The sequence below is a fragment of the Struthio camelus genome, chromosome 11 (assembly GCF_040807025.1).
Source record: "Struthio camelus isolate bStrCam1 chromosome 11, bStrCam1.hap1, whole genome shotgun sequence".
NCBI lineage: Eukaryota > Metazoa > Chordata > Aves > Struthioniformes > Struthionidae > Struthio > Struthio camelus.
The window spans coordinates 13,234,563-13,337,436 of record NC_090952.1 but is presented as its reverse complement, the minus strand read 5'-3'; the positions used below and the strand labels follow the sequence as shown (position 1 = coordinate 13,337,436).

Here is a 102,874-nt window from a genome sequence, read left to right as displayed (position 1 = left end):
CAGTCTTTATGATAGCTGCGGATCCAAAAATGTCTGTCAGAATAGTGATCTTAGAGAATCTTTGCACTGACTCATACCTGCTACTACAGCCATGTGGAACTGAGTGAATTGAACTGTTAGAAGTGAGGCAATGTTATTTATTTACTGACTTGCCCTGAAGTATAGTAGCTGGGAGATAAGCTACAGCTCTAAAGGACAGAGTTGCTATAATTCAACAGCAAGGATAAAATCTCACTCATGGTGACTATTTAGAAATCAATATTTGTCCTAATATATTTGCTTCGAAGCTTATAATTTATAACATGAAGCCAGTTTATAAAGAGTACCTGCACATGCGTTTAGAATTTTATTGGAAAAATATAAATTACTATGCCTAATGCAATATTTCTTACCGTAAAAGCACTGAGATCAGAAATGCAGAATGGGTTCTTGCAAGAACTCTGTGATGAGATATGCAAATTTAGTTATTGGTGGTAAGCGCCATAAAATTTGAATCACTCATGAGCCAGCCACATTTGTGAATGGAAGCTCCATAATATTGTTAACTGAATTTTCATTCGGTTATGCTTGTTTATAATATCCATTATTCATATGCTAGAAGTAATGCACTGTACAGCAGAGATAGGATTTACAGTATGAGGTCAGTTTTCAAAGCAGAAAGAGCGATTCTGAACCGTTTATTGAAATATGTTTCTATGTGATTTCCCAAGCATGGCTTCCTGATAAGGTTTTTAACCGCAAATAATAACTTCTAAGAGTCCAGGGAAACTTTAATGTCTTTTAGATTAGTGGCAAAGACTGCACAGTCACTGCTTTCTTAGATTGCCTCTGAAATAGGTTGAGCCATCAAACCATATTATAAATCTTTGCAGTTGAAGCACATCATATTTTCTATATGCAGAATATTTTATAGGTAAAACATTTAATGAATCTTGATGTCTTTCCTTCTGCATCATGCTCCTCTGCTGTGAACAAAACTTCCACATTTCCTTGGAAGTAGGTTGCCAAATGTATTATTTTCTAAATTCTAAGCAGCTGGCTTGCTCTTGAGGTAGGCTTACAGTGTTTTTGATAGGTGTGTAGGATAGAGGTATTAATGTGGCACCAAAATACAGCCATCTTTGGGGTGAAAATGGCAGCTATTTTGCAATTAAAAAAGGGGGGAGAGGAAGGAAGCAAAGCAATTTATATGAAAGCAATTAAAAAATGACATCTGTGGTCAAAAGAAGAGAGGAATGTTTGGAGGGACTGTACTTGCTCCAGTCGGGATCTAGCCAGGATGATGAAGTTAATGAACCTGTTAATATAAAAAATGACCCAGAGAGTTTTATGGCAGTGGGACACGCAACCAGAGTGCTGAAGTGACTGCTCTCGCAGGGAGCGATTTCTGGCTGCAGACGCCTCTGTAGCATGAGCAGAGGGAAAGAGCCGAGGGCACTTCCCATCCTGCCTTGCCCCAAGCTTGCGGCTTCCACACTGAGCCACAACATCCTGGGAGATGTTCTCATCTTTCAAAAACAATTCCATGGCTTACCAATTTAAGGCTTATTTGGAGGAAATATTAAATGAAAAGATTTTTCATTAAAATCTATTTGAATAAACAGAAGTTGTAAATAGTAAAATACAATAAAAAGTGCATGCATGATCATGAAGAACCAATATAAAATAAATACTAAAGGAAGCTACAGAAAACCATAGTGCATTTCTGAAAATACTAGATGCATTGTTGTATTGGTAGTTAATATGAAAGTTTGGTAAGATTTGTTGTTTTTTTTTTATGAGTGTTAAGAGAAATGCAATAGAAATGAGCATTTCCCTTTCTAGTGCTTTTGAAATACTACAACACACTGTCAATCAATTTGAAAACAAGTTTGTATTTTTTCTTACTATTCTGCTTCCATGCATTTAGGTATGACTTGTACCCTGTCTCAGGGACAGTCATTGCTTTCCAGTTCAGAAGACACAATCCTTTCTAACCCTCCCCTCTGAGCTCCCTGACTTCTGGTGCCTCTGTCTTTGCCCAGGAGCCACCTGATGGATGGGTGATGGACAGGGTCTGGCACCAGGGCAGAGGCAGTGGCTGCCGGAGGACGAAGCAAGGCCCAAGGCATCTTCTTGCAGCATCCCAGCACCCCACTGCACCAGCAAGTCTGGCTAGGGCCAGCAATTTCCTCTGAGCTTCTCTGCCAAGAGAAAGTGGGTTGAAAAATGGATTTCAGGAGCTCCAGGGCAAGCACAGCACTACATGGATTTGTGGTTTAAGTTAGACTGGCACTGTGTTAGGGCTCGCACTGGCTTTCAGTGGTTCACTGCTGAGGCTAGCAAGTCTGCTGGAATTGTAGATACGCCTAGCAACTCAAAAGCAGCACAGGTTGATGGGATCAAAGTGGGGAGTTAACTTCTTCAAGGAAATTTGGGGACTTTTAGTAATTCATAGCTAGATTTCAAAAAAATATTTCCCCTATTCCCCCCCACCAGTGATTTAGTTGTAAATGAAGTTAATTGGTTTTATCAAACGCTGCTGAAGGACTGTTTGGGTTTGGCAGTGTCCTCAGAGCACCTGAACTGGCTCCCCAAAGTGGTGTCGGGTAGGAGGGCGCTTGCAGGTGCTTGGCGCACAGCTGCCAAGGGCCAGAGCAGCTGGCTGATGGGCTGACAGGCTTCATCTGGGCAGGGGTGGTGCCACTTGTAGCCAGGAGCTGAAACCTCCCTGGGGAAAGGCTGCTGCTCTCCAGTTGAGTGTAGAGGGTGTCTGGGAGAGGTGCTGTGCTGTGCAAAATGACTTCAAGAGGATTGTAGCTGAGGCTGGGAGAGCAGCAAGGCTAACCTTGCCTAGCCTTGGAAGAAACGCTGCTCAGGTAGGGGGAGTGATCCCACCACAGTGCTAAGCCAGGCTGGTCTGCCAGCTCTGGTGCTGCTTACTGCTCTGAGGGAATGGTGGCAGCTGGGGATGCTGCTGAGCTGGTGTGGGAGGGTGGGCGGCTGGAGGCAGTGGGTGCTGTTGCAGTGTAGGGGCTGTCTCCCCCCTGCATTGCTCCTGCTGTGATGGGAGGCTGGTTATGGAGAAAGGCTCCAAGTGCCCCCTCGTACAAGGGCCGGTGCTGATCCGGGCTGGGTGGGAAGCAGGTTCCCCAGCAACATGCAGTGCTGCCCTTGCCTCATGGCAATGTTCATGCCTTGTTTGGGTGTTACAGTGGGAAGCTTTACTGTGGCCTTGGAAGGTGGGCTGGGATGGGTGTGCTGTCTCTGGCAGTGCCAATGGTCATGGTTGACACCCTGCCCGTAGGAGGGGATGGGGGGAGGTGGTGTCTGGCTCCCTGTGTGCATCTGCAGTGGGATTGTGTGACTGATGGTCTCCCTTTCTGGGTGAATGCTTGAGCCAACTCTCTTGGGCTGCCCAGTTCTTTTTGATTTAAAAAAAAAAAAATCAAAGTGTGTCTCAGAAAAACAGATGTCTCCTGTAGAAAACAGAACAGGTCCATTCCAATAGCAAATGTTTTTCCCTGCCCTGTTGGTAGCAATACACAAATTAAGGCTACAATGAGGCTCCCTTCATTGGCAAAATCCATCTCTGTTACTCTTTTCTGACAGCAGTATACCACCGATGCCCCATTTACAACCCCTAGGGAGATTCGGCTTCAGCAGAGCTGGCATGTTTCAGTTTATAGTATGGCCTTTCCTTCCTTAAACTTGGCCTTGCTATTCACTTTTAATTTCTATTTTTTATGGCAGTCTTAACACTTCTAGTGAAGGATTGCAGTAGAGACATTGGATATTTAAGAATGAAATGCAGTGTACAGAATAAAATCTCCTTCACTGCATAGCAAAATGGGCCATGGACTTAAAACCACAGCTTTTTTTTTTATAAATCTTTTCTAGTGCAGTATATTGCCTGTCTGCTTTTTCTTGTGGTCTGTGTTCAAGCTTGTTCTGATAATAAAGTTTTTTTTTTTTTTTCCCTCCATCTCTCCTTGTGGAGAATGGGGAGCTTATTCCTACTTTTAGGCATGGCTTTGAATGATTGATCCAGGGATCAATCTAACTGGTAGTTCTGGCTGAGTTGGGAACTGAGTGTTGGACGCTGAAAGAGGCAGGGAGCCCAGCTGCATTGCTGCTGCTCTTGCTGCGCTGGGCAGGCTCAGATCCCGGCACTGCTGTACCTTGGCTGTGTGCAAAGCGGCCTAAGTATGTAGGTGGTGAGCCAGCTTAAACCCATCTTGGTTTTCTCACTAGCAAAGCCATGTGTCAAGAAGCAGTCCATCCCTACAAACCTTGAGGCTAGTTCCTTCCGTATTTTTTCTCTCCAAAGACCTGAGAAGGCTCATCTGCAGGAGTCCTGGTCAGCAGTCTCTTGCCTGCAGGTGAACATGGAAATGGAGGGATAGACAGGTGGAAGAATGCTGCATGTTATACTGAAGCCCTCTATATTTTCCAGAACAAATCCTATTTATGCTGTTCTCTTCATCCTGTAGAAATGCACACACGCAAGCACTTTTCTAGGAAGAAACCAATGCCATTCATAAATTACAAAGTATTGACTATAAAAGTTCTGATTTTTTTTTCTTCAGTGTGCTTCAGAGCAAAGGAAAAATGCAGCAGGTGCTGCTTATATTTTTCTGCCCTTGAGAAAGCTTGTCACGGTTACCTGTTTGTCTTATTTGTTTTGAGATTTTACTGCCTTAAACCGCTCTGTAATGTAGAAGCGAGGGAGTTAGAGGTGAGGTCTTACAGTTTCACTTATACTTCAGCAATTGAAGTTCAATATGCTGCATGCAACAAAAAGAATGGTTTTTTGTGTGTGTGGAAGAGCTGGTCTTACGTTTACTGAGGAACCATCATGTAATGAAAGTGGAGAGAGCAGGGTTTACACTTTGCAAGTTAGTGACTGGAGAGTGTAAAATGAGCTTTGTGTTAGCTGCCATACAGGTGCTTTTCACTTGCTTTTTCCGAGATGCAAATCTTTATTTTGTGCATGTTCTTAGGACTGCACAGAAAAAGAATTCAGGGTGTTGGCTATACAGGCGAGTGAAGGTTTCCTATTCTCAGTGTGTTTAGAAAGAGAAGTTTGTATGAGCATGAAAAGCAAAGCAAGTCCTACTGGCAGCTGTGTGCAAGTCCAGCTCTGCAGCAGGGCTGGGCACCTTTGGAAGCCCTGCTCAGGAAGAGCCCCCAAATGGGTATGCTTCTCCCTTGCTGATCCTTGCTGTAGCCTGGAGGGATTCTGGCAGGCTTTATTTCAAGAAGAAAATAAAAATTTTGTTTGTGACTATAGGTCCTCAGACTAACAGGCAATGTCTCTCCAAATGCCAGACCGTCCCCCCTCCCACCCCCCCCCCCCCCCCCCAAACACACACCCAAAAAAAAAGTTCTTGTCTTGGTAAAATTTTGGAAAGCAAAGAACTGTTTTTATAGTCCTGCCCTGGGGGGCACCTTGCTAATGCTGGTAAGAGGTTGCTCGCCTTGGAGCGTGTTAGTGGTATTGTCATTTGAAGCATTACTGTTATGTACAAGTGACTTCTTTTAGGAGACACAAAGCTGGACTAGAATAGCATAGTCAGTGGTAATGGCTAGGATGGTAATTACATGATCTCTCAATCTTCATGCTTCAGGGAGTATGGTAATCAGCCTTTTGAGTAAGAAATGAATTACACCTCAAACTGTGCTCTAATCTGGGACTGCTGCATCCGGTACTTGTTATAGGCTGGGACAGACCTGGGATGGCCTTTCTATAGCAGCTTCTAAAGGTGTTGCAACCTGAAAATGTGTCTGTGACTCAGTCATAATTCTGACTTCCTTACTGTGTATTTGCATCTGAAGTTCAGTGTTGTTTAAGTCTTTCAGGTCAAACAAATCCCAAGAACAACTGCCTGATTTCACAGAGCTTTCAGAGATTTGGCCCTGTTAAATAAGTTTAATGGCTAATATTAATTTCCCTATCAGCTGCTAATGAAATGGACTATTTCTATGTTATGCGTAAATTCATCCATATTTTCACATCACTGCCAGATGGAATTTTATTAAGACACTTAAGTACCTATAAAGGGGATAGCAGCAGATAGCATTTCTGAGTATTTTGGAGTTTAGTATGTTATATCACTATCTTGTTCTGATCACTAAATACTTTAATGTCTAGTAGATTTTACTTTGTGCTTCACAGGAACAGTTTGATAAGTAGCTCAGCAACAAAGAGTAAATTAAAGCTGAGCTCAAAGATGCTATTTGAATCTTTAAGTCTACAGTTGCTGTAGTCATTACAAACTTATCCAGCTTTTATCTATCTTTGTATACAAGTCTATTTGTTAAACTTATTACATATCAAACACGCTGATTTAAACTGCACTTCTTTTATGATTGATGCTGAAAGCCTCCCTTCTTCTAACCTCTGTTCTCAGTGCTGTTTAGTTAGTAGTTGACATTGATTTTAGTTTTGTGGCAGCTTGAAGAGTGGAATACTATCTAGCAGTTCGAGCACGGGACCAGAGAAGAGGTATCAAGTCAGGAGATCTTCTGTTCCTGTCTCTATCATCATTTGTTTTATGATCTTGAAACAGGATGTGCTGCAGTTTTTTCTCTTGTTGTGAAGAGGTACAATTAGATAAACATTAGTTGTTCTATCCTTAGTTTTCTGCAATATAATTAAGGGAATTACACAGGTGGCTATGCCTTAATCTGCTGTATTTTTTTTCTCCTCATTAACCTTGCTGCAGTAGGACCTTTGAAATGAAAATGCATTCCCTCAAGTGTAGAGGATTGAATGAGTCAACTGAGATAAGACTTTGCAGAGCCCTCTGTATTTATGGCCTGAGACAAAACCCAGAACTGGATACTGGGAAACAGAGCTTAATAAACTACTGTGATTCTCTTTTTTTTTTTTTTCCCCCCCCCCCCCCCCCTCTCTCAACTGATGTGCCTCTACACTGGAGAGCAGAAACACAAAACCCCATGCAGCAGAAAATCACTGCCAGCAAAGAGAGGGCCACCTGAGTTTTGAGATCTGATCTTCTTGCTCAGACTTCCTCTGAACTTAGTGTATGGAAGGATGGATGGTGTGCAGTATGGTATCTATAATTCATGTGTAGCTTGGATATGGGTTCACTTGGGAGGAGAATAATTTGTTCTTTTTCACCTGCAGCTGTTACAGTAAGGAGAAGTTATCACAGCAGGACATTCTGATGCCAAATACTGAAGCCAGAAACTTCCCCAGGACCCAAATGGGGGCCTGTGTTCTGCTCAGCCCCAAAAGGAGTAAGATCATTTTGCCCAATAACATAACAAGTGCTGAGAGATCAATGAAAAGTGGGGAAGTAGTCTGAGACTAGATCTGTGTGCAATACTTAAGTGTGTAATTATCAGTACTGATAATTATCAGTAATTATCAGACAAGCTAGTTTATGATTTCCTGCATGGTATTTGTTCAGTTGTTTTAGTGCAGTTATAGGATTGGTTTTATCCTAGTTTATTTGGTGTTTATACTAATGTGTACTGTCTACTTCTGGTGTATATGGTCTCTTGATATCTTAAATGATAGATATGCTAAACTTTCACCTTTTCAGTGAAAATGATTACAAGTAAAGAAAGATTATAGAATTCCCTGTGATACTGTTTGGCCACATTGAATAATTCTCCTTCAGGAGCTTGGGTCATGCGTATGTATTTGTGGATTAAACTCCTACTGTAAGTGTAGTAGGCAGAAAACAGAGCTATGGGGTTTGTTTTTTTTTTGTGTGTTTTTTCCTCCATCCCCCCAGCAGGATGAACAAGATTAATTCCAGTGAAAGCTGTGGTTGCAGTAATGTAAGACTAGTGTAGGAGGAGAACTGGGCCCATCCCAGTATGATTTTTATCAGCTAGAAATTAGGGCTGTTACAATCTTTCCAAGTTATATTAACGGCAACAAAAATGAAAGGGAGAAGTGATTTAATGACACAAGGATCATTAGATTCAAAACAAAAGATCTCTGATTACTATAGAGTTGATGCATAGATAAAGCACATCCGTAATATATGCCTGACTGTACTGATTCCTTCTGGTATTAAAAATCCATTTCCATACAATACAAAACTACATTTTGTCTGAACTGGATATCTTAAAGCTAATGGAAGACTGTATTTAGAGAGGAGAAATTGGAAGAACTGTATTAATTTATACCTACATGCATAATATTGTAGTTACTGCTAAAGCCTTTGATGGTTTTGAAGAGTTGCACCAGGACTATGTGTGAACTAGTGAAACATTCATGTAGAAACTATGTATTTTAAGCTAGAGGGAGAACCTTTTGAAACTGAAGTAATAACTTGTGTTCAAGAAGATTATTTTATCACTTGTCACAATCGCAGCTGTAGGATGTAATTCACTGCTTCAGTTCATCAGCTAATCCAAGTCTCTACTCCTTGTAACTCACTCTGGATGGATTTTGTGCAGATGAGACAGGCTCCATTGGGGTAAATGTTTTACAGCCAGGATTACAGCTACTGTGAAATTAAATATGCAGTTACATTATTTGCTGGATTTCTTTCTTCAGAAAGAAATCTAGGATGGTTACAGATGCTCTTTATTAAATGTGTTAATTGCTCTTTAGGACCATAGTCAGCTGTCTGAAATACCATGTAAATCCCTTTGCCTGGTGTTTGTTAGAGCCTGGTATAGGCAAGCATTTTTCAGTGACTTCCCCGGTTCTCTGCAGTGTGCCTTAGATGCCAGCCTCTCTACTGCCTTGTTGCTGGGACATGGGGGACTTCAGTGCTCAGAATATGGCCCTAAACGGATATATTCCCAAGGGATTAGGCAAGAGCCCTGAGAAACATGGGAGTTAAGAGGCCTATGTCCCACCGCAGCACCATGCTAGGCTGGATATGGGGCTCTTCTGTTAGTGCATTCATTGCCTTTGGTTCTAGCTGAGATGTCAGAATATTATTGCCAGTAAAGAATAGTTAATATGGAGGTTTTTTTTTCCTGGAAATGGAAGTGTAATTGTTTTTTATTCAACTTGCTTCTGATGGCAAGCTAGTTAAATCCAGCTGTAAAACCAAATGAAATTATTCTATTTTATCCCTGCTATTCTGTTAACAGTGGAGGAAAGAAGTTGACAGGGAAAAAGTTGCACCAATTAACTCTGCAAAGCTAAAGGTGAACCCCTATTGCTCTGAAGGCTTCCTGGTCATGGGATCTATGTGCTCAGCCAGTTGGTCCAGAGCTCTGCAGTCCCTTGTGTTGGGAGCACCATCACTTCCACTTGGCCTGTGGCATTCATTTCTGTAACCGTGTCCCTGGCAGCATAGAGAGCACTGCTTGGGAAAGTCTGTGGAAGAGATTCTGGTAGCTAGCCAAGCCCAGGCAGTGCTCATCTGATGTTTAATTTTAGGTCCATTCTTGTCAGGAAAAATAGATCTGGGAGTCTAGTGGCAGGAAACTGGGATTCAGGAATCTGGAGGAAAAAACAAATATATGAACCACACCAAGATTCCTGCCCACAGTCTTCCCTTGTCTCCTCTTCTCCTCCATCAACTGTATTTGGCCAGTTCTAAATGGAAGGGGGGTGGGGGGGAAGGGAGGGGGCACAAGAGCCTGAATCATTCATTGTGAGGACTGTAGGAAAGCCAAGTGCAAGGAAGCTTAAGAAAAGCTGAACAGGGTATTTGCAATGAGGAAAGGAAAAGCCACATTTGATTACTTTAAGATTGATTCACCCTTAAAAAGCCATTTTCCTTATTTTAATTTCATTAAGGCCTAGCTTGGGCAAGCTGCCATTATAGCAATTATTGCTTTGGTTTTCTTAAGGCTGCCTATTGGACAGGGTTAAGAGGTAAAGCTGTTTTTTCCTCTACTATCCAAATAATAAGTGTTATGTCCTGTAACATTCAATAAGGTTAGATTCTTCAAAGAAATCAAAGAGCTTAATTATTGATGCTGTATATTAACATAAATATTTCATGGTGAAGAGGAAGCATTTATGTCAGCCGGGTGAGTTTTTTTTTTTTAAGGCTTCTGTACTTTGTCTAGATTCAGAGAAAGACTTAACTCTTGCAACAGACCTGTTGCCTTGATTCACAAGAAGCTGTCCTGCACAGAGTTAGGAGAGCTTAAAAACAGAGTTGATGGGACCATGTTGTCCTTGACCTTCATTGTAGTTGGTGGAAATTCCTCTTGTTATATATGTAATGTGCTGGCATGGGACCTGGAGCTCTTAAGATGTGATGCTCCCTGATGGTGGGAAGTTTTGTTGTTGACTTGGCAGTAAGCTGGAGCAGATCCATCCTGTGTGAGGCTAAGCCCTGCACCTCAGCTGAGACGCTTCACCCACACCTACAAATGATGTAGGTGCCCAAATGGGAACTTTGCTGAAATTCAGGTCCAGGAGTGTTATTTAGAGGTCTTGCCTTGTTAACCTTGAGTTGGTACAATTCCACTTGACAGGACAGATGGTGATGGTTGCTATGGCTGTGTCCCCATGTTATCTCCGATTTGTTCAAGTCTGTACTTGAATTTAAGCAGTTTATTCTGCCTCTGGAAAACAATTTTAAATTCTTAAAGTAGCCTGAAGTCTTTTGTTGGTGAGCACCGTATTCAAACCTAGATAAAGGGAAAGAGCATTTCACTAAAGGCAGGAGGCATAAAACTCAGTGACCCCTACGTGGGAGGACCCATCCCAGTAGACAGAACGCTTTCACTGATGGAATTGTTCTTCAGCCTTCCCACCCGACAATGTCATGAGTATGGGTTCCCCTGGCATGACCTCAGTCTAACAGAGCTGGGATTTTGAGGGGAAAGGTTGTGATAAAGGATGAAGAGGCACCAAAGCAAGCACTTTGTCTCTTCTGCTGAAACACTCCAGCCTTGCTACCAACCCAAATGCTTCTATTTTTTCCCTGAGGGAGTTACCTTCCTTGCCTGTGCTCTTTCCTCCTCTGAGGTATTAAGGAAAGCACTTAAATTGATTTTTTTTAAATTTATTTTTTTGGCCCATCTGATTCTCATCAGGCCACAGCTATTCTCCAAAAAACCAAAACCAAACACAAAATAAAACCGTATTTTAAAATCTCCCCTTCATGCTATGGTTCAGCTTAGATTTTGGTTGTTTATTACAGCTGTGGTGTTCATATCATGGGCTAGTTGGCACTTCTGTTGTAAACCTTGATTCCTATGAGTCTCTTTGCTTGCTGTAAAACAAGTACATAACATTACTTGAATAAATTCTTGATCAACTGATGAATTGTCTTTTAAATATATTTACACCTTTTTCTCCCCATCCCCTCTTCTGCCACCCCAAAAAAAACCCCACCATACCCCTCTTAAATTCATGCATATGGCAAACAAAGAAGCAATCAATGTTAGCAGGGAGGAACCTGATGCTATAAGGGACCCCCCTGGGTATTAAGATTCCTGCATGCATCTCCCTACTATCCCCAGTCACATCACGTAATCTCTTTCATAAGCAGAACACACTCCATTTTAAGACCAGAAAGGATTTTTTTCCCCTTTTCAGCTCTTAGAAAGCTGTCCTAGTGCCTCTGCTAGTTTCCAGTATAAATGAAAGCTATGTCAATGTTGTTGTTATAACATTGCTGCTTATACCAATGTTTTTGCTCTGGCAGTATTGTTCATCTTAAATAGCTTTTCCCTCCTCCAATATGTTTTGTTGCCTGCTGTATTTCAAGAAAACTGCTATGTATATCCCTATTCCTGCCCCAGTTAATGCTGCCAGTGCTGTTTCCAAACTGGGTGATGCTAGAAGTATTAATAAGTGACAAGGAAGCCTTTGTGGAATGTGTGGCTCTACCTCTCTGCAGCTGTGGGAAGCCTTGCTTGGAGCAGTGGTTTTTTTCCTGCCTTTGGGCATGGGTGAGGGAGTAAGGGACAATGTGCCCTATTAGGGATGTGGCTAGATTTTTTTGTTGTACAGATCTGTCCTGCGTGCATTTCATCCATTCAGTCTTGAATATTGCTCTAGGACTGAATGTGAGCCCTACCTTTTGGGCTTTTTCTTGCTAAGAACTGAGAGCTTTCTCAGAAGGGTTTGAGAAGTCCTGTGAAGAGACTGAGCGTGCCTCAAAAGCTCAAAGTTCAGGCTGTGCTCCTTGAGCTGTGCAAATTGTGCTTATAATGGTGATATATGATGTTAGAGGTGATGTTAGCAGCTCTGAAATGCTAGATGCCATGCATGCTAATGCATGTTATTCTCTAAGCACTAAACAAAAATCACCTTTGCGTTTGCCTATGCTTTTGTCCTGGCTGCAAACTTCTGTAAATCTACTCTAGTTAGACGGGTTAAAAGAGAGAAAAAGAACAAAGCGCTATTTGCTTTAGTGTTGATGGAATGAGGGTGTCTAGTAACTTTTTTATTTAAAAAAATATATATGTATCTCCCCACTGGTGTTCTTGGAGGAGGTATATCAGTATGTAATACTGATTGACTACAGCAGGAGTTAGGAACCAAATGCGCTCTGGAGAATCTGTGCTTTTGTGTCAGTTTTCCATTCATTAACTGATAACAATAATGCTTACTTTCTTCCCATCTTTATCTTGAGTCTCTGTGTTATTTGAAGGAGGGATCGACTCTGCGTGGTTGTTTTTTTTTTTTTTTTGCAACAATATCTAGTGTTATTAGGCTTGAACTTAGCTGTAGATCTGGGGCTGTGTCCCATTGCTAATAACTGATGCCACTTCTCATTTTGTGAATCCTGTACCATTTGCATGTGTTTGTGTATATACAAGTGTACAGAATGCCTGCCTAAAACATGTCATCAGTGCCTGTGGGATGCTCTGTGATCTCCTGTGAAGCTATCTTAATTAGCTTTGCATTTCATGTTGACATTCTACACTCTAAGTGTGAGTTATACGTTAGAGGGTTTTCCCCCCCTCATCCTGTCTGTCAAAACAGAACAACTTCTTTGGAGCAGAACATGATGTGAATGCTAATTAAAACTGACAAGTCAAATTGATGTCATTGTTGCAGTTGGAAGAAAAAACCTGACTAGTTTAAAAAACTTCAACAGGGGCAGAATGTATTTTGACAAAAACAGAGTGAAGACCTTGTTCTCCTTTTGCTGTTCTTTGAGGCTGGAGGCAGCTCTCCCATGACTTCAGAGAGCAGAGCTGTTCTCTGTGGTAGAATGATAGTAATTCAAAGGCACATCCTGCAGTCTTGAGGCAGGTGGTCAGTTCCAACGAGGCATGGCAGGATATCTTCCTGTGCAGCTCAAGCAGAAACATTAAAAATGAAACCTCAAATTTGAGGGACTACTATCAGCTCCATGCCGTTGGCCTGTGTCTTCAGGCTGCTACTGTGAAAGTGGCAGAGCTCTGAGATGCTGAGACCTGCAGGGACCGCACAAGGTTTTTTGCGTGCAGAGCTATAAAAGAGCAACTCTACACACAGTGGCTAGGTGTTGGTAGAAGAAATCGTGAAAAAATGGTGAAGATGGTGCAGGGAAGCACTCAGGGCTCCGAAGTGGCTTTTCCACTGGTGCTGCTGTCTGTAGCCCCTTGTAGCTTGGCTTCAAAGCTGCCATGCTGCACATGAAGAGATGAATTGGAGGTGTTTGCCTGCAGACTACTAGCCAGACTTGATCCCACAAGCTTATCTCCACAGAATCAACGTGGAGGAGTTGAGACTTGTAAGCATCAGCTCTCCTTCCAAAGAGCTCCAGGGGTTGCTCCAAAGCAGCTCCCTGGTAGGGGTCTTATTTTGTAATCTAAATGTCACATGAGCATTGCCCTGTCAGTAGAGGAAGACCAGTGAAACTAGAGTCTCAGTTCCTGTTTGATGAGGGAATAAAACAAGTGCTGCTCACAGGGTATTAATTGTGATCATAGCTGACACAGTGTGGGAGTCCTCTTATATAACAGGGAGTTCAGCTGGCTAATATTTACTTCTTTCTCCCTTTCTGAGAGGCAGAGGATGGTGCAGACACCACATTATTATATAAACTTGAAGAGTTTTTCAGTTTACATCTAGTCTTCTGTTGTGGAACTGCATCATTTCCAGTGCATCCTGGTGTTGTGCTAAGGAATGGGCCACTGAGTGGTGAACGCTTTGTGGTGAGGTGTATGCGAGCACGTCCAACTTACTTAACAGATTTACCTGATGGTGAGGCATGCAGCTGTTAAAATTATTTCCTATGTGGATAGACCAAGTGTATGCATTCAAAGTAACCACAGCATACATCTACCTTTATAAATATGAGGATACAGTAAATATGCTCTGATCATATCTTAAAAAACATGTGGCATGATTATTTCCATCTTTTCCCTTTGATTGCATACAGACACATGCACTGTTGTAATGCAGCTACCACTAATGTTAGCTGCTATTTATATTTCTTCTTTCCTATCCCTAGGAAAGACTTCCAATTCCCTCCAAATGCCTTGTTCTTTCTCATGACCATCACCTTTTAAGCTGCCTTTGGGACCAATCACCATGTCAGCTTCAGTGCCTGGGAGAGTTGCTCTCCCCAGGGACTGTTCCGTCACTCAGCATATTTTCTTACTGTCCTCCCAGTGCTGTTGGCTTGGGAAGAAAGCAACTGGGAAGTGATGGCTGCTAGCAAAGAAAGGCATTGCCACCCCTCCTTCCTTCAAATCAAACCCCTGTTGTCAGGGGGCATCCATATTGACATAAAGGAATATTATTTAGGAAAAGCTCAATGCTCTTTTTTCTTTTTTGTCTTTTTATGGCCTAAAACAAAACTCTCCCAAACCCTCCTAGTTTATTAACAACAACAAAAAAACTATACAATGGTGGCTAACATGGGTTTGACTCTCGGTAGCTTGAAAACAGAGCTTCAAGTACCTAACTCTTCAAACAGTGCTCAACTTTTTTTAAACAGAACTTATGATTCTTGGCTAAAAGTGAAGCACTTCTAAACTCCACTGTTAGCACTTGTTTAGAAAGAAATGGCTAGGTACTTAATATGACATCTTTTAGAGCATAACCATAAGGCTACAACCCAGTCTCATGGGATAACATGCCTCAGTAAGAAGCACTAGGCAGCAGGAGGAAAAGCAAATGACTCTGAATTCTAGAACATATATTAGCATATCAATGGCTCTGTAAGTACTTTTCACACGGTCGATATTCATACCAGACAAACTGCTACTGCAGCAACAGGAGATTAGACTGGTAAATACAGAACTGAGAAGCAATCAGAAAATCATGCTGAAAAGGCAGCTGCCTTTAACTGTTAAGAAGTTGGCTTCAGCCAATTGAATGCCACTTGTGATTCGGACTGACTTTCAGAGGATCGTGGTAGTATAACGGACATATTGAGAATCTGTAAGTGAAGACAATTTGGGCTGATCCTGTTACTTGCTGGCCAGGACCTTTCTGTCCTCATAAGATTGTTGAGTCAGGGTGTGGGTGTGGGGAGACAGCTATTTCACAAGGTGAAGTCAAAGACAAATCAAGTTGGAGCTCAGAACAGCATTCTGTGGGAGACTGGGGCTGCAAGAAGCTCTTGAAAGGTCTGGCATGGCCATTGGCACTGAAGTTGGAGGCAGCACTTTGGGGCCAAGGAATGGTCCTTTTCTGTACATTAAGGGAGGGTGAGAGTAGAGATAAAGCGTGATGCTCCTGGTAAGTGATAGGAACTTCTTTTCCCAAAGCATTGCTTTGGGGACAGGTAACAGGGAGATGACCAGTCTCCCTATGGATCTGAAATGCAGGCAAAGCTCAAGAGAAATGCGGTAGGGTAGTTTGGACGAGAAAACCATGGGTTTAGGGGAAGGGAAGAGCAACTCCCTAAGAGGGAAGAAAAGGCAGGGGAACTAGGCAGCCCTTCTTGCCCCTTTCCATGATCCAGCAGCAGAGGCCAGAGGAAGCTGGCAGAGCTGTTAGTCTGACAGCAGTGGTAAGGTGATGGCTAATGTTTATCAGCAGCAAATCCTGCCTGTTTCTGCAGCCTGGCTGCATGTGACAGCTCAGCTGGCTGCAGTGGCATGTGACACAGCTGCTCAGTGCTCAGGTAGTTGTGTGACACCAAGTGATGCTGGGCAGATGTGTGTACTCCAGTACAAAGCGTGGTTGAATCTCTGCAGTAAGAGAAGCAAAGAAACTCTTGGTCCTGCTTGGGTAAGTGAATTGCAGCTCTGGTTTTGCTTTTGGGCAAAGTGCCTTCCTCAAAGTGCTGGTTTCTGTTCAGCTGCAAGTTAGTCCTGAACCGCTGGGTACTTTCTTACTTTTGCACCACATGGCAGGGAAGGATTTCTGCTTGCTTGTGGTCCAACACATTTGACTACCTTCCTCCACATGTGAGACATGCTTAATGTTTGCTCTAGTCAAAACTGTCATTAGCCTTGATGGACATCTTGTCTGACAAATGAGTAAGAAAGCTTCTGGACTGGGACCAAAACCACTGTTGTCATGAGGATATATGCTGATATATAGAACAGAAGCAAAACTAATGATAGGTTACATGTTTCTATGCTTTGTGTAGAAAGTAGGAACTTCTAATAAAAATAGGATCTGAAAACATCTGTTCTCCAGGTATATCAGAAAGTCTAACACCACAAATTACTTCTCCCTGAAAACTGTTTCATTTATAGCCTGACTGCAACAACAGCCGTTGCTGTGCAGTGTCGTGTGGCTCTAGATAATTCATACAAGGAGCAGCAACTATCTAAGCACCTACAGGCAGTGTATACACTTATATTTCTATGATAACCAGTATAATTAAGTCTAGATGCTCTTCTGTCCTATTTTCGCTGCTTAGGGATTTTTCTTAATTTTTGCTATTTGAAATAGAACTTTGTTCTGAAGCAGATAGTTTTGAGGGCTGGAACAAAACATGTTCTGCAGTTCTACAGTGCAAGAAGCTTGTGGCTGGTGAGGGAACTGGACGCTCTATTTCTACTATAGGACTAGATTTAAAAAATGGCTAGAGAAGGCAAATCCGAGAAAAGCACTGGAAAAATGAACTTAAGTTTGTAAAGTGGGTAGCAGTCCCTTGGTGCCTGAATAACACAACTGTCCAATGTAAGAGACTAAGTAAGATCAGCAGACCTTTCTCACGTACAGTTTCCCTCAATGTTAATGAGAGAATCTACAGAATATATATCTGTATGTGCATGGAAATATATCTCCATCTGTGATCACTGGTTCTCACTTAATGGAAAAGACTGTTCTACTGACAACAAAACCTTGGCACTTCACTTGGTTTTGAAAGGTATGAGCACATGTGGACTGAGCTGAAGAAATTCTCTAAGCGCTTCCAGATTTCCTTTTGGTTTTTCTTTCAGTTACAGCAAAGGTGTGGCAGATGAACATTTTTAACTTTTTTGGCAGCAGTCCACTTGTAACAACAATTAAAATCACATTAAAACCACCTGGCAAGAAATCTGTTTTGAGTAAAAGTGAAATCTCAGGTGAAAATTACCCTGCTCAAGATATTCTCCTCTTTCAGTATCATCCAGCTTGGAGCTGGAATAAGGGACAAGGGATTTCATAGGGCCTGGCTTCCCACACGCAACACGGGTTGGGATTTTTCTGGCTCAGGCAAGCACACGATCAGTGGAGCCAGGGGCAGGAAGGTCAGCAGGGCCTGAAGGAGGGAGGAGATGCCTTCAAACCTGAGCAAGGTAGAGCAATGTCAGAGGCAGAGAAAGTGGCTTCCCTGGAAGCAGGCTATTGCAGGGCCTTTCCAAGTCTGGCTGCTGTTCCCACAGCCTGTTTGCTCTAGCCAAACTGAGCTTCTAGCCCAGCTTAGGACTTGGAGGCTGCTGAATGCTTCTGCACCAAAAGCAGCACTCTTAAAAACTCGATGTCAATTGCAGTAATGGCTTGTCAGCTGGAGTTTGCTAAATTGGGGTAAACAGAGCTTTTTCCAGGGTTGCAATCTACTCCTAAATAACTGAATAACAGCACTCAGCAGTGAGAGGGAACTTCAATGCAAAGAAGGCTTTGTAGTTGAGGGCATCGTAGGTTGCCAAGAGGCCTGGATTCTTCTCTTAGCTGCCTTGAGCACTGGAGCCAGTGGCTGGGCTCAGCGAAAACACTGCTCTGTCCTGAAAGACAAAACTTTTCCTCTGGTATCTTAAGTCCATTGAAGTAGCGCAGTGCAGTCGAAAAAGCATGTTAAGATGCAGACAGACATGCCTGAAGCTGCATTTGCTGACTGACTGTCTGGTGAATGAATACTAGCAAACATCCCATGGGCTATAACAGAGCTTTCAATGGCCTTAATTTAGGAAGCCCTACTGAGGTACAAGCTAACACAACTGAAAGACACTCCTCACAGATAATAGGGGAAACTATCCCTTGTTTTTCATGGACTTCTAGATGAGATCATTTTTCTTTAGGGCTCAATTTCCTAATCTGTGGAAACCTTGAGTTATTGTCCCTGAAAACTCAATGCACATGCCAAAGTTCTCCTTTTTGCTGAGAAGAGCTTAGCACAGCTACTGCCATGCCCCTTTTTAGCCAAAGGTATTGGCACATTGGTTTGTGTCTGGGCAAAGCAAGGAATCCATCTACTAGAAGTGGAAAAGCCTTTTTCTAATATCTGGCCAACATTATCTGCCAGTAACCCCAAACCGATGGGGATTGCAGTAGCTTATTTAATAGTTGCATCAAGAAAGAGGCCACTAAACTGGCCACATACATGCCCAGATAGCCACTTCATGCAATTTTGAAGGTCTATTTCTGCTGGTGTTGCCTTCAATTACTAAAGGTAGCAAAGCAAAGAATGGCAGATTAAGACTGAAAATGTTGTTGCAGATTTCAATGATTTGCAAGCAGTTCTGGAGATCCTGAGACTGCCGAAATGCTTCGGTTGTGAAGCACCATTTTATAAACAACTTTACACATGTAACCCTGCTAATACCAATATAATTAAAAGTTGGTAAAGTGATACCTTCTGGATGTGGGTGGAGGTATAGTTATAATGTGGGAGGGATGCCATTATTTTCTAATTACTCTTCAATTACAAAATTTCTGATTCAGTCTTAACACTAGCTTACTGCTTTTCTTGATTTCTAGTGTTTCTCCCAGTAGATAACTGAAGCTTTCATTCCGTAACACTTAACATTCAAAGTGGTATATTGTTATTTTAATACCAGAGATCTGTCTCTCTGGTAGATATTGAAAGCTCAAAACAAGAGGACACAAGTGGAGACCGGCAGTACTTGAACCTAAAACCTGGCATCAGTTTAGATTACAGCTTTAGCACGCTGATTATCTCAAATGTCAAACTGGTGAATCTCGGATGGTATTTTTTTCTTAAAGGAAAGGACAATTATCTGGAAATGGAGAGCTTAAACCTTTAAGGTCAATTCATACAGAAGTGCAAAGAGATGGATTTAAGATCCAATTTTTTGCTCATCTCTACAAAAGTTACAGGAGGGAAATAAAATTCACTGTATTAGATTGGGAAAACTCATTTAGCAATTGGTTTTGGCAGCTGCTGAGGTCTTATGGTACTGTAGTAGAACCATTTGTGGTCTAAGAAACAGCATTTCTCTTCCTGAGCTATTCAGCACATTGGATGTTCCTGCCATGCGGTCCTGTGGCTAGTCAAGCAATCCTGACAACTTGACCTCAGTTTAGGTTTTAAAGGCTTCTGGACCAAGATCAAGGGTGGGTTTTGTTTTGCCCTCTGAATGTTTGAATTACGTCAATGACTTTGATTTAGTTGAAAACTTAGGAAGGAAATGGGGCTCTAACAAGGGAGAAAGCATTTGAAAAACAGATATGGCTGAGGGTCAGTAAGAAGTGGAAATAGTCTATGTGATATTTTTGAGAAATACTAATGTAAGCTAGAAAGCTGTGCCTAAATAAAGGCTGCATTAACCTCTTATACTTAACCCTGGAATTGCTCAATAAAGCAGTATACTGCATGTTTGCTTGCATGCTGCACAGCTGGTTCATGGATATCTGATTTAGAAATGATGGTTTAAAGGCTGCCTGGTGCTCAAGTTGGTCTCGGTAGGGAAGGATCGTGCCCTAGGTGATTCAAAAATGAGGTTAGTGCAAATTAGAAATGGCACACTGTGTGGTTGTTTTTCCCTTGATTCTTCTAAAAGGAGGTTAAACATCAAGAAAAAGTGATGTTTTTCTTTTTTTGATAGAAACTCTCAGCACAAACAGACATTTCCACTGGGGGTGGGGGGGGGAAGGTAAATGTTGTTTCGGCTAGCTCTGCATTTGAATGATATAAACATGCAATGCTTTTTTCCTCTATTGCCTGGAATTTTGAAGGTCTTCTGTGGAATACTGTCCCTGTCAGGAGCAATGAGCTATGTGTGAGGGTATGGACTAAGAACTCTCTCATAAGGAGAACAGAAGAAGCAGAGCTTATAGGACATGCCCATTGCCTATTTGAAACCATGTCTCAGACACGATGAACTTCTCTGAAGAGAGTAGTGTAAAAATTCTCCTCTTTCCTCTGGGACCACAGAGGAGACAGCTGAACAAGTCGCACAAGGTTATGCACAATCTGCGGGCTCTGCCCTGACCCAGACTCCTGAGCTCCTGGGGACAGGTTTGAGAGTGCGTTCTCACTCTTCCCTAGCATCCTTGGAAGAGTCCTGGGCCTGGCTATGTGAATGGTCACAATGTGGAGATGTATGGATTAGCTCTGAACGAGCAAGCTCCGCCAGTGGAAGCAGCCCAACATATGAACATGATACCACATATTTACATACTATTTGTCTGAACAAATTAAGTCTGGAACAGGAAATTTGCATAAGACTTTCCCAGCTACTTCTAAACAGGGCATGGGTATTTTGGCTGTAGGTGTCCCTCTGTAGTTTTTGGTGCAGTGAGGAGCATGATTTGCTACATGAGTGAGTGAGAAAGTTTTGGTTTTAGTGGTTTGCCTCTCCTCCATTACTTCAGTGAAAATTATGCTTTTGATTTAAAAGGTTTAGCTCTTGGGAAAGCTCTGAGGAGACCCTCTTCTGGGTTTTGAGGTTGGTTAAGTGCCTTCACCCCCTAAAATGGACTTGGCTTCATAGTGGTGGAGGAACCACGTTGAGAGGGTGAAGGAAAAGTCTGATGGCTGTGTATTTGGAGGAAAGAGGGACTGTGCTAGTTCTCTTAGCCAGTTCTTTGGAATTTGCCCTGATCTCAGTCCTCAGTCAGGAACAAGCATAGGAGCTGTTATGGACCCCTAATGACAGGTTTTTATCTGCTCATAGTAAGTAATGGCACTGGTACAGCTCTGCCTATTGTTGGCCAGCAGCATTCATGACCCTGGTAATTCATGGACATTGCCTTGGTCTTAGATAAGGATCCCAATGGTATTCTCAATACTTGGAATCTGAAATCTGCCTTACTAATGGGCAAACTTGGGCATGGGAACCAAGGAAAAACACATGGATAGAAGACCGCAAGGGAATTTTTGTGGGTCTGAACTTTGGGAACATGTAAGAGTTGTTTTCTGAAGATGTGCAGGCAGTTTTGTTTTGAGACTGATTAAAGAAATTATGTTCTGCTGAAATGCAATTATGGATAAGATTTGGTAGAAATTGGTTGGCTGGATTAATGAGGTTATTGACACCTTGTTTCTATCATGGTTCAAGCTTTTGGACAAACTTTCTGCAAATGAGTTCTCTGCAGCTCTTCCACCAGAAGGATTTGGATGTCCAGAGTTTCCCAGTCTCCCAGTCAGTTGCTTGAAAAGTCTCAAGGAAACACAATCAAAGCTTGATTCAATTTTCTCCCATTTGGCTTTAACAGGTGTTTTTCAGGGCTCGGAGACCAGCAGTGATGGAGCTAAAGACTGCTTTATGTTGATCAATCTAATTTGGTGATTGGTACACCTCCAGTGAACTCAAATGGACTCTAATCTAGTTTTTAACCATGTTTGTGTTGTGAATGCAAGTTAAAATTTGCTTTATGTCCCGCTTACCAGATAGCCTTGTAGCTAAAAGCATTGGCGTGAGAGGGAGGAGATCTGCCATTAGTTTGTAACTTTGCCATAGCTTCCCTATGTGATCCCGGGTTGGCTTTGTGCAGAAGTCTCCACAATGCTAATCAAGGCTTCACTTTAAAACTCCTTTTTTGACATTTATTCTCGGCTAAGAGGAACACGCATCTGTGGTTACCACAGCTCAGCTTATGTGGGGTAGCTCAATTTGTGTTTGCCCAAAGCAAGGAATGGAACTAATATAGCATAACCACAAAGGAAAGTGGCTGGTGGGCCATCCTCAAAACAAAGGTCTTCCTCACTTAAATTATATTTAGCAATAAGCAAGAGGTCTGTATACCCCACTACATGGACACAGGTGTGGTTGCTGCACTGGGCTCGCTTTGCCATAACCTAGAGAAGCGTCCCTCTAAGTACAGTACACAGATTTCTAATGTTACATGCCTACAGCACAATACATGGGCTTGTGGGATGAAGAAACACAGTTCTTGAATTGGAAACGCTGTTTCACTGGGGAAAGCTGTTCAAGGAGCACAGGATTAGTGTTTCTCAGCAGTTTTGGGTGCAGTCACCTTAGAGAATACAGTATATCTGAGCATTGAATGGGGGGCGGGGGTTTGCAAGTTTGGTAATGTTGGATCTTATTTTCAAGGTCTCTTGAAGTTGGAGTCCTCCAGCTATGTACCTCACAATACTTTTGGGAGCTGTGTACTGTGACAGGTCAGTTGATGCTTCTGTTTTCACTGCTCTTTTTATGCCACTATAAGAAAATTAATGATAGAGCACAACATCTAAGCCTATCAGAGAAATGCAGGAAACTTTAAACTGCAGCCATTGAACAGTTCAGGAATCTTTCTTCTGTCATGTCTGGTTTACTATAGAGTTCTGCATTTGGGGAGTTTCAGTACATGTGAACTCTGGCAACACCAAGTCAAGCCAAGGACAGCAGTTTCCCCAGGCAGCTCTGCTAGTGTGCCCTGTCAGCAGGATCTCCCCCAGCTTGTCTGAAATTCCCCCCCTTCTGCAAAACCAATTTTCTAAAATATTTGCACCAGCAATTACAAATAAAGCTGTCCTTACTCAAAAGGTGACATCTTGGACTATCACAATTGTTTTAACTACTCATAGGTTCAACAAACCTGCAACCAATCAGTTGTATCCAGGCTCTCATGGATTCTCTGCTGATGCTAATGTCTCCTGAAGCATTGGTTGGGGTAGTGCTTCTTGCCAGCCCGAGCTGGCTTGGAGACAGCATCTTGGCAGATGGGGCTTGGGTTTGCTCTTCATGCAGTTGTCAACACCCTGCAAGGCCACAGAAATAAATCTTCATATGATGCTAATCTTTTCTGGAGCACAGACTATTACAAGAACACTCTGCTCCCTCCACTAGCTTTCCCTGAAACAGCAAATTATAGCCAAGGAGTTGGTGCGTCTCTGGGCCTGTCTTGCCTTTCTGTTATGAAATCCCCATTTGGCGAGTGCTTATGTGATTTCGAGAAAAGCTGGGAAAGCTCAGCTGTGGTAAGGTCTGGGTCAGAGAAAAAGGTTTTGGAGGGGGTTGGACAGACAAGCAACAGCTGTGTTTCTATGCATGTTTTCAAGTTTGAGCTAAGAAACAATGCCTGGATGGGAGGCTTGGAAACAGGCTTGGGTGTAGGACTGGACTTTTTTGAGTGGGTGAGGGAACTTCCTAAGGTCTGTGGCTTCTGTTTTCAAGGCCTGTCAGCAGGATCTCAAGGCCTGACCCCAGCATGCTAAAAAGACTATATAAAGCTCAAAGCATGGATGGCAGTGACAGCTATGTACCTCTGCCACAGGAAAACTGTTCTAGAGGAAAACTTTATCTTCTTAGAAATGTGACTTTCCTAGGGGCTAAGATTGTACAGTGAAATTTCCCCAGGAAATGGGAATTTCTGCAGACTCCACAACTTCAGCTGTAAAATGTGGTTCTTTGTCCTCTTTAATGTGAGCATGTTCAAATTGGAGCACTGAACTTCCTTCCATCTTCCATATTGACATCGGTGGGAGTAGGAGCAGGGAGATGGGTAAAACCCCAGTTTGTGACACTGTGCCCTGTGTGTAGCCTGGGTGGTCCTGCTTCTCCCCTCCTGCGTGAGGGAATACTGGGGCAGAGGGGTCCTGATCGCAGGGGCCAGAACCAAGTCTTGCAGCTGAAGTGCAGGGAAACCAAATGTATGATGCACAGAGACTGTGAAACAGAAGTAAGCAAAGGAACCTCTCAGGAGTGTTTGGGTGGTCCATGGCCATATCAGTGTTTTGCAGCCTTTTCATACATAAAGTAAGGAAGAAATGTCAGCTCTGGTTTGTGGAAGGGGAACTGAGGTGCAGAAAGAGCAAAGGTAACCTCTGTAGTCTGTAACAGAGTAAATAGCGAACACCTCAGCTCTGGAGTTTATGGTACCCTAAACACTGGACCACACAGCCTAGGGGCAGAGAACTGGAAAGCAGGCTGGGAGCTTTGACACCACAGAGTGACTTGTGATGTGCATGTCCCTTTAGGAAGGAAAGCCTATTAAGGTCATGGGATAAGATGTATGGAGGTGCTGTGTGCATGGGACACGGCCTCCCTTCCTTCTTTGTTATCTTGTGCGTGATTCTGCATCAAATACTGTGTATCTCTAGGCTTCACTGGGGTGCTAGTAAGTGCTGAAAAAAAATTCACCTATGTTCTCAGATAAACGCTGGGTTACTGTCTCTGACAGTCAGGACATTACGTAGTTCTCTGCCTCATTGGTCATGCAATTAACCATGCAAAATTAATTAAAATGCAAATGGCAATGAAAACTGTAGAGGTTAGGAAATGCTGATGTCCTCAACTAATAGAGTGGGCATGTGATGGTTTTTCTTGCTTTTCCTCCCCCCGCTTTTTCTTTGCTTTCTGTGTTTCCTGGGACAATCAACCAGAAATAAGGTACTGAAAAGATGTTTCACTCGGACTTGTCGCAGCCTTTCCCATGCACAGCCCCTGGAATTGGTTCATAGTGCTGTAGGTGACAGATTGTCTCTAGAAAGTACAAACTGCATTTATAAAAAAATTCTTTCCTGAGAAAATGAGGCTAATTCAGATTCCCAGAGTTTTAAGACTCAATTGAATGCACAAACCCAGGTGTATTCATTATTTTAAAGACACCTTTAATCCTCAGAAGACGGGATGTTCAGTAATTGCTGCTCAGCGCAAAAATATTCCTCTCTTCTGCCCTGACTAGAACTCACCTTAGCCACCTGCCAAACCCAGTGCTGTAAACCCAGCCAGCGCTGGAGCAGCTCGCTGGGGTGGCAAACCCAAGGGCAGAGGGAAAACAGTGCAGGCAGAGCCTGGCCCGGCCTGCCTTGGGCGTGAGCAGCTGCGCGGAGGCGGCTGTGCGCTGCCCAGCACCGGTCCCGGCCGGTTCCAGCCGGTCTGTAACGGCTGAAATCGCCCCCGCCCCGGTGTTGGGAGGCTGCTGTGCAGATGGGACCTGGGGGCAGGAGGTGCCCTGTGAGGGCACAGCACAGGAGAGAGGAGAGTGAGGTGGCCCCGGGGGGGACTGCAGCAGCACAGCAGTAGAAAAGCGCGTGAGGCGCGGAGCTGTGGAGGCAGCTCTGCTGACCGCCACCTCCAGCGCCTCCCGTCCCCTCACCGAAGGGGGTGACCCTGAACCTGTGGGGAGATCGTGGCGGGGGTGACCAGGAGATGGGGGAGGGCTGTGGGATGAAGTTGAGCCTGGGGAAAGGTGGGGGAGGAAAGGCTGTTTTACTGTTTAGTTGTTTGGTTTTGTTTCTCAATGCCTGAATCGGAAATTAAAAGTTTATATTAATAAACTTTGAAATAAAGTGAAATTCCCTGAGTTGAGGCTATTTTACCTGAGAGGGGGGAGATGCTGAAGTGGGAGTTGTACTCCTGGGGCAGGCACGCTGAGGGCTGAGGTGACAGCAGGGGGACCTGAAGGCAAAGCAGGCAGGGGCCTGGGTCAGGTCAAGGAGCTGGTGGTGGAAATCCAGGGGCCGGAGAGCAGGAGGGCGTATGCTGACTATGCTGCCAAAACTGCATGGAGCCGAGAGGGGTTACTGCTGCTTGTTCCTGCAGTAGCTAGGTCAGCCCACGGCTGCCCCAGTTGGCCTGAGCAAGCCAGAGGAAGGCAAATAGGCAATATGTGTTGTCACTACACAGTTATCAATCAGCCTTGCAGGGGGACCGATGGAGGTGCAGGGTGCCACCCAACCTGTATGTGAAGTACTGAGAGCGGGTTTCTGCTGTTAAACCACCCTGTAATAGTAATGAGGGCCTAGAGCAAACAGGTGGACTCAGGGAATGGCACAAATAAGGAAGAGCAGCAAAATGACTACAGTAAGCTGAAACTAGACAAAATAGCAGGAGGCTGTGCAAGCATCAGTTGTGGATGTTTGGTGATGTGGGCTGGAAATACTCCTCCCTTGTAAACACTGGGGTTCTTGGTGAGTCAGCTCAGGACAGGGAGCTGGGAAACCTGTGCTAAGGTCAGCTATGAAGCTGGCTCTTTCTGGGGCCTTGCAAGACTTGGTCTTGCTGTCTGTCTTTCTATAGCTGCAATATGATAACTGATGTACTTCAAGAGCGAGGCTGTGCTCCCCTTGTTGGGAAGTGCCTGTCAAGTTCTTGGATGAGTAAATCAATCCTGTGTATTTTATAAAGCTGTTGAAATGGAGCAGGACTTGCTTCCATCGATGCATGGAGCCTGCCTGTCCTGTGTTCAAGTACTGCAGAAAGAGCAATGCTGAAAACAAGAGTTCATTGCCATAAACAGTTCTGGCATGAAGGTTATATTCTCTTCACTGCAGCTTCAATCTCATTCTTCATATATGATTGAAGGAAATCAGTCATGGGAGCTTCCAGTGCAGCTTAAGCAAGAGAGCCTGTATGACAACTACTGACTCCCCCGCCCCCTCTGATGATTTTCAGCAGGCAAAATGAAGGGTTTGTTTTGACATGGGGAAGATCTGGCAGGCGCAGGCGGAGGTCTTGTTTGCCCTCTAACAGTCTCACTGCATAACAAATGCAGCCTTTTCCTGGGAGATAGTTCATGCCATCTGGTTTTCATAAGAATCACTCAAGCTACATAGAAGGAGAGCGGTTTCCATTTGGAAGGAAGCTTGATTAGACAGCAGAAACATGGGTTTCTGAACTGCTTTGGAGTGTAATTAGATTCAGAACCAACTGTGCTTAGTCCAGTAGCATTTCATGAATTTTCAGTGTCCAAAGTCAGTTGAAACTGTCATAAGACACTGCATGTAAATCCTAAGAAACAGCAAAAGATTTGATCCTTAATGTACGTGGTTTCTTGTTTTCTAGATGAATGCTTGCAAAAAAAAAAAAAAAAAGACCAACTACTGATGCCAGAGTATGCCAAATTGCTCTACTCCTCTTATTTTTAGTCTAGTACAATTTATGGTAGACCCAGTGTGGGAAAACACTTAGTGTAAAGCAGGCCTGTTTTGCTTTAGCTCACACAGATTAAAGTAAACTGTAGCAAGTCCCTTTTTAAGGCTTTCCTGCCCTGTCTTTCAAGGGAGTGCACTGCCAGCAGCTGGGCAGAAGCCTCTGGAGTGGGATATGCTTGTGGAAGAGCTGTCTGTGCAGAGGCATATGGAAATGGCCTTCCCTGTCCTGTCCTTCTGGTTTGTAAGCAAGATGTGGGCCATGGGCAACAGATCTGGGAACAGCAGAAGGAGACATCAAAGGAACAGGAGGGAATGTGCAGTGATTTAGAAAGCAGTGTTGTTTTCTGAGTTTTGGGGTGAGTCGCATCTTATTTCTTGGCTGCTTCCTTTCCCATCTCACTGCAGAAACTTCCAAGAACAGCACTCTGTCTGCCTAATATGCCTGCATGGGATGGGCAACTGTGCTTGGGATCTGGGTCACATCCTTTCTTGGGATTACACTTGAGTGGAGTCTGAACTGGTGTGAATTCCAGCAGAGGCTGTGAGCTGGAAGCAGTGTGTTTGCAGAAAAGCAGCTCCAGACTCCCATGAGATCAGGCAGGAGGATTGCAGCACTACGGGCTAGGCTGCAGTCTAGTTCAAAAGCATCTGCTTGCGTGATCTAGATGAAGGCACAAATACTGCCTACTCTCAGCTTCTGAGAAGACTGATTTTTCTTGAAGAATTAAAACAGTTGGTATGACACTGTCTACCCATGAATTTTTTTCTCAAGCCCTTCTAGATGAGTTTGCTTTAGGATGTTCTGAACATATTCATTTGTTCTTTATATATTTACCTTATGTAATCCAGGAGTTATGAAGAAATATATAATACAGCAATTATTCTGACATTAGGGTGATCAGAGCAAGGAAAGGAAAAAGCTGAGAATCATGGCTATTGTAAATGCTGTTAATCTATAATCATTATTTTAAATATTTAGGAATAAAAGTCAACCATATTACTCATATTAACTGTATCTATCCTATATGTCATGATTTTGTGCTCGTGTCTGTCTTCTCATCAGCAGTCACTACATTTTATCCGTTAGGATAAAAGGAACTAATAAAATAGCCTTCTTCCTAAATAGCAGGATTATATCATAAGGCTATCAGTAGTGACTTGTTTTATGGCTAACCTTACAGAAAGTCACTGTTTCAAATGGTGGTATGAGTTACAGCAGCACAAGAACAAAGTGTGTTGAGGATAGAAAACATTCACAGCACACAAAATGTTTCTTGGAACTAATTTATTGACATTGTCTCATTTCTCAATGAAATAAAAGTTGGATGTTTAAATCAAAAATAATTGAGCAAGGCATGCAAGTGGCTGAAATCTTGATCTTGTGCAATGATACTCATTTGTTATGCAGCTGAAAGGGTTTAGAAAGTTTAACAAAGATAGTTTATAGTGATGAACTTTAATGAAGTGTCAGCTTTTGGCTGCTGCTGTAATTCCAAGATTTCCTTTGTGAATAGTAGCTGAATGAGAATTTGCCATCTGAAATCCACTTACCACTTGAAACATCATTTGCAAGTAACATTTAGGGGTTCTCTGCACTGGGAAAGTTTTTCCCAGGCCTATGTTCTTGCATATAAGCTTTTTGAATAGCTGATTCATGGCAATTCTGTCAGTAAGTCCAATTTCAGTCTTTCCTTTGAATCATTTCTCTCGTATTTAGTACCTGACATACTGGGCAGGGTTTGCCTCCCTGAATGGCCTGTATGCCTTCTGGGGCTTTTCCTGTGGTCACAATGAAAACTAGACTTGGAACTAGTCAAAACTAAACTGAGAAACTGCCGTGATTCTCCTTTGGGCCTCCCATTATTTGTCCGTGTTTTGTGAGCTAGCATGTTCAGAGTCTGTCAGCCAGCGTGGACAGGGCAGGGCTGTGCTCTACAAATTGTGCCAGCAGCCAGCATTTGGTGGTCATGGATGACTTGGGTGGAGGAAGATGGCATGCACACCACAGAAACTGGTGCTCTTCCTGGAGCAACTTCCCTTGGCACAATGCTGTTACAGTCACATGAAGATGCAACTAGCTCCTCAAGGAAAGATAGCGCTCTTGAGAGGAAATATCAAGCAGCTAGGACTGGATTTGAGAAAGACACACTTGCTTTTCTGCTCTGAAGCTACCCAATCAAGTGCTGATCCCTACTTTTTCCATGGTCCAGCTTGTCTGTAAAAGAGAGAGATGGGCCATTTACAAAAAGGAAAGGGCAGAGAGCAGGGGCTTCTGGGCTGGGATGTATGCATGCCCTGAGAAATAGCCCTTACTTTGTATTGCCACTGTAGTTTATTGATTAACTGTGGGGGGGGGGGGGGAAAGGGCTAAAAAATCTGAGCATGACCCTGATATCTTCCCAAAGATTTAATGTCTCCAGCCTTTGACTCAGAGAACTGACTAATCTGGTAGGGACTTTTCTATGACGCTGACCCTAGCTGCAATGAAGGCAAGAGTTTGCTGGTGACTTTAGCAGGGTCAGTATGTCACCCTTACCCACTAGATAGTGAATTAAGACTTACAGTTGGCTTTAATATCTACTTGGGAGATGAATGCCAACGACTTTGCTCCATTGGCCTGATGTAATCCAGCAGTGTGGTTTTGAAGACCCCCATATCCCATTAGCCAGCCTGCATTGCTAAGGAAGCCTGCATGCTTCTGGATGGGTGCTGTATCCAATTTAGTCATCTGTTCTTCCTGGGTAAGTTTCACTGTCTTGAGCATCATGTAACACTTGCTTTGAAGACTGAGGTGGTTGAAGCCTAGGCTAGTTCTGGAGCGGGAATTGTGGAAGGCTCAACTTTGTACTGCCCTGCATACAACCTCCCTAGCTTCATAGCCTTTTGCACCTCATTTTCATGGGTTCTGCCAGTAGGCACCCGACTCTAAAAGGTATAGAGCATCCTCAACTCCTGTTGCTGCTTGGCGCTTAATTGAATTGCACATGCCTAACCCTAAGTTGTGTGATCTCTTTGAAGTAATGAATATGAACTCTTGAGGTTGATGGCAAATGTTTTGCATTAACTAAGTTGTTTTCAGTATGTGCTTCTCCTCAGGGGTTGTAAATTACCTTTCTGTGATGGATTCCAAGATGTTATAGCACATTCAGGCTGACATTTTGATTATATATTATCCACATTGTTGAAGGAATTAACATCTGAAGTAGTTAAAGCTTTTCAGGGTTTTTTTTTTCCCTAAATAACAATTTTGTCTTTTCAGCTTCTGCCAAATTCTCCATATGGCTAAAATGTGCTAGAACAGAAAGACGATTAGCATGGCTTAATAAACTTCATGCATGGTTTGCCATTGCAATATTGGAAAGAAAACAAATATAGCCACTAGTTCTCCTTGGAATAACTCTGTTAAATCCCCATTGTTTGAAATGAGCTTTTTTTATGGCTTTCAGCTGATATAATTTGCATTGTTATAGGTAAAGCGCCCTCCTCTACGTTTAATGCTTTCAGATTTGATGCAGGCCTGTTTGAGTCTTGCATAAATCTTTCCCCTCTGGTGAGAGGGGAGAGGCAATAAATTGAGTTTTGATGGGGAGCAAAAGGAAGAGAGAGGATCTGGGAAACACTGGTACCTTATCCGAGGCAGCAGCATGGAGCATAGGGTTGTTTGATGGGCGTTTGATTAATTTACTTTTCTTGGTTGAATACCATATCTTGAAAGCCAGACTTAGCTGGCCACACAGACCATTCTTTCATTGGATGTATTTCACCAAATCATCCAGCAGCCATAGGCATGTGTGTTTAGTGTGCTCAGCAGTATCCTCTACCAATAGGCTATTAATCATTTCTGGTTCTGACTTAGTATCTGAGTTTGTGTGTGGCACTGAGAAATAAACACTCCATGTTGTCTGAACTGTGTAACTTAAACTGATTTTTGCATAGTGAAGCCTGGCACTTCTCTGAAAGCTTCTGTTTCATTTTGGGGCATGAGTGGTTCAGAAATGGACAACTACGTGTCTGTGTGCAGGGTTCAGGGTATTGGGCTCCCTGGATCTGTTTGTAGGCTTTCTTCCTAGCTGTCAGCCAGATTTGACTGACTTTGTTCTTAGCTGAAATCTTGTCTGTATAAAATCTTCAGAGAAAAGTTTCAAGAAAGGCTTGGGAATAAGGGAGGGGACAGTACATGTATTGTGTGCGTCTCTAGCAGACTTGCAAAGAGTTAAAGAAAACTTACTTTCATGTTGATCCTGACAGTCTAGTCATTCTTCATACAGAAATGTTCTTTACCTTTGATCATCTGTGGTGCCCTTCCCTTTGGGCAGCCTTTTCTCCTTCTACTGTGTCCTCCTGCGATGGGAAGACCGTGGCCTGACTGCCCATGGTATTCAAGCTGTAGAAGCCCTGTTGGTCCCCACAGGGATGTTATTTGTTGGTGTTGTGTTGACTGCACTGTACGCTGTGACCTGGTAGAACTTCACATCCTCTTATCTCACTAAAATCCTGCCTTTGCTTTCAGATGTGAAAACACTCAGCTCTGCCTATTCTCAGATCTGCATCCCATGCAGTACAGCTGACTGCACATATCTAGCAATGCAGCCTTTGGAATATGCTGTGCTCTCCTCTTGCTAGGATAGGGCTAAGCATTTCAGTCTTGCTTTTTTCTTTTTTTTTTTTTTCCTAAGGCAAATGCATCATTGCATGTGTTTGTGCCTCTTAAAATGGGTATTGGCGCTCTGAGGTGAACTTACCTTGTAACAGTGCTCCTCCAAGCAGTGCTTCATTGCTCCTTCCAACGCAGACATGGATTCATGGCACTGACAAAAGATGTGTACATAGTAGAAGAATTTATTTGTAACTGCTGCCATTTGTGTAATGAGTTGTTATTTTGGCTGGTTGCCCTCTGTTAGAGGTGAGCAGCTTAGTTCATATTTTTGGTGTTATGAAGACAAATGCTGCGTAGGAAGAAAGGAAAGGAGGAAAGCAGGTCCAGGACCTTTCAGCCAGATAGCTCGTTCAACAGCCAGTCCCCAAGTAGAGAATAACAAGGCAGTTTAAACCCTGTCCACGTGAAAATAGTGACACAGAGCACTGACATTGAACTTGACTGAAAAGAGGTGCAGGGGAGGACTTAACAGTAAGAGGAGGAAGAGAGCTGGGATCCAGTGAAGACTGACTTGGTTAAACTGCCAAACCATGAGATAACAAAGGATTTGTCCACAAGAGTACCTGGCAGTAAGCTTCCTTAGCAAAAGGCCAATGATAAAATAAGAGCAAATGGAGAGGAAAAACTGCCTAGGAGTATATCAAAGCTGGAAATTAAAGTGATCTAATCATATGAATAACCAGGGTCTGGAAATGGGAACAACAGCTTTCTTGCTTTTGGAAGATGAGATACTGAGGGAGGGAATTGAGTATTGTGTCACTAATAGCAGGAGCCTGGATAAGCCTGCAGCCAAATTTCCCTTTAATCCTGCAGGAGGAACATTTCTTCACTTAGATGCTGTTCTAAAGGAAATTTTTCTGAATGCAAGTTTGTTTTAAAACCAACTAGGCCTGTGCAAAAATCTATTTTTCAGAGTGGGGAAAAAAAGAAGTAATAACGGTAACGAGTGACTTACCTTGGGATGGCTTTTGGGGCATATTTCTTTTGTACTTGATTTATCCTTTCTTTCGGGAGCCTGTTGCCATTTCCATCTTCCTTTTTATCCAGCAAGCATGCCGCTCTTCTCTTAACATTCACGCTGCAGTTCCACATTGCCCTGTTCTTGCTGCAGCGTGTCAGGCAGTTTGTTTGCTGGTCTCCACTCTGGGGCATTTGGGGGATCACACCTTCACCCTCCCCCCCAAATGCAGTATAACATGGCAGCTGAGTATCAGCAGGCTGCACAAACTGAAGTGGGGTGGGAGGTTAGAGAGGTGGCTCCAGCTTGTTCTTATGCAGCTGATCTTAAGTGGGTGAGCTGCTGTGTTTTTGCCAAACAATCTATCTGGTAAAGGAAATGGTGCAGTGTGAGTTCATTCAGTGGCTCTGTTTGTTTTGGGTTTTTTTTTTTTCCCACAGCAATAGCAAGCAATGATTAGATAGGTGTGCTGGCACACACTCAACTTAACCTTTCAGGCTGCTTGTTAGACATTGTGCAGACATGATAAGCAGCCTCCATGGGTAAAGCTGTGAAGTCTGTTCAGGACACCTTGTTGATTATAGCAGGCTTTGGTCTGTTAAGCCCTGCTTCGGCAAGAGAGGGTGCGACTTTGAGGGTTTTCTTGCTAACATCCAGAGCTGGGTATTTATTGCTATAAACTGGATCGTGAGTAGAAATTGGCAGAAATGGATCCCGGCTGCCCTGGTCTCTTGCCCCAGCTGGGCAAGCTGATGTAAGAGCTCCCCTGGTGTAAAGATAAACCCTCTGCTGTCTTCAGTGGGGTTGTGGCTGAGCAGAGATGTTCGTGGGGAAGAGTTTGTTTCAAGTCACAGCAAAACTAGTCCAGTCTTTGTGGGTGTAGCACTTGATTGGAAGAGCACAGCTGATCCAAGGCAGTGTTGGTACTCAAAGGCCAGCTGCAACACTATTCCCTGTGTCATGGGCTTGGAGAGGTGCTGGGGGAGGGTTTTGCCGTATGGTGTCCTGCGATTTGTGGTACTTGCACGTGGCTTTTGCTACCCACAATGCAAATCCCAGAGCAGGGTGCTCCATGTACTGCCCTCTGGATCCCTCTGCAAATTATTTCAGTCATAAGAAAAGAAATAATCCACTGTGCATGCCACCACTCTTTGCTTACTCAGTTAAACATCCTTTGCAGCGATGGGACTGCTGCTAGCTCTACGCCCCTGCCACGAGCCATGTGTTCCCTGAGACACTGTGCTTCAGTGTCATTCGCCTAGCCGTGACAGCCCTAATGACAAGGATGAGACACTGGCAGAAATGCTGTTCGGCTCCTCTGGGGATTGTCAGGGCAGGGGTCACGAGGCAAGGGAAGACTGGATGCTAGGGCCAGGATATAATTGGGAGAGAGCTGTGGTGGCTGAAGTATCTGCCCCTATGACTCTGGGGCAGTCCCTGGCTGGCTGCTGTGGAGGAAATGTAGTTGCCATGCACTGCGTGCGGCAGTGGGCTGTGTGCCGTGGGCAAAGCTGCTGAGCTGCTGCATCGAGCCTCCCGCTTCTCCTGGTGCGTGGCCAGGGCTGCATGTTGTTCACGGCCCTCCCTTGGGGCTGGTGCAAGAAGGCTGGTCCTGGACATGGCTTCCTGGGCCCTGGCTGGAGTGTCACAATAGAAGCTGCTCTCCTTCCTCTCCATCCTAAATCAGCCTGTTTGGAGGCTGTGAGGGAAGAGATGCTATTCCTCTTCTCCCTTTCCTAATACAGCTCAGAACCTTGCCTCTTGGTATGATGAGGGATTTGATCCCCGTTGAAAATGTGCTTGCAGCTCCTCTCCAGCTATATGCAGTGATCACATCAAAACTCATCCATCGTTGACAGTCGTGGGGTGGTGTGTGTGTGTATGTGTGGACCTTGAATTGAGGCAGTAGAGAACACTTCAGGCTAAGCTTAACAGCAATAGGAGGTATCTGAGGAACAGTAGGAGGGAGTGCTGGAGTCTTCAGCTGTACTCATTATTCCCTTAATCTGCTGAGCAACCAGTTCTTGCGCAGACCAAAAATGCACTCAGCGGCGACCTATGGAAGTGGAAGAAAACAGAAGTGCCTGCAGGGCTGCTTTGTGTACTAGTAGGCTTCTGGCTGGTTAGTGTAAAACACTTGACCTCTCCATGAGGTGGAAAGAACAAATTTCCTTTCCAGGATGGAGATTGCCATGTTCAAAATGTTATAAATTACTTTTGCTTGCAGTGTTCTGCTTCACCCTCATCATATAGGGTTTGGTCTAAGGAGCATTCACACACCGAGGGCTTTTATCCATCCCATGATGTACACCTTTCCACATCTCAGGAGAGAGAGGTGGGTAGACTATGCACATGGAAAATGCTTGCTGGATGGTGGTTGTGGTGTGTTTAAAAAATAAAAATAAATAAAAATTAAATTGTACTTTACAGTTCTCCTCTTCCTTTCTAAATCTTTCTCTGAAGAGTTGAAGAGCTGGGGTGAAATCTGAGCTGGGCCGAAATCTGAGCTGGGCCACAGCTTTTCTGCACGATTTGAAGCAAATGTTTCCATCTGTATGTGTGAGAAATTGCCTATTAGCTTTTAATGGCTGCATGACCTTCAGCAGAAGCAGGAAAGTGAATGCTTTAGCACTGCAGAACATCATAAGAGCCTCACAAGAAAGTCCTGCAAAGCTCATTTCCAGAACTGGGCTTTATTGTATTGTTTTAGTTGGACAAAAGAAAGAATTACAAAATGCAACAGAAGGCCAATAAGAGGTGGTATCTACGTTATTAATGCCATCTGGTACAAATAGATTAGAAATGTCAGCCAAGGTGTTCTAATGTCTGCTCTCCTTTGTATCTCTGAGACAGAGGAATTCTGAAGTCTTATAGATACAAATTACCATCATTTTCCTATGCTTCTGGTGCATTCTTGGTGTGTTAGCTTGCATATATAAAGATTTTGCCTTCTGATCTGCATTCGTACCGATGCCTTGATCTCTCTGGTGTAATCATGATAGAAAACGTGCATTGCCATGGGAGCCAAGTAACAATATCTCCACCCTTCTGAGACTCTTTGAGAATCCTAGGATCAAGTGGGGCTAACTGTGGAGGCTGAGTTCTCTTTCCTCACAGACTGATGGATCAGCTATAGACTGTATCCGATACTGTACAGAACTGGGGTTCAATATATAAAACATCTGTGTGCAGGATCTCTTCAGGCCCTCTCAAGCCTTCCTAAATAGAGCGAGAGCAGCTGGCCTCTAAAGCAGTGTTGGTGGTTCTGTGTCATTGGTTCTGTGAGCTGAGTTGTTCCCAAGTGTGTTTACTCCTTTCCCTGCTGATGCTCAGTGTCACTGTATCCTAGTATCGGGCTTCTCTCGGAAGTAAAACTGGAACAGTGCCAGTATGGATCCCTGAGGGTGCAAGTTTTAAGCTTGGTTTTGCAACAGATACAGTTGTGTTGTATCAGACAGCAGCACAGGCCACAGGGAAGTGTGTGTCTGGTCTCACCCCCTTGTGCTGCCCTCTAATGGGACAGGAGGAGAAAAAATGAAGGGAGAGGTGATCTGCTCTATTTTTTTTTTTCTGTACATTTTTTACTTGGTAGAAAAGAGGAGGAAGACTGCTTGTTTGATGCAGGGGGTTGGACACGAATCCCTGGAGAGCCAGCCCTGCTGCATGTATGGCCCACAGCAGTGTGCCTGCTGCAAATCTGGCCTGCCCTGTGCAGTTTGTATCGAGTTTGGGTAGTGCCTTGGCCTCTGTGGTGCACAAGGAACAGGTCAAGATCCCCAAAAAGCCAGCATCTCCCCAGTTCCATCCTCCAGGAGGAAGAACATCCCTGTCCTCTAGAGCTGGGTGATTGGGCAATGCTGAGTGTGCCAAGGTATGTAGAAGAAACTTGTAAGTGGCAAGAAGGCCAATTGCAGAGCTGATTGTGCACGGTCCAGTGCTTCCAAGCCATTGCCAAGCATTTGGCACTAAACGAAACTGAGCTTGTGATTGTTTACAGTTCTTTGCCCCAAGGAATGGCAAATTGACCAAATTCCTAAGCTGTCACATTCAGACTAGCCAAAAGCTAGACAGGAAAGGGAAATGGGAATGTCTAGAAATTCTCATTTGAAATCCTCCAATCAAATAGAAATTATAATATTGCCTTATTTAGCATATTGCACTGCATAGATGTCTTCATGTTACTGGTGCAATCTCTTTTCAAGTTTTTGTGAAGAGGAGTGCCTCTGAATTATTATTATTTTTTTTAATGGGGCACTGATTTGGAAGCACTTGATGTTTTAATTAACTTTTAGGAGATACAGTCTAAACTGTTTGCATGACTATGCTGTACGCTGATCTGAATCTCTCTGGTTTCAGAGCACATCTAATACCTCCAAAGCACATTGAATGAATTCAGATTTCTGATGTGTGTAGGATAAATACTCCTATCACCCCATCACTATTTTACTCATCACTCGTGGAATGTCAGGGTGGATATAATTAGTATTGATTGTGCAAGATTGTAGGCATAACTGGGAAGGTGTGATGCTTCTGCTATATGGCAGGGAAGGCTGTGAATACCCTAAGTCTTTCAAGCTATTGCTGCTGGCAGTCTGAGAACAGCACTAGCCATGTGCACAGACTTCATCAAGTATTGAAACCCAGATAAATAACATCAAATCTTAGAGCTACCTGGGAACCCCTAGATTTGTCTACTAGGAGCATTTCTAAGTATTTGAGGAGTAAAATATAAAACAAAAGAATCACATGTTTCATGTTAGAACAAAAGTCAAATGCATTTTGTTTTTTTTTATTTCTCACTGGTTAGGGGAGGAAAAAATGGTGTAGGAGATCTGTTTTTGCACAGCTTGTAAATTCCTGTTTGAATTTGTGTAGTGTGTGTATTCTGAAGTCTTACAGTTATGTTTTTTTGCCTGTTGCCGCCGCCTTCTTAGAAGCTTAGGAAAAGAGGGGAGCAAGATGAACATCCCTGATAGCACAGGGAGCTGCAGCTGGTTGTTGAACTTCAGTCAAAGTCAGAAGTATTGAGCGAGGGAGGAGTTGAGTCTGAACTAAGATCACAGCCACAACAGAAGAATTGTGCCCGCTTCCAAAGAGAGCTCTGCACCACTGAGCAAACCAGGACAGTCAGGCCTGGAACTCTTCCTCTGGGCCCGCACATCAGTTGCCCTTATGTAAGCAAAGGGTAAATGCTGTCAGAAAGCAGCCTTCCCTAGGAGAACTTTTTGCTAGCGCTCTGGACTCCTGAGTTCACTGCTCAGCTCTGGAAGGGCACAGGCCTCTCCTCATTCACGCGGAGGATAATATGTCTATGCTGTAGCACATGTAGGCATAGCATTAAACAAGCTGCTAAGTGTTGACATGAGTGCCCAAGTGCCCTGGGAGCGTTTTCTTACTGTAAACAGTGCTGGTCTAATTTGGATGCGTCTGCGTGAACTGCAGCTTTGCCTTCATCTGGAGTGGGATTGCCCTAGTAAAATACACAGGGAGCAGTCCAAAGCATATTAACCAGAGAGTCTGTCCTGCATGGGAGTGGTTAGAAAGAATATGTTTCTGCTGATTTCTGTCCTATAAAGAAAAATACTTCAGTTAACAGAAAACTCAGTAATACTATAAATGAATTGCTAAGATTTCTTACCTCACTAGGAGTGATGCGTCTCCCAAACTAGTTTCCTTGGGTAGGAGGTCTGCATGTTTTTCATGTTGTGCCTGCTCACATCTCTTACTCGAGAGATACCTGGTTCTTTTTTTCCCTGCAACACTTGTGTTCCACACTAGTTACATGCTGGATTTTTTGGGTCCGTTTCTTTGCCAGTGCTGATTAAGAAAGATTCCTGTAAGTAATGGCAGCAAAATATTTTATCTTCCTGTGGCATGTTGTAGCAGCTGGGATCAAGAGAACTGACAGCTGAAGGGAAAAAAGCTGTATATTTACCTGCTTGTCCTTCTGACTGCTGACATGTGCTCTGTGGGCCTGGGTTGCCACAAAACATCATCCATGAGGTAGTGCACTTGCGACACCATCTTGGACTTGGAAATACTGCTTTGATACCAAGACAGCCTGTTTGTGCTATGTATGTAAAAACCTCTAGAGAATATTTTGATCTTGCTTTTGGCTTCAGTATTTGTCCAGCAGCCTTTATTGCTAAGCCTGTGCTCCCTGAAGCTCATGTGCCAGGCCATGAGTTCTGCGAGCAGAGCTCAAACTCGGGGACCTTGGCTGAGCCATTTTGGGATGTCAGCAGGACGAATAAAACCACTGGCTTCACACAAAGGTGAAGCGGGATGAGGAGGGGAAGACAGAGCTGTGGGTACTAAAGATCTGGCTGGTAAAGCTTGGGGTGAGGGCAGCATACCTTTAGCCTTGCAGTAATGGTGGAATGAAATCTGCCACTGCTGTCTTGGCATAGTTCTGGAGAAACTGCGACATGTGGGAGCTATGCTGAATCAGCACCACTATAAAACTGAGGGCAAAGTGTGGGCTGGTGTTTGATTGCCTCCACAAGCCACAAAACTACCCAAATAAAAGCATTTGAGGAAAAACTACATGTTTTAAATGCAGTACATACATAATTATATGGGAAGCTTAGTGGTCCCATGCCAGTGTGTATGAATATTCATATTATTCCATGAATCTCCCATTATGTGCAAGTGTTTCATGGTTCAAACTTTACTCCTGCCAAATGTCCTCATTCCTGAAAACATTCTCATTGAAGGCACTCAGATGATTGACATGACCAAAGGGCTGTATGGCAGTATTTTATTCATAATTTCTACATGCAGAAAAAGTCACAAATTGCTTCAGCTATTTTTGAGATTCTATTCATTCACTTCCCACTGTACGATCTTTACTTTGTAAGGACTGAATGAAACCCCAGAGCTCTTTCATGGCTGCTAATTGTCTGTGTCTGCTTATTATTACCATCATCAGTGATGTAAGTATCTGTATTTGGATACCGCCCCTGTTTCCTGGGCTGGTTCTTCCTGGGGCTTGTAGTATAGTTTCAGCCTCAGGCTTTGACACTGATCTTTGCCCATGGGAATGGCTCTCCAGTTACATATTACAGCTATTAGTGCAGGATGAAGTAGCTGAAAAGGTGGTGAGATAGCATAGCACGCGCCAAACTCAAAGGTATTTGGAGTGTTCATGCTCAAGGAGATTAAATCCTTTTACCTTAACTTTGAAGAGGTTGTATAGGCCCCAGCCAGCCCACACTTGAAGAGGGAGAAAACAGGTGTTTGAGGGAGAAAATTCTTCCTTGCTCTACTCTTATGTGGGAGCGCTGCCTGTCAGCACCCCTTGCCCCGCAGCTTCCCTGGGCTGATCACTGCTCAAAGCATACAGGTCATGACCATGCTTCTGTTGAAGCTTAGTCCAAAGGACAAGGAATGGGAGACTTGGTGATTTAGGAATAAAGTTGGCTGTGAAGATGCTGACGAAAGATTCTTCCACAGAAAATACTGTTTGTCCAAACTAAAACCTTTTGCAAGAGAGGGTTGTTTTGAGTAATTTTTTTTACTCATACTTCCCTTCCTAAAACTTTTGTGCAACCAGAAAGTTTTGATTTGGAACATCTTGTTTGAGCGCTTCCCTATTAGAACTGAAAAGTTGAATCTGAATCTCAATAGATTATTCCCTATGCAAAATGTTTTCCCCCTATTCTTAGTTCATGACATGAAAAACTTTATTATCCCCATCTCCCTCTTGAGGTTTCTCTAGAAAGGCCTGTTGCCTTCTGTGCTTGGCCTAAGTAAGCTGTACTGGCTCATGAGTAGGCTTAGAAGAGGATCTTTAGGGACAGGCAGTCCTGCCCATGTCAGCTGGAAGTATGTCCTGTGCTGCTGGTGCACTCTGGCCTGCCTCAGCAGTGGGTGCCTAGCACCGTCCTTCTGCTTGGAAGCAGAGCGGCAGGTCTCCTGACGTGGAGTTGCTGCACGTTTCTTTGTGCCATGTTGATCTAGCTGCCCTTGGGCCACGTGTAGCTGAGCTAGAGGCAGCAGGGTTTCCTCCTGACGCGCCTCTGTAACCGGAGAAGCCCGGATGTGGTATCAGTCGTGCAGTAAAGCTGCTGAATTAGATTCCAATCTTACTGAATAGGTTAACAAGATTAACTGTACAGGGGTAGGTAGAGTGTAACTGTCTCCCACGCTGGGATGAAGAGGAAAGAGAGCTGCGTGCAGAACAAGCTGTGCTGCTCACGTGCTGGTGTGACCCTGCTGCCGCAGGTGATCCTGGCACGAACTGGAGCAATCCTTTCCTGGCCTCTGGAGGGGTACCCAGAGTCACCTGTGCCCGCCACTCTGCTGGGGGTGGGGAGGGGGGGGCTTAGGAGTGCTTTGTTAGCTATCTCAGGATAAACGACTTGCTCTCTGAGGAAAGCAAATCCTGGCTAAGTCTCTGTTGGTAAATAAAATAGATCTTGCCAGACTTCCATCCTGAACCCCTAAGTACCTGCTTTGTACTTTTTCTGCAGTAGATTATCTTTGTGACTAAACAGAATTTGGTGAAAGCCTTTATTCAGGCCTAACTCAGGGTCTGCTCTGGCTGGCAGAGGTGCACGCTGCCTCTTTTCAGCGGGCAGCACAATTTGTTTTCCCATCTGTCTCAGTGCCTTCAGCAATTGTCCACTTGGTAATTGCCCTCGCGTGTGAGACTGGACAGCCCCATTGCATGAGCACGCTTCAAGGTGCCGCAGACCTCTGTGTAATAGTCCCTGGTGTAGACTGGTAGCTAGAGGGGCTGCGGCGGCACAGAGCAGGTTGGCATGCTGGTGGCTTATGGCCTTAGCTGCTGTCCTGCAAATTAATGAGTTAATGCAAAGTGCTGAATGCACTCAGCTCCCATTCCCTCAGGAGACAGCCAAGAGTATATGGTGTTTGGGACCTGGCAGCCCTGGCTCCTTTCTTATCTCCCTGACGTCAGTAAGTCTGTCTAGCAGCTCTTATTTTGGAGGAAGCGCTTTGCTTATTTTGGCAAGGCTGTTGCTTGAGACAGCTCTGCAATCTTGGAGCAGCTACAGTCCTTGCTCCTGCCTTGGCCCTTATGGGGCACCTGGTGGGATTTTGGCTAGAGGGAGCCTTTATGTGGCTCAGCAGCGCTGAGTCATGGCAGACCACTGAAACCTCTTAATGCTATTTCTATATTTTGTGTTGGTACCTTGCTGTTAGCACTCAAGTTAACTATGACTAGCCAGTTTTCTCTTCTTTCAACTCTGCTAGTTATAAATACAGGTGACTTTGGGCATCTTCCCTATCTAGCTTTGAACAAGCATCTTAAACCGGACAGTATTACTTACCGTGGCATGTTAAGAGAGCTCTAATGCTCAGAGCAAGCTAATTAGAGGGGAAATGAATGGAAAACACAAATATCCGTTCCAAGTAAATGATCACCTCCATAATAACTTTTATACAGAAGGATGAATATCATGGAGTTTATTTTTGCCCTTTTGGAGTCCTGATTCCTGCTTTAATCAATCAGGCATGGACAGTGACTAATGAGATGAGTTTAAGTTCCTTTTTTACAAAAGGAAAAGGGGTTAACTGTGACAAACCAAGTTTGCCTGAGACACCAGTGAAATTCCTGGCTTACAAAAACTGAATGGAGTTTGTTTGGTGTTTGTATTTTTGTATTTTTTTTTTCTGTCCCACAGATCACTTACTAGAATGTGTCCCCCAGGTTATATAACGCAGATAGTTATTAATAGTGCTGAAGCATAGCAGGTAGTCATGTCTACTATGGAATCAAAAGTAGAAATTTATGTTTCTGGGGAACATATCAAACTACGTAATCTTTCCATTTTTGTATGGCTTTACAGGTGAACTCTTCTTAGGAAAGGCATTTTACTGGAACAAAATGAAGCGTTAGGAAAACTGTGTCAGCCTGCCAACACCCCCACCTCGTGTAGGAATGAGCCATGTTTGATGCTGGGATGCAGCATGCAGAAACTTGCACAGGTGAAAGAAAGGTTAACGAGCAGTACGGGACTTGGATCAGCCCCTGCTTAAGCTGCAACAGATCTCAGACTTTGAGGAGACCCTTGAAGGAGAGAAGTGGCTTGTTTGGAAGGAGGTGAACCTCCTGCCTTTGGGCCTTGAAGAAAGCTGAGACCTTCCCGGAACTACAGGGGACAGGAATCCCCTCTTCCTGGAGCAGTAAGTTGTCCCAGTGGTGGGACTGGTGTGCCTCCACTCTGTGACCAGGCGGTTGTATTTTCTATTCTCCGGGACTGCTGTGGGTGTTACAGGGAGCCTCAGAAGGTTTGGTTGATCTTAACCCTTTTCTGGGTCTTTTTAGTGGGATCCCTCCATCTGGAGTCCTGAGGGGACCTTGACATGGATAGGCTTCCCTCCTGGCCAGGCTCAGGGTGTCCTGTGAGCTAGCCCAAAGCTGGTGTAATGCTCAGGAAAGTCCTGCTTTGTTTTTCTGAGATGCAGAGGAGGAACTGGTCAATGCCTTTAGCCATTGGGCTTCCCTTTGTAGGGCCTGAACCCGGTTCGTGTCTTTGGGAGAACACTTTATAGCTGGGACTCTCAGGCCAGGCTCTCCACACTGAGCTATGTGATGACCGCACTGGGGTTTCAGATGTGTCTGGTCAAGGCCCCCAGGCTGGCAGCTGTTGTCAGAGGACATGTAACATGACTGGGAGAGGGCAGGGAGAGTGGGAAATACAGCCTAGAGAAAGGATGTCCAAGCTGACAGAGCAGGTGAGAGAAGCAGCTCTGGTGTCCTGTCCCAGCATCCAGCCTACTGGAGCATGGGGGAATGCAGAGGTACAGCCCAAGCGTGTTTAACAGAAGGAGAAAAAAAAAAAAAAAAAGTTCAACAGGTTGCAATAGTTGTAATCCGTAAGTATGCATTTAATCAAACCAGATGCGAAATTTCGTCTTTATTGTTTACTGGGCAAGCAGGACAAACGGCTCTAAAACTGCAGCTTTATGTTTCAGTGCGTTTTATTCTTTTGGAAAACAGTAAAACTCACTGGACTGCAAAATGGGCTATTTGCTTGCAAAATGTCTTTTTGCTATCAAAAGTGATTCCAAGGCATATGAGTACAATCACCCACCAGTATGAACAAACTTGTTTTGTTTGGATTTCTGTGTTGTTTTTGATTTTTACACAATCTCTTCTTTAAGAAAAAATAGCTCATTAAAATCTTAAAATAGCACAGATTTGTGGTGCATGCAGCTTCAGCTTTGTCCAAGAGCTGTGGAGAAAGGGCTGTACGTTCCAGGAAACAAAGGCTTCTACTGCTCTGGAGTACTGACCCTGATGCTATGGGCAAACAGTCTCCCAAATCCAGCTGTGCTCAGGAAGGGGACAAAAGCCAGGTTTTCTCATTTCCTGCAAAGGACTGTTATCTCCTGATGGCATGATTGCTTGACTGGACATCTGCCTCTGCCCCCAGGTATGGCACTTGGAACAGGACCTTATCTAGCTGTAGTCTAAACTACTGTGTCAGAGCATAAGCAGATATTATGACCTGTCTGCTGAGACTTAGCAAACTGACCGTTTGCGTGCTCCTAGTCGACTGCAAATACCTGCTGTATTGAGTTTGTATAAACCTTGAGTTGTAAACAGAGACACTGCAATAAATACAGGCTGATACTAGAGAAAGAAGGAAACGGCGCTTTTCTATATGGGTTTCACATTGTCATGTGCCTCTTCTGTACAATTTCTATGTCTTCTTGCGTTTGAATATTGGCATTAAGTGTAAAAGAGTGGATATTGGTGTGAGCACAAATGCTGGTGCCAATTAGAACTCTTCTTGGAGAGAAAGAGTGGCGGCAGATTTCCTGAAAGTCTTCTCTCTATTTCCATGGTGGTGTAGGGCTGCTAATTTCACCATGATGAATCATTAAAAGCAGTTACGAAAAAAAGTTAGGGACATCATGTGCTAAAAATTGCATTATATCAGCCCAAGTGGAGCAACTATATAAGCTGGTTGCTGAGCTGGTAAATACAATTCAGAACGCCGTCCTAGCTCCCAGCTGGTGAGATACAGTGAGGGGGAAAGGGTGAGTTAGAGTAGTAAAGGAGTTGTCACAGGTAGGCTGGGATCACGAGGCCTCAGATCCAAATGTGGTAAGATAAACCAAAATGTCTTTAAGTACCCTCTATCCCATTTGATTTGAGGTGTTTTGCACCCTTTAGAAAACTGAACTCAGCCTGAAACATGACCAAGTCTCAGATGTGTAGGACATGGGAACCAATGCAAGACCCTAGATGACAAGAGGAGTGAAGTCTTCTGAGATTTAATATGCAGCATGTATAATGCTTGGCTCTAACGGAAGAAGAAAAGCAGGCTTGTGTGAAATAGGAACTGGATCTGAAATGAATAGCATCAGCTATCCAATTTTCTTTAAAGAGGAGAAAAAACTCAAACTGTACAGAAAACAAGCCCACAGCAGCCTCCTGTCTATGTGTTAATGGAAAATTGTTTGTTATCACTTACAAGTGCATGGTCTACCAATAAACCCTAGAGGAAAGAGCAAAATGGAAGAAATTAGGAAAAAAGATATTAGCTCAGTCAAATCAATCATCGTCATCAAATACAGGAACAAATGAGAACTATTCCACAATTTCATGAGAATTACAAGGCTTGGAGAGGGCTTGGTGTCTTCTATGGAGGATTGCCCAGGTGGAGGTGATAATGCAAAAGATTTCTGCAGAATTCCAATGAGCAGCTGTCCTGTGGGTGTCCTTGGTGGCAATTAATAGGTAGTTTTACCTGGTCTGCTGGTCTGCCACCTCCTTAGTGATTCAGTAATTGCCTTTCAAAAAGAGGATTTTTCCCAAGATTGTACTAGTGTGGGTTTGTTTTTGTTTTTGGTTTTTTTTTTTTGGATACAAGGTGATGCTCTGTTCTCCACTAGTGCCCAGCATGGATTGGTGGAGGAGGTGTCTTTGGGAACAGCTTTGATGTGACTGGAGCAGTCTGACGCCTGCACAAAGTTTGCCGCAGGATTTGGGGTCAAGTTCAGGCTGTGATGGTTCCTTGTGAAGTCATGCATCTCAATAAGCCTAGAAATTTGCAGCATACTCAGGTTTCTTGTAGCTGTATCTCTAGCAGGGCCTCTAGGGCTTTGTCAAAGGCCCCCATGTTAAAGTACTAATTACTGCTTAGCTTGAAGGAGCCTTGTAGGTCTTGATCACAAGCTGTGGGAACCAATGTCCATGCGTAGCCTGTCTCCCTTAGAGCTTCAGCCTACTAAGTAATGCACCAGAAGAAGCATTTCAGAAAAACTTGTGCTTAATTGCAAGCACCAAAGTTCTGTTTGATTTTAAATGATATATTTGGGATTGAGAGTTTACTGTTTAACGTAAGTGTAAATGGCTTTCTGGACTATATCCTAAATGAGTACAGCTTACTTAACAAAGTGTTCGTCTTTAGTACATCTGAGACTGCTGTAACTGATCGTCGTGTAGAATTGTGTGAGAAGGAATTTAAATCCCTTCAGTTCACCAGCAGTGATCTGTATTTGTAAGTGAACTGCTACGCTGTAAGGCAAGAGTGGCTTGATCTGAAAGCACTTTACTCCCATCTAAATGGGATCAATTGGGCTGAAATGTGTAAAGTCTGGGTAAAAAGTTGAATGTATGTTTCTACTTTGTGTAGTGCCTGCATGGCTTCTGCCTCTACTGTTTGCTGTGGAAATTGTAACTCTCTAAATGCCACAAAGTCACATTCAGTAAGTAACTGCTATGGTTTTATTGACTGTTTGAGGCAGTAGAACCAGTGAAACCCCTTTTCATGTAGATTTGAGTCCTGAGGATGAATGCGGTTGTGGATTCTCTGATCTTTAATAGGATTTATAGAGCCACGGAAGATCATAAACAGGCTGAACTACACTACACGGTTCGGAACATGACATTTATTTTACTTACTCTTTGTGTCTTTACTTTCCAACAAATTAATCAGTTTGTTTTGAACAGCAGACAGTCATGACTGTACAGAAAATTCATTCAGTGAAGAATGGCCAGAGGGTACCAGAGCATTTGGATAAGCCAGTCTTTTTGATAAGATCAGTGAAAAGCCCTTTTAGGGTTAGGGGAGTTAAATAAAGGCATAGAAACGAAAGGAGGAGGTCGGCCAAGCCTGTATAGCAAAGTTATTGCTGTGACTTCCATAGCTCTTCCAAACTCTGCAGCTGACAGTGGCCCCGGTGTTTCCTTTGAGCATCTCAGCTGCTGGCTGTACTCGTCTGCCTGTGACTGCAGTGTGCAGAGCTAATAACCACCCTGACGTGTGTGTCTGAAGTTGCGACTGCTTTCCTCCTCCTGGGACTTGTGCTGGTAACAGCAGCCAGACCCCTGTTTCACTCCAAGTGCGGACCCAAAGCAAGAGCTTTCTGCGAGCTCTGCAGCTGTGTCTGCAGATGAGGCCTTGGACTCAGGCTGAGAAGGATGCAGCCCCATCTGGAACTTTGGTCTCTCTAAATCTACTGGGTAATTGTCCTCTCTAAGTAAGGACAGAACTTCCCACGCTCACTGACAATGCCATCCCTTGGTGTCACAAGACTGTATTTTTGGCGTTATTCCTTGAACATGAGTGGCTTGTTGTCCTGTTCAGTTCCCACAGTTCTGGTGCACAATGCTACCAAAATATCATGCCTGACTACCCAGTTGGAGGCTTACAGCTGTATGTGCAAGCTTATCCTCATGATGGCTGACCACGCTTTCAGTGATGCCACCATGGTTCAGAGCACTGCAGTGGATGTTGGGCTTCCTTTTGGTCCAACGTCTAGCTTGGGGTCCTCCATAAACTTGTCAGCAAGCCACCTCATGATTATGAAAACCACACAGTGACTTGGGACTATTTTCAACCTCATTTTGCATGGAAGGACCCAATCAGATATCTCGGTGTTTTTTGCTCAGCTTGGCCACAGCTACTATGAGGAGAAATTGTGCTGATGTTTAGATTAGACTTTTGTTTTCAACTGTGTGAATCAGCTTGCTTATAGGCAGTGGATGTATACCTGCACCCCAGTAATCTATTTACTCTTTGGGGTGGTGACAGACCAGGGGCCTCAAAGCTCAGATCTGCTCTACATTAGCTCATACAAGCTTGAATTTTCAGGGGAAGTCTGGGAACTAGATATTTCACACCCCACATCCAGCAGCTGGAGATTCTGACCTCTTCCTGTCCTGTTATATCCGCATTTTCTGCGGGATCTGACTTCTTAGCTTTAACTTGCAATCAGCCCTGATGGACTCGGGTGTTCCACTAATGAGAAAAGCAGAGGGATTCTCTTTCAAAGAGTGTGCGTCTATATTTCTGCATAGCACCAGGGAAGTGTGCTGAAACTGGGACTACATGAACAGTAGCAATAGCTGTTGTCCTAGAATGTGGCTTTCAAGCCTCAGATTTAGCAAAATGTATAAACGCATCCTATATCATAAGCGAGCTGGTAATCTCACCTCAAAAGTGTTTATGCAAACATTGATGTCCTGTTGGGCTCTGTGAAACTCTGTGTGTGAGAAGTATAGTATATTCATAAATACTTATTATAATTTGTGATAAATATCCCTAACTATGCTTTAGCTATGACTTTTTAAACGGATGGTTTAAAAAATATGGAGTAATGGTTTACTGTCAGCTGATTTGTCAGTTTTCAGTACTTTCATGACCAGGCTTCTGAGATCTAACTCTCAAATTTCATGTGAAGATTTTTTTTTGCTGATTTTTCTCAAAATTATGAAAGATTATCATGAGACTTTTGGAACCAGCAAGAAAACTTTCCTTTATTACTTACCGACAGGCTATTGCTTATCTTGACTATTTCGATGACTTCTATATTCATTTAGGAAAAATAAATACAACTGCTCTCCTAACTTTTTGAGCCAGAATTAGGTTTTAGAAATGCAAAAGCAACACAGGCTCTGGGAAAGTGGACAATGTTTAAAAAACAACAAACACTTAGGTTCAGCCAAAAAAAGTAGATATTAATTTGATGCTGTATTTGTTAGAGTTGGCTTGTATCTGTTCTGATTGCCCTCCCCCTGTCCCCAAAACCTCCCCTTCACATTTAAATAAACTGATAACAGCCAGGAAATTTAGAGTCAAGAAAGACTCTAAGATGGGGAATCAGGCAATGATTAATAAATAAAAAGCAGGTTATGTGAAAAGCCAGTCTGTGCTGCATTTTAAGTTGCATGTTCTCTTGCATTTTTATGATCTGAAATTAGTTTATATGCAACCACATAATGCTGGATTTTGCTGAAGAGAAAGCAGGGAGGTTAACAGGTACTTCTAATTTCTGACTTTGAGAATATATATTGCGGCCAATTCATGGAGCAACACTTCTACTCCGGGGACTAGACCCATCACCACATGGGAACGTGATTCAGAGGGGAAAAGAAAGGTGGCTTGAAGCTACCTTTGATTCCTGCCCTGAGGTAGTTGCAAATGTAGTTCAGAGGCACCCTAAGATCTGACCCATACTTAGTCAAGAAGGCCTATAGACAAGATGTGCATTGCAGGTAGAGTCCTCTTGTGCACTCATCTCAGGTCTGTTGTGGGAAACTGAGCCATAATTCGGGGTAGAAGTTGCCAGGGGGATTGGAAGGGAAGGCAAATGGGTCAACTTAGTCTTTGGAGAGTGGAAGTACTAAGGCTGGATTGTTAAGGAGGAATGTGATTCATCAACAATTAACGTGATATCTGCCTAGTTTTCAGTTTTGGCAATCCAAAGCTCTCCCCAAGTGTTTGGATTTATCCTAAAGCAACAGTGTCAAAGTTAGGTACAAAAAGACCTCTGAAATCTTTCTGTCCTCAAATAAACCCAGAGGAAATTTGAAGGTTGGCAAATCGCCTGGTTTGAGATCTTTTGTGGGGAGGAGAAGAAAACATGAAACAGACATATTGAAATGTGAACCCTCTGAGCAGGTAGGGAAAGGGACTTCAGTGGCTCACACTTAAATGTGGATAGGCAGGCTCTTGACATCTGACTACTTGCACGACAAAGTCAAAGAAACTGCTGGAAAATGGGAATCTTACCCAGATATATTCCATATGATGAAGTGTCCAAACTGAAACAATTGAAGCTGCCTGCAAGCGCTTTGACGTTGAATAGCAAAACCACAGGGCAACCTGCTTCCATAAGCAGTCCTGACACTTGGCAAGGTGCATGCCATCGGCCAGCGCTGCTGTGTTATGTAAAGGATTGGTGGTCTCTCGTCCCTCAACAGATGACAGAACAGTATTAATAATAGGCAGAGCTTTAAAACTGCACTTGGGCACCTTAGTACCTTTTTTATTTGCTGTTGGAGAGATGAATTGAATCTACTATCAAACAAAATGCAAAAGAAGAAGCGTGTCCAGAAAGTCCACTTCCCCCATTCTTTGATTGCTTTTAAGATATTCTGTGACAGGCGTATCTTGCTTCTCTGCCGGGCGTACTGACAGAAGTGGGGAGCCGTGTCTAGATGGCGTGAGAGTGTTGGAGCGCTGGAATGGCTCTGGATGTGATAAACACTGAATTGCCATGATGGTTACTGTGAAATAGCTACCAAATGACATGCAGTTGGCCTAAAACTAGAGTTTCTAAATTAGTAGGTTGAGTGGCTGGCTCAGCTAAGGCCTAAGCTGACACTGCATCTGGAAAACTGAGCCGTACAGCAAGACTGTAGAATAAAGGTAAGTGACACACATAGAGAAAAACTACCTTGTTAAAGCTCAACTTGCAGCTTGGCTCAACTAGGATATTTAAAATTCTTTTCAATATTTTACCTGTTTGGGACTACAGGAATAAAATCTTTGGATTGACATGAATCAAATTTAATTTGGATTTTCAGTTTAAAAAAAAAAAGTTGTGAGTGTTTGATAGTCTTGCTCTTCTTTCCAAACTAAGAAAATTTAAAATCTCACAGGATGGGAAAATCCATTATTTCCAAATGATTGGTATATTGTTAACCAGCCTATTGCATGAAAATCAGCAGTCAATGTAGTCAGGTGCCGCTCTCTGCCTTCCAACAGTTAGAATTACCTTTTCGCAATTTCTGCTGTGGTTATTACATTTCTTAATAAATGGGAAACTGCTTTATGTTCATTTCTTGCTTTGTGTTTTGGAAATGTGATGCCAAAGCAATTGCAAGCAAAATAGAAAAGGAAATCACCTGCTTATTTGACGTCTGACCTACATGGATTTCCCCTGACTGCTGGGAATCTTCTGCATGGCTCAAAAGGGTCATCTAAGCTCATGCTAAAACCATGGCACTAACCTATATTTACAGGACCATGGACAACTTGAGCAGTTTTATTTCATTAGCTTTAATCTCCTTTTCAAAGTTGCCTTGAATTCAGTGCAGTAAAAATTTACCTGCTTGCTTTAAACTATCTGAAATCTATATGATGACTTCAACTACTTAGGAAAGTATGTGACTTGAGAGACAAAGCTAAATACCTCCTGCTTTTTATACTTTTTTCCTATACCTTGTTGCTCTTTGAGGCATTTGAATGATCAAAGCTTTGTTACTTCTTATTTTGGTTTTCTTAATCAATTTGCTGTCCTTCCGTCTAATTAACTCTATCTGCTTCAGTGTTATTCCAAAGAGATTGTTTTCAAACTGCTGCAGTTTATGTGCTGTTTACAAGGTCTCTGGGCTCTTGTATCGTGACAATTGTGTGAAAATTTGTCCTTAACCATTGTAGGATTAGGATGTGCTATCAGCATACTTCTGCGGCCTTACTGCTCCAGCATGACTACATCTGCTGGCAGCATGTCCCTGGAGGGTGTTTCTCTGCTGATAACATTGTGGTATCTATCAAAATAACATGAATTAAAAGATCTTCTGTGAGATTTTATTAAAGCTCCTTGGTGAAGTTGTTGGCCAAGGCTAACACATTATTTTATCCAAGGATGCAGATAAAACCCTTGATGTTGAAAGGCCCTGAACCAGTTGAGTTTGGGTAAGAGTAACATATGGCTCTTGCTGATACGGTCAAGCTGCCGGTTCCCCATGCTGCTGGTTTGCTTCGGCTCCGAAGCTATCTGCTTGCAGGGCTCTGGTTATTAGGGGGTTTGAACAAAAGAGCAGTAAATGAAAGATTCATTATTCTATTGCTTGGATGAAGTAAGGCAGCTTGAATGGGAGAACCCAGCAAATAATGGACATGGGAACTCTATGGATGCTCCATCTCCTGTAGCTTATTATGCTGGTCCCCTAACTCACTCAAATCAGTGCCACGTGACAAACTTTGCATTGAACCTGTATCCTGGGGTGCTTCAAGCACTTTGAACTTGCAGCATCTCAGTTGAAATCTGCTATGCTTGATTTTTCAGCCTAATGTTTGTGCTGTTTTAATTATCATTTTAGGTTGGGGAAAACACCTGTATATGATTTCTTAGTTGTACAAGAGTTAAAAAGGTGGTATTTGGGGAATCTTCTGTCTTTTTTGAGATTTAGAAATATACAAGTCAGTTCCACCTTCTGCAGGCAAACACAAGTTTGCCCTGCCTGCAACCTAACCTGGCCGCACACCAACCCAAAAGTTGTGGTGAGCCTGGCACTCTGCTAAGCAGTGCTTGGTATGGATTTGTGTCTAGCTTTTGTCCATTAGAGTTCATACTGCTGCCTAAAGCTATGGTTTGCCCTTGCCTCATTGCATCTGCTTTAAACTAACCATTTTGTTCATCAGTCTGGTTTTCAGCCAGGCTAGTACCAGCGCAGAGAGTGACAGGGATGTGGACTGGGACCTTGGGGCAAAACACAAGGATACCTCTTCTAGCAGAGGTGGTAGCCTAGGTCTGCTGAAACCAATCTCAAAATCCTCCGTGGGGATGCTGCAGAGCTTATCTGCCGTCAGTTCCTCGTGTTGCTCGCTCCTGCCCCTGTGCCTGTCTGCCTTCCTCTGTGCTGGGTGGCTCTCCAGGTGCACGTAGCCAGGAAAGGGCAGCTGTAGGGCAGCACGCTGCCTGGTTAAGCAGAACTCGGAGGAGATGGGATGCTGTGGTCAAACTTGCTGTTTTTTCCCCTTTTCATGAGAGAGGGGAGGAAATAGGGAAGGTGCTATTCCATGTATTCATCCTGAACACTCAAGTAAAGCCCTTAACCAGGGCTGTCAGCTCTAGTTTGCAAAAAGCTTATTCAGAGTCCAAACCAGACACCTGCCTTCCCGGAAGCACCTGTACCTACTGACTTGCTTCTTTTTTCCCTCTGGGGCAGGGACATTCTCAGGTGTGAATGTCCCTGCCCTGTAGGTTAACAGACCCCTTGGAAAACTACATTAGGTTTCAAGGTGCAGTTTTATTTTTGGTTTCTGTATCAAGCGGTGTTTGGACATAGGGCTGTGATCTGAGGCTAAGGCTAGGAAAGGGCTTTTGCTGTTCTTCGTTCCCTCTCTCTTTTCCTCCCTGCCACTTTCTCTTCTGCTACTGTTGTTGCTTTCCCTCTTCCACTTCTCCTATTTTCATTAAGTACCAATCCACCAAAGTATTTCACTGGTAGGGAACAGTGTGCATGGCTGCATGCTCTCATAAGTAGGTGGCCCCCCAACTTGTGTTGCAAATCAACATGGGGGCATTGGTGCTACATGTGTCACTTTGTTATTTAACAAAATAACTGTAAATACTGAAGTAATTTCTAACTTTCCCTTTCAAGTTTTCCACCCAATTTTATGTTCAGGTCCTGAATGAAATCCACTTGCTTGGGCTGTATCCAAGTAGTCCTTTTATGGTGTTATGTTACTTACTAAATTATTTAAAATAAAACTCACTCAAGTAGTGCCCTGTTGGCTGAACTCAACTCTTTTGAAGTTACTTGAGAAGAATCTTTTTTGCATTTGGCAGCAATACTTGCCATAGAAAATATTTTCTTTTCTCTAAGTAAAGCCACGTGGGCTCAAACAAAATGTCTGTAGCAGAAATACAAAACAGATAGTCTGTAGTCCCATGCATAATTATCAAAAATTAATCCAGTGGATGGCTGGAATATTTTTTGCTGATCACTGGGGGGGCGGGGGGAGATTTTTTTTTTTTTTTTTTTTTTTACTTATTACTGTCATTGTGTTCAGAAAATTGAAGCTGTGCGTTTTCAGTGTCAAGCAGGGAGGAAAAACAGGTTATAGAAATGACAATGCAACTCCAGCCTCACTGAGGCTTGGACGTGCCCCTGCAGCCAGCTGCATAGTCTCTGGGCCACTGGCTGGAAGGCAGAGTGGGTCTAATAGCCCCCAAAGGGGCTCACAGTGTCAGCTGGAGGTCTCCCATGTCCATCAAGATGAGATGGGCAGTATGAAAACTTCTAGTCAAGTGCTTTTAGAATTGATCCCTATGAGATCTGATGAACATCTAGTATAGTTTATTTTGACGCTTATTAGTCTCCAAAGAAGAGATCAAGGAAGAAGAATAAAGCTGAGAGCAGATAGGTTGGCACATAGCAAATGCAGTTGGATGAGGAGTGCTACGATAGCTGTGAAGCAGTGCAAAGTGCTCCGGCACCCACACGCAAAGCACCTGGGGCTTCCGTGCCTGGTTTTGGTTTCCAAAGGCTATTGATCAGCAGCCTCTGCTCAGTAAGATCATGACGCCTAAAGCAGATGATTTATTGACTGCAGCAATCTCACTAGCTTACAGCATGTGTAAGGGAGAGTCTTCCCCAGCAACCGCTCAGCTGCTATGCCCGTAGGTGATGGATTTGCACTAATCCCCACTCCAGAGCCCTATGAAGAGACAGGGATAGTCCCAGAGCTGCTGGCGCTGCCAGCAGTACTGCCAGTCTTGTGTTTTTTGCCTAGGTCTGCCCTAGCTCTGCTGTGTCGCTTCAGGAGAGTCTCTGCATCCTCTGTGTGCCTGAAGAAGCCCCTGCTCACTGCTGGATGACTGGGCTGTACCTCCATGCTGGGGAGCCAGCAGCAGATCCCATGCTCACTGCCTGTTTTGGGGGACTAGTTCTTTGCAGTTTGGCCCCTTCGGAGCTGACAGTGCTCCAAACAAAGGCACAGATGTTGAAGTGCCCTGAGGCTAGCACCAGCACAGGGATGAGGCCATAGGCATTTCCACGGTTGGTGAGCTGCAGCTTTAGGACTCCTGCTTTGGGCTGGACAGTGTGGGGAGGAAAGGAGATTGGCATCTCCCGTGCTGGTAGTGTGAGAGCCCCTGAGACGTGACACTCAGACCCTCTCTCCCAACACGCCACTGCTATTCAGCCCAGCCTGGCACCTGGCTACCTGTCATTTGTGCATGGAGGGATAGGGGAGCACTGTCTGGTAGTGGTGGCCTCTCCCTGCTACTGGTCTAATGCTGCCACAGGGCCCTCTTCATCCTCTGGTCGGGAAGAGTCTCTTCTCATGTGAACAAAGGGCTTGGTAGGAGCACCCATGTGTTCACCACTCCTGGAGTGGCACTCGTTTTTCCCATCATAGAGTAAACTGGTCCCTAAAGGAACTGTGGACTAGGAGAGGGGGGGAAAACAAAACAAAAAAACCGCAAAGCCCTCATCAGAATTAGAAGCAAAGACTCTGCTTTCCCAACATTGGAATATATTTAGGAACTTATCATTTCAATTATTTTTGCCCTCTAGTTCCTTGGTAAATATATCACTGTGGTTTTCTTTTATTGGATTTATTTTGCCTCTTTGGGTGAGACTGTATTTAGCAGGAGAGTCAATTCAGCTTAAAAGAATTCCCTTACACCAAATGAGATTGTGATGCCTGTTGTCTTCTGAGAAATTTGCTCAAGTAATTTCATTAGTAAAAGATTTCAGGGATAGCAGAGCTCAGGGGAAAAAAAAATCAAAAAACAAAAAAAAGGAGGAGAAAGTGCTGCTGTCTTAGTTTAGCATAGTTTGTGTCCATTTTTTCAGTGACAATTTCATTTTTGAGGACAGTTCTCAAATGTGGGGACTGAGTTTCAGGGAAGTACCATGTAATAAATACATCCAGTTGCCAAACAAATGTTGGCCTTAGGCGGCCAAGCCCAGCACCCCAAAATGATGTGGATGCTAGTTAGGCACCTTATGTCCTTTTGAGCACCAGAGTAATAGCTTGCTAATTAGACAGGCTTCCCTCATTCCTGGCCATGGCTTGGAGAAGGATAAATCTCTCCCCCTTGGGCTGGAACCTCACAGGATCCCTGGAAGCAGCCAGAGCCTTTTCAGTGGCAGCACTTTATCTGTTTAGGTGTGTTGTAGGGTTGGGAGCTGACTCCCCTGAATCATACAACAACCTGTGCACAAGCAGTTGGTCGTTGTGTGACAGCAGATAGCCCTTCAAGCCGCAGGAGCACTGCTGCCTTAAGGGTCACAGGTTAAGGTGGAAGGACCCCTCACCAGGTTGAGGGAGTGCTGGTCACAACAGGACACCTCCAGCAGATCCCAGCCAGTGAGGAAGGAACTGCATAAGGAGTGTGGAATAGAGGTGTTATAAGCTATTGGCTTTCATTATTCAATGCAGAGTTAATTAAAAAGGTGGAAGAGCTGTTTCTTCATCTTCCCTGCCATAGGAGAGGTTTTGTAGCCTCTCTTTAATTCACCATATTTGGTGCTGAATTAAAAATGGAAATGGAAAGAATTTGACAAGGCCATTTCCAGAAGATAAATGATTTGCTTCACATAGTACATCTCCTCTTTCAGTCGTGCTCTTCTTATTATTGTTACATGCGGCTCAAGTGAGCCAGGTTAGGAAATCCTTCTGCATGAAGAGAAAGCTTCCCTAGCTCTGGGTTCAGGCATGATACTGAGGAGCACTGACACCAGTCAGAAGGCAAAAACTTTGGGCTTTCATATATGGAAACCTGGGACTGCTTCACTTCCTCTTTAATGTGGCAGCTCTCTGTTTCTCTGCACAAAGATATTTGTGGAATTAAGCTCATGAAATGCTTTTTCCTTTATGATTGGTAAATATCACAAGCATCTGAGCAAATAAATTCACTCCTCCTGCTTTCCCTGCTCTGCATTCACACAGAGGATTCATGCTGTTGCATTAATCTGTATGCAAGCAATCCATTTGGTGATTTGTGCCAATAAAGGGATTTATCATTTCACAGTGCGTGGAGGGCATGTTCAGTTTTGCTGTCAGCACTTAGGTATGCCCCATTTAGATGGTGGAAGACAGCAGGTCTTTGTTTTGTTTTCTTTTTTTCTGATTCTTAAACTGATTTCTGTGACCCTAAAGGACATCAGTGAGTGGGACTAAGATCTCCTGAAGCTTATCTGCACATCTGCTTTGGACTGAAGAAATCTCTTATACCTATAGAAAACTAATAAGAACAAAAACCTGATGGTACTCCATCCCCCGAAACTAATCCTAAAATACAGTAGACACCTGCACTTGCTGTACCTTTCTGGAAGCTGTAGGAGTGTGGGGCTGAATTTAGGGTTGATGGGACATGCGAGCTGCTTGGGAGCAGGTCAGAGCAGGAGGCATCCACTGACCCAAATGAAGCTGCTGGATCTGAAGGCAATGCCATCGGGGGAGGTTCTGCGACTGCTGTGAGACTTTGGGCTGTAGTGGGGGGTGGTGCTCTGGTGCATGTTTCAGTATTGGCAGCAGGAATCTTCCTGCCAGTTTTTAATAGCCTGACTTGTGCTTTTCTTGTGAAGAGGGATGTTACTGAGGCCAGGCTGGGATTGTCACAGTGAGGATGTAGGAGGGGACTTGCAGGCCATCCCCACAGCAAGACTGACCTGACAGAGAGGGGCACAGTCCTGTCCTGTCGCACAGAATCACAGAATGGTTGAGGTTGGAAGGGACATCTGGAGATCATCTAGTCCAACCCCCCTGCTCAAGCAGGGTCATCCAGAGCATGTTGCACAGGATCATGTCCAGGTGGGTTTTGAATATCTCCAGGAAAGGAGACTCCATAGCCTCTCTGGGCAACCTGTTCCAGTGCTCAGTCACCCTCACAGTGAAGAAGTTTTTCCTCATGTTCAGACAGAAGCTCCTGTGTTTCCATTTGTGAAACTCTTGTCCTGAACTTCAGCCACTGTCCTGGCTTCAGCCATTCCAGTTTCGTCAGTGTCAGCACCCCTAACGCTCAGGTTTCCCCTTGTCTACACTGCCCTGCCTGTAACTGGCTGCATGTTTCCTGCAGCATTCTCTGCCTCTGAGCCCTAAGCCCTGCAGAGGACTGGGAACTGCTGTTGTCACATTAACTAATTTTGAAGGCAGCTTGAAAGAGCTCAGCAGGCTCCTTTTGCAGCCATGCTTGTTACCTGTGGCCAGTAGCCACTATTTCCAGCAGCCATCCCTTCCACAGCATGAACCTCCTCCAACCCAGAGGAAGTCTACCAAAGGAAAAGTCAGGTCGTGTCCCAGGATCTTGCTGTAGAACATGGCTCAGGTTTTGCTAGCGTTGAAGGCCTGAAACTGCCATGCACAGACACCACAGGGGAAATAGAAGCGTTATTAATTCCTTTAATTTGTATGTTTTGCTAAAAGAGATGCTTAACAACTGGTTGTGTGATAGTACACAGTCTTTGCTTTGTGGAGTTTTTCTCTGCCCTAGAGAGAGGGCTATCAATGATATTACTGTATTTTTTGGCAGGACGTCTCAGAGGAGAAGCTAACGATGGATGGTGATTACCCTCTGTCCTTAAGAGATCAGTAGCGGTTACTCTCTCCTAGTCAAGAATGACAGACTGCATATTGAAATCACTCCTCTGCATTTGCAATGGTTTCTCACCAACAATAGCAAATATTCTGGCTTTACAACATCACTAGAATGTCTGTTTTCCATAAAAGGCACAAACTATAACTTAGAAGCAAACTCTGCATGAGGCTGCGATGCAGCAATGTTTTTCATTCAGTAAAACCTGTAAAAGAAGCATGGGGAGTATTGTGTATAGCAAGCCCTGCAGACCATGATGTTTGGCTGTGGCATTCACCTTGTCTGTACCATGTCTCTCTGCCCTTTCAGACAGACTGTTAGCTGGCAAGAAACAAGACCAGGAATAGCTGTGAATGATTAAGTGTGGTTCTCTTCTCAAACGTGACCAGAGCATCAGTAAGCCTTTTTATAAACAGTATTAGATATTTCTCACACTTTTGTGATAGAAAAGCTCTAGCTACAAAGTGCAAAGACCTGTCCTTCCACCCTTTTCCCATCCTTTTTGCAGCCAGTTTTGCAGGCTTTATTGTGCATCCAGTATGTCAAGGCTTGGTTCTTTCTTCTGCGTGATGATGGCATGGATAAGTCTTGCAGGCCAGACTCTTGCTCTCTCCTTCCTTTTGTTAGCTCTTACCCAAGCAGAATTGTTCCCAGTGGGGTGTGAGGGAGCTGCACCATACAGGGCAGTCTTATCTTTCTGTCTAACATCAGAATCCTGTGGCCTTTTGTACATCTGCCAGCATCCTGAAGAGCTGATTCTTCATAGCCCCTTTAAAACACAAGGATATGATTATTAGAAACCCTTTTCTTCACTAGGTAAACTGAGGTGCAGAGGCAGCAATAAAGACAGTCAGTGAACTGGTTCTGGGAATGAAACCCCAGTGCCCTGAGCTGTGTGCTGATGGACAGGAAACGTCTCCTATGACCTCTTTTGTGTTTGTATAAGCAGGAAGAAGTGTAGCAAGGAGCAGGGCAAGGGAAGCTGGTAAGGTACTGACCGCAGGAAACCTATCTTTTCTCTTTGGTTGCTCAGAGCAGAAGGTTGAGTTTTACCTTGATTCTTCCTCACTACGTGACTGATTTTTTTTTGTTTTCTTTTCATCAGTGATGTATTGACTGACCTGGAAATTAGTATGTTTATATCCATTATGTTTCTGGGTTTTGCCTTAGATTTCTTGTTGGGTTGCAGTGATTCTTCCTTTTTCGCTTACTCTCCCAAGCACCACTTCTCTCAGCTTAGCTGTTCTTATGCCACCCATTAATTAATGCAGTTCCAGGATGAACAGTTACCTTTTTGCAGCATTCGTCATGTGCTTCAGTGCATATTGCATCCTTTTCCTTGTTAGTGCATTAGCTGCAGTATTGTATCAGAGGGCCAAAGGTCTCAGTTACAGTTACTGTTTTAAGATCTATCTAGAAATACAAGAAGAAATTTTTTACTGTAGGGTAGTTCATCGTTTGAATGCACACAGCAAATGCAAGCATAGAGACGTAAAACGACATGCTTATAGTCACAGAGCAGGTAGAGAGGAAAGCTGGTAAGAGAATCAAGTCTTCTAATCCTCAGTATGGAGTCCCTCTGCATATGCTTCTCTCTCGATTTCCTTGGTCCATTATACCTTGCTATCATATGTCTGTATCATTCCTAAAACAAACTCTCCCTGAGCATTCCCCAGCCTGATTAGAGTCACTCCCTTCAGCCTTCTTGTTGCTCTTGTCTGAATGACCTTCTTCAACTCTCTAATGGCCAGAGTAGGACTCCTGGCTCTGGTCATCTCAGAAGCGAAGCTGGATGCCTTTCAGTAGTGCTTTTTCAAATACATGGTCTTGGGTTTGCATATGCTGCCATGGAAATATGGCATGTGCTGCAGATACATATATCCTTTGGAGACTCTGTTGCACATAGGTTTATGAATGTTATTCTTGGCGAGCAAACTGTACGGTCTTGAGGAAATGCCATGATTCTCTGATGTGGGCTAGTTTTGGAGAAGATGCTGAAAGTATCAGGAGTTTCTTTTGTCTAAAAAGAATCTGTTCTTAGAGCAAAGTCCACTCCTAAGACCCACACGCTGATGGGGCTGTCTGAGATCACAGAATCACAGAATCGTTTAGGTTGGAAGGGACCTCTGGAGATCATCTAGTCCAACCCCCCTGCTCAAGCAGGGTCCTCTAGAGCATATTTCCCAGGATCACATCCAGACGGGTTTTGAGTATCTCCAGGGAAGGAGACTCCACTACCTCTCTGGGCAACCTGTTCCAATGCTCTGTCACCCTCACAGTGAAGAAGTTCTTTCTCAGGTTTCTCAGGTGAAGAAGTTCTTTCCTTCAGATTCCTGAAGGAAGGAATGTTCTGTTTCCTATCAGATCAAGGATTGGACAATGCAGGGGAAATAACCAGTTCTGAAAGCCAAACGCCCAGCTTTCCTCTCCAAGGGAACTGATCACCAAGCACTTCTCCAAGTTTATCTGTTGTCTCTTATGCTTCAGTTACTATTTGCCTATGTTAGAAGCTATAATCACGTATAACACTCATGGCTCCTTGTAAAGTACTCTTTAACTATACTTTATACCCTTGCCATGTCATGTAAGTTGTCTGCTATGCTATTCTATCAGCTGCTGAAGGAAAAGCTGAACGTAGCTGGTACAATTCCCAGTGTAAGGACCCATAAAAGGCTTTGGCACAGAAGTCCTACTTTTAGGTAGACACCCCAGCGTCGTTCTTTTGGGAAAGTCCTGTCATCTCATGCCAAAACCCCTCAGTAAGGTAAACCAAATACCCGAAATGCCCTTTACTTTTCTTCTATGATAAGAGAAAGTGAGAAAAGCTCTATTGCCTCATGAGGATGGCTGGGGATAAACTCCTTGCTCTACTTTCTGCTCTGATTCACTTTGAGTTTTATATTTAGAAAGCACTGTTCCTGTGGGAAATGAATGCAAGTCTGGGTGGTACTCTTATCACTGAGCTATCAAATAGTAAAATGGCATCAGTTCTTCCGCTGGTAGCGTTTTGCAGTAGCTTGCTCTGAAGTTGGATGTTGGAAGACTGAGATCTGTGAGTCTTACGTGGAAAGAGGCATTCCTCCTGCTCGCTGGAGTAAAGCTTAGACCGTGGTGTGCAACCTGTGAGGTATAGATCTGCAAGGAGCCACAGATTGTTTCTAAAGGGTCTATGGAAGATAACTAAGAAAAGCAAGCCTTGTGTTGCCTGTCTTAACCTTGCTGTGTAGAGGGGTCTGCACCATCATGGCAAAACGTGGCTGGGAAATTCTGAAGGGGAGCGGGACTGGAGACTGGATCTTCTCAGCGTTTCCTTCTGCCACCTTTGGTGGCTTCAGCTTTTGGCTTTTATGGGTGTCATTTTGTGGGGCTTAATTATTCCCTGTGCTTTGCGGAGGGAACCCAACTGCTCAACCTGAATGCTAAGGGGTTCCCATAGGCCCTGCAATGATTGTTGCTGAATTGGTTCACCAAAAAACGCTTACATACAAGGTACAGGTAAGAGCCTTCTCATCTTAATACCATTACAAAGATGAGGCTTCTGCTTTTTTAGCTGTCCTAGAAATGAAATTTTATCTGCAGTACAAGTGTTAAGTCCAGACTATTTGGTTTTTCCATGTTTGTCAAACTGGTATTTAAGCTGCTGCAGCTTTGCATATAGCTATTCCAGGGTATTAAATAGTTCTGGGATGTAACTTGCAGCTACCTCAAAGCAGCATTGATCTGCTGTTGCTGTTAAGCTAAGGCCAGTTTACACTAGCTTACTATTTGTAGGAAGCAGGAAAAGCCTTTTTACACCTGACAGGTCCCAGAAGTAGATTACAAGGCTGCTGAGATACTCCAAGCTGGTGCAATCAGGAGGACAATCTACCTGCCATCTGTGCTGCTAGGTGAGCATCTTCCGTCTGCAGTGGTCATACTATGGGGTATGGAGTGATATCTGAGTCTTGATAAAATAAGTTGAATCTAGATGACGTTTAAGTGGCATTTAAGTGGAAAGACTTCGCTATTTTTAAGAGCTTGAAGGGATCAGGGAATTCTTACAGTGACAAAGCTGGCTAGAAAAGGCAAGACTTGTGCCTGAGTGGCATAACTCAAAGTAGAGAGAGGGGACAATGATTTATAGAAGCCATTTTACTTTCAGAAGTTGTGATTGGGAAGTCTAGCCTCATAGGAGATTCTTGCAGAGATTGCTGTTGCGTTTAATTTCACCTGTAACCAATTTTTAAAATTCTAACTCATAAATCCAAACGTACCCTTGCACTTGATAACTAGAGTATCTGCTTCATGGATTCTTTGTTGTTAATACATGATCATACTTGGACACTGGACCAAAATTCCCAGAACTTCCTTTGCAACCTCTGTCGCTGTTGCAGCTCATGCAGAAGCAGTGTTTTTGTTGTGAACTTGACTGTCTGCCTCAATGCACAATCACTCCTTTCTCAGCTTGACCTTTTTATTAAAATTACAAGGATGCCCTAAGGCTCCAGTTAGGATTGAGCCCTCCTGTGTATATAAACAATTTAAGAAAAATGAAATATAAAGGTTAAAAAAAGGGTTGCAGAGACTTTGCTAAACACGTGGTCATGTCATGGTTTCTTATTTAATAAACAGAGCTAGTCTGGAAATCATCCAAGAGACAGAGGTGTTGACATTCTCATTTACCTTGTTGCTTTTAAAGGTTTTAACTGTTTCTTAGCACTGTAAAATAAGATAATGAGCTTTTTGAACAGCACAGAATTATTAAACAGACTTCAAGCTCCTTTAAGGTGTAATTGCTCCTTCTGGCCTGCCAGGATGCAGGTGCAGCCAGTAACTTCAGCCTAGAGAGATGGCTGTGGCTCCACAGCAGAGAGCGGAGCACCCACCACCGAACCTCTGTAGTAAGCCAGGAACTGCTGGAGGAGCTGGTGGCTGCTGGCCCCATGCTGCTGGGGCTGCACTAGCAGCACCTTGGTAGGGAAGCTGCAAGGCTGCTCTGCAGACTGGGCAGAAGCTGGGGCTTGGGGGTTCAGTGCAAATACTGCCTAATTCGGGGGTATTCATTCCACTAGGGGAATGGATTTCTGCTTGCACGAGCCAGAGCTGAATTCCAGGCCTCACCTAGGGGTCCTTGGCTGTCTGAGGCCAGGCGGAGGAAAATGTTTTTCCTCAGGATCTTGGCCTTTCCTCACCACCTCTAATTCCCTTGCTCTATATATAGATGCACTCAGTCATTTCAATTTTTTTCAAGTGTGAAGTGGCTAAGCTCCAGCTTCCAGGCTCTGCCATGCTTTTGGCACCGTTGCTGCTCTCAGCAGGGACCGCAGCCGTGCAGAGTGATGCTTGGTTGCCAGCTGTGCCCGTCCTGCTGCCAAAGGCGCAGGAGCCTCTGATAAACCACGTGGCTCCTCCATGTTTAACCACGGCCAGGGCTAGTTCCCTCAGAACTAGTGGTTTCTGGGGAAAAATGGTGAAAAAACCTACACCCATTTTTTCTTCTTCAGGGCTGATTGTCTTCACTGCAAGTAATGCTACAATAGCCTTGTTTTGGGGGGATTTACACAATGGAAGGCCTGCGCTTCTACCAGCTGTTCACATCTATAAACAAGCTCCAAAGGCCCTGCCTTTACATGGAAAAAGGGATATGAGCAAACTACTGCTGGAAGACTTGTTTTCCAAAGCAGCTAGTATGAAATTCTCTTCTTTATGTTGCATCTTGCAGAGTAATGGGTCCTCAGGCAACACATGTTAATCTTTGTAATGGTGAAGCTGCACCCTAAATCATGGACAATAATTATGCAAGCAAAACCTTTTCCATTTCAGTAGTGGATTAAAAAAATAATATTTTTGCGTCAATCTAAAATTTAGCTTTTGGGAATACTTTGAGTTATTGGAGGAAAAACTCACATTGAAGGCAGAATTTCATTTCATCCTGTACAAATTTAAATTTAGAGTTGCACAATGTTAATTTGTTGTTGTTCAAATAAATCCTGAGCATGTTTGAGATCATCCAGTGGAATGCCCCTGAGAACTGAAAAGTACTGTTACTAATTACTGTAAGTGAGCAGGGGGTACCAGAAATCATGTAGCTGTGAAGCATAACCAGCATATTTTAAAACCAGCTGATGGTGTCCTATGAAGTTTTTCTTCTGTTGATCAAGGAACCAAGCACAAATGTTTATTACTGAGGGAGAAGAAACATTTATCTCAAAATTTCTTTTAGATGTAAAACTTTCCAAGATTAATAGGTGCTGTGGGGTGAGGGATTGTGCAATGGAAACAGGACAGTTTGCTCCATCTGGAATGCCACCAAGATGCCTGTTGCAGAAACATTCAGCTTGATGTGAACGCAACGCGTGCACGTGCATGCACACAAATTAAGGTAGCTTCTCATTGATATGGCTTCAGTGATTTCAGCTGTCTCCTTTCATCTGGAATGACACTTCATCTGTCAGCTGATATCTTGGAAGCTGACAACCTCCACATCTTCCGTCTTAACTTCACTGGGCACAAACTGGAACAAAAATCTTAGATTATTAAAAATACTGTATCGCTCAGTTTCTTTGATTATTCCCTGTTAATTGGAATGGGACATCTGTATGTCTTGCAAGGCTTTAAAAATCTCGTGTTGCTGGCAAAGTGATTGTCTTAGTATGTTTTCTGTATTGTATCTGAGTGCTGTCATGCTTGGGTGGAAGCTCCAGGCTCTGTTATGATTTAAACCTACAAAAATGTATTGAATGATCTTAATCTTAATTTACAGTTTAGTAAATATAGTTTAGATATAATCATTCTAGTCCTGATAAGAACTACAGCTGGCTCTAGGGGCAAATTTAAGAACATTTCGACTAATTCTTCAACAGCTCGCAGTTCACTGACTATGATAAAATCATGGTTGCCAGAAACTTTACTTTTAGCATATGACCTGTTGAATTTCAATTGCTCTGTCTCAACACTGAAGCCATGTTTGCATTTAAATGTTTATGAGTGTAAGAGAAAATACTGGGGAAAAATAAGGGCATGTCACAAAAATTTCCTCCGGTAGTTAGTGTAGTAATTCCTGAAGAACCCATTAGCAATGCTGATTTTCCTTTTACCACTCTTGTCTCAATAACATGGCCCATGAAGACAGTTTTAGAATTTTTCTTAATGAATGGTGAACGCTTGTGCTATGTGGGACAAGACCTGGCAAAAGTATGGCGATAGACTGTTTTGGAGGAACAATTTTGCTATAAAGCTAAACATTTCAGGAATGGGTGTGAAAATATTGCTCATGTTGTCTGTTTTCTGCAACTCACAAGCTGTGAACAAGCGCAGAGGCAACCTGGGGCAGTGGGAAGGGGGAGTGTTTGCACAGAGCAAGACGGAGCTATTTAACTAATTCAATGGAAAGAGTGAGAAAAAACACCTTCAGTAACTGAAGTAAAGAGAACGTCAAATGCTTCTGGAGTAGGAAGGATTCAGTCACTTACAGACATCCATAACAGTGCAGTGCTGACCTGTCTGATCCAGGCCCTTTCACCTGCCAATCAAATGGGTTTTTTTGTGTTCTCTTTGCATTCGCTCTTTTGGCTATCTGAGCTTTGACGATGCTGCCTCTATCATCTGCTTCCTGCTGCTCAGTATCGTTACAGTGTCAATAGAAATCAGTAAATGGGGTAGTGCTGTGCATTTTGTTGTGAGGGTTTTCGTTGCGAGGGGCTTCCTGTCAGCGCTTTCTCATATGAAAGGAGCGGGATGAGAAGGTGCATGAATTCTGGGGTGGAAACGAGATCATAGCTTCTCCAGCTGCTGGCTTGCACTTGCTGGCCAGAGTCCTCTTTGTGTCCTGGGCACAACCTTCCTGAGGCAGATGCTCAGTCCACTGCAGGCAGCCAGAGAGGGGCTCAGCCTGGAGCAGGGACAGCTGAAGGATGTGGTTTGGGATTCAGATGTCAAAGGTGATGTAGCAGAGTATGGCCATACTGAAACCCCATCTGGAGAATAAGTGCCTCCTGGGTTTGAGCCCAACAGAGCCTGTGGGAAGGAACTCTAGTTGTGGGGTTTCCAGGTAAGGCTCACCAGCACCCCAGATTTCAAGAAGATCATGATTCCCAAGAGCAGAATTTGCTTTGGCTTATGAAAGCTGGCTAATTTCTCCTTGGTATAATGACCTTCCTTTTCCCTCTGAGCTAAGGTGGTGTTATGTTACTGTTCCCAGGCATCTGACTCTTCCTTTTGAGTGTGGGTTATATAGCGAGAACAGACAAAGCCGTTATATTCCTGTGCACACTAATGAATACAATTTGCTTTCAGGAGGAGTTGCCTGAATATATGGAAAAGATCGATGCATTCTGCTCACTTTTTTTTATAGAAAGAAAGCATCACTAAGGCACGTGGTGAGGGAGGAGATTTGTCAGGCAGTATTAATTCAAGCAGAACTGAAAGATCAGGCTCCTGAAGATGACTGACAAAGCCTGTTCAAGAGCTCAAACCAGTTAGCTAAGCAGAGATTTAAAAGGGGGCTTCTTCATACCTCTTCAGGACATGCTAATACAGGCAGCCTATAAATCCAACACGCAAAAACTGTACCCCAAAGAGCTTCTTTGCAACTACAGCGGGAAGAAACATATGCTGAAATGGAAACATGGAAGTCTGTAGAGGCAGAGGCATTGCAAATGGTCTAAAATTAAAGTGGCGATTTATACATCGTTCATTTTATTTGCATTGTATTTTATTCTGTTTTTTAAAAGCTATGTGTCGGGGAGGAAGCTTCTGTGGTCAGCACATGGTGCAGATTTTCAGTAACATGCTCAGCAGAACAGATGCATAAATCCCATTAAGAGTAATAGAAGCTGCCTGTGTAACCCACTGCACACACCATTGAAATTGTGCACTGAATTTGCTCTCTTCTGCAACAGTAACTCTGAATCCTGCCTCTACTTGCTGTTGGTAAATAAGGTGGGGCTAGTTTCCACGAGGACCGTGCAGAAAGTGTATTCTTCAAAACCTGAAGGCAGCACAGCTGTGCAGCTGCAGAGCTGGCAGGTTTACCTTGGCAAAAGCCTAGTAATATGAGGATAAAGGGACAGAGGGACATTGCCATGAAAGAGATCTCCGGGTTGCATCTAGACAGCTGCCTGTGGAGCACTGGTTAGTGTTTAAGGGATCACATTTACATGGCTTGTCGTCTTTCCCTGCTGATGCAGGTTTACTTCATCTCAGTGTGTTTTCAATAAACCTTCTTTTGTCCTGTCCCGTTATGAGTAAGGATGTAAGCCGCTAGCCTGGAGAATAGAATTGCTTTCCTTTTTCTTCAATGAACTAGTTATTTTTGGTTGGTTTCTTTTTTTTTTTTTTTTTTTGTAAATTTGATTCTTCCTTAAGGGCTACTTGAATTTATTCTCAGCTTCCATTGATTTTAATGTGGATAAGCCTGGTTGCCCTAGGAAGGGACAATCTTTAAGGACATCAAGGAGATACCATTAGGGCCATTGCTGGCCCAAAATTTTTTCCATTGATAAAACCATATGCATTTTTAAAGCCCGAATCTGTTCTTGACAGGTCTGATCCTGTAATCTGAGTTGTGGCTCTCCCTGAGGATGTCGGAGCAGACTCTGCTGACGGCCACTCTGCCTGGTCCTGCCCGTTGCACTCTGTGTGCAAATACGCTTGCATGTGAGCAGCAAGTCTGACCTGTGCTTTGAAACTTGCAGTTCCCAGACAGTCTAGCTCTTACGTTGCGTAAAGTCTAAAAACTGGAATTGTTCCGATTTGGTTCTACAAAAAGCAGCTAGGGAGAGAATTTAAAAGAGCATTTCACTGACTAGCAGAGGAATCTGCCAGCAGGTGACAGGCCGAATAAGCACAGCAGAGACATGCTTTGCTCGCTAGTTTGTATCCATATCTCCCTGGTAGCTCTATAGGGAGGAAGAGATCTAGTTGCTTTAGGTGGGATGTACGGAAGTCAGGAAAACATTGCTTTTAATGCTGCATGGAAGGTGCACCCTGGCCCTAGACAATTCTCTCATAACTTCCACTGGAAGAATAAACCTTTTAAAAGATTTTTACTGAAAGCTGGAGGGGTGGCACGTCGTGCAGCTCTGGCAGTCATGAGCCATGTTCAGTTCTGTCCATCAGCAGATAAGAAGCAGTAGCGTCAGCTAGGACAGCCTCATTTTTCCTGTTATGTTGATGCTCATGTAAGTAACAATTACATTCTTAGTGGATCAAGAGATTACTGTGAAAGCTGCAGTTCAGCCATGTGGGTATGGCTGGGAAATTATCTCTCAGTTTCCTCCTAGTTTATAATGTGAAAGTGAGACTCTGGATTCGGAGTCTGTGTAGCACTCGACATCTCTAGTCATGGACTGGGACCTTCAGTGCTTAGTGCAGTAATGCACTAAGAGGTAGCCTTCACCCCCCCAAGACTTTCCTGTCCAAGTGAAAAAGAAGTGAAGTCAGGTAGGACAGGAAGAATAGGAAATAAGGGAGGAGGAGGTGGAATGGTAAGCGTCATGGACTGCGCACCAGCAAGGAGGCAGCTGTTATGCTCAGTGGTCCTGCAGAAAAGGCTTTTCTCAAGGAAGGATCTGAGGGAGGGTGATGTATTTGTTCTGTGGAAATGTAGGAACGGCTTCTCCCAAACACAAGGAATAATATAGGAGAAAGGACAATTGCAGATCGTTTCATGTGGTCCTATCTGCAGAAACATGTGGGGCAAGATCATGTTTTCCAAACCAGAAGGAAAGTCAATGCCAGTGTGTCAGTGATTGAGATGAGGTGCCTGCCGGGGTGAGAATTTCGGTTCGGTGGCAAGAGAGGAGAATCCATGCATTAAGAGATGTTACTGTGAAAGAGTTTGCAGGATTCAGGTATGGTTTAGCTATAAGAACCCAGGAAGATGTTAAAACAGCAGATTATGACCAGGTTATGAGGCTGACAGCCTTGACCTGGGGCTCACAAACCTATCCAAGCTACTAGGTGTCTGCTGGCCGGTAGTACCCATCTTTGTGTATTGTCCATATCTCTGTGCGAAATCAAGAGTAATTTATGTGAACTTCACTTGCAGTATGAGGGTTTATGATAGATGATGTTACGATGGCTTCTTGTGATTTATCAGCTAGCTGGCTTTGAATCAACTTTGATCTACACTGAGTTTTCTATAGTACTGGCTTTTGATTGTAATGTCTCGCAACACCAGTAATCATAAGGTCACTCACATAAGTGAAACACCTTACTGAAGTGTATTGTAGCAACACAGTTATCTTCATCAGCCAGAACTGAATCTCACAAAAAATACAGCGTTATCTAGACTGGTGTTTAGTTATGCTATCTTCTTTTAATTCTTTCGTGTTTGCTTCCCATATTAGCCTTTCTGTGATTTTTGCTTGGGATTCATATAAGAACTATGGTTTCTTGGCTATCTGTTTATTCTAGAATAGGGTATTTCTTTCCAGTCCTCTGGAACATCCCAAGCATTCCAAGTTTTGTCAGAAGTCAGTGTTAATGGATATTAACGGATGTCCGGGGAAATAGAATAATAATTGGTGCCTGTGGATATCTCTTCTGAGCTGCACTATTCTGCTGCAAGACTCAGAAATGATCAGGCAGATTGAAGAGCTCTGCTAGTAGAGCCTTATTCTATGAATGCTTGCGCAAGAGAAATCCTCTGCGGCTTGAAATTCACAGGTGCTGTCCCCCTTGACTTGGGACTTCAGAGTGTTCAATGCCAATACCGGCTTTTTAAGGTAGTTTTTTAAAGTACATTTCTAAATTTCTCTTTTTCTGACAGCTCTAGCTTTGACAAGTTCATAAAGGTGCTTGTGTTCCGAGTTGGACACTTTCTATGAAAGTCTCCCTGAAGATTAATGTTGTCTTTTCCCGGTAGCCGATAGCTGAGTTTGGGAGATTTGCAGACCATTAATATCAGGGAAGACCTTGGCTCAGCTCATGGCTGAGAAGACAAATACTGCCAGTTGGTTGCCCACAACTTTACTTTGGCTGAGGTACTGGCATAAGATTTGTCCCTAATGAGGGGGGCACCTCTGTGGTGTAAAGAGCCATTGGCATAGTGGAATAGCTACCGGGAACCAGTTACCTCCACCCTGTAGTTCCTCAGGTCTTATAAGTAGCTCCTTCTGCTGCGCTGGTCAAGCTTTTCAAGAACCCCAGGCTCGCCTTGCATATATAGCTATAAAGATCACAAAGCGTGGAAACTGGATGTGCCTAGGAGACAAATAAATTATTGCTGGGCTCACCCCAAGTTGCCAAGACCTTCCGTGCCCTTAGTGCTCGTGCTGGTTTCAATATAGTTGCATTGAGTGTAGGGAATGTGCAGTGTCTGAGAATGGACGAACCCAAAGGACCCTGTGTACCTTACTAAAAATAGCATCATTAATAAAAGAATAACTTGAGCAGTTCTGCTAGGAGAATGGTAGGACAACTTGCCCAAATACATTCAAAATACAAGCTTTAGGATGGCACTGAAGGGATAGAAGAGATGTTGCTTCCAGCTACAGTAGATCCAGTGTCAGAATGAATGCTTAGCCTAAGTAACGTGAGAGGCCTCCGCACCTTGTGTGCGCGTTCAACCTTCAGAATAACTAATGCTGATTGTTGGTGGTCTTACAATAGCACTTAGCTGGTGTGCTCTAAGAAGTGCATGAAATCTGGCAGTGGCGCTGAGAAATTTATGGGACAATGGAGAGGAAGCTACAAGACCCAAAAGCCTTGGGAAATATTCCTACTGAAGATATTCGGGAGGGCTTTGGCTCCAGTTTACCAGGTAAATCTGTAGATATTTTGACTGGCTATTTTCAGCTGAATCACTTTGTGTCATCTGGAAAAGCACATGTACTTCACAAAACAGTTTTGGTAAAATTCAAATGGCTGTAAGAAACTGAAAGTGATGAAACAAAAAAAAAGACCCTTTCAGCTAGATTATTTGGGTATTTTGCTGGGGAGGGGGAGGGTAGATGGAAACACTAATCAACGGGGATTGCAAATAAAGCTAGAAACTAGTTCTCAGCTAAAGGAATGCAGGGGACAACTACTTGTGCAATTCCTTATCTTAGGGAGACACAGAATTGGATAGTGAGCATGATATATAAATGTAAAATATCCAGTATTATTTCAGTATTAAAGTTGGGAAATCAAGCACCAAAATACAGAGCCAAGCTCAAAATTAATTCTTCTTTTCAATACTTAAGTGTGTCTTGGAAAGGCTTATCTCAATTTATATATTCATTTAATAATTTGCATAGCACAGCATAAACTGAAAGTGTTTATGGAGCCCCTGAGTATAGTAAATTATAAGATAGCATCAGTTTGACTTGATTAAATCCAGATGAAGTCTAGGTAAACAAGACTAAAGGGAACCAGTTCACTACTACTGGTGTTACTCTGTAATGCCCTGGTTAGAGCATAAACACGTGACTTGGCTGAAACAAGGCCCTGAATTGTTCATAGGTCAGTAAGAGGGTAGTGTGCTTTCAGTCCCCCCTCTGCCCGCACGGAGACGTGCCACCAGCCTGCTCCTCTGCCGCAGATGGGAACTTTCCCAATTTTGGCTCCGTTAAACAGACAGCTCTTGGCCCAAATTACAATCTGAGGAGCACATGCCGCAGCACTTTAAAATAGAAATGTTACAGTAAGGTGACACCACGTGACGGGATACTGAACAAAGAACATTTTAACTGTCAGGCTTAAACAAGATAGAGTTCTGGTATGTGATAATAAATACATGTAATATCTCTGCACAACCAGGGAAATTGCCTCTATAAATTATTGTGCATCAAGAGGAAGCTAATTGCATTTCCAGTTGCTTCATTTCATCTTTCCTAAAGGATAAACACACTTCATTGAGGTTCACGCTCCAGAGTAAATCAGAATTTTTATGAATCTTGAAGGGGTAGGTTCTTCTCCATCACCTCACAGGGGAGATTAGTATCTTTCAAACTGATTGAAGAGTGTGGGCATGTTTTCAAAGCTTAAAATACACAAGCCGCTATTAAAATCATCATCCCAAGTGTCATCATTTTCTTGGTCCCCCTTCCACTATAAAAACAAGCAGAAAATAATTCTTCTCCCACAGTGAACCCTTGAACTCTAATGTATGCATGGCTTCATGCTTATTCTTCTCCAGCTTAATTCTTCAAACTTTTGGCATGTTCATATTGTGAAGTTTGCCCGGATTTTAAGTTCTTTTTCATTTCCGAAAGGACGTGTGGTTTATATGTTGTGCGATAACTAGCAGAGTTTCACTCAAGTAGAGGGAGAGGTAAGATAAGGATACACTCTCAGCAAATAGCTGTTGCTTGAAGGTGAGGTTGCTTGTCCGAGTAAAAAGTGGGGGATCCGAAGCTACCTGGTTCTGTAAGTATAGGGGAAAATTTTGATGTCTTACTGAGATGGCTGTGGCAAATATTAAGAGACATTCAGGAGCTCTATTGTGTCTTTTTGGCAGCATCCTAGGTAGCTGTACATAGGAATTATTTTGATTGTACTTCTCCACAGTCCTGCCTATGTGCTTAATTTGATGTATTACAAGTAGGTGCTAACGTGTGATAAGTCTTTGCGGAAGTGGCTCCTGAACACTGCAGCTCGGAGTGCCCAAAATTTATTTTATTATTATTTTTCTGTAAAGAAGAGAGACATTGTAATAAGCAAGGTTTTGCAGATAACCTCTGTCTTCCTGCAGACACAGAGTTACTTCTGGAGGGCTCCTATTATTAAAAAGAAATTAAAGTATTTCTGTAATAAAATTTGCTTTCTGCGTAGAGCAAATTTCTCATTTATTTTTATTGAATGCACAATTATGAAAAAAATCTGAGTGTTTTATGGTAAAGGATAAACTTTTTGAAAGTTCCTAAATTAAGATTCTGTGGATCCTGATTACAAAGATATTTAGGTGGTTAAAATATGGAGGGATGTTTACTGAGAGTTACAGAAATGCTAAGGCGCCTAATTCCCCTTGCAGTCATACTCACTGGGGTTTTTATCTTTTCCTCTCATTCTGACTAACTGCTGTTCTGAACCTTTAGATAATTAAATGCATTTGCAGAACCAGCCCTAAGACCTGCAGGCTTGGGTGCAGACCTAGCCTTAGAGGCCTGCTTTTCTGAACAGCCCTCCTGCCTCTTGCCTCAGTGGCACTATTCTCCAAGAGATGTCTTAGTGAGAGGTGTTCACAGGCTTTGTTGTACACCTCAAGTAGCTGAATGTCACTGAGATTTACGTTTTCTACTGATTGTTTCTTTGGAGGTGTATTTTTCTCTCACTCTATGGACAACCCCAGCTGCCCTGAGAAATCTTTACTGCATAAAGACTTTATTGCAAATCGAAGAACAATAGTCCCTACAGGTGTTTCTCAGTTGAACAGTACCATGTTCATGACCATGAAAAGCTTTGATGTTTCAAGTGAATGCTCTATATAGTTGTTTTGTATAATTTGATGATAGTTAATTTCACCCATTAGCTTGTACTATATATTTAAAAGTCATGATTATAGAATATTGCTTATTAAACAAGTGAGCTAAGGTGGAGAACAGCTTGAAATAGCAAGGTATATCCATGCCATCTACAGGTAGAAGAATGAAGCTGGTAATGTGTAACTTTCCATCTCCAGGATGTCCTCCTGCTGCCCAGGGTCGCTCTCTTGAGTCCTGATATGATAGCAGTTGGCTATGGTGTGGGCAGCAGAGACCACCAGGATGGTGTACGGGGCAGCACTCTGCCTCTGGGTATGGTATGGATCCTAGCTGCCTGTTTCTGGCAAGAGTTGTGTAGGCAATAGGAAGCCAGCAAGCTTGCCTGCAACCATGCGTGAGCGGCTGTGAAGTTTGTGTTCCTCTGTTACCCACCAAGGAAATGTACAGGGGTGTCCAGGTGCACGCTGGCACCCTGGGCCTGTGGTTGGGGTTAGGTGCCTGCTGTGGGAGCCCCTGGCAGCTTGCCTCCCATGGGCACCCCAGGACCTCTGTGGTGTGGTTCCTCCCCTGCAGCTGCCTGGAGGACTGGAGACCTGCAAAAGCCTAATGAGAGGGGTAAGCCTCCTGGCAGGTTTTGTCCAGCATGCCTTGCATGTGCTAGCTCTCCCTTCTGGAAGAGCTTCTCTGAATGTAATTTAGCTCATCATTTTGGGAAAGAAGCCCCCTCTCATGTTGCAGAAGAATGAAGGCTGCTATAACAAGGTGCTAACAAAATCCCTGTGATCTAGGAGAGAAAGCCAAGGTGTTTTATGAAATGGGAGAGGGGAAAAATCAGTAAAAACCAACAGTTTGTCAGGGAAGCGAGAACTTTTTAATTGGCTGTCAAACCATAACCTTGGAAACCTAAGGTAAGAGGCATCAGCATATCTGTCAACACAGATAGCCATCAATCTTCCCTCACTAGACAGGAACATGATTACTTCTGGGATAATGTCAACAATGTCGAAATACAGAAAGCTGATCTCGCCTGTTACAAAGGAATGGAGGAAGCATATCCTACTAATGATTGTACTGTCAAGCTGCGTTTTGTTTAAACAGATTGTTTATGATTAGGAGGGATTAAACCCTGTATCTCTATTTTGAATGATATACTTCCACCGTGTTGCAACTTTTTCCAAAATAAGGTTAAACTGGGGAAAAGATGCCATCTTTGACTTTTTTTTCCATATTTCTGACGGGGTTTTGTGATTTCCTTTGCCTTAGTCTAATTTTAACTTATCCTGGGAAAACAATTATGGTGAGGTTGATATAAAACTCTTCTAGGTAGCTTTAATTTTAGCAGAATACAGTTTTAAATTATCAGAAAGGTTTCACTTGAGAACAATTTATTATCAAGAAAAAAATTTGGAAGCTGATCTGACTAGGCAAGAACTTTCTATCTCTTATTCCTTTTAAAAGCTTGCTCTTACCCATTTTGTGGTGTTTGGGACCAACCAGCTGCCCTGCACATCCTATGGAAGGAACGTGGCCCTGACCATGCTGCGAGTTCATCTCCCAGCCAATATCCAACATTACTAATAGAGCCTTGGAGGTGATCACCTGCCGAGCCTTGGAGGTGATCACCTGCCTAGTTTTGGGTGGAGGAGATGTGTCATGGGAGCCTTCTTACACGTCTGGTAACAGGTGACTTCATACTGTGCTAGATGATGCTCTCAGCACTAAGGCATGAGACTAGATGCTCTTCCCTCTGTGCTTTCCAGCTCCACGGAGTGATGGCACTTTGGCTAGAATTTCTTGTCCAGGGAAAAGCATGTCCAGAACTGACTGTTTCGTCTTGGAGGTAGCATTAAGCCTCCCTCTTTATGTTCCTCTTTGGTTATGGTGGCTCTATTAAACCTGACATGACCAGATCTCCTGCTGTGCTTTGAAAGACACTTGCTTAGGAATATAAGAAGATAAAGATATCTTTCTCAGATTAAAATGTTACCACCCTATTGAGAAATGATACTGAAAAGTGTGTGGTGAGAGAAATGACTGCTGAAAGGTATCATTCCAACGCTGAACATGGCTAAGTCACCAGCGACTGAACACTGGAGCTCTTACATTATTTTTGAGGAGCTCATTGCTAGCATGAGCAAAGAAAGAGGCTGCTCAAAGCTGAGAACGCAAAAACTCTTCCTATGTGTTCTTCAGTGCCACAGTTCTAGTTGTGTACTTGAACGCTCTGCTGGCCTGCAAATTCATGCTAGGAAAATCATGAGCAAGTTGCAGTTCAGGGGCCCTCTGCCCTGCTTCCTCCAGTGACAAAGGTTATGAGCAGAGTTGTCTAAATATTTGGTTATTATTTTTCTGATGGGTTGCTGAACTGTAGGGATACTGGTACTTTTTTGTGTTCTTGTTGAAATAAAAACTCTCAAAAATTAATTTTGCATCAAATGAAGTGCTGTTAAAGTCCCAAACAAAAAGGCTTCTTTTTCTTTACAAAGTAAAGAGCCAACCTGAAATTGAAGCTTCCAAATAAGTCAAGATAATTTATTTTCCTCTCTCTTTTTGTCTGAAACCATGTGTTTCTCTTTTACTTAAATTGGGCAGTATTTTGGTTGATCAGAACTGTTGTGTTTTGCTTTGGTTTTTGTCAGCCTACTTATTTGGCTCCAGTTAAGCTAGAGCATTTTTTAAAAGGGAAAATGCACTGAATTGTTTGGAAATTTTTGGATGGACTGGATTTTAGATGTGATATATAGTGACTGTGTGACGTGATCAGATTTCTACTGTCATTCTGCCTAGAAAAAGCATAGAGGACTGTTTCCTACCATTGGAAAGCAACTATTGATGAACATGATCTCTGCTATGTTTGCTTTGGTCCTACATTCTGTCCTGGGTTTTGGAGCAACTTAGAACATCCCTAATTATTTCTGTGTGATGGAAAGGGCCATGAGAATGGGAAGTGCACATTGTAAAAGAGGTTGTTATGTCAAGACACTATGATTTATGGCTAATATTCAGTCTTGTCTCAACTTCTTTGCACAACTTATCCTAATGTCATCTACTGCTATCTGGGAGAAGAAGGGGGGCCTTAACTTGCACCTCAAATTATATTAATTGTATTTCCTTTTTACATGCCTAGACCAAACTTTTGCTAGTTGTTTTGCGGAAATTCGGGAGAAGTAATCAACGATACCATGCTACATTGTATGGCACATTTCAAACAATTCATATGACATTTTGTGAATTAAAAATAATTAGTAGCTTAAATGATCAAAGTGGGTTTATCATAGGGCAAACATTTGTGCTGACTGAAAAGCTTTGAAGGCACCAGCCCATTAAATTGATGATAGATGAGGCTGTGCTAAGGAGGGAGCAGGCCTTGTGGGTGTTCTCCAAACTATCTGAGGTATGTTAACTTTCTGCTTGAATCAATTTAAAAGCCCTTCAGTGTATCTCACCTCCTTTATCCTCACATTCTGGGTGCCTTTGGAAGCCTGGCACCTTGGCTGGAAGCTCTTATGTGAAAGGATACAGTATCTGAAGGAGAACTTTAGTGCATTAAGGGGTGTGTGAATGCCAGCTGCATGTGATGAACCTGAGACTCTGCCTCATGAGCTCTGAAAAGCTTCCTCTGATTACTCAAGCATGTTCTCCGTTGCTTTCTCTGCCCCTGCCTAGGCAAAACTGGGAGAATGAACCATGTTTCTACTTAAGCTGCTCCAGTTAACTCTCCAACATGTTCCCTCAAATGATGAGGATGAGGAGGTAGGACAGCTGAAGGAGAGGGATGTCTTTGATTCTGCCAGTTCTGCAAGGGAGACCAGCCACTGACAGAAAGACGAGGTGAGTGGTTAGAGATAGCAACCTCTTCATCAGCTCCAGAGGGATTTATCAGAGAATCTCAGGCAGATCTCTGGGTCCTGGCCTTGTGTTGCTTGCTGTTGGTGGGTTAATTCACCAGAAGTGAATTTTGTTCACTGTTGGCCCACAGACAAAATGTGAATTAGTGCGGACTCAAAAGCTCATGCCCAGCCAGTGCGTGTGTGAAGATGGGTACTTTTAGGATGCCATATGGTGAATATGGTACACTGCTGCTTTAAGAGAATGATTTCGGAGATGACTCCGGGCTTGTAAAAAGCCTGGAAGGAGGAGCGTGTACACATTTGGTCTTTGTCTGGCCCTTCAGAAAGAAAACCTGAGGGTCTGTTTATTTTTCATCCTGAAGACCCACAGTGCCTTATCTACTGTGTCAACAGACCTCGGCCTGGACTGCCGTGACGCCTTTGGGGTGCGGGCGCGCCGCAGCCAGCCAGGACGGAGCCTGGAGGCGCAAGAGGAAGGAGGATACCGCCATAGGGCACCTGGGGGTCAAATGAGAAGTACGTTTAGAGAGTCTCCTAATAGCTTCATTACTTGCACATATGGCACAATTCCTCTTTTACACTGGATTTATTTAGCACTAGATTGAAATTTCTGTTCACTTTTATGTGGCTATTACATGTAGATTTTGTAGGGAAGGGAAAAAGTGACTCCTTACATCACTGGGAGAAAAGCGAGTCTCATGAATTTCCACAAAGGCTGGCGTGGAGATCCCGAATGGGGTGTGGTTTATATACCACAATTTATGCAGATTCATTCTACGTTAACAGCATTAACAATGCATGAATAATATATTAGTGATTACAATCCAGGTTTAAATGCATGCTGCTGCCAAACAAGACTTTGCATGGATGTAGACAATTATCTTCGCATCATATTGTGATGTCCATTGAAAATCCCACCCCTCATTTAAAATGTAGAACACTTTTTTTCCCATCCGTGGTAAAGAGGGGTCATATCCAGTCTCTTTTGGAGAACTGTGCTTTGTAGCCTGTGGGGCTAAACGATCTAATTCAAGGATGGTCCTTGTAGTCAAGATGGGAAACCTGTTTTGTTGCGGTAAATCCAGTAAAGGAGGCAAACCTAACAACTAGGATGCCTTCGCTTAAAGACGAACATGCAGTCTGCCACTGAAGCCCAGTTGTGTGCTTATGTCCACAGCACTGTTAATCCTGCTCACTCAAATGATTGAAAGTGAATTATTCTTGATTTACACCTCAGCTATTAACAGATCAGAGAGTGAATGTCTGATACAGAAACCAACAGGAAAACAGCATAATCCTGAGTGCTCTAGGTTTATAACGCCATCAAGACATTTTTATCTACTCAGCTCCTTCTCCACCTTGCATAAAAATTGCTACCAGCCCTTTACATTTAAGCAAATTAAGGGCACACACTGAGCTACTTGTTATTAATATCTCAGCACTATTTTCTAATTCCCAATTCATGCTTGAAATGGATTTAAACTACTAATCCTTGACAAGGCAGCAAAAATGGATGCTAATTTATTGATGTGATCTTTTAAGAAACTTTGGTTTCTTGTCTATAAATTAAATTTAAACAGAGCATTCAAGGTCCTTCCCAATTTAGAGACTAGAGAGCAGAGATCTGCATGCTAAAACTTCCCATGCCCTTGAGCTTGTACAGTACAGCTGAGAAGGGACTGCCTTATTTTCCTAGAGGGATTGTATGTGCGATTAAGTCAAGCACGCTGGGATCTTTTAAAGACTTTGACTGGAATCCATCAGCTTTTTTAGGCTTGTAGCAGAGCTAGATTACTAGCACCATTGTGGCAGGGATGATTTTTCACTTGCTGATGAACAGAGTGCATCTGCTTTGTCTCTCTGGGACCAAGGGGAAGAGCACAGGGGTCCCTCACCTCCCCTCTCCCTCTGCAGCGCCGCAGCCCCAAGGTTGGGGGCTGCACAGGTGCGCGGCAGGGCTGCACGGGTGCACAGGGGAGCTGCTGAGTCCTCGTGCCCCTCGTTGGCTCTCCCCTCAGATTGTCTGAGCCTGGCTAGCAGTCCCTCGGGACAGCCATGGAGCAGGCCAGCTGCTCCATCTCGGGCCCCTTAGGTGCTCTTAGCTCACCTTAGGGAGCATTTCAGCATCTTCTGTTGACAGAGCTTTGTGCTTCTGTCCTGAGCTCACGCTGTTTGGTACCACGACTGGTTTTTAATGAGCTACCCCAGGATGTGGGATGTCAATGACAAGCCTGGGAGGAGTGTCTTATTATTCTGTAGGGAATTATTTTAGAGTCCCTGCACATATTCATTACCTTGAAGACTTATTTCAATGTTAGTCCTGTAGGCTGACATTAGTAACATGCTCCTTTACTCGAGGACTTTTATTATACTCAGAATATTGTGATTACCTGGCAATTGGTATTTTACTTTGTTTTTTTCTGTCTGGGAAGGAAAAAACGCTGGGGAAGCTTGGAGAAAATCTACCGTAAGAAAACATGTTCTCTCTCTTCCCCGTAGTGAATGGTTGTATTTGCATTTGCTTGTGAAGTACAGCTGTTTCTTTTTTTTCTTTTTTTTTTTTTTAAACACGCTGCATTTCCAACCATACCACCTTCTTCACAGCTCTGGATAAGACCACAAGAATGGTCTGTGCACCCGTTCCATGCTACTGAAGTGTGTTACTTGCTGGTGTGGGCTGCCTACAGCCCCTTAATGGGAGAAAGCGGCTCTTCTGAACTCGGACAGATATCCAAGTAGTTTGAAATCTAGGAAAAGTTGGTGACTAATAGTACTGACTGTGGCTAATGTTATAGAGAACCCCACATGGGGACTGAGGCACTGATGCAGTTCTTCTGGGTGGTTTGGATAGATGAGAGAAAGCCTGGCTGATAGAGACTCTGCAAATGCAGAGTATGTCTGAATTGCATCTCTGCAGTCCTGACCCTTCGTATAACCTCGCTCATCTGGAGTGACCACCCCAGAGAGGGAAGCTGCTGGGTCCAGGAGGCTGTGTTCTCTCTGAAGAACATTCAGTCATTTTTTGTCCCAGTATTTTGGAGATATTGAAAATTTCTATCTTGCACTAGGTCAAAAGTTAGAATGTTTTAAGTCATTTCAGCCGGATACTCCCTCCCCCTACCCTATCTGTCATCCCAGATATTTTTGCTTTGGAAATACCTGAAGAAAATGTTTTGTCAGTTTAAAAAAACCACCTTATAATAGGAGAAATTAATTGAAATAAAACTTTTCATGAAGAATATTCAGTAAACTGGCAATTATCACCACAGACAGTTCTGGGGAAAAGTTGATAGCACGTTCTATCAAAATCTGAATAACTTCACAGTAAAAAAGGCAATTGCTACTTAACACCAACCAAATTTTCTGACAGACTGACTGCAATGACAGAGTCCTTGCTAGCTCTGAAAAATGTCCTTTATTTAAGGTAACTTGTGATTCTAGACATCACGACAGGAAGAAACCATCCTTCCGTAGATGTATTTTTAAGAACTATTGAGACGATCAGCTGAAAAGGGGCTGGCCCCAGAGTTTCGGAAACAGATGTCACAGATGCTGCATCCTGCCAGCCAGTTGAGTGGGTAGGAGAGCAATGCCAGGCTGCTGTACGGGCAGATCTCCGTTTTCAGCGAGTCCCGTTCTCCCCAGGAGGGGCAGCTCCAGAGCCTTGCCCTCCTCTGGACTAGCCAGCGGGGCACCTTCGTTGCTACCTGAGAAGAAGCTTCCCTCGCCTGCACTGATGCAGCCCCCTAAAACGCCTTTCTCCTTCTCAAGCCAGAAGCCTTATGAACCTCCAGGCTATGAACTGGGCCCCTGCTGGGCTGATTTCAATTACTTACACTTGCTTATGAATTAATTAATATAACTAGGCAACAGGACAGCTCTCCTCTGTGTCTTTAAAGGTCCCAAGTGCCCTCTGTAGGTAGTTTGCCTAGTTTTTCATTAGGTATTAATGGGGAAGCATTGACTTTCACATAGCGCTGGGCCAGAGTTTTGACCTGCAGCCACCACACACTGCGCTCCATGTCCCGATGCCTCCCTGGGCTCCTTCCCAATGCCCTGCTGTCCCACTGCATGGCGGAGAGTGTCTGGCTGTCGCACCCTGGCACTGTTCGATCCTGCTCTGGGTGCTGCTACCTGGACTCATCTCTGGGATCGTTGTGGCAGGTATTTCCTAACGTTTTTGCACAAAATCTGATGTTTGCCCTGCTGGAGCCTCCCCCTCTTCTGGCTGTGCAGCTGATCTGAGCAGTCAAGACATCTCGTGTGCACTGACATGGAAGTGCCATTGCGAAGCTGCATTTTTAGCTGAAGTCAGGCCTCTGAATGTTTTCTTGTGAGGCGTTTCTTGCTGGGTTGGGATTGGTGGTGTGCTTTGGGGGAAGCATGCTCAGGCTTATCCGTCCCTCTGTCTGCCTAATACTACAGCTACCCACAGAGTAATGAGAACACACATGCGTGCTCGTGAACAAATACTCAGTAGCTCATGTTTCTCTCTTATTCTTGCTGTTTCTCAGGCACTGCTGTGAAAAACGTCAGTGGCTGGCTGTCCATAAAAGGCTATAAATTAGCCCTTTACAATTTTGGAAATTCAGGGGAATGTGAAATTTGAAATTCTCAAATACTGACGCTGTGTTGATGTGGTCTTGGTAAGCGATGAAAGTAATGGTTGTCTAGGATTTATTTGATTGCACATCTCTCAGCTTTTATGGATTTTCTGCTTGAGATTTTACATCTTCAGACCAAAGCTATTCCTTTGTTTCCCATGCATGTCACACTGTAGCGTTAGCTCAGCTGGGTTTCCTAAGATGTTTTGCCCTCTTATGAGCACTAGCTTTTAAATGGAAAAAGCAAATGATGTTTCTGAGCGTGGATATCACACCAGCAGGAGCAAGTATTGAGAAAGGTGGTCTGGCTCTGTGGACCAGGATCCTGAGGCTGGAAAGTCAAACGCATGCTGAATTTTCTTAAGGCGGTGTTTGCTTCACTGCACGCCAGAGAGAGGACCAGACTAGATCCGCCTGGAGCTGGAGCCTGGTTTTCAGAGCAGGCTGGGCAAGACCCAGTTTAGCACTGCTCAAAATATCCTGAGAAAAAGCCAGTGGCGAAGAAGTGTAATGTTAATTACAGATAATGCTGATTGAAATACCTGGTGGAGACAAGCAATTGATGCACTCTGTAGCACCCAGAGGGACTTGTCTGTGTGGCATTAGTTTTTAATGCTTTAATCAGGATAAAATCCCTGTACAAAGTCTTAAGGGGAGTGGGGAGTCTATTTAATTTTTGGAATATAACCTAAAGCAGAAAATGAATAATTTCACCAGTCTCTAGTGAAAACAAAATTCTTAAATGGGCAACAGGAAAAACACACCCCCAACTTTTACTCAGACCATTTAAAATTCAACTGAAGCTATAGAGAGAGCAGCAATTACATTATCTTTATAAACCATTCTGTAGGATTTAAATCTCTCGCATGCTATTTTATTTTTTTTGAAAGTAAGACTTCACGCTGCCCTGATAGACGTTTCACTGTTAAAGCTGAAGGGTTTTTGCCCAGGAAGACACATGTTTCTTCCTTTCCCTGCTGCTACCGTTTGCTTGGCAGGCCACATCTGCGAGCAGAAAGGATGCAAACAGTGCAGAGCAGCAGCTGAGGACCTGCTGCAGTCCTCTACATCCCTCTGCATTCCCCAGGCGCGTTTCATACCTGCTCTAAAAAAAACCAAACAACCAAACAAAAAAACCTTTCTTGACAGAATAGAATAGCGTGCTAATAACCTTTCAAAACCCAGAGCAGTATTCTACAGGTGTGAGAGGCATATGGCTTCTTCCCTATTAGCAATGCAAATTTAATCAACCAGAATAATATTCAAATGGTTGGCTCAGCACGAGCCAACAACCGACAAGCGGTTATCACTTTTCCCGCTTTTGACAAGCATAAGAAAGAACTTTGATTAAAACTTCAAGTCTCCTTAAAATGTAGATATCTTTTTGAATGAAAGGAAGCAATGTCTCCGAGATCTATTGCATTTTTGCTATCACTTCCTGAAAAAAGAGCTTCTTATGTCCAGGTCTCAGCAATATCAGACAGAAAAGTATTTATTTTACTTTCTGATTGAAAAACAAACCCAGTAACTAAACATGCTGTAATTCAGTTAGCAAAGTGACAAAGTGCAGGTTGATCTGCATATCTGTTTTGCGTTTTATTGCATTTCAATTTAATTTCATAGCATGATGCCATTTGTTGTTCCTTGGCTCTTGCTAAAAGCCTCAATATGCTGTATATTTACTACTCTTATCTTTTAAACAGCACCAGATCGTGGGGTTTATAGACTTCACTGCAGCACAGAAGTATGGAGTGTTTTCATACAAGACTTCCCACAGCAACAATGTAACCTTGATAACCATCATAGCACTCCTGGGAGAGGTAAACGTGATCATGTTTAATATCAAGGAAGACTGAGGCCTGCCACCAAGGGAGGACTGGACTCCAGGGTGCTGTGCCGACTTTGCTCGTTGGAACGAGTATGTCTGTGTGGTGATTACCAGAAGATGGAGGGTGTCTGGAGTTTTGTTTGAATCTTATGGAAATGCTGAGAGAAGGATAATGAGAGAATACAGAAATGAGGTTCTAGGTGCAGAAAAGCCACAAGTTAAAACCTATATGGAGCTGTTTATGGATGATGTGTAAATCCGGGTGATATCCTACTGTGTAAATAGACCTCGGCCAGGTCAGGCTGATAAGATCAGGTCATTTGTTAGATAAGGTCATTTGTTTCTGGGCAATATTTTCTCAGAGTGGGCCCTACCAGCAAATGTTACTGTTGAGACAGCTCCAGCTGAAGGAAAGCTCTACTCTAAGGTTTGCCAGAGATTGGGACAAGGATCTCATCATTGAAAACATCTGTACACAGCTTAGCACCTACGCTGGGTCAAGTTACCGGTATCACAGCTTCACTGCCCTTGTCCTAGCCTGGTGGTGGCATGCCCCCCTGGAGGGGGATGGGGTGCTGCTCCTCTGCGTGGCTAGGCAGCATTACACTTTTCCCGGACCAGTGCGGGGGGACGGGCCCTCCAGGCTTCCAGGGAGAGACCTGGGCTGTACGTGAAGCTGTTTTTTTTCAGCTGGAGCTTAAATACTGGTTTTGATCTGGCTGACCCCATATTTATCCTGTTGGCACTTCACTGGAGTTTATTGAGGCTGGTGAAATACAATCTGGTCCCATAGCCTGCCCCCAAAATAACAGTATCTTGTACCTGGTCACAGGTGAAACAACGCCTCCTTTGTGTTTCCCTATAAAATGCATGTGGTTGAACTCACTGGGGCCTCTCTGTGATATCATCTAGGTGGTTAGATGACACTATAGTGTCATCTAGCCTGGTAACTGTGGGAGGGCTGCAAGACTCCACTTAAATACCTTGGATAATTGTGATCAATGTATTTTTCATGCACTATAGTAAAGAAAATGTGAAATTGCCATAGCAGATGACTCTGGTAATAGTTTTCTTCTCTTGTTCATTAAATGCTGATTGAGAATGATTCGCTAATGACCTTGCTGAGTTATTTCAAATAATGTTATCTTTTACAGGACTAGAAACAGTCTTTTTATTGAAAGCCCTTTTATCTAAAAAACCTTGCTTGAGACATCCTTTTAAGAAACGATCCAATCATGAAAAAAGTCAGAGTATATATAAGTGTAGAGAAACAAGGAAATCTAGTTGCCTGAAGACACAAAAGTAGATTCTCTGGTCCGTGATAAGGAAGAGCTAAGCTTATTTTGCAGCCTTTTTTGGCAGCAGCATTGATACAATAGCACCCATCTGCTTTTTTTCCCAGAACTAGTAGGGATTTGGTGCCTTTTAGATGTCAACTTTGGATCTTGTTTGCAAATCTCAGCCATGGTTACTAGGGACATGGAGATACTCTGTGGAGACAGGACAAACCCAGAACTGTACTCCCTTAAGGCAAATAAGAATATGACCAGCATAAGGAAAATACAAAGCTAAAATGTGAATGCTGGGCTTCAGAACTGCAAGTCCTCCATAAATCCCAGCTGTGACCATCTCAAGGGAGCAAAGGTCTGTGGATCCAGCTGGTGGATGAAGACCAGGCATGCAGCCTGGCAGCTCTCTATCTCTTTCCAGTAGGTGAGCTCAGCTGCAGTTATTTATTGACCTAAGAGCAGATGCTTAGTGGGTTTTAAACTGCCCAAACTCTCCCAAAGTCTGTGCAGCAGCAGCCACCTGACTGAAGCAGCACGCGCTTTGTCCATTTTTCTTCTTGCTCACCTGGAACAGCCCCAAGATGAAAACATCTTGGGCAAGCTCAGCAGTGTGCTGTAAGCCCACCCCAAGCTGTAGTACTGTACATCCATCAGTCTTGTTCTCCTCCTGCCCATGGATGTGGCTGAGGCCTGTTGCAAGACGGCTACTGGCTTTTATCAGACCTGGGGGAACTGTTTGCTCTTGCAGTGCAGTAGTTGGGAACCCACAGGAAACCACCTTTTTCTTTTTTAGCCTTGCAGCTATGCAAGACCCCCCCTTGCTTTTTTGGCGCTTGGCAAGGAGGAAGCCTCCCTCCCTCCGCGGAGCTGTGGGACAACCTGGCAGGGCCTCCAGAGTGGCCTCGTGGCCTGAGAAGGTGCCCCGTGTGCTCCTCTGGGAGCCAGACGGAAAGAGCGTGGCTGCTTTTACATGGCTATGTCGTACTCTGCTGAGTACTACTGTTCTCCTTATTGCTGCCTTTTTGAGGAAATGACATCTCCTCACCGCCATAAAATTTGTGGATGGGGTTTTTCACCCTGTGTGAGGCTCTTTCCTGTGGCCTTAGGTTTGCATATAAGCTTGTTTGCAAACCGATTACAAAGTTGTCTGCTGCTGATATATTAGCGTCTTAGTGTTTCTGGCCTCTGGCCAGGTACGTGCAGTGTTTCCTGAAATACTGTCTGCTCCTTGCTTTCCCGTTTGAGTGCTGGCCGTCGGCCTTCGCATGCTGTCACCCTGGGATTTCACCTGCGTGGCCTCCAGTTTAACGGGTAATTGTTCGATGGGAGCCTTGCGGAGCATCGTCAATGCAAACACAGCGCTTCAGCTTGCAGGGCTGCCGGGGCTTGGAGGCCGGCAGCTCTTCCGCGCCCTTAGGCAGGATGGGATCTGTGCCCTCCTGTGATGTGCTGTGTGCTCGCAGCCCCCCGGCTGGGCGGCGTGGGCACTGGGCTGGCGGGCGCTGGGGGAATTTGGGATCCAGCCGCCCTCCCTCGGGGAGCGGCAGCTAAGGCAGCGCTCATCCATTGCAGCGGGCAGTTTTTGAGGGAGGAGCTGCCGTACTGCTGTAACGCGGTGGCACCGTGGCCGGCGGCAGGAGACGGGTGTTCCCGCCGGGCTCTGAGGGTGCAGGGTCACACGCTTCTCTCTCACTGTAAGCTGTTGGGAAAGGCCTCAGGAAAAGTACACTCCGTCATCTGTTGTTGCTGCTGTCTCTTCCTCTCGCAGCCAGATAAGGCAGCGTGAGCGCCTGAATATCTGTTGCGATCTGGGGGGTGTGGTTTGGCGTGTGTTTCTTGTGCTGAATATAACTTGTTCATCACTGAGAAGCAGTGAGCAAAGAGTCTTTGGGCGTTCTGCTTCCCTTGCTTGCTAATGTTTTTTCACTCAGACCTCTTAAAAGGCAAAGCAGTTCTTATCTCTGAGCAGGAGATGAAGCCATCTCTTTATCTGCAGCATACTTAAGAATAAGAGGATTTTCTTCAGTGCTGTGTTTTCATCTGAGAAAACATAAAACACAATGGAGGGAATTTAAGCAAAAAGCCAAGTCCTTGGACTCCCAAAACATCAAAGCCTAGGTACTCTCCTTTGAAAATGTTCTTTGGATTGGCTATCGTTATTTGTAGGCATTTATAGTGCACCCATCAGACAGGTTTTATCGTAGCTAATTTTGTCTTCCTTTTCTTGATGCTTTTGTCTGTTTTTACTTTGCGCTGAACTAAACAACCTTAAAGTATACATTGCAGGAGAAAATCCAGCTCTGGGAGGTGGTGCTGCATGGGGTCAGGCCATGCTGGCAACTCTCCTGAGGAGCTCTGCTCTCTCTCCCCTGAGCCTGGCAGAGCGATTTCTGCATTGGTTGCGTGTATCAGCAGATATAGGCGTTCCCTGAGCATCACCACCCAAACATCCCCTCTTCTCTACGTTGTAAATCAAGCCCTAAAGGAACTCTTACAACAAACTTTGTACCTGAGCTTGACTATCTGCAAAAACAAGCAAACCTGATAATTCTCATCATGTTCCCATTAAATTAGATCAGCACAATAAGGTAGTTTATTTTACCTTGTTGTTTGCTCGTTTTTAAACAAAGCAAGTGGAGTATTATGAATGAAATAGCCAAATAGTAATTGGCATATGCTGGATTCATTTTGATCCAGGAAGGAGGCCTTTTAGATGGAGCCTGCTACAGATAAGTTTGTGCAAGGAAGGAACAAAAGGGTAGCAGGGTCCCTCTGTTCTGCATGGAGCTGATTAGCCTGCTGTCAGTCCGTTAGGTGGAGCGGTCTGTGCAAGGCACGCAGCAGGAGCTACAGTATTAGCTGAATCTGTGTCCTGTTGGGGTCTGAGCTTGATGAACCCAGCAGCTTATGGAGTGAACATGACTTGCAGTGATACTGCCTGAAAAGACTCAACGCTGGCGTCTAAGGTAGCCAGGATGCTTCTAGGGGATTGAGGGTACTTACAGATTTGGGTGCCTTTAATGAAATTCAAACATCATTGGTCCTTCTCTAGGTAGAGAGGGAAAACAGGCAGCATGTTAATCTTTGAGCAGAACTTTGCTCAGCTTGTCCCCAAGGGCAGCTTTGGTCAGGAGCAGGTCTGGAACAAGCATCAAACACTCTCCCTCCAGACATGCTGAGAGGCCACAGTGAGGCATGGTGCCCTGGGGAGGCAGCATGTCCAGGACTGGCTGGTGCCCAGGGTAACCTCACTTCTCCGACTGCTCAGCCTTTGGTCATGGCATGCAAGATAAGACTTAAGATTTATTGTGGAAATTATGTTCACGATGTCAAATCATGAAGCGTGTATTTCTTATGGACCTCATTCATGGCAGGAGTTAGGTCCTCAAATGTCTCAAAATGTGTCCTGTTCACTGGCCTCTAAACATTTATCATGCAAGATGTCTTTTATTGTCCTAGGTAGGTTACCAAGGTATCTTTTTCTTTTAGATGTGTTTTCTTTCTTATTATTTTCTCTCAATTTCTGATACCTATGGAAGCTGCTCGTTTGTAAATAGTTCCTTAATTACACTTTTTCTTCTGTTCAAATTTCCTCCATGAGGTTATTTGTTTGCATTTCATTTTTAATCATGTAAATTGCCTGTAGTCAGGATAGCTGCAAGCCAAGAGAAAATAACGCATTTCAGCAGAGGAGTAATGAGATCAGAAGTGCAAAAGATCCTAGCAAGTGAAATGGTGGCAAAAAACATAAGGAGCAGATTTTTTTTCTCTAGCTCATGTCCAGTAGAAATTTATCCTGCAGAAAATGATGTCATCGGGGTTAGTATGGCAAATGCAACTTGACTGACAGAAGAAAGTGCTTAGAGTTTGTCATTTTGAATTCCTTGGCTCTTAATTGCCTTTCTGAATCATGTCGATGCTCTCTATCAGCTTTGCTCCACAAGGTTAGAGACCTTCGGAAATACCTTTCAACCAACATTTATGTGATTCTGTCACACGCGCTCCTGCCCAGGTGAGTGAGATCTCTGTCCGTGTACAAAGTACATAAGGTATCTCTCATTTCTTAGCAAATGGTAGGACGCTCTTGTGGGATCCCAGCCTGTGCTGCTTTGACAGCCATGAATTTTGAATTTGTTCAAATCCCTTTTACCCTCTTTGCAGAGACAATAAGCTGTTGTTGGGGTTCCTTGGTTGGTTTTTGGTTGTGTTTCAGTTGTGAAATTCCCAAGAAGCCTAAAAAGTGGAAGGAGTGCAGAGTACAAAACAAAACTTCAGGGGGAAGAGGAATAATCAGCTCATAATGAAGGAGGTGGGCTGCATAATGTGTTAGGTGTTTTTTCCCTGTCACAATAGGGAAAAGTTGTACACTGTTGCGGACTATATCCTTTGTGTCTCATGTCTGTTTTGCCCTTTGTTCCTGAGAAAACGCAAACATCAAAATAGTTCAAATGTGTTACCCTCCAGAGGAGGCTGCAAAGCCTGTGTGCTTTAAGTATGTTGGAGGGAGCGCTGAAGCTGGGGTCACAGTGGGGAGAAAGAAGAAGCAGCTATGCTGTGTGTGATACATTTTCCTTTGCATCTTACCACAGGAAAAGCCTGCGAATGTTTGCCATGCTCTGTGTGAATGTTCTCTCTGGAGAATTTGTAGAAGGCCTGAGCCTGAGAATTAAAAGTAAGTGGTATTCCTTAACAACGGGCAAGTCAAATCTGCATGAGACTCAAAACACGATATTTTCTCTCTTAATAGGCAAGTCTGGTTAGTGATCTGAGAACAGAGGGTTGGGCTCTGAGGGAGCCGTTTGAGGAGGAAGTGCTCTCTGAATTCTTCTCTTTGTGATCATGAAGCTCAGTGGCAGAGAGACCTGGTCCTACCAGGTCCAAATAAAATTAAATTTGATTGTATATCACTTGGCTCAAATACTCTCTGACAGGATAAAGCAGCAGCACAGCTCTGTTGGTCAACTTTTGGAATTCGATCTAGTGAGGACAATAGTAAAAGTTGATACGGAGAAGGAAGTATTTAAGGAAAGCTTAAGCTGTGGATGGGAATGCCAGGGGACTTTGAGCTCCAAACACAGAGAGCTTCTGAAGACTGAAACAATGAAGGAGGCAAAACCATCACCTAGGAAGCAAACCATAACATTTCGACAACCAACCATCTGTGCCAAAGTGAAAGGGAAAAAACAGGCAAATTAAAAAAAGTGTCACAGTATTATTGCTGGCTAGGGACACAGATGCTAAATTTATTTAAAGCCTAATAGCTACACTGAATTAAATGCTGCTGATTTGGTATAAATACAACTAAAGCTGGAAGATTTCGCAAGACAGTTTTCAAGAAGGAAATTGTTAAGATGTGCCCTTTACACATCACTAGCTAAGTGGTGTATATTTGCTGCTCTGAGCTACTGTGCCAGTTGGATGTCTGCCAGGCTTATAATGCTGCTTTAAAAGGGATCACTTGCCATGTGGAGTTTTTGCATTTTCTGTTATCCAAACAGGCGCACTTGAATGTTAATTTGTTCCAGGCTGCCAAGGACCCAGTTCTGTGAGGAGCCAAATGTGCTCAAGCCCCCTGCCTGCCAGTGGAAGCTGCTCAGATCCCACCACAGAAGAGATAGCGCTAAAGGCATACGCTATCGAGCACGTGCTGTGGAGTCTCGGCAGCCTGCTGCGTGGCAGTCAGGGAACAACGTAACACCGGGGTATAAAACGTCTAGCCACAGAAGCGTTCCGGTCCTTCCAAGTGCAATGCTGTGGCCTTCTCAAAAATGGACAATAGCTTCTCTCACATGGAAGATGACAGCTAGAGGTGTTTTGGGGGGATATTACGAAAGGAAAAAGCTGCCTGGGTTTTTGGAACTGGGCTATTGCCCACCGTGGTCCTCAAGGACGAGGCCTTTCTAGGGATAACCAAGTGGTACTGTGAATGCAGGCAGCTCTGTGTTTGTGATCCAGCCCTTGTGGCATCAAAGCTAAAGCCACCAGGAGCTTTTCTATGCAGTTGGCTCGTTGCTCAGAAAGCAGGTAGCCTGTGAACCCCAGTGGCCCTGTCGCGTAATACAGCAAAGCCATTGGACTACTGCTTGTCCTCCAGACCCTCCTGGAGCCACTGCTTGTCTGCACCATGACTCCCCCAGACTGAGGGCCAGGGTGTGCTGGCAAAGCTTCACGGGGAGCCCTCTGGGTGGAGGTGACCCTGTCATACATGGGCTTCCTACAAAGGGACCTTCTTAGACTTTTTTGCCACCCCTTTGAGTTTTACCTTTTCAGTGTTTCCTCCTCCTTCCTTGAGGCCTTTCAGCATCTCCTTTAGCAGCTTTAAGGCTGTGTCACCTCTCTCTTATGTGGTGAGGTCATGTTTCCAAGGAGATTTTTATGCTTCTTCCCTTAAAAATAAGGCCAAACTTTCTCCTCCTGAAATAAATACTAATTTTCTTCTGGCAGGAGCCTATCGAATTTCAAAACCTCTCTCTCTTTTAGGGAGGGGGACTGTGGTTTTACAGAGTCCAGGAGCACTGGGGATGGAAGGGCCCAGCAGCGGAAAACAGACCTCAGAGTTGGGAAGGTCATTTGGCAATCAGGTTGTCTTTCACTGAAATCACAGAGAGAAGACCTCTCCATATTGAGCCCACAGCACTGTACAGCCCTTGTTCTTCCTTTACTATTGGTGAGCTTTTCCTTGCTCCCAGGGAAACAGGTCTTGGCTCAGTGGACACAAGTCCGAACCTGAAGGCCGAAGCTACCGCGCACCAATTAATGTATTGAATTTTTGCTTTTCTTCCTTGCTTCTGCCCCTCTTGGTTTTGTTTTTTGAAATAGGGGAAGAAGCACAGTATGAGAAGACCTACAACTGGACCCTTTAAAGCTGTCAGAGTTTATAGAAGTGATGTTTGCTCTGAAAAGCCCTGATTAAACAGGATTATTTGGGGAGCTGAACTAATTTCCACGTTTGCCTTTAAACCTTTGTCATGCAGTCATCACTATGAACGTTCAATTCAGCAGGCTTGTGCCGATCTCCTGTTGCACGACAGAAAGAAGTGAAGAGTCAGTTCCAAAACACTATGGAAAACATGTCACTAAGGGCCTGGTAGTGCCTCCTGGCAGCAGCAGCTTGCGGCGTGTCATGCTGCGTTCGCTGAGACGACCCACTAGCGAGGGTTAAGCAGCTCTTTCCTGCTTTGTAGGGTCAGGGACAGCCGCAACCCGGCCTTTGCTTAATGGTGCTTGAAAGCCAACCTTGAGGCCAAGTCACTCGTGAGCAATCATACTCAGAGTGCTTTTTGCTGTATGTCTTGTGATCTCTCACTGCTGTGGCCTGTGCTGAAATAGAAAGCCCCCAGCCGCATCCCTCCCGGTGCCAGGGATTTGGCTGAGCATCAATTTTTTTTTTGTTTTTTTTCCCCCCACCAGCAGAAATCTGCAGTAACTCCACTGCCTGCAGTCGGGTCTTGGCCTGTTCATGTGTGAGGAAGAGTGCTATACAGATACAGTTAGGGGAGTATTTTAAAGGGCAAGCCCTGTGTGTTTATATGAACACAACGTTCAAATCCTGCAATACAGAAACAGATGTCAAATTTTTCATTGTATCTCAGTCTGCCCTTGCTTGCAGCCAAGTTTGTCACGGTTGATTTTTTGTTGATTGAAGAGAGGAGGAGCCAGCCCACAATAGCAGCTTCCTGCCCCAAGCCACTTTTCCAGTGAGGAGTTAATATGAAGAACCAGCTGGGGAGGAGCGCGTTGTCAACCCTACGTAGCGCTGATTCAGGAGCGATGAGGCTGCAAGCATGGCAGTCGGAACTGCAAAATGCTAGGTGGGAGCAGAGCCCACTCAGGGCTTCCTAGCACTGCTGAATTTTGCCACACAAAGGACAGAGGTTTGGAGCTGGCCTGTTTTCATTGTGAGCAGGAAGAAGGAAAACTGGAACAGGGGACAAGGCCCTTGGGAGCAGGGGTTCGTGCTGCCATGGGCATGGGACCACAGGGTGACCTGGGTGACGGCTGCTCTTCCTCACTCAGCAGCAGCCGCTACTCGTTTCGCTGATGGCGACAGGAGCAGATGGCTGGCTGTGGGGCAGCACTGGTGAGGGAGGGGACAGCAGAGGGTCCTCTGCAGGCAGTGCCCACTTTGCCTGGAGCTGGCCCCAGCTGGAAGCAATAACTGCTGCCGGTCCGAAGCCAGTGATGCTGAGAGCTGCACCCCCGTGGAGGGAATCCAGCTTCTGCAATGACTCTCGGCTGCCCAGATGGATGGACCTGGCCAGGCTGCTGCATCTGGTGTGGGAGGCCCCACTTGCTCTCCTCTGATGGCCTTGTTACCAAAGGACTCAGCTGGAGAGCAATTTAGGGGAGAAACGTCTATTTTGGCACTCACTTGCCTTTTTCAAGGAGAAACTTGGCCTAGCTCCAAAAACAACTGTTTATTATCTCGCTTCTGGTTCATTTAAGCGTTCTTAATATATTTTGAGGGAAACATGCACATTTTTCCATTTGTGTGTGGGCAGAAGGGAAGGCATCTCACTCGGCGGCTGCGCTGTGTTTGCAGCAAGGCACACCGCAGGGAGCTTGTTCTGGGGTAAGCACGGGTGGCCCTGAGAAGACGTGGGGATGTGCAAGAACGGCAGAGGGGCTGCAGATGAGGAGGGCGTGAAATACTGACAAAAGAGTAAAGCCAGCTGGGAGAAGGCAGCAACATGGGAGCCAAGCATCAGGCCGAAGCGCTGCAAGCATGAGCCATTGGGTGTAATGGGAGGTGAACGACCACCGCCGAGCACAGCGAGCGCGCTCGCTGCGGCGTGCGGTGTGTTGGCATGTCCTATTGCCAGCTGCATGCTAACGCCCACGCTGAAATACTTCTTCAAAAATCCTCCCTCCTGGAGGGCAACTGGTTTCTCTGGGTCAAGGTGGCGAGCTAGTGAGGGGCCATCGCCGGCCACCGGCTCGTGGCAGGGATACCGCGCCGAAGCCTCGGCCCAGGTGCTGTGGGAAGGTTGAGGATGTGTCGAAAGGACTCGAGCTGTCTGCTCATAGGTGCATAAGCCATTGTAAGGTTAAAAGACACTGGCAAATCTCATCGTTTGGCACCGTGTGTTACACAATGCATTGGGTTTTGCCTGCTTCTCTTGCACTGAAACTAGGCGGTTTGACTAAAAGGCAGCCAAAGGCCTGAACTTCAGAGAGGTTCAAATTTAGCTAAATTTTCTGTCTCTCTCTTGTTTTCTGCAACAAGGGTTTTGGATGCTTAAAGAAAAGTACAATTTTATATGTATGCTTTTAGCCAAGGAAAAAATGGGAAATTGTTCAAAATTCAATTAAATATTTATATCGTGGTCTCTATTTAGAAACTGGTGCTTTATCAAGTTAAACAATCCATTAAGCTCATAATCGCACTCCATCTTATGGGGCACAGTGCCTTTTGCATCTTTTGAAATGAATATTCACATTGGCTTACTCTGAGGTGAAATTAATCTTCTGTTATATTGTTTCATTTTGCTGCTGACTGAAATAATATTTTCAATACCTTTTTCATTGTCTATTTTTTTTTTGTTTGACACAAGACTTATGAAGGAAATTTGAAAACTAGCCACAAAGCTGAGATTCCTGGTAAGTTTTTAAAAACTCTTTAAATGGTCATCTATCTTGTGCCATCAATGTGCTTTTAGCAATTGCCTTTTTATCTGTAGCAGGTGCAGCAAATGTCCCTGCAAGAATTACTGTGATCTTGAAGGTCTGGTGGTGTCAGATGATCACATAGTTAAAGGAAGAGATTTTGCAGAACAGTTATAGTCAGTTCTGGGGGGATGGAGTCTGTAGAAAGTCCTCTAAAGGCCAGAAGAAGGAATCAAGCCATGTACTTTGATAAGACCAGGGATGTCCAAGCACTTCCCACATTAGTCAACACATGGGACATCACTGGCAGACAAAAAGTGTTTTCCAATAAAGGCCTCACAGATGTTAGAACTGAGTCAAGGTATACTTTTGTTAGAAACGTAGTTGTCATTTGTTAGCCTTACTAAATGCACAATAATATTTATTTGAATATTATTATTTTGAAAGTGTTGAATAATTTTTCCTCCCCGGATCTTATACCAGGGAAAGTTTTCCTCTTTTACTTATTTCTAAAAATAAATGAAATGAAGACTGCTTTTCTTTTTACTGGTGTATCTGATTTCTGTAACTAGGATAACTTAGAAATACATTGGTTTTGTAGACTATGAGATATGGCATTGTTTAAAATGCTGCCTCTTTTTGAAAACAATCTTTTCCACTAGGTGACTACAAGGTGTGGGTTATTCATGTTATGAGACTTGCAACGAACGCTTGGAGGTTAATCTTATGCCATATTAATACTGCTATAAAGGATAGTGACTGCAGCAGGAAAGCTATCACTGCTCTTTAATGTGTTGGAAGTGACTAGGTTATATCAGTAGAGCTGGCAGCTGAGCACAATCTATTCTTGTTTGTGTTGCAAGGCACTTTGATCTCTAGACACATAAAAGAAATGTCTCCCACCTTGGATCATGTTCTTCGTTCTGTACCTCATATTTAAAAGGACTGCCCAGCTCTTTCAAAGATGTTTCCTGCCATTGTTGTTGTTGACTATCCCACATGGAGTCCAAACATGTCCTGATATTATATATCGAATCTTTTTTAATGTCCTAAAAATCTTTGAATGCCATGTTTTATCAAAATGAACATGTCAGAACTGAGACTTCCTCTGCCAGACATTTCACATGCTGATCTCCTTACTTTACAGGAACATCAAGACCAGAGCTGCATCGGCCCAGGCTCAGGTACCTGGTCTTCTGCATTGCTTCAGCCACCTGGAGTTCTGCTGTTCAGTGGTGGCTTTTGTCATTACTTCTTGTTTTCTTTTTGGGTTTCTATTCTCCTGCATAGTTCACTTGAGAGATTTGATCAGCTTTCTCTTGCTTGTTGATGTGAGATAGGCAACTGTACGCTTAAGATCAGCTAGATTCAATGTCTCTGAGCACTACTGAAACTGCTAGCATCGCTTATAAAATTTGTTCCACCTGTTAATCAAGTGAGCTTCCTCCTTTACCTTTAACGTCCCAGCTGACTATTTCCATGTTCTCATATTGGCTTTTTCTGAACATTTTTTTACTGATTGAGATAATAATCTTTCAAAAAATCATTAAAGTGAGGAATGTGTAAGAGAAAGTGTACTTTATAGAGAGGGGGTGGTTCTCCTTTTTATTACTAAGAGAATTTGACAACAGGAACAGTCTTTAGTAGGAGCTGTCTTTGCAGTTTCTACTGTGATGAATTTTGTCTATATCTATTTTTCTTTCCATGGGATTCTTCAGTGCCTCCAGAGAACTGCTAAATGATGCCAAAATTGTATAACATCTGAACTTTCTCTGGTAACGCCGTGCTTGGACACTAGAAAAAACAGTATAAAGACCTGATTTCATCTTAGTCAGCCTGATAATTGTTTCTCGTAGATTTAAAAAAAAAAACCCAGCGAAGAGTATAAACAGAGCCTCTTACATACCTGGTTACATTTGGTTTCCTTCTATAATCAAGCAGTTCTATCTAACTCCCAGTTTACTGAGTAGGAAGAGTGTACACAGGCTTCACTGTAATGTGATTGCTCTTGGAGACCTGAAATGTTATTTCACTCTCATGATGTGGAGACAGCAAAATATAACTCTATACTAACAGCAATCAATGAATCAGTGGAGTATTTTTTTCCAGAAATGAATGTTTATTATATGACATAATTGTTCATTCCAAGTTTCCAAGGCCTAGTTGTTTCCTTGGTGAATATGAGTAACTCATATGAATTCAGCCAAACTTTCTGACTGATTCAAGGGGGAATGCTTATATCATCCAACCTAGAGAGTCTGGTCCCAAATGGGAGGTTGACAGGACTTAATAAAGTACCAAAGGACTGAGGACAAGTCTAATATGATAAGGAACATATAAATACAGCTGTTGCTATTGTGAAAAACGACACCACCGCTAATCTTTCACTGATACAGAATAATATAACAGATATAGGTGAGGTGAATTATTAGCAGTGTATTTGCATAGCTAGGAAAACCAGAAGAACATTGTTACAATGGAAGCCAAAACCATTGTAAAAATGGAAGCTGTGGATATAAAGCAAATTCAAATAGGATGCAATAAAAGAGAAAGCTCATAGATGTGTATATATTTTAAAACTCAGTTATAGGATCATTTAATGCATAGACTGTTATATTGTGAACTGACCCTGCAGAAAGCATAAGAGAAAAGACTTCAGGCCATCATTTTTACAAAGCACTTGGTCATGTGTCAAACATTTGTAATATACTCTTCTCCAAGAAACCAGCTTGCAGGGAAGAATATTCTGTTCCTCTGGAAAGTACTTCTCTAAGTGAGAGGCCAGGTCAGGAAATGCTTCTTTACCCTCTATGAAAAGATTGCAGTGCTTTGCACTGGAGAGAGGGCTGTAGAGAGCAGTCAGCTATGACCCACAGTGTCTGCTGTGTTCGTAAATAGAGGCCTGGCACTTCTCCCCAACGCTGAAATGTGCTGTGAATTGGATAATAAAGCAAAAGATTTGCGTGCCTATAAAATTCACCTAGCTACTAAGAGAACTGTTAGCAGAGATGTGCTTGCAACCATAATCCATCGACGCACAGATTTCATGATGCCTCCCCCACACTCTTACCCTGCTACCTGTGATCTTCTTCCAAGTAGCTTCACCCCCTAAATAAAAAAATACTGGACAGTAACTAAATAGCTGTAATAAAGTAATTTATCTATTCCTGCTATGTTTTACTATAGACCCTGGTTAAAAACAAATGTACATTTGGAAGGCCTGGTTGCCTCCTAAATCACGAAAATGAGAAATTCTACTGGATAATAAATACTGCAAATTAATACAGCATTTTTTATAATTGTTCAACAATTTCAAAGGAGGTCATCATTTTCTTTTATTGTCACTGGCACCAAAGTAGGGCACTTTTGTAACAATATAACCTCAATGCTTGCCTAGTCAGGGTTGGAAAGCCCCTGGAGACTTTCCTTAGGTATTCTGTTTGAAGTTGTAAATCTAGATTTGAACCGTTCTAAGGCAACTTTGTGTTGCTTCGTTAGAGGAAGAGACTACATCAGCCAGATCTTCCTGATCCAACAATGTGATTCAAGGACACACGACGCTGCCTCTGGATACGGTGGAAGACTTGATCCATTCAGTGGGCCCTGAGTTTCACTCCAGCCTCCTAGCAGGTTGTCTGCTTGCAAGGGAAAATTTGCAACAAGGGCACACAACTGATTTATGTTTCCTAGCCTCCCCCAGTGGTAGGCTGTGTAAAGGTATGTTACCATTTTAAACTGTTGTCACAGCAATAACATTGTGTTATGATCACCTACTCTTCTTTTCATGTATCTGTCACCAGATGGCTGTTGATGATGATTTATAGCATTATATTTCAGACCTCATTAACCAACATAAGAGCATCTATGTGCTAATTTCATCCTGTCAAATATTATTTGTAATAAACATTCAGATAATTTCACCCAGAGGGGTTTATTGACTAACACGGTAATGAATCAGTGCCCACACGCTGCTCTTGTGGGTCTGTCATTAGTGAGCAGGTTGGGTGTACGCGCACCCCCTTTCAGCGGCCATGTGTTGTACAACCTTTCTCGCTTGGTGTCATTAACATGAAAGCAAGACATTCAACAGTCTCTTCTAAAATCAATGAAATGATCCCACTTAAAGCCTTCCCTTTCCCAGGTAATCTGCAGCACCTCTAAAAGCATACTTGTAACGCAGCCCCCTCTGTGGGTATTTTCTTCTTGTCTGAAGGACTTATGGCAGAGTTCTCAGTGTAGGCAAAAATGTTTTTTATTTCAAGAGCTCGATGTGCCATCTGTTAACAAAGCAAGGAAAACAGCCAGCCCTCAGCAGTGTCCAATGGCACAACTGGCCCCACAGTTCCTGGCTGTAGGTGCTGAGACCCAAGTCTTCTTCCTGTGGTGCTCCTCATTTGCCCCAACCGGTAGTGGTCGCAGCAGACCCTCAGCCTCCCTTGATGTTGTTTATGCCACCATGTCCCAGCTTGGATGCGTGGCTTCTAGACAGTCTTCAGGAAAAAAGGTTTATCAAGTTTGTCAGTCCCACGTCCCTGTCTAGGGCAAACTGTTGTTGCCAGGAAAAAGGTCCCTTTGAAACAGCTCTTATCCTGTAGTCAGCTCCAGAGTCCAAAATCAGTGAGCAGAAATCCTGGGGTGTGGCAAGGGCCCAGGAGAGCCTTTATGCTCCACTTGTTGGATGGCCCATGAGGCTGAATGCAGCATGCGATGCCTGCCAGTTTAGGGATGTGTCTTTATTTTTCTCCACTCCAAAATAACTACAGCTGCATATACCATTTGATGACATTTCCAAAACAGTCTAACCAGACTGTAACATGAGTGCTGGCCTGAGCTCCACCGGGGCCAAAATTCGAGCCGGGTGCTGGAGAAGGCTAGGCAGTTAGACAGACTCACAGATCAGGGAAAGCTGCTGGAGGGGACTTCTCTCCTGGCTGCTGCTGGTGGTGCTCATTGTGGGAGCATCTCTGCCACGTCTCGAACTGCTATTTGCCCCAAGTCAGAGATGGGCACAGGGCAGAGTAAGGAGCAGGAAGTGGAGCACTAAGGGTTCATTACAGGACTGGTTTAATACGCCCGTGCAAGCTATTTTATCAGGCTATGATGCCCATTACCAAGGGCAGGCTATTGGGGCAACGCAGATAGCAATAACCCTGCTGGAATAGCAGTTCTGTGCTCAGTAGTAAATGTACTTAGGACTATTCCCAAGATCTAGAAAAAATAAGTAGTATGAATTTATTAAAAGCTACAACTGCTGTGGTGTGGACTGGCGTGGCCGATACCAGCCTAGCTGAACAGATGGTACTTCTCCTGTGTTTTGTTACTGCTGTCACAGGTAGGGAGAGATCCTGTTTACGGGGAAACGTACAAGCATTTTTGGGGGAGATGTTATCCACTGGGGCTTGGAATAAGAAAAACAGCCTGGATTTCATGTCCCTGTAATCGCTATTTCAAAGACCTGTAACTAGTGGCATGTGATGGGCCCTCTGAAAATTGTGTTTTGTCAGTAGAGAGGACAAAGCTTAGAAAAGGATTTAACAACAAGCTTTCTGCACGAGTATTTTAGCCTCTAATGTTTCACTACAGCCTGGGCAGATCTACTGAGGGAGGGAGGTTTTTTGAAGGGCTACAGCCTGCACATTGCCTTCTGCCACCTGGTACCTGCACCAAGTTGAGAGACCGGGGACATAGCACCGCTTCTGTTTGCTGCCAAGTGAGGCCCAGGCCAAGCCCAACAGGCTGGCGGCTGCTGCTGCTCCAGGAAGGGCAGCCTCCTGTTGCCCCAGCCAGTCCTCAACCTGCTGCAACCCAGCATGGTGAGACAGAGCTTGGTATCCTCCCACGAAACCTGACTGGAGCGCTTTTGGTTGGCTGCCTTTGTTTTAACACTTAGACAAATCCACCCTGAAGAAGAACCTGGGCCTGGACCCTTATCTTGCAAAGCCAGGTAAGCCAAGCTTTCATACTGCAAAGCCATGCATGACTTCTATTCGAGTAGTTCACTTCAAGCCAGAGTTGCTGTGCAGTGGGTTGGGCAGGAAGATTTTTGGAGTCTGTTCCAGGGTCCTTTCTGCCTTGCTGCCTTGGGCCACTCCGGGAACTGCGTCTTGGTAGATTGTAAGAGACCTTGGCTGGTTGGCAGCCAAGGCTGGTTGTCCTAGTTCCCCCGCTTTCCTCTGCCAACTTCTAGCTGAAGTTCCTCTGTGATCTGCTTGCGTGGCCTGACGCTTACTGGAAGTGTTCGTGTTGCCAGACAAATGTTGCAGCAGCCACAGTCTGTCTCCAGCCGCTCTTAAAATCCCGTTTACAGGATTTCCTCTCTGATTTGCATGGAGGCAGTCGTAAGCACTTGACTAGATTTGCCACACGCTCTTCTGGCAGCTTCTGCAGTGAAATGCTGCAGGAAATTGGCACAACGGTCTGTGATCCCAAAATGTTCTTGTTCCTCTGCAGGTGGTACTGACCGTGCCACCAGGTGCTAGGCCCTATCTAAATATAGTCAGGGATCTTTCCTGCTCTGAAAAACTTAAGAGAAATGTAACTTAAAGGAACATCTTTCATTTTTTTAATCATAGAAAAATAGTTCTGGACGTGACCACCACCATCTGTACCTTTCCACAGATCACAAGCCTAAAATTATTCAGGATGCATTTTTCTTTATATTTTTTACGCAATTTGAATGCATAAATCAAACCTTCTTTACATGCAAAATTCAAATGGTAAAAATGAAAATTGAACGTGAAAGAGTTGATGCAAACATGTTTTACTTCCATGGAAATCTGATAACGAGAAGAGCACTGATACTTGCTATTAAAACATTGAACTTTACAAGTGGGTCTTTTAAACATGGAAACCTTGATAATAGGATTTCTTTTCAACTCTGCTGCCTTGAAGCTTAATTTACCTCTGCAGAGCCTTTAGTTCTTAGAGGAGCCTTCAGATGAGCAAGCAACAAAGCACTCTTTCGTTGGGAAGTTCTTCTGGCTGTTTTCCACGTGCTAGCTCAGAGAAACGCAGCGTCTCCGAGAGAAAGCTTTGGAGTATCCAAGCTAGTATCTGAATAGGCGAGGGTCCTGCTCCGACCTGCGTATCGAGGTGTTCAGCCGGCTGAGTTAGAGACTTGCGGCGTGGCAGGTCAGTACCAGGTCAGTACCAGGTCACACCCTCAAAAATCACGTTTGATCAAGCTGATTGGAAGACTCCTTTTATTCGGGGGGGAAAAAATATGCTTTTGAAAAAGCAAACGGGCGCGCCCCCAGCGCAGCTCGCTCTGCGGCGTCGGTGGGGCCACGAGCCCTCCCGGAGCTCTCTGGCAAAATTAGCGACTGGCTGGCGAGCTGCTTTTAAAGGGTCTTGTTGGGGCACAAGAATTTGGTTTGGCAGCGTGTGATGGCAGCCTGCTTCTGCGGCAGTCAGCGGCCGGAGGGGGCGGCAGTCCCTCGCTGCAGCCGCTGTCGAGCGAAGGCAGGCAGCCCCAGCTCTTGCCTGCTCGTGTCTTCCAAACGTCCCTGGTGCTTAAACATGGCAATTTAAGGAATAAAAGTCAGATATTTCTTAATAACATCTGTCTAAACATTGCTTTTACTGGGAAGTCAATTAAGTTCTAGTTTTTCTTCACAGAGAATGATAGCTGCGCTCTGATGAGAAACATACTTGATAATTTAATAGGCATTTTGTCTTTTTTTTTAACAAGCTGTGTTGATTTCTGAGCTGTATACTGTTCACTAAGTGAGGAAAATGAATGTATTGCGGTAAAACATTAGAGGATCCATTAATGTGAAGGATGTTTAATCTTTGCAAACTGAAAACGAAGCTTGTGAGCTATCCAGATTATTAACACCTGAATGATAAAGAAATTTAGAAAAGAATTTG

At 43.9% G+C, this 102,874-nt stretch overlaps 3 long non-coding RNA genes across 4 annotated transcripts; 2 read left to right on the top strand and 1 right to left on the bottom strand.

Moving 5' to 3' along the window:
• Window positions 1–22,516: 22,516 nt before the first annotated feature.
• LOC138068760 (uncharacterized) lies at window positions 22,517–85,217 on the top strand. Its single transcript, XR_011143509.1, has 2 exons — window positions 22,517–22,580; window positions 83,986–85,217. It is a non-coding gene; the product is annotated as an uncharacterized lncRNA (long non-coding RNA).
• On the bottom strand, window positions 28,870–33,180 carry LOC138068759 (uncharacterized). Its single transcript, XR_011143508.1, has 3 exons — window positions 32,891–33,180; window positions 32,021–32,086; window positions 28,870–29,493 (listed from the first exon to the last, which is right to left on the bottom strand). It is a non-coding gene; the product is annotated as an uncharacterized lncRNA (long non-coding RNA).
• A 4,366-nt stretch (window positions 85,218–89,583) lies between the features above and the next one.
• Window positions 89,584–98,879, top strand: LOC104142193 (uncharacterized). 2 transcript variants are annotated; one of them, XR_693668.2, is made up of 4 exons: window positions 89,584–90,071; window positions 94,954–94,999; window positions 96,153–96,189; window positions 98,504–98,879. It is a non-coding gene; the product is annotated as an uncharacterized lncRNA (long non-coding RNA). The 2 variants fall into 2 exon arrangements; XR_011143507.1 differs by lacking the exon at window positions 98,504–98,879 and having other exon boundaries at window positions 96,153–97,550.
• Window positions 98,880–102,874: the final 3,995 nt, after the last annotated feature.